At 45.7% G+C, this 144,179-nt stretch overlaps 2 protein-coding genes, 1 long non-coding RNA gene and 2 other non-coding genes across 6 annotated transcripts; 4 read left to right on the top strand and 1 right to left on the bottom strand.

Annotated features, from left to right (window-relative positions):
• Window positions 1–322: 322 nt before the first annotated feature.
• On the bottom strand, window positions 323–63,651 carry LOC141087541 (transmembrane protein 47-like). Its single transcript, XM_073573111.1, has 3 exons — window positions 63,441–63,651; window positions 37,842–37,982; window positions 323–1,225 (listed from the first exon to the last, which is right to left on the bottom strand). Exons 1-3 carry the CDS (start codon window positions 63,649–63,651, stop codon window positions 1,053–1,055), a joined length of 525 nt encoding a protein of 174 aa, XP_073429212.1. The 3' UTR covers window positions 323–1,052.
• Window positions 45,572–48,632, top strand: LOC141087542 (uncharacterized). The gene is made up of 2 exons (XR_012231685.1): window positions 45,572–46,012; window positions 48,380–48,632. It is a non-coding gene; the product is annotated as an uncharacterized lncRNA (long non-coding RNA).
• A 3,184-nt stretch (window positions 63,652–66,835) lies between the features above and the next one.
• Window positions 66,836–83,135, top strand: DKC1 (dyskerin pseudouridine synthase 1). 2 transcript variants are annotated; one of them, XM_073573112.1, is made up of 17 exons: window positions 66,836–66,983; window positions 67,060–67,109; window positions 72,287–72,373; window positions 72,863–72,954; window positions 73,704–73,888; window positions 74,004–74,068; window positions 74,398–74,524; window positions 74,947–75,077; window positions 75,276–75,419; window positions 75,505–75,625; window positions 77,584–77,702; window positions 77,921–78,024; window positions 78,102–78,150; window positions 78,363–78,425; window positions 79,236–79,343; window positions 81,971–82,060; window positions 82,797–83,135. In XM_073573112.1, the coding sequence occupies exons 1-17, from the start codon at window positions 66,968–66,970 to the stop codon at window positions 82,848–82,850; spliced, it is 1,605 nt and encodes a 534-aa protein (XP_073429213.1). In that variant the 5' UTR covers window positions 66,836–66,967; the 3' UTR covers window positions 82,851–83,135. The 2 variants fall into 2 exon arrangements, with proteins under 2 accessions (XP_073429213.1, XP_073429214.1); XM_073573113.1 differs by lacking the exon at window positions 81,971–82,060.
• Window positions 74,794–74,868, top strand: LOC141087587 (small nucleolar RNA SNORD83). The gene has a single exon (XR_012231697.1). It is a non-coding gene; the product is annotated as a small nucleolar RNA SNORD83 (small nucleolar RNA).
• LOC141087586 (small nucleolar RNA SNORD83) lies at window positions 77,742–77,814 on the top strand. Its single transcript, XR_012231696.1, has one exon. It is a non-coding gene; the product is annotated as a small nucleolar RNA SNORD83 (small nucleolar RNA).
• Window positions 83,136–144,179: the final 61,044 nt, after the last annotated feature.

Consider the following 144,179-nt stretch of genomic DNA (forward strand, 5'->3'; position numbering starts at 1 on the left):
TGTTGTAGGTCACACTAAACGGTTTTTATTCTGAGCACTTGCTCTCTATTTTATGACATATGTCAATTTATGCTATAACTACCGGTTGTGTGTTATATATTTCGTCCTGACTTTCCACACATGTTTGGTCTATGCGATTTCTTTAGGTGGGCTAACCTGGGCCTGTTTTAGTGTTGTCTATGGCTTTTTTCTTGCCAACTTGTGCACGCTGTATTTTCCCTTCCCCCTGTTTACATGTATTTCTGTGTCCATGCTTTTACTATATAATTTTGAATAAAATTGTGTTTTTATTGGACTTCTTGACTGCGTATGTGTTGGCTTTCTTTTGCATACACAGTACACCAATGAAGCCAGGGTGCGTACTTCCCGCTCCAGAAAGGCATAGATTTGCAAAAAAAACAGCGATGACGCTGGTCTTGCCAATAGTGGCGTTATTACATGATTAGTGGGACAATTAGTCTGGGGACAAACAACGCCCGGCCCTATGACGAGTCTATGACTACCACATCACTGGCCAAGTTCTAAAAATGATTTTAAGGTAATATACAAAGCAAGAAGCCACCACAAAGGACAGGTTTGAAAGTATATTAAAAGTAGAATAAAGACTTTGTGGTGGTTTGGGGGACATGGGGAAGGTGACTGGTTCCCTTTAATTTAATTTTTGTTTTTGCATACATTACCACATTGAGCTGAAAACACCTTATTTTTATACCTATATGTTTTGTCCACATCACCAGGCTCGGACTGGCCCACAGGAGGACAGGAAAATCCTCCGTTAGGCCCCTGTGAAGGAGTACCAATATGTAGTGTTATTACACTTGACTCACAATTTGCAGAAAAACGTATAATCTCATCATTCATTAAACAAGCCAGCCAAATTAATATTACATGGAAGGAAAAGTACCGTAAATTTGTGTACTAGGGTCAGGTATTTTTTGCATGTAGCTGAACGGTGGGCTCAAAGAATCAATGTTACTGGTGGACCTTTGCCAAACTAGTCCGACACTGCACATCACCATTATAGTTCTTCAAATTCTTTCAGGAGGAGGTGCTCAATCCTTTGTGACATCAGTCCTCAAACAGCTTATCACAACTCCTCCGAGCATGAAAATGCAGGATCCCCAGGCAAGTCCATAGCCCCAGCTGAACTGGGAATCGGGAAGAAGAAATTTTGCCGCCCGAAACTTTAGGGAAAAGAGTATAAGAGCACTGATCTGCAATAAAACTACAGGGAGAAAAAGACAATTTATTAGCAAAGGACAAATTTGCTGGTTTTAATGAATGCGTATGTCTGTGCAATATTATGCAAAAAGACAGCAAATATACACATCAAGCAAAGAAATTAATCTAATAGCACAAATTCAAAATACAAAACAACTACAGCAAAGGCATTAATGATTAGTGTGGGGTAATAGCTTAAATAATATTAATAAAAATGAAACTCCGCTTTTGGCTAGTCACATGAAGTTTTACATCTCCGAAAAAATGATTGTCCTTTACTAAACACTGGCATTGATAGTTAGTTCCACTATTTGCTACGTGGTCGCTACGTTGCTTATGTCACTGCTTCTTGGTGGTCAAATGGCTCTGAATTGCAAGGGTTTTATGTTTGGCCCTGTAGAGGACAATTGTCATTTCTGAATTAGATCATCACAAAACTTTTGACAAAAATCTACAGAGGAACAAGCAGGATTCAGAAAAGGCATAGGAACAAGAGATGTGATTGCTAACATTAGATGGATAATGGAAAAGGATGCAACCAGGAGATCTATTTTTGTTTCATTGACTACAGCAACGCCTTCAACTGTTTTGACCACCAGAAAGTTTGGAATACCATGAAGGATATGTGTGTGCCGAACCATCTGATCAGCCTCATTAGGAACCTGTACATAGACTAAGAAGCAACCGTCCGAATAGAACATGGAGACATGGCATGGTGCAAAGTAGAGCAATGAATCAGACAAGGCTGCATCTTGTCACAATTTCTCTTCAAGTTATATACAGAAGCTATTTTCAGGAAGGCTGGACATGCCAGAAAAGAAGATGGAATCAAAATTGATGGACGAATTATCACCAATCTTAAATAAGCAGATAACGCTACAACATTACATACAGCATAAGATACAGCATTCTTGTGTGAATAAACAGAAATTGACTTGCTCACAACTAAGTTTCTATGAAGAGGTCAGTTCCGGATTGGACCAAGGGAATGCAGTGGGCGTGGTGTACATGGACTTTTCAAAAGCTTTTGATACGGTGCCACACAAAAGGTTGATACATAAAATGAGAACAATGGGGATAGGGGAAAATATGTGTAGGTGGGTTAAGAGCAGGCTCAGGGATAGGAAACAAAGGGTGGTTATTAATGTAGCACACTCGGACTGGGTCACGGTTAGCAGTGGGGTACCACAGGGGTGTTTTGGGCCTGCTTCTTATTAACATATTTATTAATGACCTTGTAGGGGGCATGCAGAGTAGAATTTCAATATTTGCAGATGACATTAAACTCTGCAGGGTAATCAATACAGATGAGGACAATTTTATATTACAGGAGGATTTATGTAAACTAGAAGCTTGGGATGATAAATGGCAAATGTGCTTTAATGGGGATAAATGTAAGGTCATGCACTTGGGTAGAACGAACAAGTTGTATAATTATGTGCTTAATTGTAAAACACTGGGCAAAACTGTCACTGAAAAAGACCTGGTTGTATGGGTGGACGACAAACTCACATTTAGTGGCCAGTGTCAGCCAGCTGCTGCAAAGGCAAATAAAATAATGGGATGCATTAAAAGAGGCATAGATGCTCATGAGGAGAACATAATTTTACCTCTATATAAGTCACTAGTGCGACCACACTTAAAATACTGTGTACACTTCTGGTCTCTGGTGTATAAGAAAGACATAGCTGAACTGGAGCGGGTGCAGAGAAGAGCGACCAAGGTTATTAGGGAACTAGGAGGTCTGCAATACCAAGACAGGTTATTACACTTGGGGTTATTTAGTTTGGAGAATCGAAGGCTTTGGGGTGATCTTATTATAATGTATAAATATATGTGGGGACAATACAAAGACCTTTCTAATGATCTTTTAACTCTTAGACCTGTGACGGGGACAAGGGGGCATCCTCTACGTCTGGAGGAAAGAAGGTTTAAGCATACTCACAGACGCAGATTCTTTACTGTAAGAGCAGTGAGACTATGGAACTCTGCCATATGATGTTGTAATGAGTGATTCCCTACTAAAATTAAGAACTATACCTTTCTTGAAAAGTATAATGTATAAGTATAAAGTAAATTACAGGTTATATATACTAGATTCCTTGATAGGGCGTTGTTCCAGGGAATTAGTCTGATTTCCATATGTGGAGTCGGGAAGGATTTTTTTTTCCCAATATTTCCCCAATGTGGAGCTAAGTGTATGCCGCATGGGTTTTTTTTTTGCCTTCCTCTGGATCAACATGTTAGGCTCTATGGGTTGAACTAGATGGACTTAAAAGCTTCCTTTAACCTTAAAAACTATGTTACTATGTCAAGTGTGCATTCTTTTCTCCGAATGCTCATTATTTGAGGGCCTTATCTCTTAATTTGGCCTCACTGGTGATCCGGCATATCTGACTTTGGGTCATACCAAAACAGCTCCAACAATAGCAACAAGCATAGATAGAATGAAGGACTTATTACTGAGTGTCAAGATGGAAAACTCAAGCATGGGACTCGCACTAAATACAAAGATATTGACTACTGTCAAGTATGACCAGAATACATTTGAGATGGAAGATGCAAAGGACTTCAACCTACTCAATGATCACTCAAGATGCAGCGACAACACTGGAAGTCAATAGGAGAACAGCTATGGGCAAATGAACCATGAAGTCACTGGATAATGTGGATAATGTATTCAAATTGTCTTCAAATTGAGGAACATTTCACTGACGACAAACGCACAGCTCGTACATAGTCTGATCTTTTCTGTAGTAGACGATAAAGAAACAAGACAGAAGAATTGATGCATTCGAAATGTGGTGCTGGGGAAATATGCTATCAATACCATGGATGGGAAAAAGAACAAATAATCAATTTTGGAACAAATCAAGCCAGACATGTCACTGAAAGCAAGGATCACCACTACTGATGAGCGAGTATACTCGTTGCTCGGGTTTTCGCAAGCATGCTCGGGTGTCCTCCAAGTATTCTGCCATGCTCGGAGATTTAGTTTGTGTCAGCGCAGCTGCATGATTTGCAGCCGCTGAACAGCCTGAATACATGTGGGGATTCCCTAACAAACAGGCATACCAGAATACTCGCTCATCACTAATAATCACGCTACGACTTGCCTACTTTGGACACATAATATGAAGAGACTGAGAGCAATCATTGGAGAAAGACATCATGGTTGGAAGAATAGAAAAAACAAGATGAAGGAGAAAGACCATCAACCCAATGGCTTGATACAATCAAGATAACGGTGGATAAGACCCTGGTGGACGATCTAGGCTTACACAAGATCAATCTTCCTACAGAGGGTCCATCCATCAAGTCGATATGGCTCAAGATCGAGCTTAGGCCTGTTTCACACTTCCGTTTGTTTCCATCAGTCAAAATCCGCCGTTTTGCAAAAAAAAGGATCCACCTTTTTTTTTTTTGGCGGATCCGTTTTTTTTCCCATGGACTTGCATTAGTGGCGGATTTTGACGGATGGTCATCCGTTGGATCCGTTTTTTGACGGATCCGCCAAAATTTTGGCGTCCGCTTACTTGAGTGGACGGACAATGAAACGTTTTTTGTCTGCACGGGTCCGCTTTTTTACACTGAGCATGCCCGGAAGAATTTCCTTTCCAGATATTTAACCCCAAATCCTGTTCTGACGGATTTCCGACTTCAGTGGATCCATCAAAACAACGGTCCGGTGGCATACGTTGTGTCACAGCGGAAACGGATCCGTCTTTTGCATTTTTTCACGGATTGCAACTGAACAAAAAAACGAAAGTGTGAAAGAGGCCTAAAGGCCGATAATAATAATAATAATAATAATAATATCATTACAGGTCTATCAAAAGTTCCCATGACTCAGATAACACAATGCTGGAATATCAAGGCACAAATCTTGTAAGTTGACACTTAACTGGACATTGGTCAATGGCTTGTGCAATTTTAAGTTATCTTATTATTATTATTATGCATTTATATAGCGCCATTTATTCCATGGCGCTTAACATGTGAAAAGGGGAAATATAGACAAGCGTAATATATACAAGAGTAATAAACAAGTTTAAGACAAGGGACACACAAGTACATAAGAAGAGGGGACCCTGCCCGTGAGGGCTCACAGTCTACAGGGATGGGTGAGGATACAGTAGGAGAGGGTAGAGCAGGTCGTGCGGTGGTTCAGTAGACCAAGGATCATTGCAGGCTGTAGGCTTGTCGGAACAGGTGGGTCTTCAGGTTCTTCTTGAAGGTTTCCGTTGATGGTGAGAGTCTGATGTGTTGCGGTAGGGAGTTCCAGAGTATGGGGGAAGCACGGGAGAAGTCTTGTATGCGGTTGTGGGAAGAAGAGATAAGGGGGGAGTAGAGAAGGAGATCTTGGGACGATCGAAGGTTGCGTGCGGGTAGGTACCTAGAGACCATGTCACAGATGTATGGAGGAGACAGGTTGTGGATGGCTTTGTATGTCATGGTTAGGGTTTTGAATTGGATCCTCTGGGCAATAGGAAGCCAGTGAAGGGCCTGGCATAGGGGGGAGGCTGGGGAATAGCGGGGAGACAGGTGGATTAGTCGGGCAGCAGAGTGTAGGATGGACTGGAGCGGTGCCAGAGTGCTAGAGGGGAGGCCAGAGAGTAGGAGGTTGCAGTAGTCGAGGCGGGAGATGATAAGAGCGTGCACTAGTGTTTTTGTGGTTTCGTGGTTGAGGAATGAGCGGATCCGGGAAATATTTTTGAGTTTGAGGCGGCATGAGGAGGCGAGGGCTTGGATATGTGGTTTGAAAGAGAACGCAGAGTCGAGGATCACCCCAAGGCACCGGGCATGCGGGACTGGTGAAAGAGAGCAGCCGTTGACATTGATGGATAGGTCTGGTGGAGGGGTAGAGTGAGATGGGGGAAAGATAGGTTATTAATATTATATGCCGAGACAAACCATTTAAGTCTGAAAACTGTAATGAAGTGAAGGTAGCGATGTGAGTCGAACGTTACAGGAGACCTTAGAGTAAATGACTCTTGAGAGGGTGGCAGAGAGAAACTGCCCCCAGAGCAATGGGAAGAGGTAGCTCCATATCTTACTGGGGAACCGAACACGTACTTATGGCCTTGCCCTTTAAGATGCCAAGGAGTACGACAAGCTGAAGGCGGAGATTATGACACATTTGGGTTTCACCCTCGCAGTCCAGGCACAAAGGGTGCACCTCTGGCGCTATCAAAGGGACAACCCTCCTCAGTACCAGATGTTCGACTTGTTACACATGGTTCAAAAATGGCTGCAGCCTGAGACCTCCTCTCCAGCACAGATGGTGGAAAGAATGGTAGTGGACCGGTTAATACACTCACTACCTAAGCCCTTGCAAAGCTGGGTTGCCCAAGGGAATCTCCAGAATAAAGATGACCTCATGGAAAGATATTTGGCTTTGAGAACTCCATAAGCAACCAAGGGAGCCTGAAGTCACATTTCTGGGATACCCAAAAGAAGGGGTCCAAGTCCACATCTGAGGGGCGTGCAAAGATTCAAGAGGGGTCAGAGTCGGGTTCAAAGGTTACATCTGTTACCATTATCTGTTGGAAGTGTCAATTCCCAGGTTATTTACAGTTATGACAGAAAATGTTGGCACCCTTGAAATTGTTCCAGAAAATGAAGTATGTCTTCCAGGAAATTATTGCAATTACACATATTGTGTTACGTACATGATTATTGCCTTTGTGTGCATTGGAACAACACAAAAAAGAGGAAAACAAGGCAAATTGGACATCAATTCACACAAAAGCCCCAAAATGGTCCAGACAAAAGTGTTGGCACCATTCCAAAATTGTGGATAAACAACTTCGTTTCAAGCACGTGATGCTCTTTCAAACTCACCTGTGGCAAGTAACAGGTGTGGGCAACATGAAAATCACATCTGACACCAGATGAAATGGGGAGAACTTGTCTCATTCTTTGCATTGTGTGTCTGTGTCATCCTTTTCATACCCATAGTGCTTGAGTGTACTGGTCTTGTAGGATACTTACATATAGCTCAGCATTGAGACCACCATTGATCCTGGTCAAGTATCCAATGCCTTTGGTTGTGAAACAACCCTATATCATCAGGCTTCCTCCACCAAACTTGACATTTCCTTCATGTCAGAAAAATATGAGTTACTTCCTAAATAACCGAAGTACCCATCCAGAGCTGCCTGTTGCCTCTCCTTGGTTTATGAATGACATGCTTCTCAAGCAATTCCCCCTCGCAGCACACTTCTCCCCCCCTCTCTGCTCTGTGGAATTCTATCCCCTTCTCCCTTCCCCCACCAGCTGGTCATTACTCAGACCAGTTCAGAGCAAATTCTCCCGCCAATGATTTAAATTTCCTTTGTCTATTCAAACTCAAATGTAGTAACACAGTAATCGTAGAGACAGGAAACATATCTTTTCAGAATCAGTGTAATTTCGGCTAAACACAGCCACGTTTTGCAGCCGGTGTGCCCATCAGAAACTGAGAAAATGGTTTCTGCACCCCATTGACATGCAGACATGTCATGTTTGGTCTCAAATGAAAGATAATCTCATAATCTCGTAATAGAAAATAAAATACCCCTATCAACACTCTGTGAGCTTCCCAGCCAGAGATACAAGTTTTTAATGCCTTTTCAAAAGAGGCGTACATTCGTTAACACAGCCCACCCAGTGAGGTCAACAAGAGAAAAGCATAAATCTCTGATGTTCAATGAGGTAGGTGTCAGATGCCAGGAGGGACAGCTTAATCGCTGTGCTGACGGACCATTTTCCTTGGGATGGCCCCCCTCCCATTTATCGATACGTCATGCCTGTGACTGAGATAGAGTAAGTTTCTTATTTTAATTCCTTTTATTTGTAACTGTCTATACATACTGTATTTTGTCTTCTTTTGTAATATCTTTTGTATTTTTGTAAACACTGCCTATATTTTCTGGAGTAAACAAAAAATTTACTTGCTTCGCTTTTCTTGCTTTGTGATCGAACCGACACGTACTCCGTGCCAAATTATGCTACATGTGGGTGGGCTCCTGACCCGATATAGGCCTTAGTATCAAATGAGGAACTGGTGGCAGCAAAGTGTCCTGGTGGTATTGGGAAACCCTGGCAGTGATGAATTGGAGGTTTAGGTGTATATTCCCTGCCTGGGACTGGTGATATACACTCACTGGCCACTTTATTAGGTACACCTGTCCAACTGTGTGTTAAGACTTAATTTCTAATCAGCCAATCACATGGCGGCAACTCAGTGCATTTAGGCATGTAGACATGGTCAAGACAATCTCCTGCAGTTCAAACCGAGCATCAGTATGGGGAAGAAAGGTGATTTGAGTGCCTTTGAACGTGGCATGATTGTTGGTGCCAGAAGGGCTGGTCTGAGTATTTCAGAAACTGCTGATCTACTGGGATTTTCACGCACAACCATCTCTAGGGTTTACAGAGAATGGTCCGAAAAAGAAAAAAAATCCAGTGAGCGGCAGTTCTGTGGCCGGAAATGCCATGTTGATGCCAGAGGTCAGAGGAGAATGGGCAGACTGGTTCGAGCTGATAGAAAGGCAACAGTGACTCAAATTGCCACCCGTTACAACCAAGGTAGGCAGAAGAGCATCTCTGAATGCACAGTGCGTCGAACTTTGAGGCAGATGGGCTACAGCAGCAGAAGACCACACTGGGTACCACTCCTCTCAGCTAAGAACAGGAAACTGAGGCTACAATTTGCACAAGCTCATCGAAATTGGACAGTAGAAGATTGGAAAAACGTTGCCTGGTCTGATGAGTCTCGATTTCTGCTGCGACATTCGGATGGTAGGGTCAGAATTTGGCGTAAACAACATGAAAGCATGGATCCATCCTGCCTTGTATCAACGGTTCAGGCTGGTGGTGGTGGTGTCATGGTGTGGGGAATTTTTTCTGGGCACTCTTTGGGCCCCTTGGTACCAATTGAGCATCGTTGCAATGCCACAGCCTACCTGAGTATTGTTGCTGACCATGTCCATCCCTTTATGACCACAATGTACCCAACATCTGATGGCTACTTTCAGCAGGATAATGCGCCATGTCATAAAGCTCGAATCATCTCAGATTGGTTTCTTGAACATGACAATGAGTTTACTGTACTCAAATGGCCTCCTCAGTCACCAGATCTCAATCCAATAGAGCATCTTTGGGATGTGGTGGAACGGGAGATTCGCATCAGGGATGTGCAGCCGACAAATCTGCGCCAACTGTGTGATGCCATCATGTCAATATGGTCCAAAATCTCTGAGGAATGCTTCCAGCACCTTGTTGAATCTCTGCCACGAAGAATTGAAGCAGTTCTGAAGGCAAAAGGGGGTCCAACCCCTTACTAGCATGGTGTACCTAATAAAGTGGCCAGTGAGTGTACATACCGCCGTCACTGCAGAGTGCCCAATAACCAGTATGCGACAAGGCAGTCTTTCCGGCGACTACTTATCCTAGGTGCAGTTCCCTGACTGATCTGAGGGTAAGGGGGGCGCGCAAAGAGCTGCAAGTTCCTAACCTGAACTGAAACTGTAAACATAAGTTGTGAGGATTTATATATTACCTGACCATATATATAAATATGCAAAAAACAAGAGCAGACTGCACCGCAAGGAAACCAATGAACCGACAAATTACGGTGCGTTATAATTCATAACACCATGACCTGCACATGTGAGCCAATACTTCAGGTGCACACCGAATGAAAAAAGGAGTATGCATACTGGGTACATTGGAAGGAAAAATGCAGTGGCACTCACCAGTAAAAGTCCATTCTTTATTAAACAAACGGGTTACAGCATCTTCATAGGGAGAAAGGGAGGAGGAGTGTGTGGCTGACGACGGCCGTTTCACTCTATTGAGCTTCTATGGGTCCCGAAGCTGTAATCCGTTTGTTTAATAAAGAATGGTCTTTTACTGGTGAGTGCCACCACATTTTTCCTTCCAGTGTACTTATATAAATTCCTGACAACAGGGGGGCAACAATCCCCTCCGAGCCCCTGACACTTCAATTTCTTGATTCGTTAGCCCCTTTTCCCCTTGTTTCTTCCAGACTCGTTTACAGTCATCAGAGCTTAGTCTATTGACTTTCATCTCATTGCTCCAGATCACCTGTTTCCAATCTTCTACTGTCCACTTTTTGAACTTTTCTGCAAACTCAAACAGATGCTTCATATGATAACATTGAAGTCGAAGCTTCTTCACCATTCCAGCCTTGTGTAACGTGCATCACACGGTGTTTGCATGGACGTCTGTGATCTCTCTATTATGAAGCATACAAGCGTCCTCCACTCCTGAATGTCTCTACAGAACTTGATAGACCTTGTGATGAGCTGACTTGTCGACTCCAATATTTTGCCTGGACGTCTACCTCTTGGCTTTCAAATAGACAGATGGGCGGACTTCATTTCGTTTTTTACCAAAATACTTGATGCAGTTTGGCAATTTTCTTGGCCGAGAGACCGCTATCGATGAGCTGGATGATGCTGTTTCTCTTTTCATGGGAAATTAAACTAATAACACGCTGAGCTATTACGGAATATGAAAGCAGGTTGTAATGTGTAGTATTTAGGAAGAAAAAGAATTTTCCACTACCAGGAGCAAAACCAAAACAATGCAGTGACATGACAAGAAACTGAGAAGTATACTAATATCTAGCATAAACTAGGAATGAACTGTGTAGAAAAGACATTAAGATGTAATGGAGAAATCCCTGAACTACAGAGGAATTTTGTCATTGAGAGTTTAAAATTTGTGTTAGAAAATAATTATTTTACCTTTGACAACAAAATATACAAGCAATGCATTGTCACAGCGATGGGTACTAAAGTAGCAACTGCTTTTGCTGACATTTTTATGGGCTCTACTGAATAGAAATACATCACAATTGCAAAGTATAAGGAAAATATAATTGTATACCGAAGAAATGTAGACAATTTGTCATGAAATTAATGAAAATGACTCAAGAATTGAAATGACATTGAATATCCAAAAACACGCCATCAATTTTCTAGATATAATTATCAAACCAAAAAAAAATGGGATCACTACAAGAACATTCTTTAAAGATGCTGCTGTCAATATCAATTTGCATTTTCATAGGTGTCACTATGAAAAATATGGTTAGAAAATGTCCCATTTAGCCAATTTAAGAGGATAAGAAGAAACTGTACCGATATTGATACATATATCAATCAGGGAACTAAGGAACTCTTTTAACCCCTTTTTGACATCGGGCATACATTTATGCCAATGTAGGACTCCCTCCCTTTGATGTGGGCTCCGGCGGTGAGCCCACATCTTTCCTGGGACATGTCAGCTGTTTTGAAAAGCTGACATGTGCCCGGAATAGCCATCCACCCATGGCTATTAACCCGTTAAATGTCATTGTCAAACGCTGACAGCAGCATTTAACAAACTCTTCCGGCAATCGCGCCGAAATTCCGCCCACCGTTGACCCGTTGGGCGGGTCAAAGAAGAAGTCAAAAGAAATAAATAAAGGAATTTTATAGATATACCTGACATCAAGCAGGTAAGTATCGTGAGAATATAGTACACCTCTAAAACCTAGTGGTGGTAACACAAATAAAAATCATGAATGGCACTGATAAAAAATTAAATTATTATGATGAAGGAAAAAAAAGTAGGGTTGGTCAAGATTTTAAACAGGGTGCATAAAGTCTGCGCTCATCTATGGATGGAGGTCCAGATGATCTTCAAATGAAATTCTTGTAGCTGGCAAAATATCCAATATAGTCCAGCCTTCCTGCACAAGATGTAACAGAATAGTGGGCCAAAATTTCCATGCCTCCGATTGTCCTTGTGATAAACTGAAGGTATTGAACATGAGGGGCCATGTCATGAGTGTTCCTAAAGATGTATTCCTAGGTAACAGAGAGAAAAGAAAATGAGTGAACATCTCCCACTAGAAACTGTTAATGTCAAAATTGTTTGTAAAAGCCCATAAAAAGGAGTTCCTCATTAAGGCCATGAAGTGCTAGCCTGCGCAGATCATGGATCCACTTAGACTCACATCTCAACAATTTCCTTGTCACATCGCTCCCTCTGTTCAATGGAATCTCTTCCAGACCCATTTGTTGTTAATTCGCTTTCTGGCCTCCCTCTGGTTATTACTGAAGGTAGTGGAGCTGGTCAGATTGACAGAGGGGTTGCGAGTTCTCTTTCTGGGCTCCCTCTCATGGTACTGGAGGTAATGGAGCTGATCTGATTGATAGAGGCTTGCCACCTGATAATGAGGATGACGATTGGAGATCTGGGGTTTCAGATTGGGATTTAAGACAGCCGACTCCCTCTTTCCCTGCTGGTGATTTTCTTCCTGTGCCTCCTGAGGTCTGATGTCTCCAGCTCTGTCCCTGCATGTTCAGCTAAGTGGTTAATTTGCTATTCTGTTTGCATTTGATCTGGTTTTGTCTATCTCTGTTTTGTGCGGGTCAGCCAGCTCCGGCTGGGGCTGTGCTGAATTACCGCCCATATGTTACTGCTTGTGCCAGTTTGTTTTGTCCCCTGTTAGATTGGTCTCTTTTTGCTCTGCTTTCAGAATATACCAGAGTGCTGATATAGTGGGGGTGAAGTCGTGCGACTTCAGTGCTTTTTGTGCATCAGATGTGTTGGACTTTTTTCAGGGTTTTTTGCGTGATTGCAGACAGTGTCTTTCCTTTCCTGTCCTGTCTAGTCAGTGTGGGCCCCATCATTTTCTCAGTCTATTTTCCTACCTGCATTTGTGTTTTCATCTTGTCTCACCGACAATATATGTTTGGGGGATATCTATTCCTTTGGAGTCTGCTCGGGGGAAGTTTAGATTTCCCCTTTCTAGCTTTAGGCTGAGTTAGCTCTCCAGCTGTGCCGAGGCATCTAGGATCATTATAGGTGCGCTCCACGGCTACTGCTAGTTGTGTGGATAGGATCAGGGGTCTGCAATCTGCTTAGTTACCAACCTCTCTGGTTTTCTGTGGCTTAGCCTGGGCCTGCTCTCCTCCTCGGTGACCCATTCATAACACCCACCCTTGAGTCTCGTGGGGCGACCTCTATGGGCATCCAGGAAATGTGTCACTACCGAGGTTAGGCTTTTACCCTTCTCGCAGTCCTTTTTAGCTGTGGAAATATTAGAGAGGTGCTGTTGTGTCCTTCTGCGAAGTTCCTGTGTTTTCTGACCCATGTAGATTTTTGGACAATCACAAATGAGTGCATGTATCAGAAAACGGCATTTACAATTGAAGAAAGTTCTTTTCAGATTAATCTGAAAGGGGGGAATGGTTAGAGAAAAGTCATCCTGTGCCACTATATTTTGACAAATGCTACAATTCCTACATGGATGAGTACCAAAGGTTCTTGTACCCCTATTTAACTTAGTCGAGGGGTGCGTGTAATGGCTATGGCACAACACGTCTTTGAGGTTCCTTGCCTGTCTAGCTGTTAGGCTTGGTGTTTCAGAGATGTGGGGACTCAATTTAGGCTTGCTCAATAATATACCTCAATTATGGTTAAGGATTCTGTAGATGTCCTGCCATTGATTATTGAATGTAGAGTAATGATGCCAAGGGGTCTAGAAGGTTCACGTATATGTCTCTGCAACATATTGGAACGTGTACTTGCTTTCACTCTTTTATATCCTCTGCATATTACCTTCTTGGGGTATCCACAACATTTGAAATGGTCTGTCAGATTTTCGGCTTGGTCATGAAACTCTGATGTAACACTGCAGTTCCGCCGCAGTGCAAACACACATTAAAAATGCATCATGCGTTTGTGTGCATTTTTTGTGGTTTTGCGCACGTTTTTTAAAAAAACGCATGCGTTTTTTTGCGCTGACGTGCGTATTACCATGCGCACGTCAGCGCACCCATAGACTATAATGTGTTTTTGGGTGAATTTTGTGCGCATTGCGTGCGCATGCTTTTTTTTAGACAGGTTGGACGCACAAAAAATGCAACAGGATGCATTTTGTGTGCCCGGGCGCACACTACAAAAAAAACGCATGCGCATACAAACACGTACAAACGCATGTGTACGCGCACCCATGTTAAGTATAGGGAAAAAAACGCATGAGTTTTTTTGCGCAAAAACACAGCGCAAAAAAACACAAGTGTGAAACCAGCCTTAGCCGGAGGAATTCTTCTGTAGGAATGCAATTTTTTAAATGTTTAGGGTGGAAACTGGTATAATGGAGTAAACAAACCCTCCAATGTGAGTCTAAGATCCAGGAACTCAACAGACAAAAAAGACATATGGGAGGTAAGCCTGATGTTAAGAGAGTTCTTGTTTAAATCTGCAATGAAATTATTGCAATCATCCATGATGCCTGTTCAAAGAAAAAGGATGTCGTCAATGTAACACAACCATGTGTGGATTGCAAAATCCTTATGTTTATAGACGACCGTTTCATCCCACCACCTCAAGAAGATGTTAGCATAGGAGGGTGAGCAGCATGCCCTCATAGCAGTACCAGTGGTCTGTTTGTAAAAACATCTGTCGAAGATAAAATAATACTTGTCAACCACAAAACGCAACAACTCAAGAACAAATGAGTCATGATCCCTATCCCCTGAGGAGCTGCGGTCCAGAAAGAAGGATAACGCCTTCAAACCTATCCCATAGCCAATGCTTGTTTACAGGGACTCCACATCAAGTTTAAGAAGGATAGTATGAAGTGTAATACGTTTATCCTTAAGATGCTGGATCAGGTGTGTGGAGTCCCTTACAAATTAATTCAAAGCCATGGCCAGTGGTTGGAGGAAGAAGTCCAGGAAAGTACATGGTTTTTCAAAGAGGCCCCCCATTCCAGAGACAATAGGCCTACCTGGTGGTTCGACCAATGTCTTGTGCACTTTGGGTAGTAGGTAAAAAATCGGTACTGTTGAATTATCCGTGGTTAAGAAATCTACTTCCTTTTTTGTTAAGGATATTGCACTGTGCAGCTTGTCCGATCAATGTATCAAGTCGCCTCTTGAAGCATGGAGTAGGATCTGCAGAAGAAGGAGGTAACATGAAGAATCTTGTAACTGATGTTTTGCTTCCCTAAGATAGAAGGAATTAGGCTAAAGTACTATGTTCACTCCTTTATCGGCCTCATGGACGATGAAATTATGATTTTCCTGCAGACTTTTGAGAGCTCTACTTTCCAACAGGCCCAGATTGTTATATCTGTTTTCATCAAGGTGTAGATCCTGGATCTCCCTGTTCACACTGTTGGAAAAATCTGGATTACTGGAAAAAAAGAGAAAAAGAGGGAGTAGCCTGTGAGGGAAGACGTCCAGTGAACCGTCTTCTTGCAGAAGGACATTCATTCTCCTGTAGGAGATCCACAAGATCCTGGAAGGCTTGCCTTTCATCATTGGGAAGCTGGTCAACAAGGGAAGGATGGTGATACAATGATTTGAAGGTAAATTGTCAGCAAACTAAATATACATCTTTTATGAGGGTGAACTTATGTTCATGGGGCAAATGATAATCTACAGTTGTGGCCAAAAGTATTGATACCCCTGCAATTCTGTCAGATAATACTCAGTTTCTTCCTGAAAATGATTGCAAACACAAATTCTTTGTTATTATTATCTTCATTTAATTTGTCGTAAATGAAAAAACACAAAAAGAATTGTCCTAAAGCCAAATTGGATATAATTCCACACCAAACATAAAAAAGAGGGTGGACAAAAGTATTGGCACTGTTCAAAAAATCATGTGATGCTTCTCTAATTTGTGTAATTAACAGCACCTGTAACTTACCTGTGGCACCTAACAGGTGTTGGCAATAACTAAATCACACTTGCAGCCAGTTGACATGGATTAAAGTTGACTCAACCTCTGTCCTGTGTCCTTGTGTGTACCACATTGAGCATGGAGAAAAGAAAGGAGACCAAAGAATTGTCTGAGGACTTGAGAAACCAAATTGTGAGGAAGCATGAGCAATCTCAAGGCTACAAGTCCATCTCCAAAGACCTGAATGTTCCTGTGTCTACCGTGCGCAGTGTGATCAAGAAGTTTAAAGCCCATGGCACTGTGGCTAACCTCCCTAGATGTGGACGTAAAAGAAAAATTGACAAGAGATTTCAACGCAAGATTGTGCGGATGTTGGATAAAAGAACCTTGACTAACATCCAAACAAGTTCAAGCTGCCCTGCAGTCCGAGGGTACAACAGTGTCAACCCGTACTATCCGTCGGCGTCTGAATGAAAAGGGACTGTATGGTAGGAGACCCAGGAAGACCCCACTTCTTACCCCGAGACATAAAAAAGCCAGGCTGGAGTTTGCCAAAACTTACCTAAAAAAGCCTAAAACGTTTTGGAAGAATGTTCTCTGGTCAGATGAGACAAAAGTAGAGCTTTTTGGGCAAATGCATCAACATAGAGTTTACAGGAGAAAAAAAGAGGCATTCAAAGAAAAGAACACGGTCCCTACTGTCAAACATGGCGGAGGTTCCCTGATGTTTTGGGGTTGCTTTGCTGCCTCTGGCACTGGACTGCTTGACCGTATGCATGGCATTATGAAGTCTGAAGACTACCAACAAATTTTGCAGCATAATGTAGGGCCCAGTGTGAGAAAGCTGGGTCTCCCTCAGAGATCATGGGTCTTCCAGCAGGACAATGACCCAAAACACACTTCAAAAAGCACTAGAAAATGGTTTGAGAGAAAGCACTGGAGACTTCTAAGGTGGCCAGCAATGAGTGCAGAACTGAATCCCATAGAACACCTGTGGAGAGATCTAAAAATGGCAGTTTGGAGAAGGCACCCTTCAGATATCAGGGACGTGGAGCAGTTTGCCAAAGAAGAATGGTCTAAAATTCCAGCAGAGCATTGTAAGAAACTCATTGATGGTTACCAGAAGTGGTTGGTCGCAGTTATTTTGGCTAAAGGTTGTGCAACCAAGTATTAGGCTGAGGGTGCCAATACTTTTGTCTGGCCCATTTTTGGAGTTTTGTGTGAAATGATCAATGTTTTGCTTCATTCTCTTTTGTGTTTTTTCATTTAAGACAAATTAAATGATGATAATAATACCAAAGAATTTGTGTTTGCAATCATTTTCAGGAAGAAACTGAGTATTATCTGACAGAATTGCAGGGGTGTCAATACTTTTGGCCACAACTGTATGTTCCAATACCGTTCTTTCCATAGGTGTTAACATGTGTAGATAAATTAATGATTTGTAGATTACCTGACTGGTTTGTCACTGAGCATCCACCGGGCAGCGAGGAGGGAGTGGTTACCATCTGTTGTTGTACCTCATCACCCGTTTGTGGGCTGGAGATACATTTTGTAGCCTCTGATCCGCTTCTTGATGCCCCCCAGTCTTGCATCTGCCCCTCCTGTGGCTCCTTCAAGATCACTTGGGTCTGACGATGAAAAAAAAGAAAAAAAAAACATCGCTCGAAGATAACTCATATATGGTGCTGATGTCACCATTCGTTTTGGGTTCTGTCATGGCTGAGTGTTTGTTGCCACGAAGACTCTGTCTAAATGCCCGTCAGTTACTAAAGTCCAATTTATCCCTCTGAAATTTGTGTTTCTTGCCGTTAATTATATCGTTTTCAAATTTATCTATGATAGTTTTCAACTGTAGCTTGAAAGGTGTGACCAAAATGGTATTATCAAAAGCCACAAGCTTATTCTCTCTGACTTTGATGTCCTCCTTCAATTAAGCCAAAAGTGCCTGGTCATGTGCTATCAACCTGTCCATTAACCCTCTGTCAGGAACAATATTCGCACTAACTCGTAATGGAACAATGTGCCTGTCAAGCGCAGGCTAGAAAAATGCCTAGAATATCTAATTTTCTCAATTTCAGTGATCTAAAAGTGATCAGAGACCTTCATAGGGATGTAATAAAAGAGACTACCGATTATCAGGTGCAAAACAAACCCATTTACTCAACATAAAAGTAATAACTTTGGTATACACAAATTTCAAAACTCTCACCAAATTGCCCCCAATTATATCAAGTAACGGTTATTAAAAAGAGAAAATTTTGGCACAAAAACATTTTCTAGGCACCTAGAATAATATTACACACAGAATTAATCTGAATTAGATCCTGAAGGTTCCCCAGAAAAAACACATTTGCAAAGCAAAGAGCAAGAATTGCAATACATTTTTACTTGTGTCAGGCAGATTGCATGATGACATTTGAGACATTCATAATTAGAAAGCCTTCTGTTCCCGCTTTCCATGGTGCAGGTGGTGCATCTCCTTCTTTTGGGAGGTGTTACAGGTGTTGGGTTTTCAGTATCAATATCTGGGCGGAATCTTTTGAGCCTAACTTGAAGGTCAGAGGGGATACCGATGGTTTTCATACTTCTCCTGCGTAGCTCTCCAAGCATTAGTTCATGGGCCAATTTTTTCAAGGTACAATCGTCTACGGAGTCGTTCAAGCTCGTTTTCAAGGTAAATGATTTGTGAATTTATACCACCCAAATTTAGCATAGCGAAAAATATGGCAATGATGGGAGTGATGGGGAGAAGGCACAGTGATGGGGTGATGGAGAAGGCAGTGATGGGGAGAAGACAATGATGGGGTGATGGTCGAGAGGGCAATGATGGGGTGGTGGGTGAGAATGCAATGATGGTGGTGGTGGAAAGGGCAATAAATGGGGGTGGTGGAGGAGGAGGAAATGATGGAGGTGGTGGAATGGGCAATGATGGGAGTGGTGGGGGAGAAAGCAAAGATAGTGGTGGAGAAGAAAATGATGGAGGTGGGGGAGAGGACAATAATGGGATGCGAGGGGAGGAGGACAATGAGGGGTGTGGGGGATTGGGATGGGAGGAAGGGGGACTTATAATGGCCTTAGGAACAGGGGGAGGTGGAGGAAGACATTATCGTTTATTATGTCTAACACAGTCCCTTAGTATATAGTGTACTCACTAATTCTGTATAACACCATCCTTAGTTACATAGTTTCCTCTTTTATTATGTATAACACCGCCCCTTATTACCTACCATCCTCTCTAGTTATATATGGTGCCATCCCTTATTATATAGCTTCCTCTGCTGTTATGTACAGTGCTGTCTCTTACATAGTGTATTCTTGTTATTTTTGTTATTCACAGCGCCCTCTTTTATTACATGGTCCCCTCTCTTGCTAGATATAAAATGACTGCTGATCGAGGAGCCGGTGACCAGACGACCAGTCCATCAGCTCCTCCATTAGAAAGGAAGCTTTCCCATGCTCCATCAGCCATCATTGCATTATACAGCTAACAAGACAGGACGGTATGTAATAAAAAACAGGGCTCTATATAATCCAATATGTAAGGGACGGAACTGTACATAACAAGAGAAGGCACTGTGTATGGGACAGCAATATACATAATAAAGGAGACTATGTAATATATACCTGTATGTGTGTGTGTGGCTATATAATATCAATAATCTATCTATCTATATATATATATACACACACACGTAGCTTTGACGCCATAAAAGGAGGGGGGCCCGGACACATTTCTTGCACAGGGACCCCAAGCTGTCAGTGTCCGCCCCCTGTCCGCCAAAATAATTTGTACTTTCTGGGTTTTTTTCTGTCACATTATTAAAAATTATTATTAAAAAAAGCCATTAGGTCTTCATCCAGCATCATCAAGCTAATACATACATATATATAGAGAACTGCAAGAAGTTGAAAGTCTAGAAATTTAGAAATAATAGCAGAGTTAGTAGCAGACTAAAAATTAGATCTTTGAGTGTAGTGTGGGCTCTTCGGATGCTTCCGAATTATCAACGACCAAAGGGGCGGCAAATTTTTCGACCGCCCCGGGCGCCACAAACAGTTGCTACGCCACTGGTTCCATACGTTTTTTTATGGGTGGATTCTTGTTCCATTTGGTTTTTTTTATCTTTTCCCATATAATAAGATTCTATATCTTCTTCCTCCTCATCACTGTCCCCATCTTGCTCTGTTTCAGAATTTAGTTCACAGACTTCCACCTCATCATGAGAATCAATCTCACTTTCTTCAAAATCTTCATTTATTGTGGGGTCTGCATCATCATCATCATCATCTAACAGCATGTTTCCCACTTCCTCAACATGATGGGGTTTTGAAAGATCATACATTTTCTTCTCCATTTCAGAAGATAATCTGAAGCAAGAGAGAGAATATGCATTAGGGAACAATGTGCCTGAGAAGCACACTTTCATTTGTAAGAAAATCTGCCTTATTTATATGAAATATCCACAAACCTTTCTCTATCCATTCATAAAACAAGCTAAATAAACAATAGTAATGACTAAAAACATTACATACCAACCTTATAAAGTGTGATGTGTTCGGGACCAATGAGCCTGAGAAGCCAGCACAGCTATATCTTCCTTCCTGAAGCTCTGCAGACCAACTGTGGTATCAGGTTTCACACAGCAGCTAGAGCCAGGAGACTATCTAGAGGGAGGGGGTTTTCTGAAAATCTGGTGAGAAGGGAGAAATGAAAGTAGAAGAGCTGCGCCTGTCAGATCCATTGTTCCTGACAGAGGGTTAAGAGCAATGAACCTTTAAGACCTTTTTCCCAAGTCTTCTGAAATGTATCATCCTCCTCCCAGGCAAGAACGATCTAAACCCTTAAGGGGGTTTTACACATAGCGATATCGCTAGCAATATCGCCAAAACGTCACTGATTTTGTGACGTTATAGTAATATTGCTAGCGATATCGCTATGTGTGATACTTACCTCCGACCGGCTCCCCGCTGTCCATTGCTGATTGCGCGAGAATGTCCGGCTCCATTTCTCGTCGGGCGCTTCCTGCTGGCCTTTCTGCTGTGGGAGACGAGCGACGCTGGACGCGGGCGGGAGGACGTCTGGATCGCTGTGTGTGAAAGGTTAGTATCGTGCGCTGCGTCGCTGCTGCATCGCTGTGAGATCTTCCTGTGTGGAAGCTCACTAGCGATCATTTAGCGATGCACCAGCGATCCTGACCGGGTCGTATCGCTGGTCGGATCACTGGAGCATCGCTAAATGTAAAAGGCCCTTTAGGTTCCGTGGTATTAATCCTGTGACCTTGTATTCCTCCCGGCTCCTTATGTTCCACCACATGTTAGTAAGAGATTTGTGTAAATTGATAAGTTCCCCAGTTAGTGTAGAAATACCACCATCACTACTGACCGGCTCCGCAAGGCCGCCATCCCGTCTTAAAGATACCCTGAGCCCTCTGGCTCCAGGCTGTCTCTCTGGCCAACACATCCATATTTGAAAAGAAATATCTTGAAAATTCAATCTATAATCTGTGGATGCGTTTTTTGAGGCCTTAGGGCTTATTTACGATGAGCCAGATAGAGTGCGTTTGGCTGAGGACAAGATGATGAGTGTCTGTCAAGGGGAGCACTCAGCCGAGTGGTTCTGTTCTGAATTTAGGCATTGGGCAGCTGAGGTTTCTTGGAGTGATGCCGCCCTTCAGGGGCTGATCCGTAGAGGCCTGTGTGAATGTCTGAAGGATGCCCTGGCACTCCATCCTCCACCTGACTCCCTGGAGGATGCCATGACCCAAGCGGTTCGCATGGATCGCAGTCTGCGGGCAAGAGGTGTTATGCAACTTGAAACATCATTATTCTCCAGTGGAGTTGAGACCCGGACTCCTCCAGTGGCTATGGAGGTGAGCGCTGTCACCTGTGATGAGACGGAAAGAAGACGCCGCTGAGAGAAGCAGTTGTGCTTCTATTGTGGGGAGTCTGGACATTGGAGGAAGGACTGCCCCTCCTGTCCGTCATCCTCCATGGTGGCGGGAAACGACTAGGTCTGGGTAGTAGTCGAGGAGGCTACCCAGACCTTCAGGTACCTTTTTCCTCAGACTACAGCCTTTGTTGACTGTGGCTCTGCTGTTAACCTGATTGATGCCCGGATTATGACTCTTAATAAGATAGGGACAGTCAGGCTTCAGGATCCTGTTAAACTTGTGACAATTAACTCGTCCTCTCTTACCCGGGATGGTATCTGTTTCAGGTCTGAACTTTTTTCGCTGAAAGTGGGTTCCACTCATGTGGAAAAATTAACTTGTCTTGTGTTAGATAACTTGCCTGTAGGACTGGTACTAGGGATGCCTTGGCTACAACGCCATAATAATACCATTGATTGGGTGACGGGGGAGATCACTCAATGGGGATGTAAAGATAAGTGTTGTAACCTGGGGCCTTTTGTTAACTCTGTTAAAACCGTATCTGTGTAGTCTGTCGGTCTGGAAGGTATTCCGGAGTACCTGAAGGATTTCGAAGACGTGTTTTCCGAAAGTGAGGCTGAGGTGCTGCCACCACATAGACCCTACGATTGTGCCATTGAGTTAGTACCTGGGGCCAAGTTACCTAAGGCTCAATTGTTCAATTTGTCTGGGCCTGAGCGCCAAGCCATGAAGGAGTACATAGCTGAGAGTCTCCGCAAAGGGCATATAAGACCTTCTGTGTCACCCGGGGCAGCAGGATTCTTCTTTGTGAAGAAGAAAGATGGTGGTTTGCGGCCGTGCCTCGACCTTAACAAGATAACGGTTAAGAACACTTATCTATTTCCCCTCATCCCAGACCTATGTAACCAGTTATCTGGGGCCCAATGGTTCTCCAAATTAGATCTCCGGGGGGCCTACAACCTGATAAGGGTTCGGGAAGGGGACGAGTGGAAAACTGCGTTCCTCACATCTGAGGGACTCTTTGAAAACCTGGTTATGCCCTTTGGGTTAACTAATGCCCCCGCTATTTTCCAGAACTTTATCAATGTTGTGTTTTCTGACCTGATAGGCCGTTTTGTTGTCATTTATTTGGATGACATTTTGGTGTATTCCCCGGACAGTCAGTCTCACTTACAACATCTACAGACAGTTCTCCAGTGACTCAGGGAGAACCACCTATTTGCTAAATTGGAAAAATGTTCGTTTTTCGTACAGGAACTGTCTTTTTTGGGGCTGATTGTATCTTGTGAGGGGTTTCGTATGGACCCTAAGAAGGTGCTGGCGATCGCAGACTGGGTTCAGCCTCATGATCTCAAGGGGCTCCAGCGCTTCTTAGGATTTGTAAACTATTACCGGAGAGTCATTAAAAGTTTCTCTCAAGTGGTTAAACCACTCACAGATCTTATCCAGAAGGGGGCTGATGTAAAAAATTGGTCGGAACTCGCTAACGAGTCCTTCTCAGCTCTTAAGAAATGTTTCATGTCCGCCCCGGTGTTGGTCCAGCCAGACCCGTCCAAACCATTTATTGTGGAGGTGGATGCTTCTGAAGTAGGGGTGGGGGCAGTGTTGTCCCAAGGTCCGGCCACCCTTACTAATCTCAAACCCTGTGCCTTCTTCTCCAAGAAGTTCTCATCTGCTGAGAGAAATTATGATGTAGGCAATAGAGAACTTCTTGCGGTCAAGCTGGCATTCGAAGAATGGAGGCACTTTTTGGAAGGGACGGCTCACCCTATCACTGTTATCACGGATCACAAAAATTTGGCATACCTTGAATCTGCTAAGAGGCTTACTCCTATACAAGCCTGTTGGTCACTTTTTTTTCCACGCTTTCAATTCTCCATTACTTTTCGACCAGGGTCCAAAAATGTTAAAGCGGATGCCCTGTCCAGAAGATTTGACCCGGTGTCTCCCCCCGAGCCGCCGTCCTCCATTCTTCCCCCAGGGGTGGTAGTGGTGGGGGTCTCATCAGAGTTGGAACAAGAAATTTTGAGGGCTCAGTTCCTAGCTCTGACGACCAGGCCAGGGGATAAATTGTTTGTTCCGGATTTATTGCGGCCTAGACTTCTGCAGGAGTTCATGAGTCTAGGTTGAGTGCTCATCCCGGTATCACGGCCACTAGAGAGGCAGTAGCCAGGATTTTTTGGTGGCCTTCACTGGGGTCCGATGTCAAGCAATTCATTGCTGCTTGTGGAGTTTGTGCCCGTTCCAAAAGCTCGCATAACCGGCCGGCTGGGGAACTCATACCTTTACCGGTTCCTGATAGGCCATGGACTCATCTCTCCATGGATTTTATTACTGGTCTTCCACCTTACAGGGGCAATACCGTGATCTGCGCGGTGGTGGATAGGTTTTCAAAATAGACCCATTTCATTCCCTTGGCAGCACTACCCTCAGCAGAAACATTGTCAAGGTTGTTCGTGCATCATGTGGTCCGATTGCATGGGGTACCCCTGAATGTGGTGTCTGACAGAGATGTGCAGTTTGTGGCCAAATTTTGGAGGGCATTCTGTATGAAATTGGGCATCTCACTCTCCTTCTTGTCGGCATATCACCCGGAGTGTAATGGTCAGACGGAACGTACCACTCAATCTCTGGAACAAATTCTCAGGTGTCTGACCTCCGCCAGACAGGAGGATTGGTGTGATGCGTTACCGTTGGCGGAATTCGCTTTTAACAACTGGGTGAGTCAGTCCACCAACATGTCCCCATTCCAAATCAATTATGGGTTTAATCCTCATTTTGGGGAGTTTTCACGGGTGGATTCCGGTTGTCCAGGGGCAGAGGGGTCCGTCCAATGGTTAAAAAAGCTCTAGGCTGAAGTCCAGCGTAATATCTCTCGGGCCCAGGGGAGGTACAAATATTTTGCTGACAAAAAGAGGGCCCTGGGACACATGTTTCAGGTGGGGGAGAAGGTTTGGCTTTCCACACGTAACATCAACTTGAAGGTACCGTCAGCTAAATTGGGACCAAAGTTCATTGGTCCGTACGAGACTGTGGAGATAGTCAACCCGGTGGCATATAGGTTGCGTCTCCCCGCCTCCTTAAAGATATCCAATGTGTTCCATAAATCTCTGTTGAAACCCGTGGGGTCTGTCAAGGAGGACTCTGAGTCTGTTGTTCCTCTAGTGTTGGTGGAGGGTCACTTGGATTATGAGGTTGGACATATTGTGGACTCTCGGCGGGTGCGTCGCTCTTTGCAGTACCTGGTCCACTGGAAGGGATATGGACAGGAGGATCGCTCATGGGTTCCTGCTCACTCTGTACATGCAGATCGCCTGGTTCGGGCTTTCCATGCCAAGAACCCGGGGAAGCCTGGGGGTCCAGAGGCCCCCCATTGAGAGGGGGGTACTGTCATGATCCCAGTGCAGGTTTTGACCTGCATGTCAGGGGTTAATGTCTTGAGCTCAGAGCAGGCTTTGACCTGCACACCTGGGGTTAATTATTGTGGCCTCTGTTTGGTTCAGGCAGAGCTTTTTATTGCCCTGAGATACTCCAATCCCTGTCAGTTATACTTTCGCCCTTGGCATTGTGTGGTGACACCTGAGTGTGTTTGTGCTGTGTTCTGGTTGCTTGATTCTCTGTGTATGACTCGGTCTGTTCTCTGGATATTGCTTTGGATTCTGCTTGGTACCTTCTATGTCTGTTTTGGTTTTGACTTCTGCTTGGCCCTGACTATCCGTTCTGTCTCATCCCTGGTACTTTACTGATATCTCTGTGTATGACCTCCGTTTTGCCTGACTCTGAGTATTTCTGTATAGTGTCCTGCCATCTCTGAAAGCAGGACGCTAAGCCCCGCCCCCTTGCAGTCACAGGACCGTAGGTCCTGTGACTGCTTGCTAAACTTCAGCGTCCACAGGTCCCGTGTATTTGTACTTTCCGGCTGTACCTGACCCCGGGCCCCCCTCCAGTGCGGGTGAGTCCCTGCTCAGCGGAGGCTGCACGCCGGCACTGACAGGACCCTGACAGCTAGGCTTACTGAGATGGGGAAGTGGAAGAAGTCCCTGCTGAGAAGAGATAGACTGGAGCAGGCATGTCCCATTCGGCGTCTCGTAGGTTTGACAGAAGAGTCTGAACGGCTGGGGAGCATTAATATGCATCACGGGTTCCCTTTGCCACAGATTCAGGACCCCCGCATCTCCCACTACAAGCGCCCACAGATGCCAGTGACACCAGATGACAGGCCAAAAATCAAGGCAGTAGTGCCGCTAACTGCAGTACCGCCTGAAATTGAGGAACAACATTCCTTGGTAACAGCTGCAACTCCTATAATGATACACAGCAAAGGAACAACAAGGTTTACCCGTACAGGCCTCCAGACAATGCACTATCAGGGTGCAGTGGACCCATATAATTAGGATAGCAACACAGGTGCAAAAATACCAACAAAATAACCTGCTCACATCCTACCAATATATGGAGGGGGCGGTTATCTGGTATATAGATGCACATGAAAATTGTGTTTGAAACCAAATGGGCCCAGCTGCACTCTGAAAAAAAGTGCAAAGAAAACACATTTAAAAAAATGTGGAGTAATAGCTGATATTTTGGCCAAAATACGTGAGCCCGTAACCTGCGTCAAAGATCTCCACGTTACCAGCTGCAACTCCTGCAGAATCACAGGCAGCAGAGATATCACCAGCAGCAGCTGATGTGCTACCTACACAGGTAGATGCCAACCTCAATCCAGGAGAAGAGGAGTACCTGCAATTTGTGGCCAGTAAGCAGGAAGAGGATTTCCAGAAGTTCTTCCCTGGATGCAGCCCAAGTCAACAGCTTCCAGTACCCCAGGAGGGGACCACCAACACTAAAGATAACTAACTAACTCTGTTACCCAGGAGGGTATTTACACCATTGTGCCTGTTTTTCTATTTTTTCTATTTTTGTTATCATGATGTTTCCAGTTTTGTTGCCCAGTTTTTTTTGGCAGCGTCTTTATTACTGAACTGTGGAGATCATGGACACTGAATGATCCAGAACTGTAATGTAAATAGTTGCACCTCTTTAGGTGCCCTTTCTTGGTTTTACATAAGTATTTTAAGAATAAGGACTACCTCACTAAAAATAAGGACATTTCAAGACATTTTGGCTGGATCAATGTCTATATTGCACTTATTGATAATGTTTAGCATTTTTGATAGAAGAAGTGAATAGTGAATGTTTTATAGAAGTTAGACTAATGCTTTGATATCTGAATAAAGATTTAAAAATTTGCAGGTGATGAACCAGGCATCAGCGGTTGTCACTTAAGGTTAATAATAATAGTAGAAAGTAGAAAATGTGAAAGAAGAGATGATGAAGAAATGTGTTGACGATAATACTTGAAGTGGTAGTGAGTTACTGCCAAAAGCACTTTTGAATTAGGTACAGTATTAAGACATAGATAGTTAAAATTGTTTGCAACGTTCAAGAGTGAGTGCCTCCCACATTGGGAAGTTTAGATAAGAACTGTTTATTTAGCACTACAAAATTTTGTATGTTCCTGTATTTGTCCATCTTTTCTTCTTTTTCAGCCCGCGGACGTGCTGTGTTTAACAGGGGGTATGTGGCGCCCCTGAGGGTTCAGTCGCCACAGAGGTACTGCACCTCCTCCTGATGTGTGGTACCCCACCATCCAGGTAGGGTGGAGACACCTGACCACACTCCAACACCTGCATCCCACATAACATAGTAGTGTAGCAAAGCACCCTTTGGTGGCTCCCTGCTTGGAACACGAAGCGTGCTGGGAGGCGGGTGGAGTTTAGTTTGCACTCAAAGAGCGGAAAGAGTGTAGGATTTGGGTAGTTAGTCACAGGAGTCTGACTAGGTCAGTCTGTGAAAGAAGATCTCCTGAGTGGGATGGATGAAGGAAGTGCTGCAGCAGGCCTCAGTGACCTGGGTCTGCTGGCACAGGAAAGAGATATTCAGAAAGCCTAATTCTCTATAAGAAAGAAAGATTAGAACGGAACGTAAGGAGAACTAAGGACTAGGGTTAGAGCAGAACCCTTCCCAGTTCTAAGTGCATGGCCGGGGTCCGGTCCCTGAGGTTGTATGGATACTAATGGTCCTGCAGCAGACACCGGAGGAATAGAAGTTGTCACCACTTTATTCCCACACAAGACTTGGGGGCACAACAGCATCGTGAGTGAGCCGGGATGAGGTAGTAAGGAGTCCCCGAAGCAGGCTACAGCTGTCTTCCATACAAGTAGAGTTCTGAGAACATCAGAAAGGAGGAACTCCAGTGTATCTCAGTACTGTGAGTACTTCAATAAAGGTGCTAAGAGGGAGACGTTCAGAAAAGGCACATATGTTGGCGGAGTGTTGGAAAGGAGTACTTCATCTTGCCTGGAAGTTGGCTGAGCTCCTGACCCAGAGGACACTGTGCGGATGCGGGCCCTTGTACCACGATAGACTGTGAGTAATGCTTTGGAACTACATGCCCTGATGTCCTCCACTTATTCCTGCGTCAACCTGCCCGGCACTGTTACATCCCCTGCGCCTGACACTACACCATCTACGTGTCACTTCACCTACTCTGCCCTGGGACTACATCCCTGCCTGTGGAGGGCTATAACATCATTGCTGCACCACACCATCTGTCCCAGAGGATCTGTTTGCAGCGTCGGCTTAACATCTGCATTGCCGAACACCACAGGTTGCGTCACGAATCACTCATAAACTTTCATCACCTTAAGCACACTGAACATTCCCCTTTTACAATGGTTGCCCAGGGCCACGGGCCGGGTCCCAGCTGCCGTGACATCTCCCATTGAAGCTCATCGGGCCCGGTACCGAGTACCCCCACAGCCCTGGGAGGGTGACCCAAAGACGCATGTAAAAAAGATGCCTATGGTGGCACAACATGTGTGGTCCTAAGAGCCGGACCCAAGGAGAATAAATAAAGTAAATCCCACTAGGGAAACAAATATGAAAAGGACTCCCTGGGTCCACAAATGTATCAATCCCTGTGTTGCTGAATGAGAGCTGCTCTGAATGGAGATCAGCACAAAAAGAATATGCTAATGATCAAAGGGATCAGATACTAAAGAAACTGGTGTCCAAAGGTGGGTCCCATGGCGTCATACTACCTGCAAACAGGCCTAAATAGACCCAGCAGAGAAAGAGACCTGTGGGCGGTGAAGGCTGTGCTGCAAATAGGATGGTGGAGCAGACAAGGGCACAAGATGTGCCCAACGAGTGTCGCCAGAGAAACTGGCTAGTCAGGGGTGGTAGCAATAGTGCAGTGATGCGTGTTATAAATACCTTAACTAATAAGGCAGCCAGGAGACAGCTGAGAGCGGGCTCATGCATTGCACGATGTCGGCGTCCAACTGAAAGTGAAGTATCGCAGCTGTATAAGCTATGGACGCCGGAGAGAATAATGCGTATGCGCAGTACACATATACATATTTGGTATCGCTGTGTTCATAATCACCCAATCAATAAAAAAAAGATTAACCCGATCTCTAAATGGCGTAGTGAGAAAAAAAGTCAAAACATCAGAATTATGTTTTTTTGACCGCCGCGACAATGCATTAAAATGCAATAACGGGCGATCAAAAGATCGTATCTGCACAAAAATGGTATCATTAAAAATGTCATCTCAGTGCGCAAAAATAAGCCATCAGCCAATCCGAGATCACGAAAAATGGAGACGCTACGAGTCTCAGAAAATGGCGCAATTTTTTTTTTTTAACAAACTTTAGGTTCTTTTTTATCTAGGTGGTGAAAAAAAATACCAAACATGTTTGGTGTCTAAGAACTCGCAATGACCTGGAGAATCAGAATGGCAGGTCATTTTTAGCATTTATTGAACCTAGTAAAAAAGCCAAACAAAAATTAAGTGTGGAATTGCATTTTTTTTTGCATTTTCACTGCACTTGCAATTTTTTTCCCGTTTTCTAGTGCACGACATGGTAAAACCAATGGTGTCGTTCAAAAGTGCAACTCGTCCCTCAAAAACCAAGCCTTCACACAGCCATATTGATGTATTGATGGAAAAATAAAAAAAATATGGCTCTGAGATGAAGGGGAGCAAAAAACGTAAACGCAAAAATGAAAATACCTCAGGGGGTTAAGGAGTTGAATATACAATTTGCTGAAAAGGAATATCCCCACAAATTAATTGATAAAGCCTTTCAAAAAAGCAATGCTTCTTGATCAAGAATTATGCCTCACCAATAGCAAGAAAAACAATATAAAAGACAACCCCTTCAAATTAAGTTTGATTACTACCCACAGTAAGGCCGGGGTCACACTAGAGAGGAATACGGACGAGTGAGAGGCGTTAAAAGCACGCATTACACACGGACAACAGCCGTATATTTCTCGTCCGTATTCTACAGTCCGTGCCAATCGCAGCATGCTGGGATTGTCAGCGTACTACGCCCGTAGTACGCCAATGAAAGTCTATGTGTGCGCTAAAAATACGCATTACACACGGACCACACGTGTGACCGTCGAGAAATACGCACCCGGTGTCTTTTAGAAAAGCCGGCAATTCAGTGCGCTATACAGTAAACTCACACTGACAGGTTTAATAAAGAAACAAAAGAATAGATATATACACATAGAATGCATATATATATATATATATATATATATATATATAGTATATATATATAAACATGTCATTGAGACACACACATATATATATATATTTCACAGAGTTCTTCATAGCAGAATAGCCGCTAATTCAATTGCCGACTTCTGTCAAATCATTCCCCAACCCGAAATGAAATGACACATGGTTTACAATCAGTAAACCATGTCATTTCATGTTTTTTTTATATGTCCCTGACTAATAATTAGATGAGGGTTTGTGTGCAAAATTTGGGAGGTGTAGGTGTTATTTTAAGGGGTTAATTCGTTGTAAAAAAAAAAAGCGTGGGCTCCCGCTGTAATTTGTCAACCAGAGAGGTTAAGCAGGTGAGTGGGGGCAGATTTTAATAGCCGTGAGAGGGACCATTGTTTTTGGCCTCCCCTGGCTACAAAAATCTGCCCCCAGACACCCCAGAAATGGCGCATCTATAATATGTGCCGATTCTGGCACTTATCCTCTCTATTCCCATTGCCCTGTAGCGGTGCCGAATGGGTTATTATAACAAAGGGTTAATGTCACCATTCGATCGTAAGGTTGGAGATACATCTCAACGCATCTCTGGCAAAAGCACTTATTCACTGAGATACGACTATTGGCTGCAGACCTACTACATTGCAAGACGAACTGAATCATAATATAGGACACGGTGAGGCTATCTTTTTGGGTTTTTTTTTACCAAGAGATAAATTAATTTTAAATTGTACTCTTTTTTGATCACACAACAGGGAACCATAAAAACTGGCCCTGATCATGTTCTCCAGGTCTCAGCTATCCTCGCTAGCCGAGACCTCAGAGATTTTCCGACGCTGGCGAGCGCTACAGCCTTATTTCTCAGCACTGTTAAGAAGTGTCTCATCTGACCTGAGCCCCTTCTTCCGGATGTCATGTAGGGGACAGTGCTATCCTCCATCCAATCTCATTGAGTTAGGGATAGTTTGCAAAGAAGAAGGGACAAATATTTCAGCCTCTAGATGTGCAAAGCTGCTAGAGTCAGACCCCAAAAGACTGTAGCAGTAATCGCACTTAAGGCCTCTTTCACACATCAGGTTTTCGGCGTCAGGCACGATCCGGCGCTTTTGACTAAAACCGGATCCGGCGAAATGCAATGCCGGATCCGGTTTCCCCCCCATTGACTTGCATTAGAGCCGGATCGAGCCGGATGGCCATGCGTTTCATCCGATTTTCGCCGGATCCGGCAATGTGACGCGATCCAGCGTCTGGAAAAAACGGCTACTGTAACGTTTTTTGTCTCCGGCGAAAAAGCCGGACACGCCGGATCCGGCGTGTCCGGCTTTTTCATACAATGAAAGCCTATGAGCGCCGCAATGCGCCTGATCCGGCGACAGCCGGATCCGGCGGCCGGATCCGGTTTCTTTGGTCTGAGCATGCTCAGTAGCTCTGCCCACAGGACATATATAAAAGCAAGACAATGGGACCCTCAGCCACACCCAACATGCCACCCAAGCCAAGAACCAGGAGCAGGAGAAGGCAGCAGACATCTGCAGCAGCAGCACCATCAGCACCACCCCAAATGGAGCAGCATGCTGAACAACGGGAGGGGAGTCCAGCAACAGATGAGAGACGGTAATTATCAAATCCCCCATTCCTCCAAACTAGGGCTATGGAATATCAAGATATTCATTGGCCCTTTGTTTCTCTTTATTCAACAGCCGCCCAATAGATGCAGCAGCAGCAGCAGCAATGGCAGCAGCAGAAACACCACCCACAGCCATGGAGTCTGGCCATGAGGAAGACAGCACATCTTCTGGGAGCCCTCCCTCGCATCGTCAGCGTTTGACGGTAAGTTTTTATTTCCAAAATCCATCATCTCTGTAATATATGTGTATTCATTGCCTTTTATTTCAAAACAGGAATCACAAGATGAAGAGGAGCTCCCAGAAGAAGAAGGAAGGGGTGGACAGACACTTGGAGTGGGCTCACAATTGGTAAGTTTTTTGCATCAAACGCAGAAACACAACATCACACTACACACAACACATAGAAAACAATGTTCTGCAGACCACACACAGCAAACAAATGCCTACATCCAAAGACATAACATTTTTTGTTTTCTTCTCTAGTCTTCCCAATCTGGTGCTCGGCCAAGAGGTCCTCGCAGTGCCTCCCAGGGTCGTCGGCGACAGCAACGCGGCGGTCACCAGCGTGTAAGTATAAATATTTTTGCTTTGTTTTTTTTGCACTTTTTATTTCATTTCTTTTGTGGAGGCTAATTATGTTATTTTTGTCTTTTTCTTTAACAGCCTTCACAGCGTGCTCCCGACTCTGACGGTGAGGATGGAGGGATTGATGTGGACCGCCTCATCGATCTCGTCAGAGAAAGGGAGCCGCTCTGGAATATGGCTGACTGCCGCCACGCTGACCTGATCGTTACCCGACGACTCTGGGAGGAAATCTGTTCGCTCCTTGTGGACCGCTGGGAGGACCTCGAAGCTCGGGCCCAGATTAAAGAGCATAAGTATATACAGTACCGGTTGCTTGATTTAAACCAGTGTTTCCCGAACTCCAGTCCTCGTGGTCCCCACGGATCATGTGTTCAGGATTTCTATTTACTTTGGAAATCCTGAAAACATGACCCCTGGGGACCATGAGGACTGGAGTTTGGGAAACACTGATGTTGTATACTAACCACTTTGTCCTTTCTCGTTTCAGGGGAGAGAATTGTGAAGCGGTGGCGGTCTGTGAGGGATCGTTTCAAGAAGGAGTTCAATAAAGAGATGCGGGCCCCAAGTGGATCTGGAGGACGCAGGAGCAAGTACAAGTACGCACGAGCCCTGTCGTTCCTCCGGGAGACAATGCTCACCAGAAGGTAAATATTACACACCACATGTGACAAAAAAAGTTTAGATGTAACTTTTTTTTTTCAGCCAGGGCCATACCATGTCACTATTTTAATTGTTTTTTTTTCTCTTTATTCCACAGCACGGTGAGCAGCACTCGGGAGCCTGCACGATTGGACCCTTCTGAGGCGATCCCTGAGGAGACCGGCACCGAGGGACACTTCGACCGCCCCGGTACATCTGCACCTTCCCAGCCTTCCCACACATTCGACCCATCTGTCCCATCCACCAGCACAGGAGCATCGTGACCGCCTACATTACATGAAGCTGCTGGTGAGGAGATCGCTTTCCCTTTACCCCACCCTTCTGCCCCTGCCACCTCTAGTACACCTGCGGGTACTGGGCGGCAGCGGCAGAGGGGTCAGGAAAAGAGTTATGCGCCAGAGTTCTTGCATCTGAATGCATCTTTCCAGAACTGTCTAAAAGTCTTGTCAGAGCAAATCTCCGCAGGCTTTCAGCAGATCAACTCCAGCATTCTGGAGGTGAAGACACTTCTGCAAACCATGCATTCAGAAGCAAGTTCTTCGCCAAACCACACCTTTTTCAGGTCTGTTGTGGAGCGCATGGCAACACTATCTCCTACCCAGCAGATGCATGTAATGCATTCGTGCCACGGTGCTCTACAGCAGGTTACCTCCCAACCTCCACCTCCCACCACTGTAGTTCCTCCACCTGCACCCCCTCCAGCCACTTTCCATCCTCCCCCTCCTATTACATCTGCACCCCCTCCAGCCACTTTCCATCCTCCCCCTCCTATTACATTTGCACCCCCTCCAGCCACTTTCCATCCTCCCCCTCCTATTACATACCAGCAACCTCCCCAGTACCAGCAACCTCCCCAGTACCAGCAACCTCCCCAGTACCAGTCATCTCCCCACTTCCAGCAACCTGCCCCGTATCAAACTCCTTCCCCGTACCAAACTCCTTCCCCGTACCAAACTCCTTCCCCATACAACTTTCCATCAACATCATCTGCTCCTACAGTCCCTGCCCAACCCTCCACTCCACCGCCCACCACCTCTTCTGCCTCCCACATGTCCACCCATTCTGTAGCTTTTTCCACACCATCACCTCTAACTGTTCCTTCCCCACCACGATCCCAATCCTCTCTCCACACTCCCAGTGTCGAAGTGTCCCGCAGCCCCTCCAGCAGTATTTCCACCCCACACTACACAGATTTATGATGTGTTTTGTAATAAAAATGCCCATGTTTTTTTCAAACCTTTATTAAAAAAGTTTTTTTAACTTTAAAAACAGTTTACAAACAAAAAAATATTTTAAATAAAAGTTAAATTATTGTTTACACTGGTTGTCTGTCATTTCTTTCTGCGGCGAAATATGTTTAAAAAAAAGGTTAAATAAAGGGTATTTAAAAGGTAAAAAGGTATTCAAAACCAGGTATATAACTGTGGGTAAATTTTAGCTTTTTGCCACAGTTGTGTTCCTGGTTGTGTTTGAAGCAAAGTATTTCACCTAAAAAGTTGTGTTTATTGTTGGTGATTTCATAACAATGTACACAACTTTTGTTAAAAGGTGAAATACTTTGCATAAAACACAACCAGGTACACACCTGTGGCCTAAAGCTAAAAATAGAGACCATGACAAGATAGCCAACTTTGGTTGGCAAAGGTATATACTGTTGGTACAGAAGGTACACAAGTTTGGTTAGGGCACAAATCTTTCACACTCTGTCATCCTGCCAGTGTACTCTGCCTTGAGGTGACATAAAGTATAGTGCAAAATTGTCCCTCATTACTGAAACCGTCACAGAACTTCTAGTGGTAATGTCATGGTAATCTTGCAAGGTGGTTTCTTCAGAGGTGTCCTCAATGGAAATGGGTTCCTTGCAGATAACAAAATTGTGGAGTACCACGCAAGCTTTGATCACCTCGTCAACAGTTTCTGTCTTGAGGTTGATCGCAGTCAATAGGACCCGCCATTTGGCTGTCAGAATACCAAAGGTACATTCAACCATTCTTCTTGCTCTTGTGAGGCGGTAATTAAAAATGCGTTTTGGTCTTGTCAATCCTCTGCTAGAGTATGGTTTCAAAAGGTGTTCTGACAGCTGGAAGGCTTCATCCCCTACACAGACAAATGGCATAGGTGGACCAGATGTTTGCGGCAGCGGTCTAGGGGGTGGGAACTGGAAGGTGTTTCCATACAGTTTACTCCCCATGGCAGACAGTTTGAAAACTTGAGAGTCATTGGAGCGGCCATAGGCCCCAATATCCACAGCAATAAATTTGTATTCCGCATCAGCGATGGCCATGAGGACAATTGAAAAATATTTCTTGTAATTGAAATATTCCGATCCCGATCCGGCTGGCTTTACAATGCGGATATGTTTCCCGTCCACAGCGCCCAAGCAGTTGGGAAACTGACATATCTGTTGAAACTTGTCAGCAATTTCAATCCACCTCTCCGTTGTGGGCTCTGGTAAAAACTCTTCAGCTAAGGAGTCCCACAGTGCACGGCATGTGTACTTCACTATTCCTGATATGGTGGAAATCCCGAGTCTGTACTGGAAATGCAGTGACGAAAGGGATTCTCCAGTTGCAAGAAATCTGTGGGGAATTAAAAAACAATCAATTAGTTTAAAATCACAGCATTACATACCAAAACTCAGCTATAACACTTGGAGATACAAACTACCACCAACAAGATTGCAGTGAAAGTGTGCTCTGATGCGAGCATATCCAATAAATGTGGCTTACCTTAAAGTCACCATCAGACGCTCTGCGGGTGAAACAGAGAAGCGGCAATAGGTGTCTGCTTTTCTTATGAGGTGTGCAATGCGCTCCACCAAGTAATCAAAATTCTCCATTTTCATCCGAACATATCCAAAAAATTTATCCGGGTTTCGTCGAAGGTCCATGCAGAGTGTAGAATAGACCCCACGCGTCATTCTCTTGGCTGTGATGGGGTGGATCCACAAACGTCGTCTACGATGCCTGATGCGCTGCTGTCTCGCTCTCTCCTTCTCCAGAACAATCACCCTCAAACGATTCGCCTCCGCTATAAAATCCGCCAAATTCTTCAAAATATTTCCAATGACAACATCCATCTTCGCCAGTAACTTGCTCTTCTCTCCAACCTGCACTTTCTCCTCGACAACCTGGCAAAGAAGGGCTGTAGGAACACTCTATATATAGTTTTCCAGTAGCCAATCCCGTTCGGAAGGCCACAAGGGTCAATTTTAAAAACCGGATCCGGCGTAATCCGTCGAAAAACGGATAGAAAAACGGATGAACCGGATGAGATGGATCCGGTTTTGTCTGTCAAGAAAAAGACGGATCCGGCAGAAAACCGGATCCGTCACATCCGGTTTTACTAAACATTTGCCGGATCCGGCGTTCCGGCACGACGCCGGATCGTGCCTGACGCCGAAAACCTGATGTGTGAAAGTAGCCTTAGGTGGTCCTGCAAAGTACTCGGTGTGCTGAAAACAAATGCACCTCACAATTTTCAGATTTATATTTTTTAAATATTTAGAAAACCTTGTATCATTTATTTACACTTCACAAATACTTTCCCTACGCAACCTACCACATGGGGCTGCACACTGAAATAAGATAGGTAACTGGGGAATAAAGGTGAACTCACCAGACTGTGTACAGGACCTGTCCCATGTGACTGAGGGGGATAGGCCAGGGCGGAGCCAGGCGCCGACGACCAGCGGGGACAAAGAAAACCAGAGACAAGCCAATGTGTGCCAAGGTCAAAACCGAGAGATGCGGGAGGTACCGTGGACTGAGACGTTGGGGTAATCAAATCAAAGCCAGAGGTCAAAATGTCAGAACGAACAGTGTGGTACAATAGGGACAAACTGTAACAGAGTAACAATAGCCAAGCCAGGAGGTCAGAACCGAAGAAGACAATAGTACTAAAACTTGAGACAGACAACAGAGTGAGTGAGCGGACAGACTAGGTCATACACGGGAGGCAATCAAGCAATGCAGTATGCAAGCACACCAGGGGGTAAGACACACAGTCAGAAAAACAGACAGAGAAACTTAACCAGGAAGGGGTATATATGTCCCTCCCAGATCCAAAAAGAGGCACACAACATTAACCCCATGACAGCAGGGGTGTAACCCCATCCGTAACCATGACAGGTATCACAAAATCCCAATAAAATCCATTTAATTTGTGGGTATAACATGAAAAAAATGTGGAAAAGTTCACAGGGTATGAAGACTTTTTCAAGGCACTGTATATTAAGCTGTCACGCTCGAGTCGGGAGACCTGCGGCCAGTCTGTACATTGCAGTCTGATCTCAGTCCAATTTGCATACATGTCTGAATGCGCCCAAAGACTTGCTGAAGGGTTTTTCTAAGGCCATGTTCACATGGTCAGTATTTGTATCTAAAACCAGTAGAGGAAAAATCAGAGGAAAAGTATCCGAGAAACATGCGCTCTTCTCCATGAAACTTTTGTCGTTTCGTCTGGACATTTTTAAAAAGTTTCTGGGACAGCAGGTTCATTCTACTCACTGATATACAGGTTGATTTCCCAATTTTCTCCAGTCCATAATTATTAATTATTACACATTACCTGATGCAAGAAGCAGGAGAGACATACTGCAAAATCTCAAGGGCTGCTTCATTTGGCAGATCCATAGCACACAAACTATAAACCAAACTCCGCAAATGAGTGTAGCACAAAACACCAACACCAGGGTAGCCATTTGCCAGTCTGTGAAAGAAATACAAAATACAATTTACAATTGTTATCGAAACATGACACAGAACACAGGTTCAGTGCGGGAAATAAGTATTTGATCCCTTGCTGATTTTGTAAGTTTCCCAAATGACAAAGACATGAACAGTGTATAATTTTAACCCCTTAACCCCCAAGGGTGGTTTGCACGTTCATGACCGGGCCTATTTTTACAATTCTGACCACTTTCCCTTTATGATGTAATAACTCTGAAACGCTTCCATGGATCCCGGTGATTCTGACAATGTTTTCTCATGACATATTGTACTTCATGATAGTGGTAAAATTTCATTCAAACAACTTACGTTTATTTGTGAAAAACCAGAAATTTGGCGAAAATTTTGAAAATTTTGCAATTTTCCAACTTTGAATTTTTATGCCCTTAAATCACAGAGATATGGCACACAAAAAACTTAATAAGTAACATTTTACATATGTTTACTTTACATCAGCACAATTTTGGAACCAAAATTTTTTTTTGTTAGGAAGTTATAAGGGTTAAAAGTTGACCAGCGATTTCTCATTTTTACAACAACATTTTATTTTTACGGACCACATCACATTTGAAGTCACTTTGAGGGGTCTATATGATAGAAAATACCCAAAAGTGACACCATTCTAAAAACTGCACCCCTCAAGGTGCTCAAAACCACATTCAAGAAGTTTATTAACCCTTCAGGTGCTTCACAGGAATTTTTTGAATGTTTAAAAAAAATGAACATTTAACTTTTTTTCACAAAAAAATTACTTGAGGTCCAATTTTTTTCATTTTACCAAGGGTAACAGGAGAAATTGGACTGCAAAAGGTATTGTGCAGTTTCTCCTGGGTACGCTGATACCTGATATGTGGGGGGGAACCACTGTTTCGGCGCATGGCAGAGCTCAGAAGGGAAGGAGCGCCGTTTGACTTTTTCAATGCAAAATTGGCTGGAATTCAGATCGGACGCCATGTCACGTTAGGAGAGCCCCTGATGTGCCTAAACAGTGGAAACCCCCCACAAGTGACCCTATTTTGGAAACTAAACCCACCAAGGAACTTATCTAGATATGTGGTGAGAACTTTGAACCCACAAGGGCTTCACAGAAGTTTATAATGTACAGCCGTACAATTAAAAAATCATATTTTTTCCAAAAAATTATCTTTTCACCCCCAATTTTTATTTTCCCAAGGGAAACAGGACCCTAAAAGTTATTCTGCAATTTGTCCTGAGTACGCTGATACCCCATATGTGGGTGTAAACGACTATTTGGGCGCATGGCAGAGCTCGGAAGGGAAGCAGCGCCATTTGACTTTTTTGGCTGGAATTGAGATCGGACACCATGTCGCGTTTGGAAAGCCCCTGATGTGCCAAAACAGTAGAAACCCCCCACAAATGAAACCATTTTGGAAACTAGACCCCCCAAGGAACTTATCTAGATGTGTGGTGAGAACTTTGAACCCCCAAGGGCTTCACAGAAGTTTATAACGTACAGCCGTACAATTAAAAAATCATATTTTTTCCATATAAATTATCTTTTCACCCACAATTTTTATTTTTCCAAGGGTAACAGGACCCCAAAAGTTATTGTGCAATTTGTCCTGAGTATGCTGATACCCCATATGTGGGGGTAAACCACTATTTGGGCGCATGGCAGAGCTCGGAAGGGAAGCAGCGCCATTTGACTTTTATGGCTGGAATTGAGATCGGACGCCATGTCACGTTTGGAAAGCCCCTGATGTGCCAAAACAGTGGAAACCCCCCACAAATGACACCAATTTGGAAACTAGACCCCCCAAGGAACGTATCTAGATGTGTGGTGAAAACTTTGAACCTCCCAGGGCTTCACAGAAATTTATAACGTACAGTCATAAAATTAAAAAATCAAATTTTTTCCATAAAAATGATATTTTCACCCCCAATTTTTATTTTCCCAAGGCTAACAGGACCCTAAAAGTTATTGTGCAATGTGTCCTGAGTACGCTGATACCCCACATGTGGGGGTAAACCACTATTTGGGCGCATGGCAGAGCTTGGAAGGGAAGCAGCGCCATTTGACTTTTTTGGCTGGAATTGGGATTGGACGCCATGCCACGTTAGGAAAGCCCCTGATGTGCCTAAACAATGGAACCCCCCACAAATGACACCAATTTGGAAACTAGACCCCCCAAGGAACTTATCTAGATGTGTGGTGAGCATTTGGACCCCCAAGGGCTTCACAGAAGTTTATAACGCCGGGCGTGAAAATAAAAAAAATCATATTTTTGTTAGCGTTTCACTAGGCAAGGCGGGCTTCCAGAAGTGGACCCTCTGGACTGTGGCACTGAGGGGCCCCGGGCGAGCAACCTGGTGGGACCGACCCCTATACAGGGACCGTTAGGAGCAGGCCCAGGGGTTCGAATGCCACGGCAGCCGGTACCAAGAGGGGCGGCTTGGAATGGACTAGAGCGAGACAGAGGACCTGGTACCACGAGCACAGGGAAGGCGTAGGCCTCGGGTGGAGACTGGAGTAGGACAGCAGGAGACAAAGACACTGGCAGGCAGGACCGGAGTAGGACTGCAGGAATCAGGCACGGGTAGACATAACCGGAGTAGGACTGAAGGAATCAGGCACAGGTAGACAGGACCGGAGTAGGACTGCAGGAATCAGGTACAGGTAGACAGGACCGGAGTAGGACTGCAGGAACCAGGCATGGGTAGACAGGACCGGAGTTGGACTGCAGGAATCAGGCACGACTCGGGCAGGCAGGGCAGAGCAGGAGCACACAGGACCGGAGTAGGACTGCAGGGGCAATATACGAGCAGGCAGGACAGAGCAGGAACACATAGGACTGGAGTAGGACTGCAATAGAGCACAGGAAGGTAATACTGGTGCAGTGCACAGGGCAGAGGCACGAGGGCCTAGCATGCGGATAGTACAAACACGGTCGGGCGCCTCCATTATGGGAGGGTGGCCTGAAATACCTGAGGTCCGACCCCCATTGGTCCGGCGGTACTACAGGGTCAGGGCACCGCCGGAGTATAAGAAGAGGCAGGGAGAGCCGGCCGCGGCCTATGGCGCATGCGCAAGGCCCGTAGTGACGTCACAGGCCGCGGGCCGGTCTGAGGAGGACGCCGCCGCCGACGGAGGGAGTAGAGAGGCTGCGGCGCTGGAAGGTGAGTATGAGGGCGCGTGACGGGGGCTGTGACCGGGACCGTGACAGTACCCTCCCCCTTAAGCCGCCCCCTGCTGCGATTGGCAAAAAATCTCCTGAGAATGCGGGGAGCGTTGATATTCTCCCGGGGTTCCCAGGACCTCTCCTCAGGACCAAAACCCTTCCAGTCAATAAGAAAAAAGGTCCTCCCTCTGACTTTTTTCATGGCGAGAATATCTCTTGCCTCGAAGGTGTTGTCGGAACTCACCGGCCGAGGTGCGGGACAGGGTGAGGGATGGAACTGATTTAGCACCACGGGTTTCAGGAGAGAGACGTGGAAGGTGTTCGGGATTCGAAACAAAGCAGGCAACCTCAACTTGTAGGCAACTTCATTGACACGTTCCAGGATCTCAAAAGGACCGATGTACTGGGGGCCCAGTGTTATGAATGGGTCACCGAGGAGGAACAACAAAAAGCTAAGTCCCAGAAAACCAGAGAGGTTGGTAACTATGCAGATTGCAGATCCCTGATCTTAACCACATAACTAACAGTAGCAGTGGAGCGTTCCTACAATGTTCCTAGATGCCTCGTCACCGCCAGAGGACTACATAAACCTAAAGCAAGAAAAGGGAAAACTAACTGCCCCAGAGCAGACCCCAAAGGAATAGACAGCCCCCACACATGTATTGACGGTGAAGCAAGATGAAAACACAAACACAGGCAGGAAAATAGGCTGAGCAAATGATGGGGCCCGACTAACTAGAAAGGACAGGAAAGGAAAGCCACTGTCTGCAATCTGCCAAAAAACCCTACCAAAATAATATCCAACACGTCTGATAGCAAAATTAACCCTGAAGTCACTAGACTTCTCCCACTATATCAGCACTCTGAAATATCCTGAAACAGAGCAAAAAGAGGTCAATCTAATAAGGGACAAAAAAGGCAAATTGGCAAATACAGATAAATAGGAGTGGAAGTTCAGCATAGCCCCAGCAGGGGCAAGCTGACCACACAAGAAACTGAATTGACTAACAAGCGCAAGTGTGAACATTAGCAAAAATCAAACTTAACTTGAGAAGACTGGAAGAGAGCTGAAGTCCAAGACCTGAGAAGCAGACTGAATCACCAGCACCAGGATAGGGCGTCGGCTGTCTTATATCCAGTCTGATACTCCAGAGATCCAATCGTTATCCTCCTCATCAGGCGGCAGATCACTACCACTTAAACCAACCTCACTACCTCCTGTCACCACCAGAGGGAGAACGGAAGGAGAACTCTCAACTGGTGGAGCAGAAAATGAGCTCATAACAGCCCAGCTTGTAAGAGGGTAATTTTAACCGGATATACTTGGATGAGAGCCAGACTTTATCCCCGATGTGAAACGGCGGAGGATCTAACCTCCTCTTGTCTGCGTGATTCTTCATCCCCTCACTGGCCTTCTTGAGTGCCATGTTGGTCTCGGACCAGATCTCAGAAAATTCTTGGGACAGGGAGTTGGCTGCAGTTACCTCGGAGACCGGAGCTACAGGGAGAGGAATGCAGGGATGTCTGCCAAACACCACAAAGAACGGCGACTTGGTCGAGGATTCGCCGGTATGATTGTTGTAGGGAAGCAGGTCAACCCAGTCGTTCTGGTGGGCGTTGCAGAAATGACAAAGATATCCAGTCAACGTTTGGTTAGTTCGCTCTACTTGCCCGTTGGTCTGCGGATGGTAGACGGATGATAAATCCAAGGATATATCAAGGAGTCTGCAAAGTGCTCTCCAAAACTTGGAAGTAAACTGGACTCCTCGGTCAGATACAATATGTTGAGGTAGGCCGTGAAGCCTAATAATTTGATGGATGAAGATCTTAGCTAATCCGGGCGCAGAGGGAAGGCCGCTCAGAGGGATAAAATGTGCCATTTTGGAAAAGCGGTCCACCACCACTAGAATCACCGTACAACCAGATGAGCGGGGCAAGTCGGTGATAAAGTCCATGGCAATGTTCTCCCAAGGTAACATAGGAACTGGCAAAGGAAGCAGCAGGCCAGACGGAGGCCGACGTGGTATCTTATTCCTAGCGCAGGAGGGACAGGAGGCAACGAAGTCTGACACATCTTGGCGGAGAGTTGGCCACCAATAGTGCCGAGATATGAGGGCAAGAGTCTTCTGAATTCCGGCATGGCCTGCCAATTTGGAGGAATGCTCCCAAAGCAGAACTCTTCTTTTGGCAGTCTCAGGCACGAGAGTCTTGCCTGGGGGTGGAGAAAGCAAATTCAGCGGTGCCACGATGATAATCTTCGTGGGTTCGATGATGTGAGATGGTTCCTCCCCAACCTCTGACGGTTGGAAGACTCTGGATAGGGCATCGGCTTTGGTGTTTCTGTCCCCAGGGCGAAAATGGAGCTCAAAATCAAAGTGAGCGAAAAACAAGGACCACTTGGCCTGCCGAGGATTAAGTCTCTGGGCGGACTGAAGGTAGGCCAGGTTCTTCCGAGTAAATAACAAACGGGTGGACGGCTCCCTCCAGAAGATGACACCACTCCTCCAATGCCAATTTGATGGCCAAGAGATCACAGTCGCCAATCGAATAGTTGCACTCGGATGGGGAGAAGGCTTTGGAGAAGAATCCACAAGGGCGTAGGCGACCAGAGGTGGTTTTCTGAGATAGTACAGCCCCAGCACCTGTTGAGGATGCGTCCACTTCCAGCACGAAGGGTTTGCTATTCTTAGGATGGGACAACACAGGGGCCATGGAAAATGCCCGTTTTAGTGACTGGAAGGCCTCTTCAGCCTCTGGAGTCCAGGAAATGGAATTCGTCCCCTTACGGGTAAGGGTGGAGATCGGCTTGGTAAGTGACGAGAAGTGCGGAATAAATTGCCTGTAATAATTGGCGAATCTGAGAAAGCGTTGGATAACTCTTATGCTGACGGGGCGGGGCCATTTGAGAATGGCGGACAGTTTCTCGGGATCCATCTGCAGCCCGGCGTCGGAGATGATGTAGCCCAGAAATGGTAGCGAGGTTTGCTCGAACAGGCATTTCTCCATCTTGGCGTACAACCGATTCTCCCGAAGACGCTGAAGAACCAGGCGGACAGTCCTCCTATGAGACGGAAGGTCTGGGGAGAAGACAAGGATGTCATCCAAGTACACTACCACACAGGAGTACAAAAGGTCCCGGAAGATCTCATTGACGAACTCCTGAAACACAGCGGGAGCATTGAACAGACCAAAGAGCATAACCAGGTACTCATAGTGACCGTCACGGGTGTTAAAAGCGTTCTTCCATTCATCGCCTGCACGGATGCGGATAAGATTGTAGGCTCCTCTGAGATCCAACTTGGAGAAAATCCGCGCCCCTCTGAGGCGATCAAACAACTCCGGGATGAGTGGAAGGGGGTACTGGTTCTTGACAGTGATGTTGTTCAAGCCCCTATAGTCAATGCATGGGCGCAGCGAACCATTCTTCTTTTTGACGAAGAAGAAACCGGCTCCTGCGGGACAGGAGGACTTCTGTATAAATCCTCTGGCGAGGTTCTGCTGGAGATACTCGGACATGGCTGAGGTTTCTGCGGGAGACAATGGGTAAATCCTACCCCTTGGAGGGGTGGAACCGGGGATTAACTCGATTGGACAGTCGAAAGACCGGTGCGGAGGAAGGATCTCTGCCTCCTTCTTGTCAAAGACGTCTGCGTAGGACCAATAGGCCGAGGGAAGCCCTGAGAGCTCCAAAGGTGGGCGTGCGGGAGCAGCAGGACGAATAGGGTTCAGACACTGGCCTTGACACGAGTGTCCCCAGCGCAATACCACCCCGGACGACCAGTCGAGGACCGGCTGATGGGTCCGTAGCCACGGAAGACCAAGCAGAATGGCGTGAGACAAATCAGACAGCACGTAGAAAGCCACTCTTTCCTGGTGGAGAGCGCCGACTTGCGAATCAACCTCCTCAGTGATCATGAGGATGGGTTCCTGTAGCGGTTTGCCGTAAACTGAAGCAATTAATTAAGGATTCTTTAGGGTAACCACAGGAATTCGGTACTTGTCCACCTCTTCACGCCGGATGAAGTTACCTGCCGAGCCCGAATCCACGAAGGCCACCTTGGACCCACGTCTCTCCCCTGAAAGCAAAAGAACAGATATCGTGAGGGGTTGAGAGGGATCATTAACACCTAGGGAGGCCTCTCTTACCTGGCCTAGGTGGAAGAGTTTCCCAGTCTCTCAGGACAAGAACGGATGAAATGCGATGCTCCTCCACAATAGAGACATAGACCTTGCGCCCAACAACAAAGAGCAGCTGACAGCACAACGGAGGAGTAGATGCAGGTTCAAAGGTTCATGGACCCAAATGAACAATAGTCCAAAATAAGGAAGAAACTTGTTGAGTTTCTCCATATAGAGGTGGAGTCTGTGAAGAGAAACATTGCCGACCTGGAGCAGCAATTGACAGCTGAATTGACAACACAGGAGGTGGACTTATTTAAATCTCAGTTGGAGGATAAGTTGGTGAAATACCGAGGTGATATAGAGAAAACGAAACGTACGAAATGGTTTCGTGATGCTGATGATTACAGATCTGGTCGTATTTTCTCATGGCAAATGGGTCGGCAAAATACTCCATACCCTAGGAGAGATCGGCCTTTGCCAATGCGTAGAAGGAGGAGACGACCAGTTAAAGATCAAAGATTTGGGTTCACTACTGCTGAGTCTGATTCAACGGATGACTCTAATATGGGTGCAGCATCTTCATCTTCTATTTTTTAGGAAAAGACAAGATGGACAATATAACAAGAAAAGGAGGACCCGTCGAGGAGGTAGAAAGCACAGGAGAAAGAGGAATGTCACGCAAAGCACCAATGCGAACGAGGAATATGGAGGTGAAAAAGAGAATCCAGTAACACAGAGAGACTTGGTGGTAAATATCTCGTCGTGTGTGTTATCTGAAGTGGACTATGGGGTATTGTCTAAGGGACTGTCGTTTTGTCCCACAAATTCCCCTGATTGGTTTGAAATCGAGTGTGATTTGTTCTCTTTTTTTTAGGAGGCTACGATTGGCATCCTTTTTCTCTGATAAGGAAGAAAAATCGTGCAATTAGTGATGATGATAAATCTATTGGTTTTACGCTCCAGGGTGTTGGATTATACAGTAAGAGTAATTTTCAACCACTTGTTAGGAATAACTTTGTTGAATCATATATTCAGTTGGTCGAGAGAGATATTGCACAATTGAAGGGAGAGTTTCGGGGTCAACATAGGGGGAATCTTACATACTCTGAAAAACAGGCATTGGATAATCTTTCAAAAAATACTGCTAGTACGATAAAAGCTGCAGATAAAGGTGGTGCGGTAGTTGTTATGGATACAGACAAATATAAGATGAGATTCTTGGCCAACTTTCTGATACTGCAGTGTATGTTAGATTGACTAGTGACCCCACCCCCCATTTCTTGAGTGAATTGCGGCTCTTGGTGGATGAGTCCTTGCTCAATGGACTCATTGATCAGAAGCTATCTGAATATTTGGTGGTGGATGCTCCCCAGACACCAATACTATATACGTTACCGAAAATACATAAAAGTTTGGAGAATCCACCTGGGCGTCCCATAGTATCTGGGAGGGGGTCATTATGTAGTAAGGTTTCAATTTTTCTTGACAAAGTATTGCAACGTTTTGCTACCTCAGCACAGACTTATATTATAGACACAAATGATTTTTTGCAGAAAATTAGTGACGTTAAAGTTACTTCTCATATGGTGCTTGCATCCTTTGATGTGGTTTCTCAATATACGTCCATTGAGCATGATAGGGGTTTGGAGGCTGTCGATGTGGTGCTGACAGGCTCGGACATGGCGCCAGAGTGTGCACAACTGGTCCTAGCAATGTTAGGTTTCATCCTCAGGAGAAATTTTTTTCTCTTTGGGGATGATTATTACCTACAGTTGCGGGGTACCGCCATGGGGTCCAATGTGGCTCCAACTTATGCTAACATCTATATGGCGGTATTCGAGGACCGGTATGTGTACAATTCCATCTACTGGTGCCATGTCTGGGCCTGGTGGCGCTACATCGATGATATCTTCTGTATCTGGGATGGTAGTCTGGAGGATCTTCTTGATTTTCAAAATGAATTGAACAATGTATTCTCTGTGCTGAAGTTCACATTGACCCACTCTTATGATCAGGTCCAATTTTTGGACACGCTGGTCTATAAGAAAGATGAGTCTCTGTATACTGATCTTTTTGTAAAAGAGACAGATAGGAATAGTCTTTTGGTGTATGATAGTAATCACCCAAGACGGATGGTGGAGTCACTTCCATGGAGTCAGATGTTACTTGTACGGAGGATTGTCAAAGAGGATGATAAGTTGGATTTAAGATTGGACCAGATGTGTACAAAATTTGTTAATAGGGGTTACCCGATGGATCGAGTTAATTCTTATAGAGATAAGGCTCAAAATATATCGGTGGAGGATTCTAGCCGTAAGCGAACTAAAGGGCCTATGAGACGTGTTCCTTTTATCTCAACATATTGCCCAGTTAGTGGCAGGATTGGAGGTATCCTGAACAAACATTGGAGCCTCTTACAGAAGGGTCTGCCTCAGATATCAGAATTTGTGGACAGGCCTTTGCTTTCATATAGACGTGGATACAACCTTAAAGATAGATTGGTAAGGTCAGATATTGGTTCATCAAAAGTCAACATACAAAGGACAATATGTCCTCCTAAGATGGGCAATTTCCCATGTTTGGGATGTGCCTGTTGTGGCAACATGTTAAAGGGTGATAGTTTCAATCACCCTCGAACTGGAAAAAAAATTTCTATTAAAGAAAGGTATACGTGTTCATCAAGTTTTGTGATTTACTTGATTCTGTGCCCATGTGGGCTTATGTATATAGGAGAGACCACCATGGAGATTAGGGCTCGTATTAGTAAGCATAAGAGTACAATTAGGACTAAACTCGTGGAGTTGCTGATTCCGAAGCATTTTTTAGAGTGTAGACATTCAGTGAACCAATTATGATTTAGAGTAATAGATGGGGTTCCTGTATTGAGACGTGGGGGTGATAGGGTTAAGATGTTGAGGAAAAAAGAGTTGAGATGGATATCGATTCTCGATACATTGCAACCAAGGGGTTTGAACTTGGATTACAATCTACATACTTGTGTCACCTAATCCCTCACTTTGTGTCATTATCCTTTGATGTGGGTGTATATTTGTCTATGTGGCCTTTTATGGTCTTTTAATTAAATGTTTTTTTATTTATGTTTTGGTGTTTATAGGTGATACATTTGGATGGAGTGGAGGACACGGGGACTGAACAGTCCTGAATTACGAAGAGGATGTTGTCATTTGAGATTTTTTGTCGTTATTTCTTGCCTGCCATTCCCCATGCCCTCTTTTCCTTTTTTCTTTTGTTTTTCTTTTTTTCTTTTTTGTAATTATCCCAGTTTTGCTCCTTATATAATGTGAAACGTATGTGAATCAAGGATTTCGTAAAGTATGGAATATTATTAAAGTTATTATGGATATGGTCCCTTGATTCCAAATGTTTTTTATATGCTGCGTTGTTTGGGAGCATTTTGGCCTATCTGTGTGGACTGATTTATTCAAGTGTGGTATTACACTTGTCTTCGCTAATCCGCGCATGCGCGAGCTTGTGATGGGGTGCGCTGTGTGATCGCGTGCTTCGGATCTCTGCGCGTGCGCAGTCCCCCCAGTGGGCGGTTCGTGTGGCTGATCCCTTGCATGGCACCGCACATGCGCGGTGCTCTGTGACGGAGACGTCACGTGACCGGGTCTGCGGGGATGGACGGCGCGCGCGCGCCGTGACCTGGTGGTGCACGTCACTAGACCGCGCCTCTGATACAACCTGGCTCTTGCTGATGTTGTCATGTGGGTGAGAGGGAACACTGCTGATACATGGATGTGTGAGTCCTCATATGATTGGTCTTTTGGGGTTGGCGCCATTATTATGTGATTAGGGATTGGCGGTTTATACATGGATATGTATATTGCAAGTGATTGGTGCGTTATTTCTATGGATACCTTTGATGCATTACAATCATTGGTGGGCTGATTTGGGGATGGTTGTTTATATATGAAATGCTTTTGCAATATTTCTAATATGATTATGACCATTACTGTTAACGACTAGATAAACTGTGCTATTGAATATATATGTATCTGATGGATGTATTTATATGTATTTTATGTACGGATTTTTTGTGATGGGTGTTACCTAAATGGTGATTGGCTGTGCCACACTATAAAAGGCCACCATATGTGCTGTTATGTTATACTTGAAAAAGGCCACGATATGGCCGAAACGTTGTATTTTGTACTGGCAGAATAAATTTTTGATACAATTTTTCACCTAGACCGGATGCTGTTCCTCTTCCTTATTATAGACCTTGCGCCCGTCTCTCTCTCTGACGTGACTCAGCCAACCTGACACGGTCAACCTGCATGGGCTCGGGAGGAGGCGTGTGGGTGGACCCAGCTGGTCGTGGACTAAAGGACCGATTCGCGGATGGGATTGGTCGGGTGGGTCTCCTGTCCCTAGCTGACTCCCGCGCGCGCTCCTGAAACCGGAGGTCTATGCGAGTGGCCAGGGAGATGAGGTCCTCGAGCGTGGTGGGAGTATCCCGACCCGCCAACTCATCCTTTATCCTGCCCGATAACCCACGCCAAAATGCCCCTACCAGTGCCGCATTATTCCAACCCAATTCCGAAGACAATGTGCGGAACCGGATGGCATACTGTCCAACACTGAGGGCGCCCTGATGGAGGTTGAAAAGCGACTCAGTAAGAGAGGCTACCCGTCCTGGCTCATCAAACACCCTACAAAAGGTATCCAAAAAGACCAGAATGTTTGAAACCACGGGATCATCCCTCTCCCAGAGAGGGTTTAGCCAAGACAGGGCCTCCCCCTCCAGATGGGACATGATAAAGGCCACTTTCGCCCTATCGGAAGGATAATGGTGAGGTAGAAGCTCGAAGTGAAGGCTACATTGGGTTAAGAACCCTCTATAATGTTTGCCATTGTACCGGGGTGTTTTGGCAAGGCGAGGAGACTGAAAAGAAGCGGGACCAGGGGGAGTGGCAGATGACGTGGCGGCGGACTGGAGAGCCACCAAGAGATTATCTACACAGGCCATATAAGTCAAGATATGGGACTGGGCGTCACGCTGCTGGCCCAGCTCCTGTTGGAGACTGGCCAGTTGAGCAACATTTCCCGGATCGGCGGCCTGAAGAGCTGACAAGCGCGACTACATGGATTTCATTACGGACATGATGCGCCCCTGGTTCTCCCGCAAAAAGAGCAACTCCTTTTAAGCAGGAGCAGAAGCACCGGCGGAATCCATGGCCTGACCGTACTGTTTGCGTTTCGCTAGGCAAGGCGGGCTTCCAGGAGTGGACCCTCTGGACCGTGGCACCGAGGGGCCCCGGGCGAGCAACCTGGTGGGACCGACCCCTATACAGGGACCGTTAGGAGCAGGCCCAGGGGTTTGTGTTATGAATGAGTCACCATAGGAGGCAAAAACAGAAATACTAGCTAAGTCCAGAAAACCAGAGAAGTTGGCAGCTATCGGATTGCAGACCCCTGAACCTAACAACAACAACTAGCAGTAGCCGTGGGGAATTCCTACGGTGCCCTAGACCCCTCGATCACAGCTGGAGAACTACATAGCCTAAAGACAGAAAGGGAAATCTAAACTGCCCCAGAGCAGACCCCAAAGCAATAGGCAGCCCCCAACATAGAATGACGGTGAAGCAAGATGAAAAAACACTCACACAGATAGAAAGATAGGCTGAGCAAATGATGGGGCCCAAGCTAACTAAATAGGACAGAATAGAAAAGCTGCTGTCTGCAATCCGACAAAACCCTCTCAAAAACAAGAGCCAACAGACTGATAGGGAAAAAAGCCCTGAAGACGCTAGGCTTCAAAAAGACTATATCAGTACTCAGGTATTATCTGAAGACAGAGCAAAAAGGAATTTAGCTCACCCAGCAGGGAAAGGCAGAAATCCAGAAAAACAAGGCAAAACAAAGCCAAAACACAAATGCAAAAAGTAGAGCAGAAAACTTAGCTTTTGAGGAGCAGGAATCAGACTGGTCTCCAAGAATCCCTCAGAGTAATCACCCGCAAGGCAGAAGGGCGTCGGCTGCCTTATATCCAGTCAGCAATCCCAGTCGCCCAGTCATCATCATTCTGTTCAGGTGCTTTGTAATCAGCCTCACTACCTTCCTTCACCAGAAGAGGGAGTTCATCAGACCTCAATGGTGAAGGGGAAAATGAACTCACAACAGTACCTCCCCCTTGAGGAGGGGTCACCGAACCCTCATCCATGCCACCAGGGCGATCAGGGTGAGCCCGATGAAAGGCACGTACCAATCTTTTGGCATGAATATCAGAGGCAGAGACCCAGGAATTATCCTCCTGACCATAACCCTTCCACTTAACCAAATACTGGAGTCTCCGTCTAGCCAGACGGGAATCCAGTATCTTCTCTACCTCATATTCCATGTTACCTTCAACTAATACAGGGTCCGGAGGTGCCACCCCAGGAACAACTGGTTCAACAAACCTCTTCAACAAGGACTTATGAAACACATTATGAATTTTAAATGTGACAGGAAGAGCCAAACGAAAAGAGACCGGATTAATAATCTCCAAAATCTTGTAAGGTCCAATAATTCTAGGCTTAAACTTAGGAGAAGCCACCTTCATAGCGATATTTTTCGATGATAACCAAACCATATCACCAACCTTAAACTGGGGACCAATGGTCCTATGTCGGTTGGAAAACCGCTGGGCCTTTTCCTGGGAGAGAGATAACTTATCCACCACTTGGTCCCAGATCTGGTGCATTCTCTCCACCACAGTGTCAACACCTGGGCAGGCAGAAGGCTCCACCTGCCCTGAAGAAAATCGAGGATGAAACCCAAAGTTACAAAAAAAAGGTGACATCAAAGTGGCAGAACTAGCTCTATTATTTAAAGCAAATTTGGCCAAGGGCAAAAATGAAACCCAATCATTCTGATCAGCGGAAATAAAACATCTCAAATACGACTCCAAGGTCTGGTTTGTTCTCTCCGTCTGCCCATTGGTCTGAGGGTGAAAAGCAGAGGAGAAGGACAACTGAATTCCCAGCTTGGAACAGAAAGTCCTCCAAAATCTAGACACAAATTGAACTCCTCTGTCAGATACAATGTTCTCAGGAATCCCGTGCAAGCGAACCACCTGTTGCAAAAACAGGGGCACCAACTCAGAGGAAGATGGCAACTTAGGGAGTAGTACAAGATGAACCATCTTAGAGAACCTATCACAATTCACCCAAATAACAGTCATTCTCTGAGAGACAGGCATATCAGAGATGAAATCCATTGAAATATGGGTCCATGGCCTCCTGGGGACCGGCAAAGGCATCAACAACCCACTAGAGCGAGAACAAGGTTTAGACCGGGAGCAAGTCCCACAGGACTGCACAAAATTCCTGACATCACGAGACAAGGCGGGCCACCAAAAAGACCGACTCACCAGATCTCTATTACCAAAAATACCTGGATGACCAGCCAATGCAGAGCAATGAACTTCAGACATCACTCTCTTCTTCCACTGGTCAGGAACATACAACTTTCCACTGGGACAACGCTCAGGTTTGTCCTCCTGGAACTCTTCCAGAGCACGTCTCAAATCGGGCGAGATGGCAGAAAGAACTACCCCTTCGCCTAAGATGGTAGCAGGCTTGGTCACCACAGGAGAATCAGCAAAGAAGCTCCTAGAGAGGGTGTCTGCCTTGACATTCTTAGTGCCAGGAAGAAAAGAGACTACAAAATTAAAACGTGTAAAAAACAAGGCCCACCTAGCCTGTCTAGGGTTCAAGCGTTTGGCCGACTCCAGGTAAATCAAATTCTTGTGGTCAGTGAGGACCACGACTTGGTGTTTAGCTCCCTCCAACCAATGTCTCCACTCCTCAAATGCCCATTTCATGGCTAACAGTTCCCGATTCCCCACATCATAGTTACGTTCAGATGGAGAGAACTTTCGGGAAAAGAAAGCACAGGGATTCATTTTAGATGTTACAGGATCCTTTTGGGACAAAACAGCTCCTGCACCAATCTCAGAAGCGTCCACCTCTACCTGGAAAGGGAGTAAGACATCAGGTTGCCGCAAAACCGGGGCAGAAGTGAATCTTCGCTTCAGCTCCTGAAAGGAAGAAACAGCCTCCGGAGGAGACAGAAAGATAGGCTGAGCAAATGATGGGGCCCAAGCTAACTAAATAGGACAGAATAGAAAAGCTGCTGTCTGCAATCCGACAAAACCCTCTCAAAAACAAGAGCCAACAGACTGATAGGGAAAAAAGCCCTGAAGACGCTAGGCTTCAAAAAGACTATATCAGTACTCAGGTATTATCTGAAGACAGAGCAAAAAGGAATTCAGCTCACCCAGCAGGGAAAGGCAGAAATCCAGAAAAACAAGGCAAAACAAAACCATAACACAAATGCAAAAAGTAGAGCAGAAAACTTAGCTTTTGATGAGCAGGAATCAGACTGGTCTCCAAGAATCCCTCAGAGTAATCACCCGCAAGGCAGAAGGGCATCGGCTGCCTTATATCCAGTCAGCAATCCCAGTCATCCAGTCATCATCATTCTGCTCAGGTGCTTTGTAATCAGCCTCACTACCTTCCTTCACCAGAAGAGGGAGTTCATCAGACCTCAATGGTGAAGGGGAAAATGAACTCACAACAGGTTTGAATGCCACGGCAGCCGGTACCAAGAGGGGCGGCTCGGAATGGACTAGAGCGAGACAGAGGACCTGGTACCACGAGCACAGGGAAGGCGTAGGCCTCGGGTGCAAAGACAGCAGGAGACAAAGACACTGGCAGGCAGGACCGGACTAGGACTGCAGGAATCAGGCACGGGTAGACAGGACCGGAGTAGGACTGCAGGAATCAGGCACAGGTAGACAGGACCGGAGTAGGACTGCAGGAACCAGGCACGGGTAGACAGGACCGGAGTAGGACTGCAGGAATCAGGTACGACTCAGGCAGGCAGGGCAGAGCAGGAACACACAGGACCGGAGTAGGTCTGCAGGGGCAATACACGAGCAGGCAGGACGGAGCAGGAACACACAGGACCGGAGTAGGACTGCAATAGAGCACAGGAAGGTAAGACTGGCGCAGTGCACAGGGCAGAGGCACGGGGGCCTAGCGTGCGGATAGCACAAACACGGTCAGGCGCCTCCATTATGGGAGGGCGGCCTGAAATACCTGAGGACTGACGCCCATTGGTCCGGTGGTACTACCGGGGCAGGGCACCGCCGGAGCATAAGAAGAGGCAGGGAGAGCCGGCCGCGGCCTATGGCACATGCGCAAGGCCCGTAGTGATGTCACAGGCCACGGACCGGTCTGAGGAGGACAATGCCGCCGACGGAGGGAGGAGAGAGGCTGTGGCGCTGGAAGGTGAGTAAGAGGGCGCGCGACGGGGGCCGTGACTGGGACCGTGACAATATTTTCCACAAACATGATCTTTTAGTCCCCAATTTTTTTATTTTCCCAAGGGTAACAGGAGATATTGGACTCCTAAAGTTGTTGTCCAATTTGTCCTGAGTTCGCTGATACCCCATATGTGGGAGAAAACTACTGTATGGGCACACGTCGGGGCTCGGAAGGGAAGTAGTGAAGTTTTGGAATGCAGACTTTGATGGAATGGTATGCGGGTGTCATGTCGCGTTTGGAGAGCCTCTGATGTGCCTAAACTTTAGAAACTCCCCACAAGTGACCCCATTTTGGAAACTAGACCCCTTATGGAACTTATCTAGATGTGTGGTGAGCACTTTGAACCCCCAAGTGCTTCACAGAAGTTTATAACGCCCGGGCGTGAAAATAAAAAAATCATATTTTTTTTCCACAAAAATGATGTTTTTGCCCCCAATTTTTTATTTTCCTAAGGAGAAATTGGACCCCAAAAGTTGTTTTGCAGTTTGTCCTGAGTATGCTGATACCATATATGTGGGGGTAAAACACTGTTTGGGCACATAGTAGAGCTTGGAAGGGAAGGAGCACCGTTTGACTTTTTCAACGCAGAATTGGCTGGAATTGAGATCAGACGCCATGTTGCGTTTGGAGAGCACCTGATGTGCCCAAACAGTGGAAACCCCCCAATTCTAACTCCAACCCTAACCCCAACACACTCCTAACCCAAATCTCAGCCCTAACCCTAGCCCTTACCCTAACCCTAGCCCCAACCCTAGCCCTAACCCTAACCCTAGCCCCAACCCTAGCCCTAACCCTAATCCTAATCTTAACGGGAAAATGGAAATAAATACATTTTTTAAATTTTATTATTTTTCCCTAACTAAGGGGGTGATACTGGGGGGTTTACTATATATGGCGGGTTTTTATGTTTGGCAGCAGTCACATGCGAAAAGACGCTTTTTATTGTAAAAATAGTTTTTGCATCACCACATTTTGAGAGCTATAATTTTTCCATATTTTGACCCACCGAGTCATGTGAGGTCTTATATTTTGCGGGACGAGTTGACATTTTTATTGGTACCATTTTCAGGCATGTGACATTTTTTGATCGCTTTTTATTCCGATTTTTGGGACGCAGAATGAATATAAACCAGCATTTTCATGAATTTCTTTTGGGGGGTGCGCTTCACCGTTCCATGTGCGGTAAAATTGATAAGGCGGTTTTATTCTTCGGGTCCGTACGATGACAGCGATACCTCATTTATATTTTTTTATGTTTTGGCGCTTTTATGCAATAAAAACAATTTTATTTAAAAAATAATTATTTTTGCATCGCTTTATTCTGTGAGCTACAACTTTTTTATTTTTTCGCTGATGATGCTGTATGGTGGCTCATTTTTTGCGGGACAAGATGATGCTTTCAGCGGTACCATGGATATTTATATGCGTCTTTTTGATCACGCGTTATTGCACTTTTTGTTCGGCAGTATAATAATAAAGCATTATTTTTAGCTTTGTTTTTATTTTTATTTTTTAAGGGGTTCGCTATAGGGGTTAACTAATGGGACAGTTTTATAGGGCGGGTCATTACGGATGCGGCGATACTAAATATGCGTACTTTTATTGTTTTTTTTATTTCCAAAAAATGAATTTATTAGGGAATTTTTTTTTTAATTTATTTAGCGATTTTTTTATGAATTATTTTTACACTTTTTTTTTTTTTACTTTATTACAGGGGGGACACAACTGTCATGTGACAGATCGCTTTATAGGCACTGAGGAAGCCGGCTCCCTGCAGGCCCCCAAAGGTCCCCGTCGCCATATTGGATCCAGGGACCTGCAGGGAAGGAGACCCTCGCAGCAGCGCTACACATAGTGCTGCTGTGGGGGTCGCAGGGAAGCACGGAGGGAGCCCCTCCCTCCCGATGCTTCCCTAAACCCCCGGTACACTGCGATCGTGTTTGATCGCAGTGTGCAAGGGGTTGACGTGTCGGGGGTGGTCCGTGACTGCCCCTGACACATAGTGCCGGGTGTCAGCTGTGATAATCAGCTGACACCCGGCCGCGATAAGCGGCGCTCACCACATGAGCGCCACTGATCGCTATGACGTACTATCCCGTCCATGGGCATAGGGGCCCGGGTCCCATGGACGGGATAGTACGTCAGATGGCAGAAAGGGGTTAAAGGCAGGTTAAATTTAACATTGAGAGATAACATTGAGATCTCACCCAGCATCTTACTTATGGTTTTGTAGCCCATTCCAGCTTTGTAAAGGTCTATGATCTTGTCCCTGACATCCTTAGAAAGCTCTTTGGTCTTGCCCATGTTGTAGAGGTTAGAGTCTGACTGATTAATTGAGTCTGTGGGCAGGAGTCTTTTATAAAGGTGACTATGTAAGACAGCTGTCTTTAATGCAAGTAATGAGATGATTAGGAGCATCTAACTGGTCTGTAGGAGCCAGAACGCTTAATGGTTGGTAGGGGATCAAATACTTATTTCTCACTGCAAAATGCAGTAAATTTATAGAATTTATAGAATGTGATTTTCTGGATTTTATTTTTGATATTCTATCTCTCAATGTTAAAATTAACCGACCCTTAAAATTATAGACTGTTCATGTCTTTATCAGTGGATAAACTTACAAAATCAGTGAGGGATCAAATTCTTATTTCCCCCACTGTATAGGCTATGTACACATGTTGTGTTTTTTTTGCTGCAAATTAAAAGCTGCTTTTTACAGTACAAGCAAAAGCTATGAGATTTCAGAAACCTGACTCAATTGGAAAACTGCTTCTTTTTTAAAATCTGCAGCTTGTCACTTCTTTCAGCGTTTTTTCACCATTCAAGGGAATGAGTAAGCACATAAAATGCTGGAAAAAATGCAACCCAGTTTTTTGCTGCATTTTTGGTGAAAAATAATAACTTTATTAAACAAGTTCTCTAGACAAATGACACATATCCACCAAAAAAAGCAGCAAAAAAATGCACCAAAACCTGCTTTTTGTAAGCAGCATCTTTACTGCCCAAAAAGCATGCTTTGCCTGCAGAAAAAAGCACAACTTGGAACATAGCCATAAACCTATATGATTAGTTTTCTTTAGTTCCACTTTTTTGAGCTACGTTAATTACCGTAAAACTTTTATTTCTGAGCAGGGTTGATTGATGCAACCCGATTTTGTATATTTTGTGCCTTCGCCAGGCTCACGCCTGCTGAGAGCGAAGCTGTGGATTTTACAGGTATGCCCGGTCAGAAACGCGTTGGTGTTTTTTTTAATGATATAATGATACATAATACACTGGGGTAAAGTCTTATGAGAATTCTACTACATAGAATGTAGTTTGTGTGATCCCTGTGGGCTGGACAGGTTTTTTTCTACTTGGAAAAACTTGTTAAATACCTGCAGAAATTCTTTGCAAACACTCAAATTCTGACAGCGGCATTTAACACACACCGGCATGGCGGCATGCCATTAGTACACCAGTTACATGATCGCAGGCCACCGATGGGTTGCTATAACAGAAGACCGCTATGCTCGTCATTACAGAGCTCCCATGGAACCCAGCCTGTGGCCGAACTTCAAAGTAGATTGTGGCATCGATGTATACACAGCAGCATAAACGATCAGATGATCACAGCTTCAAGTCCCCTAAGGGGACTAACAAGAACAGTGAAAAGTAAAAAACAAGTTCTAAAAAATGTGAAAAAAACAAACAAAAGTTAAAATCACCTCCCTTTCCTCCTATTAAATATACAGATAATAAAAAACATATTTGGTATCGCTGCGTTCAGAAAAGTCTGTTCTATCAAAATATAAAAATAATTAACCTGATTGGTAAAAAAAAGAAAGTGCCAAAATTAGTTTTCTTTTGGTCTCTGCAATACCGCAAAAAATGCTGCAACAAGTAATCAATACGTCACATCTATCCCAAAACGGTATCAATAAAAAGTCTCGTTCCTCTCCCAGATCCATCGAAAAATAAAAACATTATGAGTCTTGGAAAATGGTGACACTACTCAAAACATTTTTTCACCATTCGAATAATAAAAAAATGGACATGTTGGGTATCACCGCAATCATTGCTGATGAGCAGAATCATACTGCAAATTCATTTTTACCACGCAATGTATGCTATAAACACAATTCCAAAAAAGAATCAGTGTGTCCAGATTGAGACAAGAGGGTTGCATTGACAATCCAACACAATGGGCAGCACTTTGAACACATTTTATAAGTGATCATAATCTTGTACATAACTCATGAAAGAATAAAATTATGTTAAAACCAAGCACGCCATTGTTTTCTTGTAAAATTCTCAACAAGTTTGATGTGTCACATGACCCTCTTCCCACTGGAAAAAATAAAGTTGGATCCAAAATGGCCGACTTCAAAACTGCCGCCATGGTCACCACCCATCTTGAAAAGTTTCCACCCTCCCATATACTAATGTGCCACAAACAGGAAGTTGATATCACCAACCATTCCCATTTAATTTAGGTGTATCCATATAAATGGAACACCCTGTATATTTTAGTTATCCTACATGTTTACTGTCAAACATTGTCGAAAATCAGAATTTATCCTGCTACTTCCATCCGCAATCACATATTTATTTACACTTGAGACCAAGTTTCATTGGCAGCCGTTCGTGCCCATGCTATGACTGCCTCCGCCACATTCCAGAGATGCCGGGTTTTGGTTCTGATCATTAGCACATCTTTTATTTTTACGTACTGATCTTTTCCAATCATTTCTTTACAAGTTGTTCTTGGTTCCAACAGTTTTCAAGATGTTTAGTAGCATAATCTAACCAGGCCTTCTAGTTCTTAAGTGTTACCAGTACATTGCAGCGCTTGTTCAGCCGAGGACTCCTGTATGCTCCATGAGGGAGCTATCGCCAGACTTGTCAACTGTGGCTCGCTGGGTGAACAAGGAAATCGACAGTTTGAAATTAGACATTCCTAGTCGACATCTTCACTGACAAATCAGTTGGCTGAGGCCCTCATATACGATAGACGTCAGCTGAATGCACTAACATCAACAGGCCGGGCCGACAGTCTGATGTGTATGGAGGCATTACAATCCTAGAGTGTTAGAGTTAGAAGGGACTTTCAGGGTCATCGTGTCCAACCACCCGCTCAATGCAAGATTCACTAAACCATCCCAGACAGATGTCTGTCCAGCCTCTGTTCATTTGCGCTTTAATCATTTCCTCATCTTCTTGAGTGTATTGTGTTCTTGAATTGGATAGATATTATGCATAACAGTGTCCATTTTAGGACATGATCATATATCAAAGTCAAACGTCAGGTATCAGAGTCAGGTACCAGAGTCAGGTATCAAAGTCAAGTATCAGAGTCAGGTATCAGAGTGAGAATTTCTGATGTTTGACTCTGATATATGATCATGTCCTAAAATGGACACTCGTCCATTTTAGGACATGATCATATATCAAAGTCAAACATCAGAAATACTCTGTCTGATACCTGACTCTGATACTTGAGTCTGATACCTGACTTTGATACCTGACTCTGATACCTGAGTCTGATTCTTGAGTCAGGTATCAGAGTCAGGTATCATAGTCAAGTATGAGACTCAAGTATCAGAGTCAGGTACCAGAGTCAGGTATCAAAGTCAAGTATCAGAGTCAGGTATCAGAGTGAGAATTTCTGATGTTTGACTTTGATATATGATCATGTCCTAAAATGGACACTCTACTGCATAGATTTTTCTTTACCTATGAAAGAGATCTGTGATGATCCACCATAGTTATCTTCTGTGCTGTTTTAGGCTTTTTGGTTTCCGGAGGTTACCAGTGTCTTCCTTTTTTTAGGAATGTACCAGCTTATTGATTTGGCCCTTCAGAAAGCTCTTGCTATTTTTTGTTTCTTGCCTTTTTTCTCTGCCTAATGATGGCATACTTCACTTCCTTTCACACCCCTTTGGATGTACACTATATTGAGGCTTTATGAAAAACTAACAATAGTAAATCGAATGAATCAGCACCATACCCTAAATCTCCTTAACCGCTTGACGACATATGACATACATGTATGTCATATCTCGAATCCCTGCCTTTGAAATGAGCTCAGCATGCTGCATTTTCCCGGGCAGATGATGACTGATTTAATCAGCCATCATGTGAGTTTAACAGTCTCAGGTGAAGGGAGCTACAACCACGGCTATTGACCTGTTAAATACCCCTCAATCTCCTACAATGGCATTTAACATGTGGCAGTAGATGGAGGTGCATCATTCCATGAGCCCATCGGCATGCCTGTGACGTGATCGTGGATTGCTGATGAGTTGCCATGACAGCCGGGGGTCTGCTGAAGACTCCCATGTTTGTCATTACAGATCTTCTTTGAAACCTAGCCTGTGGCTGGCGATCTAAGGAGACCGTGATTTTTGCTATATGCAGTGATGCTGTGGTATTGCTGTATATAGCACAAGTGATCAGATGATTGCATCTTCAAGTCCCTTAAGGGAACTAACAAGTACAGTGAAAAGTACAAAAAAGTTTTATGAAAAATAAATAAAAAAAACCTTAAAAGTTCAAATCACCCCTCCTTTTCCCCCATTAAAAATAAAAACATGTGGTATCACCATGCTTATAAAAGTCAAATGTATCAAAATATAAAGATAACCTGATTGATAAACACCATAAATTACATTTTTTGGTCACTGCAATTTCGCAAAAAATTCTGTATGCAGCAAGTGATCAAAAAGTCACATACAGTATATACTTGAATATAAGCCGAGATTTTCAGCCCATTTTTTTGGGGCTGAAAGTCCCCCTCTCAGCTTATATTCGAGTCATATACACCAGGGGGTCGGAGGGGGAGGGGGGGCGGGGGTGTCAGGTCATACCCGTCCTGGCACGGTCTCTGCAGCCCCCAGCTTCTCCGCGATCTCCCTTCCTTTCTTCAGTGGTCATATGGTACCGCTCATTACACTCATGAATATGCGCATATTCATGAGGTGTAATGAGCGGTACCACGTGACCACTGAAGGCAGGAAGGGAGATCGCGGAGAAACTGGGGGCTACAGAGACCGTGCCAGGACCGGTAAGTATAGCGATACTCACCAGTCCAGGTCCATCGCTGCTTGCTGCTGTCTGTCATCTGTCAGTGACGTTCAGACAGCAGAGGGCGCGGTGACGTGGTTAGTGCCTGCCGCGCCCCCTGCATTCTGAACGTCACTGACAGATGATGTGCCAGACAGCAGCAAGCAGCGGCACCTGGCCCCAGCGACGGAGAGGTGAGTATGTCATTTTTTTATTTTTAAATGCAGCAGCACATGGGGGCATAATCTATAGAGCATCTTATGGGGGCAGCACATGGGGGCATAATCTATGGAGCATCTTATGGGGGCAGCATATGGGGGCATAATCTATGGAGCATCTTATGGGGGCAGCATATAGGGGAATAATCTATGGAGCATCTTATGGGGGCAGCATATAGGAGCATTATCTATGGAGCATCTTATGGGGACAGCATATGGGGGAATAATCTATGGAGCATCTTATAGGGGCAGCATATAGGGGCATAATCTATGGAGTATCTTAAGGGGGCAGCATATTGGGGCATAATCTATGGAGCATCTTATGGGGGCAGCAAAAGGGGCCTATTCTATGGAGCATCTTATGGGACCATAAGCTTTATGGAGCAGCATATGGGGCATTTTATTCTAGGGAGCATCTTATGGGGCCATAACCTTTATGGAGCAGCATATGGGGCATTTTATTCTAGGGAGCATCTTATGGGACCATTATTAACCTTTGTGCAGCATTATATGGGGTGTATTTTGTATGGAGCATCTTATGGGGCCATCATGAACTGTATGGAGCATTATATGGGGCTCCTGATTCAATATGGATATTCAAAAACATTTAACCTACTGATGTCTCAATTAATTTTACTTTTATTGGTATCTATTTTTATTTTTTCTATTTTTATTTTTTAAATTTACCAGTAGCTGCTGCATTTTCCACCTTAGGCTTATACTCGAGTCAATAAGTTTTCCCAGTTTTTTGTGGCAAAATTAGGGGGGGGGGTAGGCTTATACACGAGTATATACAGTATATTCCAAAATGGTATAAATAAAAACTTTGCCTTGTCCAGCAAAAAATACACCTTCCCACCGTTCCATCGACTGAAAAGTGAAAACGTTACGGGTCTCGGAAAATGGCAACACAACCCAATTTTTTTTTTTGATAAGTTCTAATTTTTTATAATAAAAAAATGGACATGTTTGGTATCAGTCCCATTGACAACCTGTGGACAAACAAAATCACTGGAATTGTGATAAGCTTTGAGCATTGATTAGGTAAGAAGGGGTGGCCATCAGGGCGGCACAGTGGCTCAGTGGTTAGCACTGCAGCCTTGAAGTGCTGGAATCCTTGGTTCATTTCCTACCAAGGACAACATCTGCAAGGAGTTTGTATGTTCTCCCTGTGGTTTGCGTGGGTTTACTCCCAAATTCCAAAGACATACTGATAGGGAATTTAGATTGTGAGCCCCATCAGGGACAGTGATGATAATGTGTGTAAAGTTATTTGAAATTAATGGCGCTATATAAATTAGTAAAAAAAATAAATACAAGACTGCGATGTTCCTTAAATATCATACAATTGTAAGAAAACAAAAAATCAGTAAAATATTCTTCTTTAACAGTTGACTTAATTCTTATGTTATATGTATACATTTTGCCTAAAGTGAAGCAATTTAAGGGCTCTCAAGACCCTAAAAGCATGTCATTATAGTTTTCCGGTTAGTGACACTTTTATTTTTGACACAGAGTTTCCCTTCCACCTGCTATTGCCCAATGTGCCCATATCGCCAGCTTTTCTCCTACTCACCACTAGTCAGGACAGATCTGCAGTGCCACGCATCCATTTGTTTATTGCATATTTCCCACAGAGATAGAGAGAAATGCTTGGAGGTCACCCAGGCAGGACTAACAAGAGCCACCACGTCTAACGCCAGCGCCAGGAATCCACAGAGCAGAACAATCAATGTGAAATGCCTGGGAGGCATCGCCGGAGGCAGCTCAGACATGTCTGGAGGCATCGCAACCACGGATGAAAGGAAAATATTTAGGAATGAAAATCCAGATTCTTCTGATTTCCAATATCATCCACTCATTCCTATCCGTCCAGTCTCCCTGGTGTCGTCCACACCGCTGGGCTTTAGACTTACACCGCTCTTTGGAAAATGTTCTGCATCCTGCATCCCGTCATCCGAAGGCATCACCTGATGCTGACACCATAAGCCCCACAAAACAATGGAGCGCACAAATGGCAAATGTGACACTGTGTGACCTTCAGCATAGACCTCTCTGGACCTGCAGCACGTGCACAACAGCAGAATGGGTTCTTAATGTGACACAGATTGATCATTGTTAATAAAATTACTCGATTTTTGGACTAAATTAATCTGAGTTTCAGTAATAATCTAGAACATATCTATCTACCGCAAATGGACAAAAGTATTGGGACAACCATACATCACAATTAAGACATCTGCGCGAATCGGTCTGAGATTGGACCGCCGTGTATGGACTGACTGCAGCTCACCCTAGTGTGACAGCTTCACGTATATCTATGGGGTCGATGTGCACGGATGTCTAAATGAGCCTTTACAGGAGCTTTTATTAAATTCCATTCTAAATGTATAATCATCAATATGGAATTGGTCTCTACTTACAAGTGTAACCGTCGTTTTAATTTTCATTTCATAAATCAATAGTACACATGAAAATAAGAAACTTTGTAATATACCTTATCAGAGAAATCGGCTTCTTTCTCCTCCTGGACTGATCAGTCATTATCAATTCCCAGATAAAATCTGTATTAATAATAATCTTTATTTTTATATAGCGCTAACATATTCTGCAGCGCTTTACAGTTTTGCACACATTATCATCACTGTCCCTGATGGGGCTCACAGTCTAAATTCCCTATCAGTATGTCTTTGGAATGTGGGAGGAAACCGGAGTACCCGAAGGAAACCCACGCAAACACGGGGAGAACATACAAACCCCTTGCAGATGTTGTCCTTGGTGGGATTTAAACCCAGGACTCCAGTGCTGCAAAGCTGCAGTGCTATCCACCGAGCCACCGTACTGCATTCGCAACCTGGGGTCCATCGTGCGGTGATGGATAAACCGCAGCTAGCACAATGGCGGAGAAAGGCTGCAAGAAAACACAAAGCACACTGAGTTAAATGTCACTCAGCGTGCACAGAGTGCAAAGTAACAAGATCTATTACACCACAGAGCGATACTATGAAGCAACGAAAAAAGGATTATACCCTGTTAGACTGCACAGGCGTATAGAAAAATGCTAATTGGGGTCCCTATAACATAACCCCACAGGGAAGCTGGTGGTTGACACTGCTCTGACACACGGGTGTGCTTTATCCAGCGCCTGAGGACACCTGATGCAGATGCTAAGTTCAAGCGGGAGTTCTCACCCTACACTGACTGTCTAGATAAACACTCACAGTGCTATTAGCGTCACACGTGCACACAGGGTGGTAAACTAGCCACCAACACACCAAACACACATACTAGCGCACAGGTGTGTGCTCCAGAGGACCTTTTTACATACAGCTAAAATCCAGACAGACAGGACCTTGCCCGTGGACCAATCAGAAGCTGCCACATCATCAGAGCACCTGAAGTTCGAACACCAATGGGAAGGCACCATATCATGGACATGCTCAGTAGGATGAAATCTGGACTTAGGCTCCAGAGCACAGCGCTGCACGTGTAAACCAGTAGTCACTATAGGCTTAGCTGGAGGACTAGCAGTAACTACACCTGCAGCATGAGTCTGGGCAAGACGCTGGAGTCTGTCCTGAGCAGTCATCCCAGCAGCTGAGCCTGAATGGGAGACCACAGCACCAGACAAGGCTTGAGATCCATCCCGTGCATCGGGAGAACCCCGTCGAATAACAAGGACTGCATTTGACTATGAATGTAAAATTTCCCGGAATCAATAGTGGATATCATATATTTGGAGAGACCCTAATGTGCCTAGAAAACGGAAACCCCAAACAAGTGATGCCATTTTAGAAACTACATCCCTACAGAGCACAGACAGGAAAGACACAGCAGGGAAAGAAGCCAAAGACAAGGAGGCAGGGGTAGTTAAGACAAGCTAAAGGGACAAAGACTCAAGGACCAGGATATTCTGCCTCCTGGAGGGCAGACAGACAGGCATGAGACAAAGCTAGGAGTGTAGCCTCCAGAGAAGGAGAAACACAGAACAGGGCCTGGCTTACTCAGCAGCAAAACATTGAGTTTAGACATTGCTCAGGCAATGTTCCAGTAGGTGGGGCAGCCCTAAATAGTCGAGGGCTCTAGGTAATTGGTCAGGGACACATTAGACAGGTGCACCCTGACTGCATAAGAAGCAGAGAGTTTAGGCGCCGCCCCCCTATACACACAGTCAGGAAACATGAACACAGCAGACAGGAGACAAGGCAAGGAGCTAACGGCAGAGAGGAATCACAGCATGACCTGGAGCAGTGAGTTGGTGAGTGGGGGATGGGAGGCCATTCAGCGATGCCAGCAGGGTTGTTACACTCCAGCTCATTTCTTTGGTTTTGTCGGCCTAATCTTGGAGACCAGACAACCATTAGAGGGGTCTTCTCACTTTTCATCTTGGCGGTGATAACGTTGGTCGTCACCCTCTCTAGCTCCAGTCCAGGCTACATCTCCATCGCTGCTCTGGGGACTGTGCGCAGACCGCAGCAGTGATGTCACAGCACTGCAGCCAATCACTAGGCTTAGCGGCCTCAGGGGTGAAATTGTGACAGTTTTACTTATTTTTAATATTTTTTTCACAATAAAACGGCCAAAAATAAGTAACACAGAGACTGGAGATATCGTTCGGCCGCTCACTGGTGACAGCCCCCCAATGGCCGAGTGTGGCCTGCAGGTGAGAACAGACCCCACGCTGAGTGTGTGCTGCCGAGGAACTTGGGCAGCACATGCCATTACATGCCGGTGATCTCAGCCATGCCTTCTCTTTATTCCCCTTACGTTTTGGTAAATTGCAGAAAATTCGACAATAAATGTGCTGCAGCTGCACTGTAGTAAGCCCTGACGTGCGGGGCCTGCCGTGTGCTCAGCCCACTGCGCGCGGACTGTGCAAACATTCCCACACACACTGGGCATGTAATGGTGCCGCGCGCACATGTATTAGCGCAGTACACACACGTGGCGACCAGAAGCGCAGTGCACACAGAGGAGGCGGGGCCGGGCAGGGCGCGCGGCCTGAGGAGGCGGAGTTAGACTCGCCCCTCCCTTCTTTATATCACGCTGCCGCGCCTGCGCCTCGCCCTCAGTCACCGCGTGGAGAAAGGCCAGAGAGGAGACATGGCGGACGAGGCGGGTAAGCAACCCCGGGTATAACGCCACTCAGCTTGTGGTCTGCACAGAGGCTAATAATGGCTGTTCTGTCCTGACAGGGTCCAGGAAGTCCAAGAAGCGCAAGAGTCAGACGCAGGGGGAGGTCGCGGTGAGTGTGGACATGGACGGCCCGAGAGCGCTTTTATTTTTCCCGCTCTCTTAACTTTGACTTCTACTTTTTGCTATGTTGTTGCTGGCAGCCCGTTTGCAGGTCTGTTTCCCGCCGCCGGTGTGCAGAGCATGTGGTGCGGCCTGTGGCGGGCGGTGAGGCCTAGCCCTCCACGTGTCAGCGCGGCACGTGTGCTCCAGGGCAGGTGCTAATCACCGGGGCCGGACAGAGGCCCTCAAGCCGCCTTGCGTGTTTCTACTTATGGGGGTGTTGTTCCTCTGCCTTGTGGGGTCTCCTCTCTCTAGGAGACAACACACCTCCTATGTGAGACCCCGGCCTCTACCTGCAGGCTCCTTTATCCCCACCATCCGGTGTCAGCACATGGGGGCGCTGTGACATGACTGGGTTTCTCTGACAGCTGGGGGTCTGCCAAAGACCCCTATGCTTGTCACCATGGAGCTTCACAGGAGGCCGTAATGTTCTGTATATAGCAATGCTGGGGTATTGGTGTATACACCACAAGCGATCAGTGTCAAGTCCCCTAGGGAGACAAGATCACTGAAAAGGAATGCACAAGTTCAAATACCCCCCCACACACCTTAACAATAAAGGTTATGCTTGTGGTGTTGCCACGTTCAGAAAAGTCTTAAATGTCTGCATATAAAAATAAGCATATAGATGGGTAAACGAAAGGGAAAATTAAAGAGAACCCCAAAATTTGGCCAATGTCACGGTAATATTACAAAAAATGCTTCAGTAAGTGATCAAAGTGTCACATCTACCCCAAAAATGGTAGCAATAAAAAATGTCATCTTGCCATGCAAAAAATAAGCTGTGACACCGCTCCATCAACCAAAAAAAGGGAAATGGTGACCGTAACTTTTTCCACCACTAAGAAAATAACTGGCCATGTTTTGTCCCATAATTGTAACGAGCAGAATCCTATTGCTAGATTATGTCTACTACTAAACGTACACTGTCACCATAATCTCGGGAGTGCAGTTTTTTAAGTTTTTCCCCATTTTCCAGTACATTATGTGGTAAAATGAATGGTGTCTGGGAAGAAGAGGAGGAATCCTGTAATTGGCCACATCGAGAAGGTGTTAAAGAGGTGGCTCAATGATAAGTTATTTATCTGTGGGGTGTGTGACTGCTGGATCGGCACCTATCGGCAAAACTGCAACTTCTATGCCCGTTAGGATGGCGCTTGCTGCTTTTATTCACTGTGGCTGCACTTGTCTTTTTCCTGCAGCCACATAAATATAGCGTCTGGTATCCATCATTTCATAGCTGGGGTATAAACTCCCTATTTTGCCATTCCATGCTGCTCCTGGCAGTCTGACCCCTGGATCTAGTGCCAATTTCCCACTGTTGCTCAGATCTGTGTGTTTGGCTGTGCAGATGTGAAGGAGGATTTATTTAGGGTATATACAAGAGATCTTTGTTGGTTCAGGCCATGAGTGTGCTCCAGTGGGGTCTTGTTTTAATGCAGACCACCCCTTCTACCTCTTAAACCCCCAAGGGTGGTTTGCACGTTAATGACGGGCCAATTTTTACAATTCTGACCACTGTCCCTTTGAGGTAATAACTCTGGAACGCTTCCATGGATAACATGTACTTCATGTTAGTGATAAAATTTCATTGATATAACTTGCGTTTACTTGTGGAAAAAAAACGGAAATTTGGCGAAAATTTTGCAAATTTTCCAATTTTGAATTTTTATGCCTTTAAATCACGGAGATATGGAACACAAAAAACTTAAGTAACATTTCCCACATGTCAGCACAATTTGGGAACTAACATTTTTTTTTTGTTAGGAAGTTATAAGGGTTAAAAGTTGAACAGCGATTTCTCATTTTTACAACACCATTTTTACCAAGGGTAACAGGAGAAATTGGACTGCAAAAATTATTGTGGAATTTGTCCTGAGTACGCTGATAAGTGGGGGTAAACCACTATTTGGGCGCATGGCAGAGCTCGGAAGGAAAGCAGCGCCATTTTACTTTTTTGGCTGGAATTGAGATTGGACGCCATGTCGCATTTGGAAAGCCCCTGATGTGCCAAAACAGCGGAAACCCCCCACAAATGAAACTATTTTGGAAACTGCCCCCCCCCCCCCCCCCCCCAAGGAACTTGTCTAGATGCGTGGTGAGTACTTTGAACCCCCAAGGGCTAAAAAATCAGATATTTCCACAAAAATGATCTTTTCACCCCTAAATTTTATTTTCCCAAGGGTAAAAGGACCCCAAAGTTACTGTTCAATTTGTCCAGAGTATGCTGATACCCCACATGTGGGGGTAAACCTCTATTTGGGCGCAGAGCTCTGAAGGGAAGCGGCGCCATTTTACTTTTTTGGCTGGGATTGAGATCAAATGCCATGCCACGTTTGGAAAGACCCTGATGTGCCTAAGCGGTGGAAACCCCCACAAATGACACCATTTTGGAAACTAGACCCCCCCCAAGGAACTTATCTAGATGTGTGGTGAGCACTTTGAACTCCCAAGTGCTTCACAGAAGTTTAGAACGCCCGGGCGTGAAAATAAAAAAATATATTTTTCCACAAGCATGATTTTAGTCCTCAATTTTTTTTATTTTCCCAAAGGTAAAAGGAGAAATTGGACCCCAAAAGTTGTTGCGTAATTTGTCCTGAGTAGGCTGATACCCCATATGTGGGGTGTAAGGTAGCGCTTATTGGCATTAGATTAATGGGGTCAGGCACACGTTTTTCCACATAAACAGTCCATTTTGGTTCAAACATCATAAACCGCTGTAGGCCATGTTACACTTCACAGGCTTAACACATAGTCCAGGACATTTAGGCTGTGTTAACACGTTGCTTTTTTTTTTTTTTGTTTCCACTTAAAAGAAGCTTCCCATTCATTTTAATGAATTCTGCACTTTCTGTGCATATTGATGTGTTTTTTTTCCTCGAAAAAAACGCAGCATGTTCATTAATTTCGTGGAAAATTCTGCATTTCTGGCTATTTTCTGTTGTCTGGGGACGCGCATAAAAAACACGTTTTTATGCGGAAAAAACGTGCGTTTTTGCGCAGAAAGTGCGTGGAAAAAAACGCTCGTTTTCTGGGAAGGAGTCCTGTTTTCATCCATAAATTTTCTTTGACTTTTTCAACACAGAATTGGCTGGAATTGAGATCAGACGCCATGTTGCGTTTGGAGAGCACCTGAATGTGCCTAAACAGTGGAAACCCCCCAATTCTAACTCCAACCCTAACCCCAACACACCCCTAATCTCAGCCCTAACTCTAACCCTGATGGGAAAATGGAAATAAATAAAAAAAATGTTTATGTTTTTATTTTTCCCTAACTAAGGGGGTGATAACGGGGGGTTTGATTTACTATTTGTGGCAGGTTTTTATGTTTGGCAGCTGTCATACGCTAAAAGACTTTTTATTGTGAGAACAGTTTTTGCACCACCACGTTTTGAGAGCTATAAATTTTCCATATTTTGACCCACCGAGTCATGTGAGGTCTTATTTTTTTGCGGGACGAGTTGACGTTTTTATTGGTACCATTTTCGGGCACGTGACATTTTTTGATCGCTTTTTATACCGATTTTTGGGACGCAGAATGAACAAAAACCAGCGTTTCATGAATTTCTTTTGGGGGGGTGCATTTACACCGTTCCGCGTGCGGTAAAATTGATAAAGCGGTTTTATTCTTCGGGTCAGTACGGTTACAGCGATGCCTCATTTGTGTTTTTTTTTTTTTTTTTGTTTCGTTTTAGCGTTTTTATACAATGAAAACAATTTTATATAAAAAAATTAATTTTTACATAGCTTTATTCTGCGAGCTATAACTTTTAATTTTTCCCTAATGACGCTGTGTGGCGGCTCATTTTTTGCGGGAGAAGATGACGTTTTGTGCGGTACCATGCATATTTATATGCGTCTTTTTGATTGCGCATTATTGCACTTTTTGTTAGGTGGTATGATAAAGCATTGCCTTTTGCTTTTGTTTTTTATTTAAGGGGTTCACTAAAGGGGTTAACTAGTGGGACAGTGTTATAGGGCGGGTTGTTATGGACGCGGCAATACTAAATATGGGTCCTTTTATTGTTTTTTTTTTTCCAAAAAATGAACTTATTAGGGATTTTATTTTATTTAGTTGTGTGTTTTTTTTTTTTTTTTTTTTTTTTTTTATTATTATTACTTTGTCCCAGGGTGGGGGACATTACTGTGAAGCGATCTGACAGGCGCTGCACAGGCTTCCTCACTGCAGCAGGCACTGAGGAAGCAGCCTCCCTGCAGGCCCCTGCAGCCATCTTGGATCCGGGGGTTTGCAGGGAAGGAGACCGTCTAAGAAGCGCAGCACATTGCGCTACTCCGGTGGTCTCAGGGAAGCACGGAGGGAGCCCCCTCCCTGCCGATGCTTCACTAATCCCCCAGTACATGGCGATCATGTTTGATCGCAGTATGCCAGGGGTTAATGTGCCTGGGGCGGTCTGTGACTGCCCCTGACACACAGCGCTGGGTGTCAGCTGTGATAATCAGCTGACTCCTGGCCGTGATCAGCGGCGCCACTGATCGCAGTTACATACTATTCCTTCCCCGGTCATAGGGGCCCGGGTACCGTGGATCTGATAGTACGTCAGATGTCAGAAAGGGGTTAATGTACAACTTCAACACCATCCATATTAAATGGGTTGTCGACTACTTGGACAACCCCTTTTCATACCCGCCCCAATTCAATACTAAAGCCTATACTTGCCACCTGTGTCTGTGCCGTTCCCGTGGTGTTGGCACTTGTTTTCCCCGGGGCTCTTGTGCGGTTGTGACACGTGACACGTGACACTGGCACACAATCAGAGCAGGCGTCGCTGTCCCCGCCGCCTGTCGAATTCAGCGTGAAGAAGTAGTACCGGCAGCCGCTCCTCTACATTTTCAGTTTGACAGGAGGTACAGTGACGCCAGCTCTGATTGGGTGTCAGGGTCACATGTCATAGCACGAAAGGGTAAGCTTTTTTTTTTTTTTTTTTTTTTTTTTGGGACCTTGCAGGGTTACGACAAAGATTGTCAAAGTAGTGGACAACTTTTATAAGAGTCAAAAAATTACTTGTAAACCTGCAGTAATCATCCATAATGTGAGTACTTCGGTGACTGGTGGTATAATCCCGGTCCAGATACTTTGTATAGAACGATGTCTCCTCTTTGTTACAGGATATACAGCATGAAGGAAACTTTATGATACAGCCGGAATCCAAAATAGCACAACTGGATACGTCTCAGTGGCCGCTGCTACTAAAGGTCCGTGGTTACAGCGGTTGGGGGGGCAGTTGTGTGTAGATAAGCAGCTGGGTGCGCAGACAGTGTGCTTCTTTCATTTTTCATCTCTATAAACAGCAGATTTGTCAGGTTTTGTTGCATGTACTGTTTGAGCACATACTGTAATGACTGGGCTGAGACATCAGTCTAGACAGGGTAAGTGGTAGACTATAGTAAACATCTATGGGATCAATCATTGTGCTGCATGGAACATCCCATGTCTGCACTGTGTATTACATACACGATAATGCTGCCACTGATGCGTTATATACAGATATCCATGATAGTATATGCTGATGTCTTGTACTAGTATAATGTCCTTATACCTGATTATATACCCAGTTTAACATATGACCTTAATATGCAATTGGGATATATTGTAGTAGCTTGTAGCTGGGTTCAGGCTTCTGATTATCTAACCATACAGAATTGTGGTTGTGAAGTACTTTTTTGTTTTCATGTATTTGGCAGAACTTTGATAAGCTAAATGTGCGGACAACACACTACACTCCCATCCCGTCTGGCTCCAACCCCTTGAAGAGGGACATCACGGAATATATTAAGTAAGTGATCAGGTATGTACACTCAGCACCACTCTGGCCCATGGACTGTGTCCTGTGCCGCAGAATCCGTGTGCGTGGAGTCGAGCCGCAGATCCGGGCAAAGCCCATGGACAACAGTGGTGCTTCTGTCTATGGGGGGGTGTAGATGGGTGAAGGGTTTCCCCCCCACCCCCTGCAGATGGACCGAAAGCAGAAGTTAATGCAAAAGAGATGACTTGAGCTTTGTGCTTTTTCTATTTGGTGTACTATTTCTTTGCTATAAAGAACCTGCTTGCCCCTGCCGGCGATGGACCTCTGCACATACTCAGTGTTGAGTCGGCACTACAGGGTGGGCCATTTGTATGGATACACCCGGGTGGGCCATTTATGTGGATACACCTAAATAAAATGGGAATGGTTTGTGATATCAACTTCCTGTTTGTGGCACATTAGTGTATATATATATATATATATATATATATATATATATATATATATATATATATATATATATATATATATATATATATATATGAGAGGGAAACTTTTCAGGATGGGTGGTGACCATGGCAGCCATTTTATAAATGGCCCACCCTGTAGAATGTTAGTACTTCCAAGTCATGCAGATTTATGTAAGACCCCCTATCTTTGTAGTAGACTTGACATGCAATGTGTGCGCCATGGACATCACGTTCTGGAAGACTCCACAATTAAAGTTCGGGGATACTATTTTTCTCTTACTTGTGGAATAATCGTAAATTTCTTATCAGAACAGGTTTTATTAATCTGGATAAACCCGCCAACCCGTCCTCGCATGAAGTGGTCGCATGGATCCGCCGTATTTTAAGGGTAGAGAAAACCGGTCACAGCGGCACGTTGGATCCTAAAGTCACAGGTTGCCTCATTGTATGTATCGACCGCGCCACTCGTCTTGTGAAGTCGCAGCAGAGTGCAGGTGGGTTACTCATGTCTTGCTTACATTATTATTATTATTGCGCCATTAATTCCAATAACTGTGTACTTTAGTGTGTAACATGCTAACATTCCTACTGTGCTTTTGTTTCTTGTAGGGAAAGAATATGTTGGTATTGTGCGTCTCCATAATGCGATAGAGAACGAGCAGGTTCTGTCTCGGGTAAGGTTCTCTCCAGCACATTTTTAGCTTGGTGTAATAGTCCCTCCAGTTTACGTGATGACACCGTTTATCCATTCTCTGATCCTTAGTCTGTCTCTTAAGCACTTGCTTTCCTTCACTGGAGTCTTGTGTGCTGGAGGCACTGTTGGGGCTGGTGGCCTGCGTCTTGCAGCGTGACCTGCCCCTGGTGCTGAAAGCGGGAGATAACAGATTAAGGTCAAGAAGATGCTTTGCTGTCTGATAAACTTGGCTGTCTTTCTTATTTATGTTGCTTTGCTATATACAGAATATATTAAGGTGTTTTTTTTTTTTTTTTTCCCCCCTCCCAGGCTCTTGAAACCCTCACGGGTGCACTGTTTCAGAGACCACCATTAATAGCTGCTGTAAAGAGGCAGCTTCGTGTTCGAACAATATATGAAAGCAAACTGGTAGAATATGATTCTGAACGTCGGCTTGGTGAGTGAACTGTGCCCACGTCAACCGTCTGGGGAAGTTTGAACTCCGGTCTGTCACTGTAGTCTTTCCTTATTGGACTGCCAGAAAAAGCCAAGTGCAACAATCACAACCTCATTGGGAATGAGTGGATCAGCGGTTAAGTGTGTGCACTGCCCCTCCATTATGATGGGAGTGATTTGCAGCGGTGCTGGGTGTCTTGGCACCAAGTACCTATCCTAAGGATTGGTCAATTATAAAGCGGCAGACAACCGGACACCACACAGTATTGAGCCATATGATGTATGTGAACTCTCAGGAACCTTGTGTGATGGTGACATGTATCTATCACCCAATAACTGATGGCTCTTATTGAATTGCATGTGAACGTTGTTTTCTTTATTTTTTTATGAAATGCTATAACTCTTACCCCGGTTTTCGCACAGGCATATTTTGGGTGAGCTGTGAAGCTGGTACATATATCCGAACGTTATGCGTCCACATTGGTTTGCTTCTCGGGGTTGGTGGTCAGATGCAGGAACTTCGTAGGGTTCGGTCGGGTGTCATGGGAGAGAAGGTAAGTAACTTACGACTCTGCCCCCAAATGCGTTGAGTTCAACCACAGGCTTCTCCCTGCGGTCTGTTAGTTAGCTTTGGGACATTATCACGCTCACAGGACTCTAGGCACATTGTGTCTCGTCTTTTGAGCGGACAATTCATTATGTAAGATCTTGTCTATTTTGGATTGTTTTTAGTTATTGTTTTTTGCCTCTAGGACCATCTGGTCACAATGCATGATGTACTGGATGCTCAATGGCAATATGATAACAATAAAGATGAAAGCTATCTGCGTAGGGTTATCTTCCCACTGGAAAAGCTGCTGGTATCCCATAAAAGATTGGTTATGAAGGACAGCGCAGTAAGTCAGCTTCTCACTTCGTACCTGACAATGCTATTCTACAATCTGAATTGCTCTGAGAATTTTTTTTTCCTTTTTATTAAAGGTTAATGCTATATGTTATGGGGCAAAGATCATGCTCCCTGGTCTTCTGAGGTATGAGGATGGCATTGAAATAAACCAGGATATTGTGGTCATCACAACCAAAGGAGAAGCCATCTGCATTGGTAAGATGTGGGTTTTACACTGGCCAAAAGTTTTTGAGACTGATAAATGTCTTTGACTTTCAAAAAGCTTGTTCCTTCATTGTTAAGATCTTTTCGTCAGTTGTTTCCATGATTACCGAAGTGCAATTATCAGCTTTTCATAAGTGTTCATACTTTTTGACAAATACCTTGTTTCTGTAAAGCCTCAATATTTCCAGAGTTCTCTTATTTTTTCCAGACTTTTTCTGCCCTCAGTCACTTAGTTATCACTTTCTATATTATCACATGGTCTCCATCAGGCTGGATGGTTGGAGGATGTGCAGAACCCATTCTTTATTCATGGCCAGAGTTGAGTGAGCCCCCTGCATGGATGAATGGTCTTGAGATGTTTTACTGTTGGCAGACTCTGTGGTCAGGGTAGAGCTCACACTTTTATCTTTGGACAATCCTTCTTCCAGATGTCCTGAAAGGGGCTTCATCAGAGAAAATAACTTTACGCTAGTCATCTGTAGTTTACCTGGACTTAGACATTCTGCATATCTGTCCTAAGGAGAGAAGGTGGCTTCTTTGCTGCTCTTCTTGACACTAGCTTCCAAAAAGCCTTCACCTCACTGTGCACTGACACCAGTTGAAGCGCAGAGGAGCTAGAAACGGCCATAGTCCACTTTGTTTCTTTCTGAGCCTGCTGTCATGTTTTAACCTTTACAAATATGATTTGAAAGGATAGTGAGTGCCATTTTTCTCACGTTGCACAGACGCTTGCCCGCTGCTATTCTTGAGCAAGCGTTCCTTTTTTTAGGATATGGTCCTGGCACTTGCTGGACTTGATCACTGTGATATCTGATAAATGGTTGATTTAGGGGCAGTCTTAGGGCCCCGTCGCACATAGCGACGCATCAGCGATCCCGACAACGATCTTACCTTGTCAGGATCGCTGGTGTGTCGCTACATGATCGCTGATGAGCTGCCAAACAGGCAGCTTCACCAGCGATCAGCACCAGCGACACAGGGGAAACAAGCGATGCACGTCGCTAAGTTACCCAATGTGTACCTTAGTTACCAGCGTGCTGGTGCAGGGAGCTGGTAACCAAGGTACACATCGGGTTTCTAAGCAGCGCTGGTAACTAAGGTACACATCGGGTTTCTAAACACAACGTGCCGCTTTGAAACCTTGTGATTGCCTTAGTTACCAGCGCGCTGATCGCTGGTCTCCCGCCTGCGCACACAGCGATGCGTGCTGGCCAGCTGGAGACTAGCGATCAGAAAAATGTCCTGGCCATTCCAGGACAACCAGCGATAACCGGCAGGGGGGCTAGTCAGTGTCACACACAGCGATCTCGCTGGTGAGATCGTTGTTACGTCACAAAACTTGTGACTCAGCAGCTATGTGTGACGGGGGCTTTATAAGCAGCAATGTCCTTGCTTGTAAAGCTCTTTTGATCCAAAGCACTGATGACTCCATGTGTTACCTTTTCAGGTAACAATGGTTAACAGAAGACTATGATTTCAAGTCTTGGCCCTTTTAAAGCAACCAGTCTGTTCTTATAATTCAGTCAGCAGAAGCGGTGATATCAGCTGCATTGTTCTCACTAACTCCTGAGCCAACAAGATCATTGAGATTATGTAAGCAGGTCATTTTGCGGCTCAGAAACTAGGTGGAAATGTTAGTGTTTTTTTTTGTTTTTTTTATCGGTCTACATAACAATGAGCTATGCAAATTGCCACTAAAAACTGAAGCATCAAGCTTTGTGAAAACCAAAACTTGTCAGCCTCAAAATTTTAACCACTTCATATTTTCGTGAAGACCATATGTACATTAGCAGCTGTAGACCAAGATCTTTGTATTTAAGCATCTAGTCTGTGTGCAGAGGTCATGTGGAGGAAGGGGGGCGCTGTAACTTTGCTTCTTGTGATTGTTGTGTATAGAGTTGTTACAGGCTCTGGCTCAGTATATTAATAATCGTATTTTCCCTTTTCAGGCACTGCCCTTATGACTACAGCTGTCATATCAACATGTGACCACGGCGTTGTGGCAAAGATTAAACGTGTTATTATGGAGAGGGACACCTACCCCCGCAAGTGGGGCCTCGGGCCTAAGGTAAGACTACTCTGGATGGTGGCTACTGTAAATCGGTGAGCCATATGATGTATGTATGATTTGTGAACTTCGTGATGATGACGCTACATCTATCACCCTATGACTGATGGCTCTTATTGCACTCTTTTCATAATGACCAGAACTGCTACCCCAAATGTTTGGCTAATATGGCAGCTGCTATTTTTGTGGACAAAAGTTGACTCTTCTAAACTTTCCAGGCAAGTCAGAAAAAAATGATGATTCAGAAAGGGATGCTAGACAAGCACGGGAAACCCAATGAGCATACACCAGCAGGCTGGAGCCAAGGATATGAGGATTACGGGTAGCGGCAGTCACTTTCTAAAATTGCCCTGTCTTCCATCCACCATAAATGTGTATTAATCAGGGGTTTTCTTGCAGTTCAGCACAGAAGAAAGTGGCTGCTGCAGAAGTGGAGACTCCAGCAAAGGTTTGTCTGTGCGTTATTCTTATATGCAGGAAGTTATCCCCTTCTTGCTGACCTGTGGTATTATAGGGGAGTCATCCTGCAAAATAAACAAGCTATTCCTAATCAGAGATGCATTATGTGCCTCTCCTGTTAAGGTATATGGCGGACACATGTCAGCACTTCTATTGCTCTCTTTTTGAGAAACTTTGAGTTTAAACTTTTTTTGTGTATAGAGGAAGCATGTGAGCGATTCAGAAGGTGACACAGCAACACCTATTTCCACAAAAAAGATTAAGGTAAGAATGTGATCTAGCTGTGACCAAATTTTACGGTTTGGTCCAAATATCTTAACCTGTTTTCAGTAAAAGCCCCCTTTTAACACCACCCACAAAAAAAACAGTGAGAGAACTTAAGTTTTACTTTAGTGTCAAGCAACTACTGAGCGGTGTCACCCGAACAATGAACCTATTGTAACTATTACGTTTTTCAGGGTTCAGAAAATAAAGCGGTTAAGTGAGATGACTAAAGTCGAGCCCACCATTCATTTCTTGCAGTGCTTTTTCAGGGCAATTGTTAATCTTTGCCTGCAATTGTATTTCTTTTGCTACTTTACGTCTTTAACAGGCTTCAGCGTTAATGTTCACGTGGGCATTGCAGCCAATTGCTGAGTAATAACATTACAGATTTTTATTGAACTTGCCAGCAAACAGCCTAGTAAGTGACACCTCACTGGAATTGGGGGGGGGGGGGGGTCTCTGCATTGTGGTCCTCTTCAGATTACATAGGAAGCCCTGCTGACAGATTCCCTTGAGTCATTGATTGAATATTCTTCTTTGGAAATCAATATGCGTTAATTACGCCTGCTGCGTGTCTGAATCCCATCAACTTAAGAAACTGAGGACTTGATTTGGCAGCAATAGGATCACTTGCACCTTCCCTTAGGTTTAGGCATGTTTCTTATGGTCAGTTTAACTTGTGGCGCAGTTTTATTTGCTCTACTGACTAACAATACTAACAATAAACAAGTAGTTGGTAAACGATATAATTCAAGTAGACGAAATGGCAATTGAGGACCAAGACTGTAAGAATGCCTGTGTTCTCCACAGAGTAAACTGGAGAGTGGTAGTGACAGTGAAAGTGCCTTAAAGCCAAAGAAAAAGAAGAAAAAGAAACATCAAGAGGAAGAAGAGATTGTGACAGAAGATTCTCCACAAGTGAGTAATGTTTAGTGTAAAGGGCCCTGGATTACACCTGACACAGGTCAATACCAACTGGTTCAGCCAACAGTCTGTATGTAATCTGTCGGGAGTTAATGATTTGGTCTACTGTCCAGTTTCAGATATTTGTAATTTTTTTTTTTTCCCGGTTAGGCTATGTTCACACGTTGCTTTTTTCTGCAGCCAAAAGCTGGTCTCTTGGCAGTAAAAGAAACCTGCAAAAAACATGCTCATTTTGCAGTTTTTTTTCAATTGCCCCATAGAAGGCAATGAGTAAGTGCAAAAAGGCAACAAAAAAAGTTTCCATCAGTTTTCCCACAGTTTATAGTGAAAAAAACATACAGCTTGATATGAAGCACATTCTTTATTTTTGTGATTGTTTTCACAAGTTTGAGGTCTAAGGGGTAAGATTTCACCTTGTGGAGAGTGACATACCACCTCTGGCTTGTCAAGGTAAGGAGGCTTATTTGCTGTGCAATGCTCCTCTGGGAAAATATGCAAATTGCCTCTTCAGAGAGGAAGAGGACTTGAAGTCTATAGCGCCACCTGTTGGTAGTTGCGATCCTACAAGTCACAATCAACCCTTTAACGAGTCTTGTAATAGGACTTAGGATAAAAGCCAACAAATCAGAATCTCAATTTGCAGACACGGAATTTCGGGCTATTGGCCCTCGTCAGTGCAAAGTATAAGAACTGATTTGGCTAGGTGAGAGGCTCTGGACCTCACTTAGCCAAATCAGTTCTCATACTTTGCATTGGCGAGGGCCAATAACCCGAAACAGTGTCTGCAAATTGAGATTCTGATTAGGATAAAAGCCAGTCATATTACAAGAATCGTTAAAGGGTTGATTATGACTTGTAGGATCGCTACTACCAACAGGTGGCGCTATAGAGTTCAAGTCCTCTTCCTCTCTGAAGAGGCCGTTTGCATATTTTCACAAGTTTAAACCACAATGTCTTTGAATCCTCACATGAGCCTGGATGTTCATATTAGCACAGTTTAATTAAACTAGTGATATGCTAAAGCAAAGAAGTCCTGACCAACCCATGCCTGACCTGTGTGTGTGAAAGTAAACCATGCCCCACCTACTCCATTTTCTGCCAGGGCCTAAAATAATGACATGTCCATTTGACTCCTCATGCTGTTTTCTTCAAAATAGTCACTTTTTTCAGATCAAATTATTTAGTAGAAAGTTCGGTCTAATCGTTTTTTATCTTAATTTCTGGTTTCACAAGACTTGCATTGGTGGACAACTGACATCCCTTGTGACAGCTTCTGTCTTGGGCTATGTTCACACGTTGCAGCTCTTATAAAAAGTAAAAGCTGCTTTTTATGGACATGTGCACCTCCCCTTAGGTTTAGGTTCTCTTATTCATTCTCGTCTCGACTATTGTAACTCTCTTCTAATCGGTCTCCCTGTTACCAAACTCTCCCCTCTCCAATCTGTCTTGAATGCTGCAGCAAGGTATCATATTCCTCACCAATCATTACACCGATGCCTCTACCTTGTGCCAGTCATTACACTGGCTACCCATCCACTCCAGAATTCAGTATAAACTTATTACCCTCACCCACAAAGCTCTCCATGGCTCAGCACCACCCTACATCTCCTCCCTTGTTTCAGTATACCACCCTACCCGCACACTCCGTTCTGCTGATGACCTGAGGTTAGCATCCTTAATAATCAGAACCTGACACTCACGTCTCCAAGACTTTACACGTACTGCGCCAATTCTTTTGAATGTACTTCCCAGGTAAATACGATTAGTCTCCAATCCCCACAATTTTAAGCGTGCCCTGAAAACGCATTTAGGGCAGTTTCACACGTCCAGATAATTCCGGTACCGGAGATGTCCGTGTGCATACGTATGCCATCCGTATGCTGTCCGTGTTTTTGAGAAATTATTTTCAGTGTTGACCATTTGTCTTTTAAAACCGCACATGGACAGCATCCGTGTGCGGTACGTGTTTACACGGACCCATTGACTTGTATGGGTCCGTGTGATCGTGCTGTTGCACAAAAAGACATGTCAGCGTGTTTTGCACACGGTCCGTGAAAACACGGTGACATCTGCATAGACACATTCATTCATACGTGTCAGTGTTGCCCTTATTCAGGCTGGCCTATCGCCTCAGCACATTAACCTAATCTATCCCTGTGTGGCACAGCCAGAAGTTTTTTACCATAACCAGGTTCCCCGCATCATGTTCCCACATTCTTTATGTATCCATTAGCCCTCTGTGTCTGTACTGTTACACATTTAACATTATGGCTGGTTCATACAATCAGGGCTACTGTTACACCCACCTTTCGTGTCTGTCTATTTCCTCAGACTGTAAGCTTGCGAGCAGGGCCCTCATTCCTCTTGGTATTTGTTATAATCTGTGATTATTGTTATGCTGTAATGTCTACTATTGTCTGTACAAGTCCCCTCTGAAATGTAAAGTGCTGCGGAATATGTCGGCGCTATAGAAATAAAATGTATTATTATGGCATGTATAATTTGACAGTTTTTATTTGCTGTACTGACTAAACTATACATCTAGTTAATAACTAATGCAAGTAGATGAAGCAGCAATTAAAGGCCACAATGATGTGTAAGAATGCCTGTGTTCCCCACAGAGTAAACACGAGATTTGTAGTGACAGTGAAAGCTCCTTAAAACCAAAGAAGAAAAAGAAACATCAAGAGGGAGAGGAGAACGTGACAGAAGTAAGTTAATAGAAAAAATACAATTGCAAAGCAGGGAAGTTGAATTGGTTAGACATGGTTTACTGAAGATAATCTGTGGGGCATTGTTTACTTTCACACTTATTAGTACAGTTTGATAAAACTAGCAATACTATCATCCATGCTCCTATGAGGCTACCAAGACCTGGTTTAAAGTTGAGGAAAATTAGAAAAATGGGTTTCACATCCTGCTTCTATTTTTCTTCCCCCCCCCCCACCAAAAAAATGATGGCATTGTCCTTGCACCTGCTCACTATTGCTTTCACTATTGCTTTCTTTGGGTGAAAAAAAAACTGCAGAACACAACGTGTGAACTTGGCCTAAGACAGAAGCTCTCATTCAACTCTGCACTTCTGTTTGAGAGTCGGAATATTTTTCTGCTGGCATATCTAAAGTGTATAGGGGGTTATTTGACATGTCAGACTATAATCTGATGATGGCATTTCTTTTGACAGTGCTGGCATGAATGTATAAATACTCATTCTTTAGACTTTTCAATGTCCATTTTAGATCTGCTTTCGATGGGCTTCACATTTTAAAAAAAAAAAAAAAGACTAAATATCTTGGCCATGATTAGCAAATCTGATTTTAACTTTTTTTTTTTTTTTTTTTTTTTTTTTAATATAACCTAATCAATTCAATTGAAGAATTAAGTTTACTTAATTAAATACTTACGCTGGGTTCATAAGAGATTTTAATCCAATTTTATCTTTTTCAGTTGACAAAAAGCATGAAAAAGAAGAAAAAGAAACACAAAGAAGTTTTGGAATAAAAATGTCCATGCTTTCTCATCAGTGGTAGAATGTGCTCAGGCGTTCTGGTCTCCGCTACCGAGACACTACTTTGTCCTGTTTTAAGGATTGTATATATATATATATATATATATATATATTTTTTTTTTTTTTTTTTGACCTCCCTTTTGTACATGACTAAATGATTTGTGATTTTTGGTTGCTACCAAATTATGGATGTTTTTGGGAATAATGAATTTGCTCAGGTTTTTTTATTTTTTTTTTTTCTCCCCCCTCTTTCTCTTAATAAACATTCATTTTTGCTATGTGTCTTGTGTGATTGGTTTGTTTTATGGTGTTTCTGACATGGTTGCTCTGCAGACACTGGATAGGAAAGACCTGCTGATTTGTTGGGATGGTGTGTAGGTGAAGAACATGGCTCCTCCTATGGTCACATGAAGCTGCATGCGATCAGCGTACCCTATATTTAGCGTTGGGTACGCTGGTCTGATTTTGCTGGCGCGTGTGCCCTTTTGGCGCTGCGCCCAGCACACAAAAATGCACAGTGTTGCATTTTTGTGTGCAGGGCCCAGCGCCAAAAGGGTGCATGCGCCAGCAAAATCAGACCAGCGTACCCAATGCTAAATATAGGGTACGCTGATCGCATGCAGCGTCATGCGACCATTGGAGGAGCTGGCCAGGGGCCGAGCGCTGTGCCTGGTAACGCTAATGTGAAAGTAGCCTTAAACTGTTTAAAATTTGCAAGTGAAGCCAGTGATGACCCTCAAAAGAGCAGTGTTCCTGCTAGGCTCTCACCCCCTGTATCCCAGTAGTGAAGTTGGGGCCAGGTTCACTTAAGAGTTATTGATACGTCCTAGAGCGCAAGATTGCCTTACAGGGAAAAATCTAGAAGGCTATCTGGTGCTACCTCAGCAGGTGACACTACCTTCACTGGCGGACGGGGTTGAACTCTGCCCGGGAAGGCATCTGGTTCGGATGAATCAATAATATTGGAGAGTGAGGATGCCTCAACTATTCCGGCTCCCCCTCTTCCTCCAATAGTGATGGGGGTAGACCATTTTTCCCGGCAGGAGACACGGACAGGCTGGTGAAAGCCATTAGAATAACCATGGGTAATACAGATTCCAAAACTCTTGGGACAGATATACATGTTTGGGGGTTTAGAACAGAGGAGGAGATGCTCATTCCCAGTCAATGAGAAAATTAAAACGCTCTAGAAAAGACCGGATAGGAAGGGTCCATTAACATCAGCATCAAAAAGAAGGGGTACCCCTTTGACAAGGAGGTAGCGGGAATATGGGATAAAAACTCCTAGGATTGATGTGCCTGAGGCAAAATCCACAACAGCCCACTTTACCTTTTGACGATCTAGGAACCCTTAAAGACCCCTTGGATAAGAAGGCTGAGACATACCTTTAAGGGCTTGTCACACTAAGCGATATCGCTAGCAATATTGCTATGTCACTTGTTTTGTGACGTTATAGCGATATTGCTAGCAATATCACTGTCTGATACCTTCGACTGTCTCCCCTACTGTTTATCGCTGATCGCGCGAGAACGTCCTGGGCCGTTTCTCGTCAGCTTCCTGTGGCTCCGATGAGCGACACGGGTGGAGGATGTTGGGATCGCCTCTTCTGACAGGTAAGTAGCGACCCCTGACCCCTGTTATGTCGCTGGTGAGATCTGCCTGTGTGACAGTACCTTTAAGCAAACATGGGAATCTATAGCAGGAGCACTGAAGCCTGCAATAGCGGAAAATTGCACGGCCAAGATTCATCATAGTCTGGTTACAGCAGCTAGAGGAGCAGATGAAAAGTAACACTCCATGACGAGTTGTTAGCAAATCTTCCGCTAATGCAAGGAGTGTCTGCCTTCCTCGCTGATTCTTCGGCAGACTCCGTTAGTGTCTGGTTACACTAGCTAGAGGAGCAGATGAAAAGTAAAGGTACTGTCACACTTAGCGATGTACCAGCGATATGACGCGGTCAGGATCGCTGGTACATCGCTAAGTGGTCGCTAGTGAGCTGCCACATAGGCAGATCTCACTAGCGACATCGCTGGGGACGGGGGTCGCTACTTACCTGTCACCAGGCGATCCTGCGTCCTCCCGCCCGGCTCCACGCGTCGCTCGTCCTCACAGCAGGAAGCTGACGACGAGAAACGGTCCTGAACGTTCTCGCGCGATCAGCGATAACCAGCGGGGGAGCCGGTCGTAGGTAAGTATCAGACACAGCGATATCGCTAGCAATATCGCTATAACGTCACTAGTTATAGCGATATTGCTAGCGATATCTCTTAGTGTGACATGCCCTTAACACTCCATGACAAGAGGAGTTAGCAAATCTTCCGCTAATGCAAGGAGTGTCGGCCTTCCTCGCTGATTCTTCGGCAGACTCCGTTAGTGTCTGGTTACAGCAGCTAGAGGAGCAGATGAAAAGTAACACTCCATGACAAGAGTTGTTAGCAAATCTTCCGCTAATGCAAGGAGTGTCGGCCTTCCTCGCTGATTCTTCGGCAGACTCCGTTAGTGTCTGGTTACAGCAGCTAGAGGAGCAGATGAAAAGTAACACTCCATGACAAGAGTTGTTAGCAAATCTTCCGCTAATGCAAGGAGTGTCGGCCTTCCTCGCTGATTCTTCGGCAGACTCCGTTAGTGTCTGGTTACAGCAGCTAGAGGAGCAGATGAAAAGTAACACTCCATGACAAGAGTTGTTAGCAAATCTTCCGCTAATGCAAGGAGTGTCGGCCTTCCTCGCTGATTCTTCGGCAGACTCCGTTAGTGTCTGGTTACAGCAGCTAGAGGAGCAGATGAAAAGTAACACTCCATGACAAGAGTTGTTAGCAAATCTTCCGCTAATGCAAGGAGTGTCGGCCTTCCTCGCTGATTCTTCGGCAGACTCCGTTAGTGTCTGGTTACAGCAGCTAGAGGAGCAGATGAAAAGTAACACTCCATGACAAGAGTTGTTAGCAAATCTTCCGCTAATGCAAGGAGTGTCGGCCTTCCTCGCTGATTCTTCGGCAGACTCCGTTAGTGTCTGGTTACAGCAGCTAGAGGAGCAGATGAAAAGTAACACTCCATGACAAGAGTTGTTAGCAAATCTTCCGCTAATGCAAGGAGTGTCGGCCTTCCTCGCTGATTCTTCGGCAGACTCCGTTAGTGTCTGGTTACAGCAGCTAGAGGAGCAGATGAAAAGTAACACTCCATGACAAGAGTTGTTAGCAAATCTTCCGCTAATGCAAGGAGTGTCGGCCTTCCTCGCTGATTCTTCGGCAGACTCCGTTAGTGTCTGGTTACAGCAGCTAGAGGAGCAGATGAAAAGTAACACTCCATGACAAGAGTTGTTAGCAAATCTTCCGCTAATGCAAGGAGTGTCGGCCTTCCTCGCTGATTCTTCGGCAGACTCCGTTAGTGTCTGGTTACAGCAGCTAGAGGAGCAGATGAAAAGTAACACTCCATGACAAGAGTTGTTAGCAAATCTTCCGCTAATGCAAGGAGTGTCGGCCTTCCTCGCTGATTCTTCGGCAGACTCCGTTAGTGTCTGGTTACAGCAGCTAGAGGAGCAGATGAAAAGTAACACTCCATGACAAGAGTTGTTAGCAAATCTTCCGCTAATGCAAGGAGTGTCGGCCTTCCTCGCTGATTCTTCGGCAGACTCCGTTAGTGTCTGGTTACAGCAGCTAGAGGAGCAGATGAAAAGTAACACTCCATGACAAGAGTTGTTGGCAAATCTTCCGCTAATGCAAGGAGTGTCGGCCTTCCTCGCCGATTCTTCGGCAGACTCCGTTAGACTGGCTGCCAGATCAGAGAATCTCAAACACCTGTGGCTCAAGAGCTGGACTGGGGATGTCCAGTCTAAAAGTAAGTTGTGCTCAATCCCATGGGAGGGGAAATATCAATTTGAGTAGACACTAGATGACATACTGGACAAGGCAGCAGACAGAAGGTTTGTTCGGACTCCCATGACAGCACCACGAGAGAGGGGATCCATCCTTCAGGAACGGGAAACTTACAGACGAAAATGGCGGCACCTCTCCCACGCGTCAGTTGGTTTCCTGTTCCTGAGGGGACGGGATCCTACAGATGGAAGTCCGAATGGATCCCAGGCCGACACAGGTAGCGCGGGGGGGGGTCTCCTACCTTGGCCAGGTGCGGCGCTCCTGGAGACGCCACGGTGGTACTGGCTGGGCTGCACAGCAGTGGCGTTCGCAGCAGGGAGCGGGGTCCGGAGGATTTACGTCTCCGTTAGGAAAGGCCGCCGCTGGTGAGTATGGCCCCCGGGGTCTCCCTGATCCAGCAGCGCGGTGGCTGGGGTCGGTATTGCCAGTGCGACCGAGTGGGTCCGGGACCCGGAGGCGCTGCAGGAAGATGCCCGGGTGACCCGCGTGACTCCCTCATAGACAGGAAGTGTCTGCGGTGACGTCGGGGGCGGAGCCGCGGGCACTTCGGGTCAGCGGCGCCACTGCGCAGGCGCGAAGAATCCAAGATGGCGGCGCCCATCGGAACAAGCGCCCGGTAAATGCCGACTCACCAACCGATAGCTGCGCCAGCTGAGGGGTGGGAGACCAATCGGGGGGGCGCGGCATGTCTGCTGACCGGAGGGGTATTTAAGCAGGGCCCAAGGGGGGATCCATGCTTCTGGCCACATTATTGCACACAATGATGGAGAACTAACAAGAAGAGCAACAGCGACAAGCATCGCTGCCGCCCCTAGAAGACCTTTGGCAGATCAAACAAAAGAAAAAAGAATTACGGGACAGTAAGGAGCGTGCCAAACAGAGTGACCAGTCCAGTCATAAGAGCTCCTCCTGACGGACGGGAGCATCGACTGAGAAAGATCCCCCTCATACTCCAGTACCTATTTGTACGTGAATGTTGTACGTGAATGTTCATTCAGTGATGGAGCCTCCCTCTATGTTTTTATTCTCAGGAGAAGGCCACAAGTAAGGCAAAACATAAGGAATGCGCTCTCTGTGCATGCCCACTACCGGACTCATGCCCAAAAAAGTTGTGTCCCCCCTGTATCCAGCAGACGGTGGCGGAGGAATCGCCTTAAATCGCTGCAAGCCTAAAAGACATAGTCAGGGCAGAAATTAGAGAAACCCTAAAATTCCTGTCCCAGGCGGGAAGCTCAAGGGTTGTGGACCTTTTGGAGTCAGATTCCTCAGTGGAATGGAGAAGAAATAAGGACTCCTCTGGCTCATCCCCCTCGTCCTCCTCGGAGGAAGAGGATTCCGGTCGGTTCTGTCTACCGCTAGACCGGGTGGACAAGCTGGTAAAGGCGGTGAGAGGAACAATGGAGGTGGAGGAGCCCAAACCACAGTTATCCATGCAGGATGTCATGTTCGGGGGGCTGGATCAGAAAAGGCGAAGGGTCTTCCCTTTGAACGAAAAGATTCAGGAACTAATTCGTAGAGAATGGAAGAAACCAGATAAGAGAGGTTCACTACCACCAGCCCTCAAATGTAGATACCCCTTTGATGATCCGACAGCTAGCACTTGGGGCAAAGCCCTAAATTGGATGCGGCAATTGCCAAGGCATCAAAAAGAGCCTCACTACCCTTCGAGGACATGGGGACCCTTAAAGACCACCTAGACAGGAAGGCAGACACCTTCCTTAAAGGAACCTGGGAGATGGCAGCCGGTTCCCTAAGACCAGCAGTAGCCTCAACATGTACGGCCAGGTCCATAATGGTCTGGTTGAACCAACTGGAGTCTCAATTAAAACGGGATGCCTAGACAGACAATTTTGGGTGCCCTACCAGTAATCCAGGGGGCAGCAGCCTTCCTAGCGGATGCATCAGCTGATGCAGTTAGAATGGCCGCTAGGGCAGCTGGACTTTCTAATGCGGCTCGTAGACCCCTGTGGCTAAGTGTGCTGGCTGGGAGACATCCAATCCAGGTCAAAACTCTGCACTATCCCGTGCGAAGGAGAATATTTGTTTGGAACAGTGCTGGACGAGTTGCTGGATAAAGCCAGGGACGACAAGAAGAAGTTCCCTAATCTGTGGTCCGCATCCTACCGATGCTCGTTCAATAGAAGGAGATTCAGTCAGGGATAAAGGCGCAACCCATCGCCTAATAGAGACCGTCCCAGATGGGGAGGATAGAAGAAGGAGAGGTAGGGGCTTTATGTTCAGGCGTTCTTCAAGAGAGCGATAGAAACCTGGACAATGACTAGCGATTCCCGTGGGGGGTAGACTGTCAGCCTTCCTTCCAGCATGGCTACAGATCACCAATAGTGACTGGGTGCGGAACATAATATCCACCGGACTCAAGCTGGAGTTTAGTCATGTTCCTCGAGATAACTTTAAACTAACTCCCTTACGTTCGCCACTTGAACAAACTGCTTTAGAAGCAGAAGTCTTGAGTCTACGACTAAAAAATGTCCTGGTGGAGGTTCCAGAATCTGAGAGAGGTAGAGGCTTCTACTCTCCCCTGTTCCTGATACAAGTCAGATAAATCATTCAGGACCATTATTAATTTACGTTCCCTTAATGAATTCTTGGTTAACCGAACCTTTAAGATGGAGTCTATCAGTTCAGCAATTTCTGAGAGTGGCAGTGGACGGTTTAATCCATCATTTTCAGTTTAGGGCTCTCCCTTTTGGTGTCTCAGCAGCCCCCCGGGTATTTACGAAGATAGTGGCCGAAGTCATGGCTCATCTACGAGAGGCGGATATCCTGATTGTCCCGTACTTAGACGATTTTTTGATTGTGGGAAATTCGGTGGACCATTGTTTATCTCACATAGAAAGGACTAAGTCCAGACTAGAACACCTCGGGTGGATAATAAATTACGAGAAATCCCTATTTCAGCCCCTAAGAGTCCAAAAATTCCTAGGCTTACTGTTAAATTCAGAAACCCAGCAGTGTCTGCCATCAGATAAGTTAGAACACATTCAGCAGCAGGTACTTCGGGCGATTGATAAACCCTCCATGACCCTCAGGCAAGCCATGTCACTGTTAGGTTCTCTGACCACATGTATGCCAGCAGTCAGGTGGGCGCAGTTTCACACTAGATCCCTTCAGAAGGACGTTCTAGTTAGCGACAGGGCCTTAGAGGGGTCTTTACAAGGTCAGATATCATTGAGCCCTTTGACCATTACATCTCTTAGATGGTGGCTTGACAAGAGCAACTTATCCTCAGGGGTCCCCTGGGTGACGCAAATAACCCGTATAATAACCACAGATGCTAGCCCCTCGGGTTGGGGAGCCCATATGGAGGACATAGTGGTCCAGGGACAATGGGACTCTAAAATGGAGACCTCGTCTAACCAGAGGGAGCTGTTCGCGATTGAGTTGGCAGTTAAAAACTCATCATGTACTTACAGGGTCATCATGTGAGGATCCTCTCGGACAGCCAGGTAGCAGTAGCCTATATCAACCAACAAGGTGGAACACACTCCGACGCCCTGATGCGGATAACAGAACGTCTATTTCAAATAGCCGAGAGAAATTTTCAATCTTTAACTGCTCTCCATATCAGAGGGAAAGACAACACAAAGGCAGACTTTCTAAGCCGCAGGGCGCTAAGGCAAGGAGAATGGGCTTTAAACACGGACGTTTTCAATCAGATTGTCCGAAGATGGGGTCAGCCGGAGGTAGACCTCTTTGCCAGCAAAGAAAACAGGAAAGTAAAAAACTTTGCTCCCTGAACCTCAGGGAAAATCCACTGGCAGTGGACGCTTTCCTAATAAAATGGAATTTCGCCCTGGCATATGCCTTTCCACCGTTAGCCCTCTTACCTCTGGTGGTGAGGAAGATCAGGGAAGATCAAGCAAGGGTCATATTAATTGCCCCAATCTGGCCCAGGAGGACCTGGTTCGCATGGTTGAGGACCATGTCAGTATGCGATCCCTGGGTACAGCCAAACCTTCCAAACCTCTACCAGAGGCCAGTCAACCATCCGCAAGTAACAGGACTCTATTTGACGGTGTAGAATTTGAGAGGGCACTGTTGAGGGATAGAGGTTTCTCCAAAAATTTAATTAATACCCTTCTGAAGAGCAGAAAGCAGATTACTACAAAGATCTATGCTAGAACCTGGAGGCAATTCCTGTCCACCTCTGAGTTTGATCTCAGGGATGGAATACCCACGAAACAGATTCTAGAATTCCTTCAGAGAGGTCTAGAGTTGGGTCTTTCCACGAGTACTTTAAAAGTGCAGATTTCAGCCCTGGGGGCCCTATTTACCTGTGATATTGCCAGCGACTACTGGGTGACTAGATTCATCAAAGCTGCTAGTAGATCCAGACCCATACACAGGGATAAATGTATACCATGGGCCTTAAATTTAGTCCTTACAGCTATGACAGAAGCCATTCGAACCTCTGGATTCGGCCTCTTTAAAGATTATATCCCTTAAGACAACTTTTTTGGTGGCAATAACATCTGCACGTATGATAAGTGATATACAGGCACTTTCTAGGTTGCCCCCTTATACAGAGTTTTTACATGATAGAGTAATCCTAAAACCGGACCCAGCATACTTGCCCAAGGTAGCATCACACTTTCACAGGACACAAGAGATAGTTCTCCCTTCCCTCCTCCCTAATTCTACCAACCTTAAAGAGCAGAAGCTTCATGCGTTAGATGTTAAAAGATGCCTACTATAATATATAGCGGCTACTGATGCTTGGAGGAAAGAGAACGCATTATTTTTATCCTTCCAAGGTCCTAAGAAAGCTGGCTTACACAGCAGGTGGTGGTCCGGCTCCACAGAACCTGAGGGCGCATTCCACTCGTGCCATGGCGTCTTCTTGGGCGGAGAGATCTGGAGTGTCAATTGACCAGATATGTAAGGCGGCCACCTGGTCATCTCCTTCCACCTTTTTTAACCACTATCGGTTAGATATGGGGGCCTCCTTGGATCTCAACTTTGGGCTAAGGGTGCTGCAGGCTGTAATCCCTCCCTAAGTTAGTTTACATCTCTGTAATTCTCTCGTGGTGCTGTCATGGGAGTCCGAATAAAGTATTAAGTTACGTACCAGTAACGGTATTTTTTGGAAGCCCATGACAGCACCCTTAGTTCCCTCCCTTGTTCACGTATAGGGGTGCACTCCTTCCTCTTAGAAGTTTTTTTCACGGATTTGCCTTAAATTGGAGTAAAGATTAAATATAAATTGTAAATAGGATGTATAGATTGTATATATTGTATATACGCTGTGCCATTAACCATGGTAGCCTCTCAAGCTCTGTAATCCAACTGATGCGTGGGAGAGGTGCCGCCCTTTTTTGTCTGTAGTTTTCCTGAGATGTTCCCCGTGCATTTCGGTACCATTCAGTTATACTTCACTGGTAATTGATCTTCGTGAAAGTTCGCTAAGTGATGTAGTCTTCCCCTTGTCTCTCCCAAATTTCTGCTAGGGGAACAAGTGTACCACTAAGGCGAAACATGAGGAGTGTGCAATTTGCAGGGCCTTGCTGCCAGATTCCTATGAGAAGAGACCCTGCCAGCCATGCATTCAACAGACGGTAGCGGAAGAAACGCCAGACTTCGCATCTAGCTTGAGAGGGAGATCAATAGGGAATCGGTGAGATTCCTTTCCCAGGAATGTGTCCGTAAGGAAAAAGATAAGGATGCCTAGAACCCCAGTGTCGGACAGGGATAGTGACTGTAAGAAAAAAGAGTCCTGATTGGGAGAGGTGGAAGAGCCAGGAAGAAGGTCCGAGACAATCTCTTATCAAGCTGAGGTCGAAGTTTATTCAGAGATACACGGCAAAACAGAACAGATAGTCAGAGAAGTTGAAATATGCGGGCAAAAACAGGGATTCAGACGGGCAGAGATTCGCTAGGAAGTCTGGCGATGATAAGGCTCTGTGCCCTGGCCATGGTGAGGCACAGCGGCATGATGGCGATGGAATGGCCCCGAGCAACAGTAACAGGGGCTTTTTATACATTATGCAAACAAGCTGTATACATATTATAGCAAAGGGCGTATATGGTTACATCATATCTTTTTGGACAAAGGAAAAAGTGGCACAACATTACATCAGTAATTAACTTTTTACCAGACCACATTAAGAAACACATAAATCCAATATTATCTCTAACTACTGTCATTAATCTTATTACTGCTCTTAGACTAAACCCATAAATTCATAAATTTGACAATTGGAGAAGTCTGTTTTCTACTAACACTATCATGAATACACATATTTCCCATATATTCGTTGGTTTTAGTTTCTCATTGCCCTAAGGCTGATCCAATTTACCTGTAGGCACATCTACTAAATTGGTTAATGGGCATGATCTCATTTTACATCCTCCATCTGCTTTTACAGAGTACATCGTATTATTTCTATTGTAAAAGTTGAATATATTCTTTCCTAACTTTCCTAAGATGGCTACCTCGTTTCTCATGGCAGCTCAGTATATTATGGCTGACCATTCTCTTAAAAATCCCCCTCTTGTACTCTGTCCAGAGTACAACATACAGTACTGTAATATTCATGGGTGAATTATTGAAAATAAGAATATTGAGGTAATTCAGCACTTTATGCACGTGTGTGTGTGGGCAAAAGTCCTTAAAAATAGCATAAACACATAATAAAAAAAAAAAATTCAAATAGTCCTGAAAAAAATAAGTTGCACAATAGTCAAGTCTTTTGGTCTTTTTCTTCTCATTCTTTGGCTTCTGGATTTTCCTGATCTTCTCCCCCTCTCACACTATCAGAGTCCCACTGTATAGTGTGAAGCATCTTCTCCCAATCATCCAATAAATCCATGGTCCTAGGAGTCGAATATGAAAATCTTCAGCGGACCTGGAGAAAATAGAAAAAAAAAAGTGGAGTATCAGTCCTTACCAGAAATCTCAGTAAGATAATTAAGAAGTCTGCACTGATCGATATGAACAATTTTAACACCTTTGTAACTTGAAATTTGAGCAAAGACTTAATCATTGTTGTTGGAATATAAGGCACCAGTCTTTCATTAATTCTTTTGTAGTACAGACACTCCCCCTCAATGGGCAGGGACTCAAGGGAATTGAACAGGGATGAGTCTCCGTCCTTCTCCTGGGCCTTTACGAGATCTTGAAGAGGAGAAAAAACAAGGGGGGGCTCTCGGGGTGTTTTAGTGACTGCAGCGATGATTTCTTGTGGATATCTGTCATTGCCTGTGAGTGCAGCTTCCTTGGCTGTGTGATCTACATATGCATTGCCAAGGATGTGGGTGTCAGGAATCAACCTCTGGTGCCCTTTAATTTTACAGAAGGACCATAAATTCGGGAATTCTTTGCCCCGCTGCTCAATTTGTTTTAGAATGTCTGCATGCTGCAAGGGCCTATTCTGTGAGTCAACCATCCCCCTCAGGGCCCATACATTGAGATAGAGGGTGAGGGAAGAAACAACATATGCACTATCACTGAAGATATTCATTGGCTCTGTACACACAAGAATGACCTGTAAAGCTGCTTCCAATTCAGCTCTTTGAGCGGAGAAATGACCTGGGAGTTTATACTGCAGCAGCAATGGCTTAGCTGGAAGCCACACAGCGAAACCGGTGACGTAATGCCCCTCATGCCAATATCGAGCTCCGTCGATATAGGCACAAGAAATTCCTTCTTGGAAATCTGCTCGGAAGGGGGAGGGAGTGACATTAGCCTGTTCAATTTGACAATCGTGACTTTTTCCTGCATATTGCATCATCTGAGCTAAATGATATTTCTCACCCACTTCAACTTGTAAGTCTCTGGTCTCAAAATCAATGATCCATTGGGCCATTCTCTGTGAATTAATACCTGAAGCTTTTCCTTTCAGCAAAGTTTTTAAAGTGACATGCGGGGTTTGTAAAATTAAAGGAGCAAACCCCACTATATGTCTCACTTGGTTCATAGTCCAGTGCACGCCCAGTAGGTGCTTCATGCTCTTAGTGAATCCTTTTTCCACGGGGGTAAGCAACCTAGAGTAGTAACCTAAGGCATACAACTGACTAGACACTTCTGGGCTTTCTTTGGGCCATTTTTGTAGAAGCACAGAAGAAATAGAGACATCACCAGTATGAGTCTGAATGTAAAAAGGCTGGAAAGGGTCAGGGTTAACCAATGCAGCAGCTGCCGTAAGGGCGCGCTTCAATCCCTCAAAAGCCTGTAAGGCGGCTCCCTCCACATTGACAGGTGCAAAATCATCATTAACATCTTTCAATAAATCATACAGCGGTTTAGCCAGATAAGCAAAATCTTCAATAAATTCTCTGGAAAAGTTGATAAGACCCAAAAATTTTCTGAGCTCAGTGATATTGGTTGGTATGGGAACAGCCTGAATAGCTTTAACCCTATCATGCATGGGCTTCTTTCCATCTGCTGAGACCGACACACCCAGAAATTTAACCTCTGATTTCATTAATTGTACTTTGTCTAGACTCATTTTGAGTCCTGCCTCTTGTAAAGCCTGACAAACATTTTCAAGGGTCTCTTTGTGTTCACATTCATCGACAGTTTGAATCAATAGATCATCCACATACTGTAAGACTTTGTCTCCTTAACCAAGGGGCTCTAACACCTGAGCTAATGCCTGATGGAAATACACAGGAGAACTGTGAAATCCCATGGGCAGCCGCGTGAACAGGTATTGCACATTCTCAAAAGTGAATGCGAAGCGGAGGGCAGATTCAGGTGTTAGGGGTACTGAGAAAAAGCCATTTGCAATGTCTAAACAAGAAAACACTTTACAATCACTCCTCAGCTGTGACATAACTTCAGGGACAGATGCAACAAGGTGAGCAGCTGAAGGAGTGTACTTATTTACAAGTCTCAGGTCTACCACCATTCGAAAACTGCCATCTTCCTTTTTTACAGGTAGAATAGGACTGTTACATGGGGAATTACCTTTCACAACAACACCTTGCTTTTCCAACTCACTGACTGCAACCCTTATGTAAGGGATTGCGTCCTCAGGAATACGGTACTGACGCTGGAAAGGTGGCAGTTTTTCACCATCAATTTTAACCTGAGTTTGCATTAACCCACAATCAGTTTTCTTTGAGATCCACAATTCAGGGAACTTTTGCTTCAATTCATTTTTCAAAGCATCATTGTCAGTATTTTCAACATTTTCATTAGCACCTAATCCGAAGCTAGCAATGGGTAATTTATGACTCTCCTCCTCCTCCTCCACAGGGACAATTACAGAACAGATAGTGGCTTCTTTGTTCCGCCACAGAACTTTGTTACATAAATCAACAACAATTCCCATTGCTCCCAAAACATCAGTTCCCAAAATAGTGGACCGTAACTGTGGGTTTACCCAAAAAGCGCATCGAAGACCCCTTTGCTTCGATCCCCCTGTGTCCTGAAATCTCAGGTTCACTGTACGACTTTTTACTGCTTGAATACCGGAGCCCCCCCAAAATCCTACCAAAATGGTAGTCTCAGGCAGTACAGGGGGTGACTGCAATTTGTGTCGTGTTACTGAAACTGAGGCTCCTGTATCGATGAGGATGTCTTCCCAAGGCAGCCCCTCTATTCTCCCTCTGACATAAGATCTACCATCTCTGCCCAGGGAAAGGGGGGCAAGGAGGGTAAGGGGAACAGGGGGAGCACTCCATCAATCGGTGTTACGTGCCGTGGGAAGCCCGAAAAATCCATCATCCCCATCTGAACACGGCTTCCGTCCAACAGCCGCCACCTCCGCCCCAAAGAGATCCTTAGTCAGGGTCCGGTCCTCATGTTCCCGTAGCTCCTTGATCAGGGGAGCACAGGGACGAGGAGGAGTGACCCCTCCCTGAATAGCATGGACCTCCGGGCGCGGATGAGTGAAAGCTATTGGGGAGGGAGCAGGAGCAGAAGGCTCCTGTGAGACTGGGTTAACCATTTGAAGACCGTTGTACTGCTGATACTGCCTAGGGTCATTCACTGCTGGATACGGAGGTCTAACTCCGAAAGGTGGTCTAGAGAACTCCCGGGGCTGTTGGGGATTAAATGGTGCCCGGAGTTCTAGGGGTACAATCCCTGGCACAAGGTTGGGACAAAAACGTTTAACATGTCCTAGATGTCCACAAAAGTAACACAAGGGGGGGCCTCTCATGGGATCCCGTGGGGGCTCTGCCGAACGGGACCTACCCATTCTCTGCAGCTGCGCATACCCCCCGGTACTCCTGGCCTCCCTGAATCAGCAGATACACCCCGAGGTGAATGGCACGCAAAAACATTAGGCTCATCACCCTTCACCTCAGATTGCATCGTCCTAACAAAACACTCCCTTACTTTCCTCCCAATTAGGCAACTTTTTTTTTTAATAAATTTAAGATGGACCAGGAACATTTGGCCTGGGATATTTTTCTCAGGATTAAAGCAGCATCACACCTAACCTAGGGTCTGCATGTGCTGGAGTTGTCGGGACAATATATCTTTCCTCAACTGTGTCTGCATAAGCTGGAGCTGTTGGGACACTATATCTTGTTATGTACTACTTCACTTATTCTTCTAACTCTCTACTCCTGTCTACAACTGTATTTACATCAGCACTGTGTCTCGAAGCTGCAGTGTCCATCTGTGACATAACTGCTCTCAGCTGCTGCTTCTGCTCGCACCCCTCCTCTCTGTGCTTCCATGCTAGCTCCAGCATCTCACTCAGCTTTTCTAATCTCTCCCTATACGCTGCCCCTCCCCGGGTGATCATGTTAACATATTGCTATGTAAGCTGCCTATCAAGAGCCTGATCAAAAGTTATGACTGTCTTACACAAAGCCACTACTTGGCTATTAGCTTAACCTAGTGAATTATTTCTATCTAGTTCCCTGTTCTCGGTGGTAAACCAACGCATACAATTTAACCACGTGGTTTCCACATTAACCCCCTCCAGCTGGGGTGTGCCAGCATATTTCTCTGCCTGCTTCCGTAACCAATCCATATTTACAGTGGTCTACAAGGACGAATTTTACTCTGTTCTAGTATCAACAAATGCAATTTAAGCAAAGTTAGATACTCACACCTCTCGAATGGAAGACCTCCTGCAGGCTGGGTCGACCAAAAATATCAAAAGAGGTGCAGCCGTGATTCCAGCCTCACTCGTTACGCTTGCCAAGCGTCTCCCCACGCCCTTTTAAAGCTTCTTGCTACCCAGCACAACAAATTCTCACGTCCTTGTAGATAGCTTCTTCTTAGTTACTCATCTTTTTATAGTCTTTTTCTTTGTCCGTGGTTTTCTTATAAAAAATTGGGCAGGCGGTTTCAGAGCGATCACGAGAGGTTCTCCTTCAGGCTGGCTTCCTTTGACCGGTTTAACGTATGGCCATACGCTTTTTTTTGTTTTTTCTTCACTCTTCCAACCTCCAAGCCCTCGTCTACAGCTTCTTCCACAAATGTTCTTCTGGAGGCCGCTCTCCGGAGCTGCTCCTCCTGGCTGGCAATCGCCACTTGTAAGAAAAAAGAGTCCTGATTGGGAGAGGTGGAAGAGCCAGGAAGAAGGTCCGAGACAATCTCTTATCAAGCTGAGGTCGAAGTTTATTCAGAGATACACGGCAAAACAGAACAGATAGTCAGAGAAGTTGAAATATGCGGGCAAAAACAGGGATTCAGACGGGCAGAGATTCGCTAGGAAGTCTGGCGATGATAAGGCTCTGTGCCCTGGCCATGGTGAGGCACAGCGGCATGATGGCGATGGAATGGCCCCGAGCAACAGTAACAGGGGCTTTTTATACATTATGCAAACAAGCTGTATACATATTATAGCAAAGGGCGTATATGGTTACATCATATCTTTTTGGACAAAGGAAAAAGTGGCACAACATTACATCAGTAATTAACTTTTTACCAGACCACATTAAGAAACACATAAATCCAATATTATCTCTAACTACTGTCATTAATCTTATTACTGCTCTTAGACTAAACCCATAAATTCATAAATTTGACAATTGGAGAAGTCTGTTTTCTACTAACACTATCATGAATACACATATTTCCCATATATTCGTTGGTTTTAGTTTCTCATTGCCCTAAGGCTGATCCAATTTACCTGTAAGCACATCTACTAAATTGGTTAATGGGCATGATCTCATTTTACATCCTCCATCTGCTTTTACAGAGTACATCGTATTATTTCTATTGTAAAAGTTGAATATATTCTTTCCTAACTTTCCTAAGATGGCTGCCTCGTTTCTCATGGCAGCTCAGTATATTATGGCTGACCATTCTCTTACAGTGACTTGAGTGAGATTGTCTCGGTCTTATCGGTTTCAATTTCATCTTCAGATGCCCGGTCAAGCCGTTCCTGCTTCCCCGTTGACCGGGTGAATAAGCTGGTAAAAGCAGTTGTTAATGCCATGGGGATTGTTGAGCCCCGGCCTGAGAAATCAATGCAGGATGTAATGTTCGGAGGTCTGGATCAGGGAACATGCAGGTCCATTCCGCTGAACGATAAAATCCGCTCTCTTATTCTACAAGAATGGAATAGACCAGAGAGGAAAGGCTCCTTACCTCCTGCTTTCAAAAGAAGGTACCCTTTCGAGGAGTCTGCCTCGTTCTCGTGGGATAAAGCCCCGAAGCTGGATGCGGCGGTCATTAAGGCAAATAGGAAAGCCTCGCTACCATTTGAGGACATTGGAAATCTAAAGGACCCACTGGATACGTAGGCAGATACCTTTCTAAAGGGCACCTAGGAAATGTTGGCGGGGTGCCTTAGGCCGGCAGTGGCAGCCACATGTACAGCGAGGTCTTTAATGGTCTGACTGGAAAAGTTAAGAGTCACAAAGGACAAGGCATCCAGAGAAAGCATCCTGACTACTCTTTCCATGATGCAGGGAGCTGCAGCCTTTCTATCGGACGCGTCGGCGGAGTCTCAGGTTAGCCGAAAGAGCCACGGCCTCTTCTAATGCAGCCCGAAGGGCTTTGTGACTAAAGTGTTGGCTGGGAGACATCCAGGCCAGGTCAAAGCTTTGCGCCCTCCCTTGTGAAGGGGAACACTTGTTCGGACCAGTGTTGGAAGAACTGCTGGAAAAGACAGGGGCCAATAAAAAGAAGTTTCCTAACTTGTCAGGCCCTTCCTACGGACGTTCCTTCAACAGGAGTTTAAGCTGCAGAAAGTCTTCCAGGGATAAAGGCAGACAACAGAAAAAGGAGAGGTAGAGGATACATGTTTGGCTCCACCCGGGATCACAGGAAACCACCACAATGACTGGCGGCCCAGGTAGGGGGGAAGGCTGTCTGCCTTCTACCCGGCCGGGTCAAAAGTATCAAATAGCAGATGGAGCCATAGTCGGATCAGATCAGGGCTAAGGTTGTAGATCCACTCAATACCTCAGGACAAATTTATGATAACTCCCACTTGTTCCTCAACAGCAGAGCAGCAGGCCTTGGAGTCAGAAGTCCTGAAACTATGGCACAAGGTGGTCTTGGTGGAGGTTCCTGTGTCAGAAAGAGGTAGGGGGTTCTACTCCCCCCTCTTCCTGGTTAAAAAAACGGACCTTTATTAATCTAAAATGTCTTAACAAATTACTGTTGGTGCGTCACCTTTAAAATGGAGTCTGTTGGGTTAGCAATAAAGTTGCTCTTCAAAGATTGCTTTATGGTAGTATTGGATCTTAAGGACGCATACTCCCACATACCTGCAGATCACCAGCAGTTCCTTAGGGTGGTGGTACCACTGGGGGGTAGTTTAGAGCCCTCCTGTTTGGTCTCGCTATTGCTCCACGGGTCTTCACCAAGGTAGTTGCAGAGGTTATGGCACATATCCATGAACAGGATGTCATGATGGTCCCCTATCTGGATGACTTTTTAATAGTAGGCAGCTTGGTCCTGCACTGCACTACTCAAAAGAAAGGGGTAATGTCCACACAAGAAGGGATGGGGGGGTGACTTGTGAATATCAAAATGTCACATTTGCAGCCCCTGAAGATGCAGGAATTACTGGGTCTTGTGCTGGACTCTGAGAATCAGGAGTGTCAGCTACCGGTGCCCAAATTAGATGGTATTCGGCATCAAGTGCTGAAGGCAGTGAACAATCCATCTATGTCCCTTAGGAGGGCAATGGCCCATTTAGGCTCACTCACTTCCTGTATTCCGGCTGTTCGGTGGGCCCAATTCCATACTAGGGCATTACAGTGGGAAGCATTATGTAACGACCGTCAGCTTGGAGGGTGTCTGGAAAGGAAAATCTCTTTGTCCTACTCTATGATACAGTCCCTTCTTTGGTGGTTGTACAGAGGGGTTCCCTGATTGTCACTACAGGTGTCAGCCCCACGGGTTGGGGGGCTCATTTGGGGGAGGTGTGGGTCCAAGGGAGGTGGACAAGCGGTGAGCAGGCTGGTTTGCCTAACCTCAAAGAGTTGTTATCGGTGGAGCTGTCAATAAGACGGCTCCTTAAGTCCTTACAGAGTCAATACTTTCCGACAATCAATAGCCTACATCAACCACCAGGGGGGACCCGGTACAGGTCTTTGATGGAATTGGTGGATATATATTTCAGATTGCCGAAGCTCATCTGCTGTCGTTAACCTCCATGCATATAATAGGAAAGGAGAACATCAAGGATGACTTCCTAATCCACAACCAGCTCAGGCAGGGAGAATGGGTGTTAAACCAAACTGTCTTCATCCTGATTGTGCATATGTGGGGGTGTCCGGATAGAGAAAACAGGAAGGTGCATCGGTTCTGTTCTCTAAACCCCAGAGAAGGTCTGCGAACGGTAGATGTTCTGTTGATTCCGTGGGACTTCAGTCTGGCATATGCCTTTACATCTGACAGCATGGAATTTGAGAGGGTGCTGTAGATAGGGAAAGGGTTTTCTCATAACCTGGTAACCACTTTACTTAAGAGTAGGAAAGCATCCACAACAAGGATATACGCCAGAACCTGGAACAAGTTTCTATCAGCCACTGGCTCGGAGGTTGGAGGAAAGGTTCAGATAGGCCAAGTTTTGGAATTCCTACAAAAGGGCCTAGAGATAGACTATCTACAAACACCTCTCTTTATAATTGTGACCTGGCGGGCAATTATTGGGTGACTAGGTCTAGGCCCATCCTTAGACAGAGGTTAATGCCTTGGAATTTGAACCTAGTTCTAATGGCATTGACAGAATCTCCCTTTGAGCCCACTGAGTTAGCCCCAATAAAAATTATTTTCCTTAAAACTGCCTTTCTTGTTGCATTAACATCAGCTCACAGGGTTAGTGACATTCAGATCCTGTCCAGAATTCCACGCTTCCCCTAGTCCCGTTCGCGCCTCAGCATCGGCAACTCCTGTCTCTCGCTCTCCCTCACCTGAGGTTCACAGCGAGCACGACTCTGAATTCGAATCTGACACGTGAGCCCCTCAGAATCCCCCAACTGATCAAGAGTCGCTTGATTCTCTTATAGAATCAGTCAACAGGATTCTGAAGTTGGATGAGGATAATATTCCCGCTCCAGCACATCCTATCTCACTTAAGAAAACCAAGCGTGTGCACAGGTTATTTACCAGCCATCCGGACTTTAAGGAAATTGTCCAGAAACATAGGACTCGTCCACATAAGCGGTTCACAGGGCAAAAGTCTACTCAGGCTAAATACCCTTTTGATCCAGACTTAATGAAGGATTGGTTACAGTCCCCTCCAGTGGACCCTCCTGTATCGCGTCTTGCTTCCAAAACACTCCTATCCATTTCTGATTGTCAAATTGACTACCTGGCCCATTCAGTTTTTGAAGCTTCAGGAGCAGCGCTTCTCCCATCTTTCGCGGCAATTTGGGTCACTAAGGCAATGGCCACTTGGGCAGAAGTCTTGGTTGCTTCCTTCCAGGGCTCCAACCTTCCTCCGGAAGCATCCACTGTCGCCAAGCAGATAATTCACGCAGCGGACTTTGTTGTGGACGCTTCTTTTGATGTCGCCAATTGCGCTGCTCAAACTGCCGCTAATGCAATCTCCATTAGAAGAGCCCTATGGCTCCGCGACTGGTGGGCGGATGCCACATCTAAAAGATCTTTGACTTCTCTGCCCTATCAAACTGGTCGTCTTTTTGGAGAGAAACTGGACCAGCTCATTTCTGATACTACCGGGGGAAAGAGTAAATTCCTTCCTTAAAAAAATGCTGTTAGGCCGTTTCAGAACCAACAGCCAACGCGTTTTCGATCTTTTCGTAACAACTCCGGTTGGTCCTCCTCTACCTTCTCTTCCGGTTCACGTCGGTCCCCGCGTGGAAACAGAGGCTCCTAACCGCTCTTGGAAGTCCAGGCCAAGGGCTTCTGGATCTACGGGAGCCAGATCTCATAGATCTACCCAATAACTTGTTGCAGTATCCGGCGGGCACCGACAAAGTAGGCGGTCACCTACTTTCCTTCAGCCACACCTGGCTCGCGGTCGTCCACGACAAGTGGGTCAGGGAGCTGGTGTCCTCCGGATACAAGATAGAATTTTCCTCTCCCCCTCCAACTCGCTTTTTTCTTTCCTCTCCCCTCAAGGAAAAGACAAGAGCCTTCCTTCGGGCTGTTCAGGCTCTGCTAAGGGACGGAGTCATCAATCCGGTCCCTCATCATGAAAGGTTCAGGGGATTTTATTCAAACCTTTTTGTGGTTCCAAAAAAGGATGGGACAATGTGACCCATTCTGGATCTCAAACTGTTAAATCAGTTTGTCAAGGTACGGCGATTCCAAATGGAATCTCTCTGATCAGTTGTCGCTTCCATGGAAAAAGGAGAGTTCCTAACATCCATCGACATCAGGGACGCTTACCTTCACATTCCGATCTGCCCATCCCACCAGCAGTTCCTGCGTTTTGCAATTCACGACGAACACTTCCAGTTAGTTGCCTTGCCCTTCGGACTCGCCACCACTCCCAGGGTCTTCACCAAGGTCATGGCGGCTGTCATGGCCATTCTCCACTCTCGGGGAGAAGTGGTGTTACCATATCTGGACGACCTGCTCATCAAGGGTCCGTCCCTTCCAGCCTGCAAGGAATCCGTGGATATAACAGTAAATACACTTTCGTGCCTGGTGTGGAAGATAAACTTCGAAAAGTCCTTCCCGAAACCGGCTCAGCAGATTTCCTTTTTAGGAATGATCTTGGACACTTCCCACGAGTTGGTCATTCTCCCTCCAGAAAAGACCCAGGCCTTACAACAGGCAGCGCGGACTCTTTCCCGACCAGTTTCTCACTCCATTCGTTTCAGCATGAGAGTTCTCGGAATGATGGTGGCTGCGATGGAAGCAGTTCCATTTGCACAGTTCCATCTCGGTCCCTTACAACATGCGTTGCTGTTGGCCTGGGACAAGAACCCGTTCTCCCTGGACCGTCGGATCCTTCTGTCCCGGCGGGTCAGCCAAGCCCTCAGGTGGTGGACAATGAAGTCCTCCCTGAATCAAGGGAGGTCTTTTCTCTCAGTAAGATGGTTGGTAGTAACCACCGACGCAAGTCTTCTCGGCTGGGGTGCGGTCTTTCGACACCACACGGCACAGGGTCATTGGATGACCTGAGAGTCATGTCTCCCCATCAACATTTTGGAGATACCAGCGATCATATTAGCTCTACGGAGTTTCCACCATCTCCTCACAGGTCAACCCATCAGGATCCAATCCGACAATGCCACGGCTGTAGCGTATATCAACCGCCAGGGGGGTACCCGGAGCAGGATGACCATGCACGAAGTGAGTCACATCCTCCATTGGGCCGAGACCAACCATTTGCCCATCTCAGCAATCCACATCCTGAGCGTAGAAAATTGGGTGGCAGATTTTCTCAGTTGCCAAAGCATTGCCTCGGGAGAGTGGTCTCTTCATCCTGAAGTCTTTCAGCAGATTTGTCATCGTTGGGGGACTCCGGATGTGGATCTCATGGCCTCAAGACTAAACAACAAGGTACCTCGGTTCATTGCTCGATCGCGCGATCCATGCGCCATCGGAGCGGACGCCTTAGTTCTGCCATGGCACTGGTTCCGGCTCCCGTACATCTTTCCCCCTCTCCCCTTGCTCCCAAGGGTCATCAAGAAAATCAGAGCGGAGGGAGTGCCAGTGATCCTAGTCGCGCCAGATTGGCCGCGCCGAGCATGGTACACAGAACAAATACAACTAGTTGCCGACGTCCCTTGGCGACTTCCAGATCGCATGGATCTACTCTCACAGGGCCCGATTTACCACCAGAACTCCAGGTCCCTGTCTTTGATGGCATGGCCGTTGAATCCTGGATTTTAGCACAGGCTGGGTTCTCTCACGACGTAATTTCCACCATGATTAGTGCTAGGAAACCTGTGTCCATGCGCATCTATCACCGCACCTGGAAAACCTTTTCGTGGTGCAAGGATCATGGTCAATCACCTCTGGTGGTTTCCATTCCGGCCATATTGGAATTCCTTCAATCCGGTTTAAATCAGGCCTCGCACTTAGCTCGCTCAAGCCTTGTCAGTGCTTTTCCAACGCAAAATTGCCACCAAACTTCAGGTCAAGACGTTCATTCAGGGAGTTTCCGATGTGGCGCCTCCTTATAGAATGCCATTGGAATCATGGGACCTTAACTTTGTTCTCGGGGCCTTACAGGAGGCTCCTTTTGAACCACTGCAGGACGTGTCTCTATCCGTTCTCTCTTGGAAGGTGGTCTTTCTAGTGGCAATTACGTCAATCAGACGAGTTTCGGAATTGGCAGCCCTGTCCTGCCGTTCTCCATTCCTGAATTTTCATCAAGACAAGGTAGTTCTCAGGATGTCCCCGTCCTTCCTGCCCAAGGTCGTCTCCTCTTTCCATCTCAACGAGGAAATTGTTTTGCCTTCCTTTTGTCCGGCACCGGTCCATCGCATTGAGAAGGCCCTCCACACCCTGGATGTGGTTAGGGCTCTGAGACGGTATATCTCGCAGACGGCTCCCTTCCGAAAGTCAGATGCCCTGTTCATTCTTGCACAGGGACATAGGAAGGGTCTGGCCGCTTCAAATGCAACGCTAGCCAGGTGGATTCGCTCAGCGATTCAGGAATCCTACCGTATCAGTAACGCGCCTGTCCCAGCGGGGATTAAGGCGCACTCTACCCGGTCAGTGGGTGCCTCTTGGGCCAATCGGCACCAGGCCTCGGCAGAACAGGTCTGCAAGGCTGCGACTTGATCCAGTCTGCATACTTCTACAAAACATTACCAAATTCATTCTCAGGCCTCTGCAGATGCAGCTATCGGCAGACGCATCCTGCAATCGGCACTACCTCAGTGTTGACTCAGTGGTACATGGGGTATTAGCAGATGAATGCTCCCCACCCAGTGACTGCCTTAGGACGTCCCATGGTCTCTGTGTCCCCCAATGAGGCGTAGGAGAAAAAGGGATTTTTGTGTACTCACCGTAAAATCCTTTTCTCCGAGCCATTCATTGGGGGACACAGCACCCACCCTGTTTAGCCTACTGGCTCATTGTAGCATTCTTAGGTTTTGACATAGTTATGGTTATTGTTGACTGTTTAAGCTCCTACTGCTTTTTTCACCGAACTGGAGAAATCTCATTCAGCGAAGGGGTGTATACTGCAGGGGAGGAGTTAACTTTTTTCTGGTTTACTTAGTGTCCTCCTAGTGGCAAGCAGCATAACACCCATGGTCTCTGTATCCCCCAATGAATGGCTCCGAGAAAAGGATTTTACGGTGAGTACACAAAAATCCCTATATTGTGTACGGAATAATGTTTATATATTGCTTCTAACCTGGGAGGTCCTCTCGTGCTGTGTAATCCAACTGATGCGGAGAGAGGTGCCTTTTATGTCTGTAGGTTTCCTGTCCCTGAAGGGAGGATCCCCTTTTTCGTGGTGCTGTCATGGGGCGTTATCCTTCGGGCTTTCCATGGCTCCAAGAGTATTTACAAAGGTCATTTTAGAGGTTACAAAGCATCTTCGACAGAAAATCCTAATTATTCCATACTTGGACAATTTCCTGGTGGTAGGCAGATCAAGAGAAGACTGCAATAACCAATTTATGCAAGTCAAAAGTCTGACTCGGCTGGGATGGATTCTGAATCTGGAGAATTCAAAGCTGCATCCACATAAAATTCAGTCTTTCTTGGGGCTTATTTTGGACTCCGGGAAAAATGCAGGAGAAGATAACCAAAGTTACAACCCTAGTGTCAGCAGCAGTGACCAGGCCGGAAGGCAATGTCTCTGCTGGGGATAATGACGTCCTGTATTTCAGCAGCTCAGTGGGCCCAGTTACACTCCAGATGCCTGCAGCAGGATGTCTTAAAAGGCAAAAAAAGCTCAACAGCCATTTAGACGGGAAGATCACACTTTCCCGAGTGACAATCTGCTTCATGGCTTGGTGACTGGATTTGGAGAATCTATCACAGGGAACTCCTTGGTCCTATCAAATCATTGACGTAATTATAACAGATGCTAGCTCGGAAGGTTTGGGAGCGCATCTTCGAGATTGCATAGTGCAGGGAGTTTGGACGATGGCAGATAGATATTATTCGTTGAACATGAAAGAACTGCAAGCAGTAAAGAATGCAGTGATAAGGCTCCTTCCCCAGCTGAAGGGAGGTCATGTTCGGATTATGTCAAACAATCGGACAATGTTTGCGTTCATCAACCATCAAGGGGGCACAAGATCCCGCTCCTTGATGTTGGAGACGGAAGGTATCCATTAGCATCAGTTACCACTAACAGCGCTACCCATAAGAGGGGAAGAAAACGACAGAGCAGACTTCCTGAGTCGAAATACACTAAAACGGGGATTGTGCGCTGAATCCAGGAATATTTCAGAAAATTGTGGATCAATGGGGACTGCCAGAGATAGATTTATTTTCCAACAAGCGAAACAAAAAAAAAAAAAGAAAATTTCTGCTATCTAGATCCGAGGGAAAGTCCCTATGCAGTAGACTCACATTCCCTTGAACTTCGACCTAGTCTGCGCCTTCCCCCTCTTAGTGTTGATTCCCGCGGTGTTGAGGAAAATACGGGAAGAGAGAGTGAAAGTTATTTTAATTGCTCCCTTTTGGCCCAAGAGGCCATGGCTCACGTGGATGAGAGGATTTCTGTGCGGAGATTCCTGGGTCCTTCAAGATTTTCCGGATCTCCTTAGGAAGGGACCAGTCTATTACCATCAGAGGTCAGGCCTGCATTTCACAACATGGATTTTGAGAGGTCGTTAATCTAGAAAGGCTTCTCCCAGGCCCTAGTTTCTACTCTGTTTCAGAGCAAGAAGAAAGTAACTACTAAAATATATGGTAGGACTTGGGCAAAAGTTTTGACTAGTTTGGGACAATCCTGGGAAGGGAAAGTTCCGATTAAAGCCGTACTAGAATTCCTTCAAAAAGGACTGGAAATGAGCCTAGACACTAGCTCTCTTAAGGTGCAAGTGTCGGCTTTAGGAGCCTTATATAATTATAACCTAGCTGCAGATAGATGGATAATTTGATTTATTAAGGCATGTGATAGGTCAAGACTGATTCTGGCCCCAAGAATACCCCCTTGGGATCTAAATCTAGTTCTAGAGGCGTTAACAAGACCTCCCTTTGAGCATCTGAGCGAATTACCAGTTAAGATACTATAAAGACAGCTATATTGGTGGCCCTAACATCGGTCCGTAGAGTCAGTGACTTGCAGGCCCTGTCATTCAACCAATACGTTAACCCAGATTTGGAAGATAGGGTTATAATGTGAACAGACCAAGCATATGTTCAGAAGATGCAGTCTAAATTTCATAGGAACCAAGAAATTCTCCCCTCTTTTTGTAGCAATCCTAAAACTGCGGAAGAGCATAAGCTGCACACGCTAGACGTTAAATGGGTTCTGGTTCAGTATTTGGCATAACAAAAATATGGAGGAAGAGCGAGTCCTTATTTGTGTCATTTCAAGGGGTTAGGAAAGGCCTAAAAGTAACAAGGGGTACAATAGATAGATGTATCAGGGACACCATTAGCTTTGCCTACTCCGCCAGTAATGTACCAGTTCCAGAGAACCTGAGGGCTTATTCCGCCAGAGCCATGGCAACTTCCTGGGCTGAGAAGGCAGAGCTGTCAATCGACAAGATACGTAAGGCAGCGATATGGTCTTCTCCATCTACATTCTATAAAATTACCGACTTAATTTTTCCCGATAATCTGTGGGAGATGGTGTTGCAAGTGGTGATCCCTCCCTAAGGTATTTTCAGTCTATATAAATCTCTCAGGTGGTGCTGGGAGAAGAGGAAAAATCTTAGTTACTTACTGGTAACGGGATTTTACAGAGCCCATGACAGCACCCTTATATTCCCTCCCTTCTTATCACTATTTGGTGTGCACTTTAACTCCTTTCTGCCATGAGACATACTATCCCGTCCATGTGCCCTGGGACTTAATTCCCAGGGACGGGATAGTACGTTATAGCGATCAGCGGCGCCCACGTGGTGAGCGCCGCTGATCGCGGCCGGGTGTCAGCTGATTATCACAGCTGACACCTGGCACAATGTGTCAGGGGCAGTCACGGACCACCCCCGACACGTCAACCCCTTGCACACCGCGATCAAACACGATCACGGTGTACCGGGGGTTAAAGGGAAGCATCGGCAGGGAGGGGGCTCCCTCCGTGCTTCCCTGAGCCCCTCACTGCAGCGCAATGTGCAGCACTGCTGCGGGGGGCTTCTTCCCTGCAGGCCCCCGAATCCAAGATGGCGACGGGGACCTTCTGGGGCCTGCAGGGAGCCGGCTTCCTCAGTGCCTGCAAAGCGCAGGCATGAGGAAGTCTGCTGCACTGCCTGTGACAGATCGCTGATCTGTCACAGTGATCTGTGATGTGACAGATCAGCAATCTGTCACAGGACAGTGCTGTCCCACCTGGGACAATGTAATAAAGTTAAAAAAAAAAAAAAAGTGTTAAAATAATTTTGAAAAAAATCGCCAAATAAATTAGAAAAAAAAAAACATTCCCCCAATAAATTCATTTTTTTAAATAAAAAAAATAAATAAAAGTACACATATTTGGTATCGCCGCGTCCGTAACGACCTGCTCTATAAAACTGTACCATTAGTTAACCCCTTTAGTGAGCCCCTTAAAAAATAAAAATAAAAAACGAAGCAAAAAATAAAGATTTATTATCATACCACCGAACAAAAAGTGCAATAACGCGCGATCAAAAAGACGCATATAAAAATCCATGGTACCGCTGAAAATGTCATCTTGTTCCGCAAAAAACAAGCCACCATACAGCATCATCAGTGAAAAAATAAAAAAGTTATAGCTCACAGAATAAAGCGATGCAAAAATAATTATTTTTTATATAAAATAGTTTTCATTGCATAAAACCGACAAAACATAAAAAAGACCTAAATGAGGTATCGCTGTAACCGTACTGACCCAAAGAATAAAGCCGCTTTATCAATTTTATCGCACGCGGAATGGTGTAAACGCACCCCCCAAAAGAAATTCATGAAACGCTGGTTTTTGTTCATTCTGCGTCCCAAAAATCGGAATAAAAAGCGATCAAAAATGTCACGTGCCCGAAAATGGTACCAATAAAAACGTCAACTCGTCCCGCAAAAAATAAGACCTCACTTGACTCGGTGGGTCAAAATACAGAAAAATTATAGCTCTCAATATGTGGTGATGCAAAAACTATTTTTACAATAAAAAGCGTCTTTTAGCGTGCGACAGCTGCCAAACATAAAAACCGCCATAAATAGTAAATCAAACCCCCCGTTATCACCCCCTTAGTTAGGGAAAAATAATAAAATTAAAAGAAAATGTATTTATTTCCATTTTCCCATTAGGGTTAGGGCTAGGGTTAGGGCTAGAGTTAGTGCTGATATTAGGGTTAGGGGTGTGTTGGGGTTAGGGTTGGAGTTAGAATTGGGGGTTTCCACTGTTTGGGCACATCAGGTGCTCTCCAGATGCAAGATGGCTTCTGATCTCAATTCCAGCCAATTCTGAGTTGAAAAAGTCAAATGGTGCTCCTTCCCTTCCAAGCTCTGCCATGCGCCCAAACAGTGTTTTACCCCCACATATGGGGTATCAGCCTACTCAGGACAAATTGCAAAACAACTTTTGGGGTCTAATTTCTCCTGTTACCCTTAGGAAAATAAAAAATTGGGGGCAAAAATATCATTTTTGTGGAAAAAAATTATCTTTTTATTTTCACGCCTGGGCGTTATAAACTTCTGTGAAGCACTTGGGGGTTCAAAGTGCTCACCACACATCTAGATAAGTTCCGTGGGGGGTCTAGTTTCCAAAATGGGGTCACTTGTGGGGCGTTTCAATAGTTTAGGCACATCAGGGGCTCTCCAAACGCACATGACACCCGCAGACCATTCCATCAAAGTCTGCATTCCAAAAACGTCACTACTTCCCTTCCGAGACCCGACGTGTACCCATACAGTAGTTTTCTCCCACATATGGGGTATCAGCGTACTCAGGACAAATTGGACAACAACTTTTGGAGTCCAATTTCTCATGTTACCCTTGGGAAAATAAAAAAATTGGGGACTAATTGATCATGTTTGTGGAAAAAATACGATTTTTTTATTTTCATGCCCAGGCATTTTAAACTTCTGTGAAGCCCTTGGGGGTTAAAAGTGCTCACCACACATCTAGATAAGTTCCTTAGGGGGTCTAGTTTCCAAAATGTGGTTATTTGTGGGGGGTTTCCACTGTTTAGGTACATTAGGGGCTCTCCAAAGGCAACATGACACCCGCATACCATTCCATCAAAGTCTGCATTCCAAGACGTCACTACTTCACTTTCGAGCCCCGACGTGTGCCCATACAGTAGTTTTCTCCCACATATTGGGTGTCAACGTACTCAGGACAAATTGGTCAACAACTTTTGGGGTCCAATTTTTCCTGTTACCCTTGGGAAAATAAAAAAAATGGGGACTAAAAAATCATGTTTGTGGAAAAAATACGATTTTTTATTTTCACGCTCGGTCGTTATAAACTTCTGTGAAGCACTGGGGGTTCAAAGTGCTAACCACACAACTAGATAAGTTCCTTAGGGGGTCTAGTTTCCAAAATAGGGTCACTTGTGGGGGGTGTCCACTGTTTAGGTACATCAGGGGCTCTCCAAAAGCAACATGACACCCGCAGACCATTCCATCAAAGTCTGCATTCCAAAATGTCACTACTTCCCTTCCGAGACCCGACGTGTGCCCATACAGTAGTTTTCTCCAACATATGGGGTATCAGCGTACTCAGGACAAATTGGACAACAACTTTTGGAGTCCAATTTCTCCTGTTACCCTTGGGAAAATAAAAAAAATTGGGGACTAATTGATCATGTTTGTGGAAAAAATATGATTTTTTTATTTTCATGCCCAGGCATTTTAAACTTCTGTGAAGCCCTTGGGGGTTCAAAGTGCTCACCACACATCTAGATAAGTTCCTTGTTGGGTCTAGTTTCCAAAATGGTGTCATTTGTGGAGGGTTTCCACTGTTTTGGTACATCAGGGGCTCTCCAAACGCGACATGGTGTCCGATCTCAATTCCAGCCAAAAATGTCAAATGACGCTGCTTCCCTTCCGAGCTCTGCCATGCGCCCAAATAGTAGTTTACCCCCACATGTGGGGTATCAGCATACTTAGGACAAATTGCACAATAACTTTTAGGGTCCTGTTACCCTTGGGAAAATAAAAATTGGGGGTGAAAAGATCATTTTTGTGAAAAAAATATGATTTTTAAATTGTACTGCTGTACGTTATAAACTTCTGTGAAGCCCTTGTGGGTTCAAAGTTCTCACCACATATCTAGATAAGTTCCATGGGGGGTCTAGTTTCCCAAATGGGGTCACTTGTGGGGGGTTTCCACTGTTTAGGTAGATCAGGGGCTCTCCAAACGTGACATGGCGTCCGATCAGAATTACAGCCAATTTTGCATTGAAAAAGTCAAAGGGCGTTCCTTACCTTCTGAGCTCAGCCATGCGCCGAAACAGTGGTCCCACCCCCACATATCAGGTATCAGCGTACTCAGGACAAATTGCACAATAAAGTTTGCAGTCCAATTTCTCCTGTTACCCTTGGTAAAATAAAAAGAAATTGAACCTGAAGTATTTTTTTTGTGAAAAAAAGTTAAATGTTCATTTTTTTTTAAATATTCAAAAAATTCCTGTGACGCACCTAAAGGGTTAATAAACTTTTTGAATGTGGTTTTGAGCACCATAAGGGGTGCAGTTTTTAGAATGGTGTCACTTTTGGGTATTTCTTTCATATAGACCCCTCCAAGTGGCTTCAAATGTGATGTGGTCTGTAAAAATAAAATGGTGTTGCAAAAATGTGAGAAATCGCTGGTCAATTTTTAACCCTTATAACTTCCTAACAAAAAAAAATTTTGGTTCCAAAATTGTGCTGATGTAAAGTAAACATATGGGAAATGTTACTTATCAAGTTTTTTGTGTGCCGTATCTCTGATTTAAGGGCATAAAAATTCAAAGTTGGAAAATTGTGAAATTTTCAAAATTTTCGCCAAATTTCCATTTTTTTTCACAAATAAACGCAAGTTATTTGAATGAAATTTTACCACTAACATGAAGTACAATATGTCATGAGAAAACATTGTCAGAATCACCGGGATCCATGGAAGCGTTTCAGAGTTATTACCTCATAAAGGGACAGTGGTCAGAATTGTAAAAAATGGCCCGGTCATTAACATGCAAACCACCCTTGGGGCTTAAGGGGTTAAAAGAGTTAAAAAAAACCCACATGTTTTTTGGTGATGGTTGTGTTTACTAACTCTCTGGAGGTCCTCTCATGCTCTGAAAACCAACTGATGCAGAGGAGAGGTACCACCTTTTTATTCAGTAGGTTTCCTGTCCTTGATGGGCGGATACCCTCTATCAGGTGGTGCTGTCATGGGCTCTGTAAAATCCTGTTACAGGTAAGTAACTAAGATTTTTCTTTCTATACTTATATATGGCCACGGCCGCTGGTGAGGGCATTTATTGAGGCCACTTTTGTCAATTCCATACTCTGTTTTAACGTCAGCACCACAGCAATAATGATCCTCACTTCTCTATCGGGAGGTCTGATGATGAACCCAGCATAATAATGACAGGTAATGTTACCGGCCACCCTGCATATTTCCTTTGTATAGTGCGGTTTCTGCTGTATAATTTACCGCATTTATACTGAATGTTGGCATTATAGACACTACCGTGATTTATCTTTGCAGATTTCTGTAGTTGTCTACATTTCTACTGATCTTACAGATCGGTTACTATATCTAGCCTGGTTCTTGCCCAGGACTAAAAGCCCCGTTACACATAACGATGTCCCAGCGATCCCACCAACGATCCGGCATGATGGGATCGCTGGGAAATCGTTAGGCTGATCGCTGGTGAGCTGTCATATAGACAGCCCCTCCAGCGATCAGGACCAGCGAGCAAGCTGGTTTCCAATGTAAACATCGGGTATCTAGGAGCCGCGTGGCTCTTGGATACCCGCTGTTTACCTTGGAAACGAGCATACACGCTGGTTTCAAGGGTAAACATCGGATATCCAAGAGCCGCGGGGCTCCTAGATACCCGATGTTTACATTAGAAACCAGCATCGCTGATCGCTGGTCTCTCGCTGCCACACGCAGCGATGCGCGCTGGGCAGCAGACCAGCGATCAAGAAACGGCCCGCGACGTTCGAGGACGATCAGCGATAACCAGCAGTGGGGCCGGTCGCTCATCCCCGTCACACACAGCAATCTTGCTGGAGACATCGCTGATGTGTCACAAAATCAGCGATCTCGCTAGCGAGATTGCTGTGTGTGACGAGGCCTAAAGGTCCTTTATGATTCTGTACCCAGCCTGGTGCTACTTCATCTCTGGTACTACTCCTGTGGTGCTGTCTGGAGGGACGGACTGGAAAAAGGGAATTAGACCTACGGGGAATTCAGTTTCCAGGTAGTCCCTCGTGACAGCACCATTATTTTCCCTCCCCTATGTTATCTTTAGGCTTCCTGCAGATTGGTCTTCCTGCAGATCGTTCATTGATCAAGTTGCCATAGATCGAGCTGGGGCCGTATTTCTTGCATATGAGTTTCTAGTGGCTCATATACACCATTTGCATCCAACCTTTGGTGGTACTTAGAAAAACACTGGAAGGTGGGGTGGGAGAGGCCTTTTATCCTCTGTCATCCTGTCCTGTCGTAGGTCAAGGAAGGTCTACGTCTGGGTGCTTTCCTGAGGCACTTGTGAAAACCAAATTACTGGTAAATCTATAATCCCTTTTTTTAAAGGGTTGCCGTTTTGAGACCAATGGGCTTTCTTTTTGCATGGTGAGCTGTTTTCTTTATTGATGCCATTTTTATATAGATACGGGCCCTTTCACACTGCGCTTTGTCACATGTCCGTTGCAGAACCCCCCTACAAAACAGGATTCGGGCGTATGCGCCAACAGTCAATGTGCGCTCTGACTTGCATTATTTTCTGGCTCATACGCCTACTTGAAGCTGCTGACACACATATGTAGTAGACTGCATCTAGATGCTCGCCTCAAGTAGGTGTATGTGCCTGAAAATGATGCGCATCAATGATGCACATTGACTCTGGGCAAAATCATAGTCTATGGACCCATTAGCGCACACGCCCGAATCCCGTTTTGTGGGGAATTCTGGACATAAGCCTCGACGGGACCAACGAACGCAGACAAAAACAAAACATGAAAGGGCCCTAACATACAACTTTGATTTTATTTTCAGGAATCATCTTCACGGATACATTTTTATTTTTTATAGCTTCGGGCTTTTACGAACGTAGCAATAATAAAGGGGTATCTTAAGTTCTTAAATTGCTTTAATTAGCATGAAATTAAACAAGTAATTTACTTTCCAGCCGCTATCTTCTGTTCTTGGTGCTGCTCTGTTCACCTACTGCAGTTTGTGATCTGGATCGCTTCAGTGTTTGTTGGGCGAGCCAGAGTCCCTACTCAGACTTACATTGAGAGCCAGGTCATAGACATACACTGAGAGCTTGTGATCATCGCTTCTTCTGGTCAGTGAGCGAACAGCTGAAGACAGTGACTGGTAAGTGTATTACTTGTCAGGGAACTTGCATTAGTGGCACCACTCCAGCGCTGAAATAATTAAAAACTGCTGTGTTCTGCCCATTCTGTGCAGCAAGATATTTTTAAGTGCTATTCCAGCTATTGCCAGTAGGTGTCATAAGTTGCCCTTCTCTTTTTATTCATGCATTTGGAATCTTCTGTTCTCCCAAATGGTTAACTGTTCAGAACTGCCCCTTCTTCCTGCCCGGGTCAACAACATGTAACCATTCCTGCCGGTCTTCTGAGTATCTCACATGTGCTCACCTCTCTGCAAAATTATTGCTTATAACAAGCGGATTTCGTTTTTACCTGAATCATCCATATTTTGTTCAACAATCTTTGATATCATCTACAACTTTGTTCTTCAAAAGGAAAGAAGGAACGCTGAAACGCGCGTCAGGTGATACGTGGTGGGTCCTGACACAGCAGCACAGGTACTTTACATGTCGTGCGCATAATGGTGGCAAACTGTTTCAATAATGATAAACCTTGTACCATTTAGTTTCTGCTTTCATTGAAATTTATTTAGTTGGCTCATAGACACTTTATGGCAAGCTGTGGTCAGGCGCCATGATGTATTTTTTATAATGCATTGCATGTATTGATTTGCTGGCTAAGCTGCTTTCAAATATTTACAAATTTGTGCAACTTCATTAGGAATAGGAACATTTATGGATACATGAGTTTCATGTTCCACTTAGTATTTTATATATAATTAATTTTGTGATCTGGCTGTTTATGTTTACTCCTATCCGTTTCTGATTGATCTATGAGCACCTATATTATGTAAACTTTGAATGTTGATCAATAAATTATTTAAAAAAAAATAACTTTAAACATTCCTGATATCCGTGTAGGGTATGGTTGTTTTGATGCATGTGCGGAATGTGACCCGTGTTTGAGGTCAAGGACTTTAATGCTTAAATACAGCAGCCACCATACAGCCGCAGGGATAAGAGCTCAGTGCTCAGTAAAAACTGAGCCGCCGGTCATGGGTGGTGGTTACACAGGCTGTATGGAGCCGCTATCACCCAGACTGCTCTGCATACGGGTACTACAGCAGCCGCCATACAGCTGCAGGGAATAAGAGCCCAGGGCTCAGTAAAGGACCGCCGGTCACACATGGTGATTGCATAGACTGTACGGGACCGCTAACACCCACACTGCTCCGCATACGGGTATCACAGCAGCCGCCATACAGCCGCAGAACGCTACTGCAGCCCGCCAAGAAGTGCTACATCTTTGCCGCCACGCGGACGCCCACCATACATAGACTCAGTTTCCCACCAGTTTACTCAGCAGTTCGCAGCTAAATGCACAATGTCTCGGAAAAGCACATCCTCACTCAAAACGAGGTCACGAGCAAGTTCTAGCAGGTCGTCAAAAGCAGAGCTCGCTGCTGTCACTTGTGTTGAAGCCGAAGCGGCCAAAGCAAGATCCTCCTTCGCTGAACGAGAGATGCATCTAAAGCTGAGACAAACAGCAAGAGTCGGAAGCCGCACGTTTGCAAGCTGAGCTAGAAAGACGTGCGGCAGACAAAGAGACAGCAGCTGCAATAGCTAAAGCAGAGTATTTGGAAGCTATGAAAGATCCTGATTATGAGAGACGCAGCAACATTCTCTGACCAGATCTAGAGCAGCAAGATCCAGCGCAGCATGTCGCAGAGTACGTCCTTCAACATTCCAGCATGGATGACAGCCCTGAAGCATCATATCAATCAGCCCATGCCAATTACCAGCGATCCAACCCCGAGCTTCACTACCATAGGCGAAGAGACATCCAGCACAGAGATGTCGACCACAGTTACCATTTCACTGAAAAGAAGTTACAGCTCCCATCCCGCCTTAAAGAGACACCTTCTTCACCGAGAAGGTACCGCACAGACTATCCGGAGTCAGAAGCGTCTTACAGATATGGTGATACACCAGACATGACTATAACACACCTGCTCATGCCAGCACTGACGGAGTCACAATGGACTTTGCAAAGTTCTTTGCCCACCGAGAACTGGTTACAAAAGGACTTATAAAGTTCACTGACAAACCTGAGAACTATCGGTCATGGCGAGCCTTGTTCCGGAACGCCATTCATGGTCTGGACCTTTCTTGTAGTGAGGAGTTAGATCTCCTGGTAAAGTGGCTCGGAAGTGAGTCAGTCGAGCATACCAAAAGACATTAATGTAAAGCATCCTCGCACAGGTCTACAGTGTGGGAAAGACTTGATGAATGCTATGGGACAGTAGAAGTCATAGAGAATGCTTTATATAAAATAATTGATGATTTTCCTAAGATAGAACCTAAAGGTTATCTAAAGCTTAGAGAACTGAGTGGTTTATTGAATGAGTTATAGGTTGACCAGGAGGAAGGAGACTTGCCCGGATTGGCATTCTTAGACACCGCTAAGTGTGTCCATCCGATAGTACAGAAACTTCCTTACAACCTACAAGAAAAGTGGATTACATGTGGTTCACAGTATAAACAAAATCATAATGTATCATTCGCTCCTTTCACTGTATTTGTTGATTTTGTCACCAAACAATCTAGGATCAGAAATTACCCTAGTTTTGACTTTACTCTGTCATGTTCCACTGCCCCTGGTGTCAAACCCGGTAAGACACCCTTGGCAGTCCACAAAACTAACATTGTTTCCACAGACCCTCCTCACAAGGTGAATAAACCCCCTCCAGACGAGAGTAAGCCTCAGGATGTCAGTAAACAATGTCCTCTACACAAGAAACCACATCCTCTGCTGAATTGCAGAGCCTTCAGGGAGAAGTCTTTGGAGGATCGCAAAGGTTTCCTCAAGGAGAACAACATCTGTTTCAGATTTTGTGCCACAACCTCTCACTTCGTCTGGAACTGCGAAGCTAGCGTGAAATGTGCAGAATGCAGCAGCACGGATCACAATACAGCCTTGCACCCTGGATCACCTCCACGAGCGTTGTCGCAGAGGAGCAAGATGGGAAGCAGGAGGACACTGACGAAGACACCCCTGTGGTCAGCTGTCAATGTACGGAGATCTGTAGGGTACTCACAGGAGGAAGGTCCTGTTCAAAAATCTGCCTTGTCCGGGTCTATCCTGCAGGCCACAAAGACAAAGTCTTCAAGATATATGCAATCCTGGATGACCAAAGTAACAGGTCTCTAGCCAGGTCCATCTTCTTTGACAACTTCATCATTGTAGGTCCTGGTTCTCCCTACATCCTGAGGACGTGTTCAGGTACCGTTGAGACGGCGGGGAGAAAAGCAACCGGATACAAAGTGGAGTCCATAGATGGCCAAACCTGCCTATCGTTACCAACCATCCTGGAGTGCAACCAGATTCCTGACAACAGGTCAGAGATTCCTTCAAGGGAGGTGGCGGCACATCACCCCCATCTAAAGTGTATAGCCCACCTGAGATGGATCCAGGAACCCCAATAGCTCTACTCCTGGGATGAGATATACTACGAGTCCACAAGACTAAAGAATGTATAAACGGCTCCGGGAATGCTCCGTATGCACAGAGGCTCAACATTGGATGGGTCATCATAGGAGACGTCTGCCTAGGAGGAGCACACAAGCCGGCTGTCACGCACGGAGAGGGAAAACCAAGTGTAACATAAAGGGAAATGGGGAAAGGGGCCCAGACACTAAGGAAGGGATTTGGAGACCCCTAGGCTAGATCTAATCTCTCCCTAGAACTCCTACCGAGTCCCTATATTGGTTCCTCACCCATCACCGAGCCGGAACCTGAGGCCCTGAATCTCCCTGGGGCCTAGTCCTGAATAGGGAACGGGAGGGAGATGCGCGCTAGGCAGTCTCCGCTAAACTAAAGACAGTAAGGTGAGACAAACGGGAACACTTAGCTGAATTGCCAGATACGGATACCAGAAGAGGGATTCCAGACACCAAACTGGAGCTCTCTGAGAAGGTCTAACACTCTAGCAAGCAGAAGTGGAAATTAAGCTATTACCTGCTCTGAGTCACAGCTGAGCCACTAACTAAATAGATCCAAACTTCTCAGGGCAGGAGGAGGTCGACGCTGGGTCCTAGAAGCAGATGGTTCAGGGAGCAGTCTGTATGGACAGGTGCTCAGACCTTCTGAGGCCTGACGCAGGATGATAGCTTGTCACCTCCGAAGCGCTCGTGACAGTACCCCCCCTCCTACGAGTGGCTTCTGGACACTCAGGACCCGGTTTCTCAGGATGTGAGGTATGGGAATGCCCTACCCAAGCTGGGGGCATTCACCTCTGACGCTGACACCCACGTCCTGTCCTCTAGACCATAACCCCTCCAGTGCACCAAGTACTTCAAGGAACGTTGAAGGAGATGAGAATCAACCATCCTTGATATCTCAAACTCCAAATTGCCATCTACCAAAAGTGGGGGGGCGGTGGGAATGAGGACTCAATGGGGTTCACACATTTCTTAAGAAGAGATTTATGAAAAACATTTGGGATTTTGAGAGCTTGAGGAATCTCCAGACGAAACGCCGATTAGTTTATGACAGCCGATATTCTATAGGGACCAATTAACCTGGGTCCGAAATTCCAAAAAGGAACCTTCAACTTAATATTCCTAGTGGACAACCACACAAAGTCATTCACATTTAGGTCCAGACCTGGCACACGTCTCCTGTCAGCCATACGTTTGTACTTGTCTCCCATCATTCTCAAATTTTTCAGGACGCCCTGCATCACGAAAGAGAGTGACGACGAGAAACGCTCCTCCTCCGGAACTCCTGAAGCCCCTCTTCCACTAAAGGTTCCAAACTGGATGATAACCATACGCACCGAAAAACGGTGACCTGCCAGTGGACTCTTGACGGTGATTATTAATTGCAAATTCAGCTAATGGTAAGTAAGATGACCAATCCTCTTGGTTTTCAGAGATGAAACACCTGAGGTATCTCTCCAAATTCTGGTTGACCCGCTCTGTCTGCCCGTTCGACTGGGGATGAAAGGCTGAAGAGAAGGACAGCTGTACCCCCAGTCGAGAACAGAATGCTCTCCAGAACTTGGAAACAAATTGGGCTCCCCGATCAGACACGACATCGGAGGGAACCCCGTGAAGTTTTATGATCTCATTAATGAAAACCTGGGCCAGAGTCTTGGCATTAGGAAGTGCTGGTAATGAGACGAAACGGACCATTTTACTAAATCTATCCACGACCACCAACACCACCGTTTTACCCGCAGATACTGGTAGGTCTGTGATGAAATCCATGGATAGATGTGTCCAAGGCCTGGAAGGAATGGGTAATGGGAGGAGAGTACCAGATGGATGAGTACGCGATACCTTACAGCGAGCGCAAGTACTGCATGCGGACACCTGTTCCACCACATGGGTTGGCAGGGCAAGGTGGCAGGGAGGCAAATGCCCCCCTGGCCACTACCCCAGTAGCTGTGCAGGGCTGGCCGCCTGATGGATGCGCACAGCAAACTGTGTATGGCTGTGTCTGCTGTGCTGTGATGCGACTGGCAGTAGAACAGCCAGGCGCATCAGTCCGTCTCATAATCCGCAGACCGCAGCTTGTGAGACCTCAGTGTGCTCATGCAGGGGGCGCAATGACCTCATTGTCTCGCCGCTCTACAGGCCAGAAAAGAAAATGGAGGCTGCCGGGAATCAGGATGAGGTGAGTATAAACTTCATTATTTTTTTATATGAACGGGCTGTGGGGCCATCCTACTATATATATGGAGGGGAATTGGGGCCATCATACTGTATATATGGGAGCTGGGGCCATCATACTGTATATGGGGACTGGGGTCATCATAGTGTATATAGGGGGGCTGGGGCCATCATACTTTATATATGGGGGCTGGGGCCATTATACTTTATATATTGGGGGAACTGGGGCCATCATACTGTATATATGGGGGGAATTGGGGCCATCATGCTTTATATGGAGGAACTGGAGCCATCATACTGTACATATGGGGGCTGGGGCCATCATACTGTACATATGGGGGCTGGGGCCATCATACTGTATATATGGGGTCTGGGATCATCATAGCATCATAATCTACTAACATGTTATAAACATGCAAACCGTGACATATGGTAATGTTTTGTAGTTGATTTTTCGTGTTATGTGATCTGTGTATGTAAATTAACTGTTTGTTTTGCTGAATTTTAAGAACATTGATGAAAACCTGATACCAATGGCAGACCTCTCGGATTTTCAAAGAGGGCAAATTGTTGGTGCTCGTATGGCAGTACTGTCTCCAAAGTAATGACTGCGTTTGAAAGAGAAGGAAAAATGTCCGCAACAAAGCACAGGTCCGGCCGAAAGTCGAAGTTGACTAAGAGAGACCATCGGACTCTAAAGCGAATTGTGAGAGAGGGTCGAAAGACCACGGCTCCGAAAATCACTGCTGAGCTCAATGAACACCTACAGAACCCAGTTTCCACGAAAACTGTTCGTCGGGAGCTGCACAAATCTGGATACCACGGAAGAGCTGCAATTCAAAAAATGCTGCTCTCAATGACGAATGTTTCCAAGAGTTTAGAGTGGTGTAGAAATCTCCAGAATTGGTCCTTCGAGCAGTGGAAACGTGATATTCTCAGACGAATCATCGTTTACCCTATTTCCGACCTCCGGCCGAGTGTACGTTTTGAGACAACCGTAAAACATGGCGGAGGTTCTGTGATGATCTGGGGTGCTATTTCGTGGAGATCCGCCGGGCCAATGATATCCCTTCATGGAAGAATTAACAGCCGCGATTATTTAGGCATTTTGGGCGACCAAGTGCATCCTATGGCTCAAGCACTGTTCCCGGAGGGGAAAGCCATCATTCAGGATGATAATGCACCAATTCATACAGCTAGAATTGTTAAAGCATGGCATGAGGAACATTGCAATGAAGTTGAGCATCTCATATGGCCCCCACAATCCCCAGACCAGAACATTATTGAGCATTTATGGTCGATTTTAGAGATTCAAGTTAGACGTCGATTTCCGCCGCCATCGTCGCTCAAAGAACTGGAGGTTCTTTTAACTGAAGAATGGGCTACAATTCCTTTGGAAAAAATTCACACCTTGAATGAATCCATACCTCGGAGAATTGAGGCTGTATTCGCTGCAAAAGGTGGACCTACACCATAGTAAACTAACTTTTTTTTGGAGGTTTCCAGCTGTTTCCATTATTTTGTCCAACCCCTGTATATATATATATATAGAGAGAGAACTAGGATCATTCATCTATATATATAGAGGAACTGGGGCCATCCTATTATATATATGGGGGAACTGTGGCCACGGCATAAACCATAGCAGCATGAAGAATGGGTAACAGTCTTACATCAGACCAAACAAATGTTCATAGCAGAGCTCCGCTTTCTTAGGCCTGTGTTCACACAGGCTGTGCTTTGTCCAGGACTCAGGCTCTACAGTCTCCTAGTTAATTTCCCCTGTCCGGGGTTACCTCTTAGATGCTTCTCACTCCGGACATCCATTTCCTCCTGGGAACTGTCGCACACTCGCAGGCCACTATACACAGGCCTCCCCAGGTCAGCGGCGTCCGCACGTGCTCTTCAGGAAGGCAGCACATCTTCCAGCACGTCGGCCTTCCGGGACCTTTCCACATGGACCAATCAGATCCAGACAGTCTGTATGTGACCTATCCTGGTCACCTTATATGGTCCGTAGCCACACCAACCGGATCACATGGCTATGACTTCATGGCAGGTCCTTTCCAGACACCCAGCCATACACACATATACAGACTTACTATGAGCGTTCAGACACACGCCCCTGGGTGGGTTTGTAGGTGACTGGTCCCGCCCATCTCACCAAGCCACCTGAAAGCTTTCCCTGACACCTAGTAACAAACACTCAGCAGTACCCCTGCTGATTACTACAAATTTCAGCTTCCATCCCAGGGCCACACATCGGTTATTTACCATCCCGCCGTTCCTCCTTTCTCCATTACCATAATGGTTATGCCTGTGTGCATGACCCATACAGCGCCCCCTAGCTGTCACTGCATCACATACAGTGGGGCAAAAAAGTATTTAGTCAGTCAGCAATAGTGCAAGTTCCACCACTTAAAAAGATGAGAGGCGTCTGTAATTTACATCATAGGTAGACCTCAACTATGGGAGACAAACTGAGAAAAAAAAATCCAGAAAATCACATTGTCTGTTTTTTTTCCTTTTATTTGCATATTATGGTGGAAAATAAGTATTTGGTCAGAAACAAAATTTCATCTCAATACTTTGTGATATATCCTTTGTTGGCAATGACAGAGGTCAAACGTTTTCTGTAAGTCTTCACAAGGTTGCCACACACTGTTGTTGGTATGTTGGCCCATTCCTCCATGCAGATCTCCTCTAGAGCGGTGATGTTTTTGGCTTTTCGCTTGGCAACACGGACTTTCAACTCCCTCCAAAGGTTTTCTATAGGGTTGAGATCTGGAGACTGGCTAGGCCACTCCAGGACCTTGAAATGCTTCTTACGAAGCCACTCCTTCGTTGCCCTGGCGGTGTGCTTTGGATCATTGTCATGTTGAAAGACCCAGCCACGTTTCATCATCAATGCCCTTGCTGATGGAAGGAGGTTTGCACTCAAAATCTCACGATACATGGCCCCATTCATTCTTTCATGTATCCGGATCAGTCGTCCTGGCCCCTTTGCAGAGAAACAGCCCCAAAGCATGATGTTTCCACCACCATGCTTTACAGTAGGTATGGTGTTTGATGGATGCAACTCAGTATTCTTTTTCCTCCAAACACGACAAGTTGTGTTTCTACCAAACAGTTCCAGTTTGGTTTCATCAGACCATAGGACATTCTCCCAAAACTCCTCTGGATCATCCAAATGCTCTCTAGCAAACTTCAGACGAGCCCGGACATGTACAGGCTTAAACAAAAAGCAAAAAACACAAATATCCTGAACTAAAAAGTAAAAAATGTATACTGCAAATAATGCATAAAGGTAATAATAATAAGGGTATTTAGTAAACATAATTTTGATCAAAATAATGTACAAGCCATCCCGCCACGTCACGGCAACCCTTGTGGGACAGTCCCTACTCTAGTATTTAAAACCTTTTCACTTGCCAAGTGGCGTGAATGTGAACAAGGGTCGAGCAGCTGAACCACTAGTAACAGTTTAGGCCAGACTGGATGGCTTTCCCAGCTCAGAAAGAGGGCGGTCACACCCATATATGCACTGAATGCACAATGAAATGAATAAAAAACAAATCTGAACTGAGAAAAGTAAGTTAATGTGTATGCACAATGTAAGTGCATATTAACACATGACCATTAACCAGAGAAAACAAAAAGCAAAAAACACAAATATCCTGAACTAAAAAGTAAAAAATGTATACTGCAAATAATGCATAAAGGTAATAATAATAAGGGTATTTAGTAAACATAATTTTGATCAAAATAATGTACAAGCCATCCCGCCACGTCACGGCAACCCTTGTGGGACAGTCCCTACTCTAGTATTTAAAACCTTTTCACTTGCCAAGTGGCGTGAATGTGAACAAGGGTCGAGCGGCTGAACCACTAGTAACAGTTTAGTTCAGGATATTTGTGTTTTTTGCTTTTTGTTTTCTCTGGTTAATGGTCATGTGTTAATATGCACTTACATTGTGCATACACATTAACTTACTTTTCTCAGTTCAGATTTGTTTTTTATTCATTTCATTGTGCATTCAGTGCATATATGGGTGTGACCGCCCTCTTTCTGAGCTGGGAAAGCCATCCAGTCTGGCCTAAACTGTTACTAGTGGTTCAGCCGCTCGACCCTTGTTCACATTCACGCCACTTGGCAAGTGAAAAGGTTTTAAATACTAGAGTAGGGACTGTCCCACAAGGGTTGCCGTGACGTGGCGGGATGGCTTGTACATTATTTTGATCAAAATTATGTTTACTAAATACCCTTATTATTATTACCTTTATGCATTATTTGCAGTATACATTTTTTACTTTTTAGTTCAGGATATTTTTTTTTTTGCTTTTTGTTTTCTCTGGTTAATGGTCATGTGTTAATATGCACTTACATTGTGCATACACATTAACTTACTTTTCTCAGTTCAGATTTGTTTTTTATTTATGTACAGGCTTAAGCAGTGGGACACGTCTGGCACTGCAGGATCTGAGTCCATGGTGGCGTAGTGTGTTACTTATGGTAGGCCTTGTTACATTGGTCCCAGCTGTCTGCAGTTCATTCACTAGGTCCCCCCCCGCGTGGTTCTGGGATTTTTGCTCACCGTTCTTGTGATCATTCTGACCCCACGGGGTGGGATTTTGCGTGGAGAACCAGATCGAGGGAGATTATCAGTGGTCTTGTATGTCTTCCATTTTCTAATTATTGCTCCCACAGTTGATTTCTTCACTCCAAGCTGGTTGGCTATTGCAGATTCAGTCTTCCCAGCCTGGTGCAGGGCTACAATTTTGTTTCTGGTGTCCTTTGACAGCTCTTTGGTCTTCACCATAGTGGAGTTTGGAGTCAGACTGTTTGAGTGCGTGCACAGGTGTCTTTTTATACTGATAACAAGTTTAAACAGGTGCCATTACTACAGGTAATGAGTGGAGGAAAGAGGAGACTCTTAAAGAAGAAGTTACAGGTCTGTGAGAGCCAGAAATCTTGATTGCTTGTTTCTGACCAAATACTTATTTTCCACCATAATATGCAAATAAAATGATAAAAAAACAGACAATGTGATTTTCTGGATTTTTTTTTCTCAGTTTGTCTCCCATAGTTGAGGTCTACCTATGATGTAAATTACAGACGCCTCTCATCTTTTAGAGTGGTGGAACTTGCACTATTGCTGACTGACTAAATACTTTTTTGCCCCACTGTATATATATATACACACATATATAGGGAGAAATATATCTAGTCTGAATAGGTGCACTCTGCCCTTCAACATCAGGTTCCGATCAACCCATAAATGTAGGCTTTACCAAAACAGATGTTTATATTCACTCATACATTCAGAGATTAGCCGTAAGTGTCCACACTGGGCAGCTTTTCTTCAGCAGGAACAGGGAAGATGGTTAAATTGATGGCAAGATGTGTGGTGAGGGCCCGGATTGGGGGGTGGTCCACCGCTTACCACGACCAGACGATGCAAAGACGAGACAGAGGCAGATTCCAATTGTAACAGGTCCAAGTTTATTGGCCGTCCTACTGACGACCGTAGCCACACACCGCAGCACGTTTACAGCTCTGTTTCCAGACCCGGGTACCTTCACCTTTCCTGCAGTCGTGATGACGTCCCTCGCGGATCTTTCGCTGGGGCTGTCCTAGACCAATCTACCGTCAGCGCTTCACCTGCCCGAGGTCGTCATCCAATCGGTACCCCCGGGTCCTCGTCTGTCCTGCGGTCCGTTGTGTCAGGGCCACCCCCCTGACTGTCTCTTCCTGTCAGTCCCCTGGTCAAGCTCTTCCACCGTTCTCAGTCTTTTGTCCTAAGTCTTCTCCTCCTGACCTCCTCCCGGGACTAGCCTCGCCTGGAACCCTAACCTGTCCTATTTATCCCCTCTCTCACTGGGAATTTCTCTCCTGGGTTCCTATCTCCCCGCCCCCCATGACTAAGCAGTTTCTATAGCTGTAAGCTGATGTCAAGTCCTGAACTACACTCCCCACTGCCATCTTGTGGACAAATCCCCGTACTGCACTCCCTTTTCTGTCTTTCCCTGCTGTTACCTTTCTGTCATTGCTAATCTCCGTCTGTAGTGCCCAAATCGTCCCCTCCTACTTCCAGTCAAGTCTGACATTCAAATCACCTTCCCCACACTCTCCCTTCCTTTGTCTATTGTCGTCCCGACAATCGTACTCCCTATCTACGTCGTCCTAAAGCTTGTCCACAGTCTGTTGTCGGACCAGTCGTTGGGCCAAACCCGCCGCCCACGGGGGCCGAGCCAAACCGGGAGCACCATGCTCCGAGCAGCCTACCGCTACTTGCCGGCACACACGTCACGTGACATCTTCTTTCAGGTTGGCGAGGTCCACCCGGACTACTCTACGGCGTGTACCTCCCACTACTCTCCACTACTACTTCCTTCAACTATCCGGAATGCCATAACTGAGGCCTTCCGCCTACCAGGTCATCGTTGGCGCCCGCCCTTCCTTTTGGGGTGGCTGTGGTGTCGGGGACCTGACTGATGGACCACTGTCTGGTGTGATATCTCTCGTCTCTTCGTCCTTCACTTAAAAAAAGTCATGGTCGGCGTCTTCGTCACATCTACCTCGTACCCGGGACCTGTTACACATACATTTTTTTTTGTTACACACACTACTCATTAAATCAACTTTTTAGCATACCATTACCTCTACTTTAATAACAATAAGAGTTACTCAACCGGAGTAACCCCTTTTCCTTTGTTTGTTTTTTCGTTTTTTCTTTTTTTTTTTTTTCCTTTTCTTTCAACATAACATTTTAAAACAGAACATAAATACTCCCCCTCCCTTTAACATGACTACTTCCTCTCCCATATCCCCGCTATGTCAGGAGCAAACAGTCAACAATAAAACATGTCCCTTATCTTGGACGTCGAACTGTCCTCTTGGGGTTTGCACAACGGTGCAGCGAAATCCCTGAAGTGCGGGCCGTCTCCTGACAGCCGATGTCTGATCAGTAGTAAGGGGGCTCCACAGCCGTGGAGCAACCGGGATGCAGAGAGTGTCTCTAGGGGTTCTTTTTACGGGGGCTCGTGATCTTCGGGTTCAGCGATTACGGCTACCGCGTAGTAGCCGCGGGGACAGTACTTGTAGTATGACACCAAGTCCCCCTCCCGCAAAGCCCGGCCGTGACGGATGGAAGTCACATTGATGTATACCTTTTGGCCGGTTGCGAGGTCCCGAATGAACCCGTATCCTTTCTCCAGATTGGTATACACGAGCCACCCCGTGGATCGGGAAGCCGCCATGCCAGCCTCCCCTCTCTCGTGGAGCAGGTTCCAGACCTTCTGCTCCCAGGCCTTTTTCTTCTGTATGACCTCCGCGACCCAGACGGAGGGTCCGGTGTAGGCCTCGGAGTCCAGTGGGCGGGACGCAGCCAGGGTTGAGAGCGGGGCAGAGGCGGCCGCAGATTCCGGCGGCCCAGCAGCCGCTGGGGCCGGGCGATGGGCAAGGGCAGCAGTGGTTCCCAGAGGGTAGGCCACAGAGCCCGACAAGCAGGCCGCAGCCGACTCCGGGGGTGACGCAGATGCGGCCGCGGGGCAGGCCGCAACCGGAGTCGCAGCTGGGACCAAAGTGGTGGCAAGCTGCGGTGGATAGGCCGCCGCCGCCAGATGGAACGTAGCAGGGACGGCCACAGGTGGGTTCCGCACCGGCGACACCGGACATGGCGCCGCTGGGTGGGGTGGCTCAGGGATGTCTGCAGAGGCACCACTCAGCCCGGTGGAGGCCGCAGAGCCCTCCGCAGCCGGGCCCACAGGAACGCAGGAGGCCGTGCGGGGAGGCCGGGTGGTGGGGGCTGGTCGCGGGGCCGCCGGCTGAGCTGGGGAACCTCTCACCTTCCCCGGCGCCACGGCCTCGGACAGGCCACCCCGCGGCTCCTCCTGCAGCCTCCGATCTTCACCCCGCCATCCGGCAGGGTTAGCCTCCAGGCTCGTGGGTCCTGCGGGGAGGCTTCCAGGCGATGTCTTCGGCGGCTGCTCCCACAGGGCCCGCAGTCGCTCCTCCTGTCCGCCCGATGTCTAGGGGGCTGTCAGTGGCTCCGGAAAGCAGGTCTCCCAGTGAGATTCGACCTCTTGACGCCACCGCCATTCCAGGTGTCCGAGGCCACGGCAGCGGCAGCGTCGCATCCCGTCCGGTGTACAGCAGTCGAATGGCGCCAAACAGCCGCAGCCGGTCTTCCCCCCGGGCCACTCCCGCCCTCGGGTGGGGCAATAGTTGGTTTCTGCACCCATCTTCCCGGGTCCAGTATGAGGGGGCGGCGGTCTCCAGTTATACACCGCTTCCCCCAGGGGTGAATTTGAAACAGCCCCAGTCCATCCAGAGCAGCGGCAAACACCTGGGCCTCTTCCTGACGTTGAAGTATCACAGCCATGTTGTCCGGCTTCTGGTACCGCCCCGGATCTTCTGATGACAGCCCAGGATCCGGAACCGAGTCTCAAATTTGTAATCCACAGGCGGGTAAATTTGTAATCCACAGGTGAGCGAATTTGTAATCCACAGGTGAGCAACCCAAGTCCTTTTAAGTTCTCCTGGCGCAGGACTGCTGCGGAAGATGTAGTATTAGCGGCGGCGATCCTGCCGACTACGCTAAATGTGGTGGGGGCCCGGATTGGGGGGTGGTTCACCGCTTACCACGACCAAACGATGCAAAGACGAGACAGAGGCAGATTCCAATTGTAACTGGTCCGAGTTTATTGGCCGTCCTCCTGACGACCGTAGCCATACACTGCAGCACGTTTACAGCTCTCTGTTACCAGGCCCGGGTACCTTCACCTTTCCTGCAGTCGTGATGACATCCCTCGTGGATCTTTCACTGGGGCTGTCCTAGACCAATCTACCGCCAGCGCTTCACCTGCCCGAGGTCGTCGTCCAATCGGTACCCCCGGGGCCTCGTCTCTCCTGCGATCCATTGTGTCAGGGCCACCCCCCTGACTGTCTCTTCCTGTCAGTCCCCTGGTCGAGCTCTTCCACCGTTCTCAGTCTTCTGTCCTGAGTCTTCTCCTGAGCTCCTCCCGGGACTAGCCTCGCCTGGAACCCTAAACTGTCTTATTTATCCCCTCTCTCACTGGGAATTTCCCTCCTGGGTTCCTATCTCCCCACCCCCCATGACTAAGTAGTTTCTATAGCCGTAAGCTGATGTCAAGTCCTGAACTACACTCCCCACTGCCATCTTGTGGACAAATCCCAGTACTGCACTCCCTTTTTTATTTTTCCCTGCTGTTACCTTTCTGTCATTGCCAATCTCCGTCTGTAGTGCCCAAATCATCCCCTCCTACTTCCAGTCAAGTCTGTCCGTCAAGTCACCTTCCCCACAGATGGATGGAGCCAAATACAGGACCATTCTTGAAGAGAACCTGTTGGAGTCTGCAAAAGACCTGAGACTGGTCCGGAGATTTGTCTTCCAACAAGACAATGATCCCAAACATAAAGTAAAATCTACCATGGAATGGTTCATAAATAAACATATCCAGGTGTTAGAATGGCCAAGTCAAAGTCCAGATCTGAATCCAATCGAGAATCTGTGGAAAGAGCTGAAAACTGCTGTTCACAAACGATCTCCATCAAACCTCACTGAGCTCGAGCTGTTTGCCAAGGAAGAATGGGAAAGAATTTCAGTCACTCGATGTACAAAACTGATAGAGACATACCCCAAGCGACTTACAGCTGTAATCGCAACAAAAGGTAGCGCAACAAAGTATTAAGTTAAAGGGTCCGAATAATATTGCATGCCCCAATTTTCAGTTTTTGAATTTCCACAAAAATTTAAAATAACCAATAAATTTCGTTCAACTTCACAATTGTGTTCCACTTGTTGATTCTTCACCTAAATTTACATTTGGTATCTTTATGTTTGAAGCATGATATGTGGGAACAGGTTGAAAAGTTCCAGGGTGCCGAATACTTTCGCAAGGCACTTTAGTAAGCTCAGTTCTGCTCCCTTATCCCTGTAGTAAACTCCGTTCTGCTCCATTATCTCTGTAGTAAACTCGGTTCTTCTCCCTTATCTTTGTAGTAAGCTTGGTTATGCTCCCATAGCACTGTAGTAAGTGCGATTCTGCTCCCATATCTCTGTAATAAGCTCAGTTCTGCTCCCTTATCTCTGTAGGAAGCTCAGTTCTGCTCCCATAGCTCTGTAGTAAGCTCGGTTCTGCTCCTATATCTTTCTAGTAAACTCGGTTCTGCTCCCATATATCTGTAGGAAGCTCGGTTCTGCCCCAATATCTCTGTAGTAAGCTCGGTTCTGCTCCCATAGCTCTGTAGTAAGCTCGGTTCTACTCCCATATCTCTGCAGTAAGCTTGATTCTGCTCCTATATCTCTCTAGTAAGATCGGTTCTGCTCCTATATCTCTCTAGTAAGGTCGGTTCTGCTTCCTTATCTACATAGTAATCCATCCTTATTGTGTCTATGTAGTCAGATTGCTTCTGTTGGAGTATCTATGTGGGCAGTAAGCTTGGTTCTGCTCCCATATCTATGCAGCAAGCTCCGTTCTATTTTTATATCTATGTACAAGCCTGTTATCTCTGTTGCTTTAATGCAGTAGCCAGAGATAAGTTGGGCAAAGGTGGGCGACTGCAACTGGAAGGCCACTGTCATGTGATTGCCCCCCAGGTAGAAAAGTGCCAGCCAGCCCCTGCCACCACATCCCGTTGCAACCCCGGCCACCAAAAACGACGAAAGAGAAGGTCTGCAGTTGCTTCACCCCCTGGATGCCCTGCTAGCACTGAGTTGTGGTGTTTGTTAATAACTGCGGCGCAGATTGGGCGGTACAAATAGCCTCCCTGAAGGACAGGAGACAGGGGCGTCCCCCTGTGTCTCCAACACCTCAGCCTCCAGTTCAGGATATAGTGCCGAAACAACTACCCCCTCCTGCAATATCGGTACTGGACTCTCTTGGTCTCCCCCACCCGGGAAGCTCCTAGACAGAGCATCCCCTTTAACATTTTTGACCCCCGGGCGAAAAGTGACCACGAAATTGAACCTCGTAAAAAACAACGACCACCTAGCTTGTCTCGGGTTCAGACGCTTGGCCGACTGCAGATATGCGAGATTTTTGTGATCAATAATAACTGTAATAGGATGGGCAGCCCCCTCAAGCCAATGACGCCATTCTTCCAATGCCAATTTAATTGCCAACAGCTCCCTGTTGCCCACGTCATAGTTCCTCTCGGCCGAGGACAATTTTTTCGAAAAGAATGCACATGGGTGCCATTTACCAGGAGACTGACCCTGAGACAACACAGCCCCCACCCCCACCTTCGATGCATCAAGCTCTACAATAAATGGCTGAGAGGCATCGGGTTGACTGAGTATGGGTGCCTTGGCAAAACAGTTTTTTAGGGAGGAAAAAGCATTCAGAGCGGCCTCTGACCAATTAGAAAAATTTGACCCCTTTTTTGTCATGTCAGTAAGGGGCTTAACAATTGCAGAGTAATTCCGAATGAATTTTCGGTAAAAATTCATAAAGCCCAGAAAACGCTGCAAGGCCTTCAGGCTCTCAGGATGGTCCCGGTCCAGAACAGCACGGACCTTCTCCGGATCCATCCAAAACCCTGAACATGACAAGAAATATCCCAAAAACTGTATCTCCTGTACGGCAAAAACACATTTCTCCAGTTTGGCGTACAGTTTGTTATCTCTTAAGATCTGTAAAACCTGTTTAACATGCCCCTGATGTGTCTCAAAATCCGGCGAATAAATAAAAATGTCATGTAAATAGACCACCACAAACCTGCCCACCAAGTGATGAAATATGTCGTTGATGAAGTGCTGGAAAACTGCAGGGGCAGTAGTGAGACCGCATGGCATAACCAGGCTCTCAAAATGCCCCTCAGGGGTGATGAAGGCAGTTTTCCATTCGTCCCCCTTTCTGATCCTAACCAGATTGTAAGCCCCCCTTAAGTCCTGCTTGGAGAACACTTTAGCTCCCACCACCTGACTGAACAAATCTGGAATCAGAGGCAGAGGGTATGGGTCTCGGATGGTGATTTGATTTAATTCCCAGAAATCTACACAGGGACGTAAGCCGCCAACCTTCTTCTTCACAATGAAGAACCCCGCCACAACGGGCAAAGATGAGCATCTGATGTGTCCCTTCTCCAGACTTTTGGGAATGAACTCCTTCATAGCCTGTCTCTCAGGGCCAAAAAGATTATAGTTTGGATTTGGGCAGTTTAGCTCCGGGGATCAGGTTAATGGGACAATTGTATGCATGAAGCAGGCGTAGCTCCTGACTCCCCCTCAACGAAAAGACATCCTCAAAGCCTTTCAGAAATCCCGGCAAGATTTCAGCAGAGACTGCAGAGAGGGAAACATTCAGACAGTTCTCCTGACAGTAATCTCCCCATTCAATGATCTCCCTGGCTTGCCAATACACCACCGGATTATGTCTGACCAGCCAGGGTAGGCCCAACACAATTGGAGTGGGGAGCCCCTCTAAAACATTGCATGGAATTAATTCAGAATGAGTCGGCCCCACCCTCAGTTTTATATTATGAACAATTTGAGTGAGAGTCTTCTGTGCAAGTGGAGCTGAATCAATGGTGAAAATGGGAATAGGCTTAGCTAATGTACAGTAAGCAAGACCATGATTTCTCACAAACTCGGCGTCCACCATACTGACACCAGCTCCACTGTCAACAAACACAGAAATGTTCTCGGCCTTGCTCTCTAGCACCACCTCTGCTGACAGGTCAAATCGGGAACTGCAAGCAAAAGAAAAATGCACGACCTGCTTATCTAACTCCAGACTACCAAGGGTTAACCAAGTACCCTTTTGCCTTGGTACCAAAGGGCAGGCTCCAATAAAATGACCCTTCCCCCCCCCCCCCCGCAGAAAAAAACAAACACCTTTTTTCTTGCGACTCTCAGCGGAGAAGTACGGGGTGGCAGCCCCTCCTAACTGCATGAGTTCTACCTCCTCCCCCAATACAGGTTCACCGGCAGGCTGATCTCTAGACACACGGGAACGACTCCTGCCAGCAGAGGGACCTGGGGAAAGTGATCTCACCCACCGATCCCGAAGGCGTCTATCCACACGTATAGCAAGCGAGATAGCCACCTCCAATGACACAGGAGCCTCATACAAAGCCAGAACATCTTTTAGTTTTTCAGAAAGACCCTCACAAAATTGGCTCTTAAGAGCTGCATCATTCCATTTTGTGTCAGTTGCCCACCTACGGAATTCAGAGCTATATGACTACTGACCAGTTTCCCTGCAGGAGGCGGCGAAGTCTAGACTCCGCCAGGGTAACTTGGTCAGGGTCGTCAAATGAGGGTCAGAGCCCCAAAAAATCCCTCCACAGACTGGAGACAAACAGAGTTCTGTGGTAAGGAAAAAGACCAGGATTGTGGATCTCCCTGCAATAAAGAAATCACAATCCCTACTTTTTGCTCTTCACTGCCAGATGAGTAGGCACGAAGTTTGAAATACAATTTGCAGGCCTCTTTAAACACAAAAAACTTGTCCCTGCCTCCTGAAAATCTGTCAGGGAGAGCAATCTTAGGTTCAGGCTGACCCGGCCCAGCAGCAGAGGCCCCAACACTGGCAACCTGCAGCTGCTGCTGCTGCAGAATCTCCCGACGGAGATCAGTCACTTCCAGAGACAGACAGCGTAGTCGCTCAGCCAACTCAGTGACTGCATCCATCTCCAAAGGGAGAGAAAGAGAGAAAACCCCAATAAAAAACCCCCCACAAAACTAGAAAAACACATGCACAAATGAACCACGTGTCAGTTTTTTTTTCTTTTCTCTCTAAACAGTGCGCCTGGTAATGATGTCACGCACGGTGAGGGAAAACCAAGTGTAACATAAAGGGAAATAGGGAAGGGGGCCCAGACACTAAGGAAGGGATTTGGAGACCCCTAGGCTAGATCTAATCTCTCCCTAGTACTCCTACCGAGTCCCTACATTGGTTCCTCACCCATCGCCGAGCCGGAACCTGAGGCCCTGAATCTCCCTGGGGCCTAGTCCTGAATAGGGAATGGGAGGGAGATGCACGCTAGGCAGTCTCCGCTAAACTAAAGACGGTAAGGTGAGAAAAACAGGGGAACACTTAGCTGAATTGCCAGAAACGGATACCAGAAGAGGGATTCCAGACACCAAACTGGAGCTCCCTGAGAAGGTCTAACACTCTAGGAAGCAGAAGTGGAAATGAAGCTATTACCCGCACTGGGTCACAGCTGAGTCACTAACTAAATAGATCCAAACTTCTCAGGGCAGGAGGAGGTCGACGCTGGGTCCTAGAGGCAGATGGTTCAGGGAGCAGTCTGTATGGACAGGCGCTCAGACCTTCTGAGGCCTGATGCAGGATGATAGCCTGTCACCTCCGAAGCGCTCGTGACACCGGCCTCAGTCAACAGTACGCTTGCCAACACACTAAAAATTGGACGTCCATCTCTCTTCCGGCCATGTCATAATAGTCTGCTGGTAAAGGAATTGCCAAACAGCACTCCACTATCTTGCCCTTTCTCAGCACCTACCAATGAAGACCACGCCTGTGAAGGTGAACAAGACCACATGGAATGTACGGTCTTCCATAGGACAAAAGAGGACGATAAGGTTGCGATGTCCATAGAAGATAGGATGTTCCTGGACATCATGGATACACAAATAGTCAAAGACAACTTCAGCAAGGGACAACCTATTCCTGGAGACAGCATGCTAAAGAAGCTTGATCCAAGTGTTGACCAAGACGGGCTGCTGAGAGTAGGTGGCCGTCTTCAAGAAGCCGAGGTAGAAGTTTCAGAGGAACACCCGGTAATAATTCCTGGACGTCATCACGTCACAACCCTGCTCATTCAGCATCATCATGACTTAGTGAGACACCAAGGCCGTTTGTTCACCGAAGGGAATCTGTGGGCGGCTGGTCTATGGATAGTCGGCGCAAAGAGAAGCGTGAGCAAACTCATCTTCAACTGTGTTACGTGTCGCAAACTCCGTGGCTCGTTCCAAAATCGAAGATGGCCAATCTTCCATCCGACAGACTCAGTACCGAACCCCCCTTCACCATCACTGGACTAGACGTATTCGGCATGGGGTCCGTGGCTACTCGACGCACTAGGAAAGCCAATACTGAAGCAAAGTGTTGGGCAGTTCTTTTCACTTGTCTGTCCAGTAGAGCTGTTCATATCGAAGTAATCGAGCCTATGGACACTTCAAGTTTCATAAATGTGTTTCGGCGCTTCACCACAATCGGAGGCCCTGTGAAGCATATTCGCTCCGACAGGGGTACGAATTTCATTGGAGCGGCAAGAGAACTCCAAATCCCCTCCAATTTGGACATCGCTAATGTTGAAAGGTGCCTAGGCGAGCAAGGATGCACCTGGACTTTCAATCCGCCACACTCTTCTCACATGGGAGGTGCCTGGGAGAGAATCATAGGCATAGCATGCAAGATACTAGACTCTATCTTCCTCTAAACGAACACTAGACTCACACTTGAGAGTTTAACCACGTTCTTGGCTGAGGTATCGGCTATCATGAAAGCCAGGCCACTGTCAGCACTCTCCAGCGATTCCGGAGATCCGACAGTTCTTACTCTGGCAATGCTACTCACGCAGAAAACCTGTGTCTTGAGAGCTCCACTCGGAGAATTCAACAATAAAGATCTCTTCAGAAGCCAGTGGAGGCAAGTGCAAAGCGTGTCCAATGTCTTCTGGGACAGATGGAAGAAGCAATATCTCTCCACTCTACAAACAGTACAAAGTGGCAAAAAAACGCCGAAACATCCAACCCGGCGATGTGGTACTTGTCAAAGATTCTCAGTCACATCGTAATGAGTGGTCACTCGGCCTAGTCACCAAGCCTCTTCCCAGCAAGGACGGGAAAGTGCGCAAGGTAGAGGTCAAAGTGAGCAAACGGGGAGAACAAACTGTTCCTCAGGCCAGTTACTGAACTTGTACTGCTATTATCCTCAAAAGAGCCAAATAGTGGCATCTGTTGATGCCAAGTGGGGAGTGTTCTGCCCATTCTGTGCATCAAGATATTTTTAAGTGCTGTTCCAGCTATTGCCAGTAGATGTTGTGGTGTAGTGACCACTGTGTCCACTAGGGGGCGCTGTGTGGGTGTCCCAGGACAGGCGTATAAGCATTTCCAGTGTCCTGATAGGTGTAGGATGCTCACCAACCAAAGTCCTGTATAATAAAGGGCACTTGACCTCAGATTATAACACTAATCCCATATACCGCTATACAGGATAACGAAGAGGTCCCAAGTATGATAAAAAAATAATTTTATTTCAATTGAATAAAAAACATCATAAAAAAGCAAAATGCCGTAATAGAAGACGCCAGAGCACAAATATACAAAAGTACAACAATAAAGCACTTATATCATTATCACTCCATAACACAAGTAAACAGTGCTGAGATCTATAATGACAAAAAATATACTCAATGTGTAAACTCAATAAAAAATATAAAACAGCACTGCAAAAAATGATATGTGCTGCAAAAAACATGTACAATATCACTTGCTCCAATGAGCTAACAATGTCACATAGCGCTATATTTTCAAAACACTGCTAGACCTATATGCATATATCTCAAAGGAATAACCCATAAATGTATGGAGTCTGATGGAAAATACTATAAGTATAGAAAGGTGCTTTATAAATATGACCACACGCCCCCTGGAAGAAGCTGGCGGCGAAACGCGCGTCGGGGTGAGGAGACGCCACGGGCACTCATACACATTGGTAAATATTATGAATATACCTTGGACTCGTATGACTTAAGGGCTGGGGGATTTCCCTTTGCAATGTAGAGGGTCTATGTTCATTCACATGTGACTCTGTTATATTCCTCTTTGTTAGTCTGGATTTCCCTTTATGATATAGCGGGTCCATGTTACCTTACATGTGACCTTACATGTGACTCTTGTTTATTTACTTATTTATTTACCTTCCTTTTCATCTTGAATTTACTGACAGTCCCCTTGGTCATATTTATAAAGCTTTATAGTTGTACTTTTGTATATTTGTGCTCTGGCGTCTTCTATTACTGCATTTTGCTTTTTTATGATGTTTTTTATTCAATTGAAATAAAATTATTTTTTATCATACTTGGGACCTCTTCGTTATCCTGTATAGCGGTATATGGGATTAGTGTTATAAGGTGTAGGATGCTGAATGATCGTAATGTATCTCAAGGTGGGTGGCCTTGAGATGAAGACTTGTGTATGTGTAGATCAGCAGTGATACTGCTGAGGTTTCATGCCAATGACTTAGGGAGAGCTACCTACAAATCCACCCAGGGGTGTGGCTAGAACGCCATAGTAAAGAATGTATGAGTACTTGTAGGACCTATGATGAGGTCATAGCCATGTGACCTGGTGGGCGTGGCTACGGACCATATAAGGTGGCCAGGGTAGGTCACATGGAGTGAATGCCTGGACCTGGTTGGTCTGTTTTGGAAGGTCCCACTGGGAGATGTGTCTACATTCCTAACAGCATGTGGAGTGGCTGTGTTTAATGGCTGCAAGTGCCTGATAGTTCCCTGGAGGGAATGGACGTTTGCAGTTTGGAGTATGAAGTAGCCATGAGATAACCCTGACTGGGTGAGATAACTATGAGGCTGAAGAGCCTGAGTACTGGACATTGAGTAACCTGTATGACTACAGGATAAAAAGAGTGAAGCTCTGTCATGGATGCTATGCTGTTTATATGAACTTTATGTTGCTGGTCATGGTTTATGCCTGAATAAATTGCATGGTCTGTTATTGTTTTATGGAAGACCCATGACGGATCTGGTTATTTGGCTGCCTAGCGAGTGTCCCCAACCTTGAATGACAGCGCTACCTTACAATTGGTGGAGAATGCTATGGGCAGTGTTGTAGCCTTGTTGCTAGGAGCAATGGAAGAGGACTGCAAAATTCGGTTGCTAAGGGCAACGGTTTCCAAAGGTACATGGTGCAGTGCTGGCAATGCTGAGCCAGGAGGGCTGACGGTCGTGAAAGCCGTGTGATATGCTGACCGGGGTCAGAGAAAGAGACTGTGGATTGCTACAGAGTGCCTCTGTGGATAAGAGGTACCCGAGGACCTGTGTGGCCGACACAGGTAACGAACAGGTGTTTGTGTTGTACTGACCTGGGTCAGTGAGAAAGACTGTGTACCTGGAGAGTTCAGTGAGCAAGGTCCTGGAGGGTCAGTGTTGGGAGGTTCTGGGAGTAAAATCGGATCCCTGGAGCACGTGGTATGACCTTGGACCTGGTGAGGCGTAAGTGTTGGACAGTCTCAGGCAGAGACGGATGTCCTGAATAGCACCTGCCGAGCCCCTGGACCTGGTGAGGCCGGTGTGTTGGGAAACCCTGGGAGGAGGGTCGGCTCCCTGAATAGCACCCGGTGCGCTGTGTGTTGAACGGTCTCAGGAGAGGAGACAGACGTCCTGAAGAGCAGACAGACAGGACACATGAGTTTTGTGTGGTGTGTTTTTTTTTCTCTTTTCTCAACTCAGCTTGCCGCGGCTCAGGGGAGTCAAGAAGGTGACAAGCGGCTTGCTGTAACTCGGCGGGCTTACGAAGGGGACAAGCGGCTTCCTGTAACTCGGCGGGGTTACGAAGGTGACACCAGCAGCTGTGTGTAAGCGGCAGCAGGAGGTGTCGGTGATCGGTGACAGCAGTAGCTGTGGTGGTGCCAACAAGGACTTGTGTGGTATCGTAAAAGAGACATAAACTGTGTTGTGTGAACTGTGGTCTAAGAAGACCTGTAGAACGGACATGGGAAAATCCTGAAAGGGGGCGGTGGCCAAATCGAGGTGGTAGCCCAAAAAAGGGTCGAGTCCCAAAGGGGGGCGGTGATGCAAATTGGGGTGGTAACCCAAAAAGGGGTGGAGTCCCAGAGGGAGGCGGCGACCCAAATCGGGGTGGTTCAGGAAATGGCAGTACTGGTTGCCTCAGTGGGTATGTCTGGGGAACCGCAGTGTGTGTATGACTTTTGAAGAACTGGGGACAGTCTTTCCGGATAATGACGGGCCGCAGGTGTGTACCGTGATGTTGCACCGAGGAGGAGTCTCTGGACGGTTGGACTCAAAGAGTCAGGTGACTCTGTCAGGAACGCCTCTCGTTTTCTATCTGACCGAGAAAAACGTCAGGATTCGCTGTAAACACGGGGTCACGGTGGTCTATGCAGTAGACAGAGTAATGTTTGAGGGGACCAAAGGTGGTGAGTGCCAAGGGGGCTGGATACCACGTGACTTAGTGTATGCCTTGGAGAGGGGCCAGGACTTTGTTTTGTTTGATGACGTATGGTCGGACGATGGAGACGTTTCGACTGTGGGGCCAGCAGACACTGAGACGGTGACGCTTCCTAAAGTGGACAGGTCAGAGGTAGATGTGACCGAAAGAAGGGGTACATCTGCCCAACGGACGGACCTGACATCTCGTGACAGGACTGACATTGACCTGATTGATAAGAAGGCTGACGTATTCACACGGTTAATGGGTAACTGGAGGGATGACTTGGCAGGTCGGGGTAACTCAGACTCTGGGGGTGACTGTGGCTCTGAGAAAGGGAGCACAGAATAGAAGAGCTAGAGAAAGAAGTCTCTGAGCTCAAAGGTCACCTGTCAACGTGGCAAAACGTGAACAAGACCCTTAGGAAAGAGATGGAAGAACTCAAAGGAGTAGTAAAAGGTCTTCTGCGGGAGAAGAGATTGGACGAAGATGTACAGTGGCCGGGAACGACTGGTAGTAGGACGGAGCTGCCGGTGCCCGTCTTGGCAGAGGGTCGTGAAGAGATGAGATCTCGTGACATATGTGAGCTAAGAACTGAAGAAGACAGTCACCCGGTTGGGTCAACTGTAGTAAGGGAAGTGTCTGTGGTAAAGCCAGAGCCTTCTGTCCAGGAAGAGAGCAAGACTGCAACCTCCAAATCTGTAATCGAGGTACCCGAAGACATGCAAGAAGCCTATGCTGAGGAAGGAGTGCATGAGGCTTTCAAAGAGGCAGTCAAGGCGTGTAAGGTGCACAGGGCACCTGAGACTTGGCAGTTGGTGATAATATCAGCCAGGGAAGAAACAGCAAACCGGGTAGCTGTCCTGAAAGAGATGCATTTGCAATTTCTCCACGCCAAACAGTTGGTCAGGCAGAGTAATATGAAAGCTAGAGTTAGCAAGGGCGGCTATGGATCGGCTGGGTTTGCGGAAGGATGTGATTCCGGTACCCAAAGGTCTGATTGGGAGAATCATTGGAAGACTCGGGAAGGTAATGCAAGACCTTGTAAATATCTCTTGTGTGGTGAGGATGAGGATCCCTCCTGATGATGAAGACCAGGTATCCAGTGAAGAGGGTAGGATTCCCATCATGGTGGTTGGCTCCGTGAAAAGCCTGAGAAACTTTTGCATGCTCTTGGAGTATCAAGTGGGGTACCTGCAAGAGATGGAGCAGTGGAGGCTGGACTATCGGCGGATCAATAAAGAGGTACGGAACACCAGGTGGTGGCCGCCTTCAACCCAAGATGTAAGGACCCGAAGGGTTCCTCCAAGTAGTGACATGGCAGGTGGCCGATGAATGTCAGCAAGTGGCAGTTCGATGGGCCATACGAGGCTGAGAGACCTTAGTTCCTGTGAGACGCTGAATGGGTCAGACTCAGGCCAGACAGCAGGCTCGATTAAGACTTATGACCCCACCAGCCGTGAGAGCCGGTCAGTGAGAGAAAGGAGTGTGGTGACTAAACAGTGTCTGATGGCGCAGACGGACTGTGATTGGAGAGCCAAAGATCAGGGCCGATATTCTGACCACTGGGGGAGGGGGAGGCCTAACATAGAGATGAGGCAGGATGACAGATGGAGACGGTTCTTTTGACCTGTGGGGCAAAGTGTAATGAGTGCCCGGTCGTGAGATCCTGGGGTAATGCTGTGTGTTCAGCCCCACAAGTTTGAACAGAGGGGGGAGGTATGTGGTGTAGCGACCACTGTGTCCGCTAGGGGGCGCTGTGTGGTTGTCCTGTTATGAACGGGTAGCCGAGGAGAAAATAAAAAACAACACAAGCTAAGTCTCAGAAAACCAAAGAGGTTGGTAGCTATGCAGACTGCAGGTCCCTGATTCCAACCACACAACTAGTAGCAGTCGTGGAGCGTTCCTATGTTGGTCCCAGACGTCTCGTCACAACCGGAGAGCTACATAAGCTTAAAGCAGGAAAAGAGGAAAACTAACTGCCCCAGAGCAGACCCCAAAGGAAAGACAGCCCCCCACATGTATTGACGGTGAAAAAAGATGAAAACACACACAAAGGCAGGAAAATAGGCTGAGCAAACGATGGGGCCCGACTAACTAGAAAGGACAGGAAAGGAAAGACACTGTCTGCAGTCTGCCAAAAAACCCTACAAAATGTCCAACACAACAGATAGCAAAATTAACCCTGAAGTCACTAGACTTCTCCCACTATATCAGCACTCTGAAATATTCTGAGACAGAGCAAAAAGAGGCCAATCTAACAAGGGACAAAAAAAGGCAATTTGGCAAATAAGAGTGGAAATTCAGCACAGCCCAGCCGGGCTGGCTGACCACACACAAAACTGAAAAGACCAACAAGAGCAAGTGTGAACATTAGCAAAAAAAAGACTTATCTTGAAAGACTGGAACAGAGCTGAGTCCTAAACCTGAGAAGCAGACTGAATCACCAGCAACAGGATAGGGCGTCGGCTGTCTTATATCCAGTGTGATACTCCAGAGATCCAATCTTTATCTTCCTCACCAGGTGGCAAATCACTACCACTTAAACCAACCTCACTACCTCCCGTCACCACCAGAGGGAGAACGGAAGGGGAACTCTCAACTGGTGGAGCAGAAAATGAGCTCATAACAGAACCCCCCTTGAGGAGGGGTCACTGAATCCTCATCCATGCCACCAGGCCGATCAGGATGGGCCCGGTGAAAAGCACGAACCAATTTATTGGCATGAATATCAGAAGCAGAGACCCAAGAATTATCCTCCTGGCCATAACCCTTCCATTTGACCAAATACTGGAGTCTCCGTCTAACCAAACGAGAATCCAATATTTTCTCTACCTCATATTCCATATTGCCTTTAACCAACACAGGGTCAGGAGGTGCCGCCACAGGAACTACTGACTCAACAAACTTCTTCAACAGTGATTTGTGAAATACGTTATGGATTTTGAACGTAACTGGAAGAGCCAATCGAAAGGAAACAGGATTAAGAATCTCCAAAATCCTATAAGATCCAATAAATCTTGGCTTAAATTTTGGAGATGCAACCTTCATAGGAATATTCTTAGACGACAACCAAACCATATCACCCACTTTAAACCGGGAACCAATGGTCCTATGCCGGTTGGAAAAACGCTGGACCTTTTCCTGAGAGAGAGACAATTTATCCACCACTTGGTCCCATATCTGCTGCATTCTCAAAACCACAGTGTCCAGACCTGGGCAGGATGAAGATTCTACTTGCCCTGAAGAGAATCGAGGATGAAACCCAAAATTACAGAAAAAGGGTGACATCAAGGTCGCAGAACTAGCTCTATTGTTCAGCGCAAATTCGGCCAAGGGCAAAAATGAGACCCAATCATCTTGATCAGCAGATATAAAATAAGACTACAAGGTCTGGTTTGTTCTCTCAGTCTGCCCATTGGTCTGGGGATGAAACGCGGAGAAGGATAACTGAATTCCCAAATTGGAACAAAAGGCTTTCCAAAATCTGGAAACAAACTGGACCCCTCTATCGGACACAATGCTTTCAGGAATCTCGTGTAACCAAACCACCTGTTGTAAAAACAAGGGTACCAAATCAGCGGAAGATGGCAACTTTGGGAGTGGTACAAGATGGACCATCTTCGAAAATCTATCACAAATCACCCAGATAACAGTCATTCTCTGAGAGACAGGAAGATCAGAAATAAAATCCATTGA

Source organism: Dendrobates tinctorius, unplaced genomic scaffold (assembly GCF_039654945.1).
Source record: "Dendrobates tinctorius isolate UK_male_01 unplaced genomic scaffold, ASM3965494v1 ptg000034l, whole genome shotgun sequence".
NCBI lineage: Eukaryota > Metazoa > Chordata > Amphibia > Anura > Dendrobatidae > Dendrobates > Dendrobates tinctorius.

Excerpts from the sequence above, each read along its gene's own strand:
- LOC141087541 (XM_073573111.1), bottom strand. The coding sequence starts at position 63,651 with ATGCCTCCAGACATGTCTGAGCTGCCTCCGGCGATGCCTCCCAGGCAT. Across the intron at positions 37,983-63,440 it reads CAGATCTGTCCTGACTAGTG|ACTGGCAAATGGCTACCCTG; the intron begins GTGAGTAGGAGA and ends TTTCTTTCACAG. Across the intron at positions 1,226-37,841 it reads TCTCCTGCTTCTTGCATCAG|TTTTATTGCAGATCAGTGCT; the intron begins GTAATGTGTAAT and ends TTCTCCCTGTAG.
- DKC1 (XM_073573112.1), top strand. Across the intron at positions 74,069-74,397 it reads ACGAGCAGGTTCTGTCTCGG|GCTCTTGAAACCCTCACGGG; the intron begins GTAAGGTTCTCT and ends CCCCCCTCCCAG. Across the intron at positions 82,061-82,796 it reads GAGAGGAGAACGTGACAGAA|TTGACAAAAAGCATGAAAAA; the intron begins GTAAGTTAATAG and ends TATCTTTTTCAG.